This window comes from Callorhinus ursinus, unplaced genomic scaffold (genome assembly GCF_003265705.2).
Source record: "Callorhinus ursinus isolate GAN/ISIS: 27379988/994484 unplaced genomic scaffold, GSC_fseal_2.0 scaffold12, whole genome shotgun sequence".
NCBI lineage: Eukaryota > Metazoa > Chordata > Mammalia > Carnivora > Otariidae > Callorhinus > Callorhinus ursinus.
In genome coordinates this window covers 61,838,662-61,953,573 of record NW_027397074.1, presented here as the reverse complement: position 1 = coordinate 61,953,573, position 114,912 = coordinate 61,838,662, and the positions used below count along the sequence as shown (strand labels likewise).

Here is a 114,912-nt window from a genome sequence, read left to right as displayed (position 1 = left end):
CAACAGAAGTGAGAAGGAGCTCTACAGTGACAACAGAAGTGAGAAGGAGCTCTACAGTGACAACAGAAATCAAGCCACTATGTTGGCACCTGTGTCTGTACAACAAAATTCAAATGATATCCAGAGACTCGATGAAAGAGGCTGGACCATTTTAAAGGAAAGAAGGGTACACAAGCTTGCAGCTTAAAAACTAACAAAAAACTATGGTAATTATATCACTCCTTCCCCCTGCAAACATATTCTTTCATGAGGTGAAAGCTGCCAACATATATCCCGTTCAGAGGTTATACTGAAAATGTCTAATACCATTATGGTTCAGATGCCAACAAGTTAGCACAAATGTTCCAAAGCCTTGGGACAGATTCTGGAGAACACATGCTGCCCCAACATTAAAGCTTTATTTTCTAGATAGTGCAAAGATAATGCGAGAGTGGAAACAGTGTGGCTGGGGAGTCAAGGGCTCAGAGCAGCAACCATTTACCAAGTAGTTCAGAGCATTTAATATTTTAATGACCAGTATGGCCATGTCAGTGCTTGCCAGATGAACATAAACTGATGAAATTAAGTAACAGTTTTCAAATGTTTCTTCCATCTTAAAAACTTGAATCAATGGTGTGCAGCATATTTTTTCTGTTTTACTTCAATCAGTGAATCTGACCATGCTTCCTTGATTATTCATCAAGTATTTATTTTACTAAACATTAATTTTGAGGATAGTTAAGGATTTTGGAACTCCTTATTTTGAAACTTTCTTTATACCTCAGATCTAGAATCAAAATGGAATTATTTTCAAATGGCTTTTATAGGTCCAAATCAAGATTTCAATCATGTATTGAAATGGTTTAATGTATATATGCATTTGAAATATCTCAGGGCCATTACACATAAAGAGCTGGGAAGAACTCATTTAGCACAGCCTTTCCAAGCATGGTTTTTTAAAATGTAATCAGAATAGCAAATAAGCTTTGCTGATCATAAATTATTTTTCAAAAAATTACTAGTAGGAAAGATTGATTTTTTTTTTTCTTCCACCGATGCAAACAGGGGAAGAAACTGACTTGGCTACAGCTCAATTCAGCCAGCATGTCTATCCAAAATAGAGCATGCACATTAAGTTGCTTTCCAGTGCAGAGATGAAGTTTGTTCCTACCCTCTTAAGAGCCCTCTGTTGATTAAGGGTCATATTTTCCAGGAGGCAGTAAGAACTTGTGATCCCAAGAATTAAGACTGACTTGGTCCAGTTGGGTGGCGAAAGTTTTCTTAGTTATGGAAGAAATGGAAAAAATGTTATTGGGGAAGTTGGAGAATTTTTTTTTCTTTTGAGAATTATAGGCAGAATTTAATCTTCTCTTCCTGTGTTTTTTCCCAGAGAAAGAAGGATGACTTAAAAAAAAAATCCATTGACAAGTACATAGATAATAGATAGATAGATAGATAGATAGATAGATAGATAGATGAACAGGGGTCTCTGGCTGGCTCAGTGGGTAAAGTATGCAACTCTTGATCTCAGGGTTATGGGTTTGAGCCCCACATTGGGTGTAGAGATTACTTAAAAATAAAATCTTAAAAAAAAGGATATATAAAGTTCATTTTTATCCATTTTTAAAGATTTTATTTATTTATTTTAGAGGGAGAAAGAGAGAGAGAGAGCAGGAGCAGGGGGAGGGAGAGGGAGAAGGAAAGAATCTCAAGCTGACTCCGTGCTGAGCGGGGAGGCCGATGTGGGTCTCAATCCCAGGACCATGAGATCATGATCTGGGCTGAAATCAAGAGCTAAACATTCAATTGACTGAGCCACCCAGGTGCCCCTAAACAGATAATTTTTGAAAATCACAGTTGGATCACCAATGAGTGATGAGTGCAATCTTTGTGTTCTTGCTTCTATCTCAGCCAGCTTGTTGACTCTTCGTTTTTTGGTTCATCCTTCCTTCTTTATTTCAATCTTCTCCCTCCCTCCCCTCTCCTTCTCTTCCTTCCTCTCTCAAGATGTCTCCTCTGTCCCTGTCCCTTCCCTTTTCTGTTCCTTCCCTCCCTCATTCCCTTTCTGCTGGAACTCAGGCCTCACAATGCTTCCTTAATCCTTTCCCTCCTCCTTTAGCACCTCAGCACAAATAACCAAGCAGGATGTTGGAAATTTGTGTGGGGAAGTTTTGGGGGGGAGACAGGAGTGCATAAGAAAGATTTTATAATGTGGGTATTGTCAAAAGTTTAAAGTGGTAAAATATTCAGCTTTTCTATAGTTAAGATCATTAGAACAAAGTATGGAAAATGGATACAGATTAAACGAAATGTGCCTTAGTGCTGCTGACTAATTAAACTAAGTGAATACTTATGATTTGTTTTATCATTTTTACATTAAGAAAATTTCTCAAATGGAGGATAATTACAGCAGGAGCCTAATTAGATGCTAACAGACCATACTCTTCTGTTCTGATGCATTAATGATTTCTTTTGTGTTAAAAATGTTGCATTCATCAGGGCGAGTTAAATGTTTCTTCCTCAGTATTCATGTAGAGGGTGCTTAGTGCAAAGTGGGGGGTCTGACTTAGGAAAGAGCCAGTTGTTTGAAATGAGTTTGATATTTCTAGTCCAGTTCACTGCAGTTTTATTATCTGCCTTGCAAACATTTCTAAAACATTTGGCAGTACCGTTAGTTTTAGTCGAAAACATGTCTTTCGAAAACCACCTTTCCCCCATTCTATTCAATTGTGAATCTCAAATGTACTTATACGGAGCTATTACTGATTACTAATGTACTAATTATTTTGTGATGACTGTCAAGTCCTAAAAATCATATCACATTGTCATTTTTATCCTGTAAATGAAAGAATGGTAGGTTAAATGCATCATGATTTATGGTCTTGAATCTGAATTAACAGAGGAAATTAGTAGCTACCAATTAGCACAGATTTATAAAGTACAATTATGCCTACTATGAATGTCCAATGAACAAAAAAATTACAGGACTAAGTATGAATGTGGATGCATAATACAACCGTATGTTTCAATCACAGCCATCTCCCAAGTTGGAAGACAAAAGAAGAATAAGAAAGAAAGCAAATTTAACATCTATAATGCCTAAGTGCACCTAGAGGAGACATGAGTATTTGGTTTATATAACACAAGGACCATTTCTAAAGATCTCTTAGAAACAGGAGACTGTTTTTGTTTTTTAAATTAAAGACAATATATAAACTAATATTGTAAACCTAACTTTGAACCTTAACAGTTGGGATGTGATCTGTCATAATAATATCAAATCACTGAACAAGTTGAAGGACATCCCCCCCCAACCCGTATCAGCATGTAGTATTTAGATTTAAGAAAAGGGTGAGAAATAATGAATGTTTTGCCTCTAAAAAAATTACTATGGGTAGTAACTTTTGTCAGAACTATGAAGGACAGAACTTTAAATGTAATTGAATTGTTCAAAGTTGGAACTATGATATTAAAATTAACTAAGTTAAATTCTTTCTAACCCCTCCAGATGGAGAGCCATTAAACAACTCTAGGTTTCTTGGCTCAGGAAAAATCTTGATTAGAACCTCATTCTTCTGCTTCCCAGTTCAGGGGTCATTTCACTCACTACATAGGTATGAAGTAGCTCAGATAAAAAATCAGACTTGGAAATATTATGATCTGCTAAAGTAAAATTCCCTTCAAATGTTTTCTCAGTCTTAACCGACTGAGCCACCCAGGCACCCCTATTTCCTCTGATTTTGAGTTCTGTTCCATCATCTTGGTTCTCCTGATTTTCTGCCCAGGGTAAGTCAGAAAATTTATTCCTTTGCTTTTGATAGGAAAGAGAGCAGGGAACAGGGAAGGGTAGAGCTGTGTAGCTTGTTGCAGGCACACTTTGATCAGCAAAAATAACAAACAAGCCAGCAAAGACCAGCCTGACAGTGAGGAGACAGAAAGTAATATTACAAACCCAGTAGAAAAGCTAATAACCTGCTTACTTCCCAAAGCTGTGAGATCCACACTGAAGAGACTTCAGAGCATTTGCTGTTAAAACTCGAACATGTTTAGGCAAAACCAATACAAAGACACAAAAGCCATAACAGTCCCTACAGGTCAGTGTAGGAAAGGGCTGGACACTGTCCCAGGGGCTTAAGGTACACGTGGGAAGGGTCAGGAAGACCTAGACTTACTTTGTGCTGGTTTTTGTAACTAAGGAGGTCCAACACTGTGTGTGTGTGTGTGTGTGTGTGTGTGTGTGTGTGTGTGTGTGTGTGTGTCTGTGTAGTGCACTGGTGGTGGAGGGGTTTGCTAATGGTGCACAACATCAAGAAAACACCAAGAGTTCAGCAGGTGGTAACATTGTGATGGTTTAAGGGTCCAATCCCAACAGGTCCCAGAAAAGTAAGAAAGCAAATGAAACATAGGGAGCAAGATCTAGCCTCTAGAGAGAGAGATTAAGAATAGTCCTAAGACCTAACCAAGAAGATGGGGATTGGGAAAGGATTTCTGATTCTAAATATAATTCTAAATTGGAACATCAGGTAGGAAAAGCAGAAGCAGGAGCCCATAATTAGTTCTGGACCAATAGGGCCAATAAAGATAGGCTGCAACTGGAGGGCAGAAGGGATTCTCGGAAGCCCTGGCAGCAAATAGGCTTGCCCTTCCTGTTATAGCATCTGCATTGCAACATCAGGCTTGTTTCAGCACCAGAGTGGGGTGAGCATGCCGAAGAAGGCCAGCGGCCATTTAGCCAGGAACTGCTGAGGAAGCTAGGGGTTGGTATCCTTAGCGACGATGAGGCAGATGGGCAATTCCCTTTCTTTTCTTTCTTTCTTTTTTCTTTCATCCTTCTTCCTTCTTTCCTTCTTCCCTTCCTTCCTTCCTTCCTTTTTCTTTCTTTCTTTTCCTACTTTATATAATTATTGCTTTATCACCTACAGTCATTTCCTAAACCTATTACAGCTTTGCTCCTACCCACCTCCTTTGTGCTGTTTATTGGCAAATGTACTACAATTATATGATATTTCTATGTGTTCTAGGCCTAACGACACAATTCACACACAGAAATAACTATATATAATGTATTGATATATGTATATATAAATACATACACGCACACACATACACATAGTTGCTTATATAAAATGTTCTTATAAAGTGTACTATTGGGTCTAGAACATACAGCAACATTTGATTATTTTTTTATAACTGATTTCTTTTTATTGATAGTCTCTGTGTGATGTGACACTGCCATCACACTTTCCTTTCCTTCTTCAGCCGTATTTCCTTTTGTGCTGTGAACATATTTATTGTGGCGACTTTGAAATCTTTTTCTGTTAGATCCGACATCAGGTCACTGTCACAGGCAGTTTCTGTTGTCTGCTTTTTTTTTCTGGTGGATGAGTCATACTTTCCTGTTTCTTTCCAGGCCTCAATTTTTTTTTGTTGAAAACCAGACATTTTAGATAATATATTGTAGCAATTCTAGGTACTGGCCGCTCCCTCCCACTTTGGGGCTTGTTATTGTTATTTGCTTGTTTATTTGTTTAGCGATTGCCTGGATTATTTTAGTGGAGTGTGTTTCCCCCCTTCTTGGTGGTAAGCCTCTGATGTTGCTCCTCACCAGGCACAGCGGGGCGGGGGGTACTGTAACCACCCTGGGGTGACCGTGGTCCTGGTCGGGCTCTCATCTACTCTTCCCCTGACTGCAGCCAGCTGGTCAATTCCACTAACTGCCTGCCAGTTCTGGTATTGTTTTCAACAATGCCCTGGGCATCTATTCCTCTACAAAGTCATCCAATCGAAATGTGGCTTCTTGAAAGGAATATTCTTCTGAAGTCAGTGTTTGCTCTTTGTTTCAATCCCAGAATGACCCTCCCCCCCGCCAGGCTGTCTTAATCCCAGGTTCTCTTCTGAAAACTAGCTGTCTATAGTCTAGACTCTTCATTAGATCCATGGATCTCTTCACACTTGCCTTGCACCAGAATATTGCTTAGGGAGAGAATTGCGTGAAAGCTGAGACCTCTGGGGCATAGTTTCAGAGTCGGCCATAAAACAAAATAGATAGTTATGTCGTCTGCATGAGAAGTTACCAGGAATTTGACGTTGGAGCATAAGCAGCGATCAGAGGAGGGTCAGTCAACGTAGAAACTTCAGAGAAAGGCAAGAGGAAAGAAATTAATGCTAGAGTGGCCAGAGAATTTCTAGTATTCATTTTTGAGTTGTATGTGGTGCTGCTACAGAAATCCCTTCAGGGTCTCTGAGATTTCAGTCAAAGGCAGCTACGAATGTAGGCTTGTGCTGGCCATACTTTGAGAGGGAAGGAATTTTTTTTTCTTGAGGGCTGTCACCCTTCAGAGAAAAAAAATAGCCTGTGTGGGGTGACCAGATGATCCATAAACTGATTCAGAACTCTAGGGGAAGGGTTTCCCCTTATTTTTCATCCAAATAATACCCAGAGGGATTGTAAGGGGAGAACGAAACGACTTTGCCCACTGCTTGCGGGAAAGAGGCTCAATCTATTCTATTTAAACCTCAAAGGACAGGGTGACCACAGCTAACATTAGGCCCCTCACACCTTACGTAATACTCATGACCACTTTAAGAGGAAAGTATACAAATAAGGAAACTGAGGCTTATGGAGGTAAGGTCATTTGCTCATTATCACCTTACTAGCAAGTTGGTGAAGCCAGCCTTCAAACCCAGGTCTGACTTCCAAACCCCTGTTGTAGATTTCCTCTGTTACTCTTCTGCTCCTGTCAAACCCTTTTGTGGCTGTCCTTGCTTCTAAATGAGGTGCAAACTCCACTGCCCAGAATTTAAGATCTCCCTGAATCTGGACACCACAAACTTTTCTAATCTTAATACTGTAACTCTTTAAACTAGGGACTAGAGGAATTTCTCCGGGACCGTGGTTCTTGTTCTCGAATCCTGCTTTTCTAAGGACCTGCATTCATCGGCCGGGACCAGCCTCCCCGACTGCGTCTTGGCAGAGAAGGACTGAATCACCCTGACACCGAGGGAGAGCAGTGTTCCTTGACGTCGTGAACCTTTTCCTGTTTTCTGCTGCCCAACTCCTGTGCCCCTGATTGGCTGCCAGGGCGCCTGCCTGTTGCAATTGGCTGGGCCTCTCCGATGCTGCCATCTGTCTTCCTGCTAGATTTCCAACCCCCGCGCGCCAACACATTCCCCTCATTCTTAGTTCCGCTCGGCCGCCTGAATTTACATCGCTTTTGATGGGTCTTCACTCAAGTTCCAGTCACACCCTAATTGATTGGTCTAGTTTCTAGGTTCTGGCCATCCCTGCCCACTCCCATAGCTGAAGGAGGCACGTCTGTGAAACTCTGCATGTGTAGCAAACGTGATGAGTTCATGGGAGAGTTGGCAACACTAGCCTGAAGAGGGAGGTCGGGGAAAGGAGGGAGGAGGGGACGTGATTTATAATGCTCTCGGTATATGTGCAAGTTGGGAACAGTAAAAGAAAGAAAAGATCAAGAAACAAAGTACACCTAAGTAACGTAAGGTTTTGGCTGCTACAGGCTAAGTTTTTACGTCGGATCCGAGGAATGGCTGTTGGGACCTAGTTAATTGAGTTAACATATGGTCAGCCTTGCAGCCCACGTTAGCTGTTGCTACATTTTAGGCCACCTTCCCTGAAGAGAGAACCAACCCATCTCCACACTGGCAGGCTCGGAGAGATTCTTCTCTGTGACCCAGTGTTAATGCAAAAGGGGCTCACAAAACACCATCAGTATGCAACTCACAGCAAAAAACATAATTTCATTCCTACTAGTCATTTGGGAGCATATGTGTAAATTTTCTAAATCAAACATATTACCTTCCAAGTCTTTTTTCTAGTCAGTTACAGTGATGATAAAGCTAAGAAAAGCATTAAACTGATAGAAATGTTTGTAAGTTTTTTTTTTTGTTTTGTTTTGTTTTTCCTCATTAAACTTTTATTTTAATGAGTCTCAAAATTCTGTGACAGATTTTTGGTCAAGTTGTTGTTTGTAAGTTTTTAAAACTAATTGTATAGGTTATATATGGATGTTTTATGTCGCTGACATGGTATCTCTTCCTTTATTACCATGAATACTAATCATTTAATACTGCTTTCCAAGAAAGAATACTGACGATGCAAATACGTAAAACATAATGGCCATTGTTAATTCTTTACAAAGAACAAAATGGATCATCATCAAAGAAAGCAGAGACACTAGCTTTTTTTCTTATTCATTGGTCATTTATTCATTCATACTATGAAATATAAAATGAAAATTTACTACATCTCTAGTTTGCCATATACGTTATAGATAATACACATACTTACAAATAATAACATAGGAATAAAAAGTGCGAGTTTCAATGGTAAAACTTTTATAAAAGCTGAATTATCACCACAAAATCACAATTGTTTTTGTCACATAAAATGGTTGGTTTGGTACATGGTAGGATGAGGACATTAACGAGCTTGCATTCACTGACTGAAAATAGTTTCTAAAATTAAATATTTTAATCTAGTGTAAATAAATAAATGTTAATGCACTTTTGGAGAAACCCGAAAGCTTTAAAACACAGCCAGTGGATTGGAAGGGACAGCAAATGAAGACAAATCTCTGGTATTCATCGTCACTATGCTCGTCCTATTGTTACATCATGGGCATGACAAGAAGCTGATGTAGTGGGATAATGGAATAATTCCTGAGGGATCTTTGTCGGAAAGGTAGGCTTTAGCAGCTGTTTGTAAATGGAACCTGTACAGTTTGTTTCAAAGAACTGTAAATTAAGACTTCTTACAAAGGGAACGAGTTCTTACATTCTATAAATTTTGCCTTCTGAAGAGAAGTATGCTAATGAAGTTATAAATTCTTTGAGAGTCAAAATTATGTTAGAACTTTTGGTATCTCCTACCACAATTCTGAGTTTGTAGTAACTGAAATAAATATTTATTGAATAAGACTAGATTATTTGTACCAATGTAAACTGATGAAATTAGTCCAAATCTCTGAACTTCGTACAGATGCTGAGTTTGGTTAAACTTCAAGAGGAGGGTCTTCTGGGGCTTTTATGAGGGTGCTGATTTAGGCAATCCTTTAATCAATAGTATAGTGTACAAAGGCAAATACGGGTGCGAGATGTAAGCTTATGTAATGAGATGGAAATGATGTGATGGGGTTCTCTTAGGATCTTTTGCTGTTGCCAGTAGGTTCCTGCTTCAGTGGTTCTCTCAGTAACTATGGGCCTTTGCTGAGTACTGCCGAGAAATAGTTGGCTGAAAGCTGGGATGTTTTAGCAGTGAACAGGAAAGAAGATGGTAGCATCCATTCTTTTCTCCATTCTGAAGTTCAACCAGAATTCTGCCTCTCTTCAGTTATCAATCCTCCTCTGTTTGGCCATATGCTTCAGAGAAGTGTTACCCAAGACACACGGAATGCATTCTGATTGTTTTAAATCAGTCACAGCAGGCTTTGCCAATAACTGACGCATACATGAGTATGAGATGGGGCTCTAGCTAATGAATCACAAGGGATGACCTGCCACAAAACTTCTGGGAGGGGTTTCCCTGATCCTAAGAGAGACCCATAGAAGGGAATAATTCCTCCTCCTCTAGAAGAAGTAATAACTCAATACAATGCCTGGATTTGCACTGCCATCTTGCAATCATGAGAAGAGGAAGCCCAAGGACACTAGCTTATACCTTGTGCACATCAGAAGAGTAAGGTAGAGAAAGAACGCATTCCTTGATGTCACTGTCGAGTGGATGAGTTGCTCTTTTTGGACTTACTGTAATGTGAAATAGTATGTTTACTTATATCCTTACTGCTGTGGCACTTTCAGCTGAATTTTCTAGTTTGCTTAGGGCTGTCAGAGTTAGCAAATAAATAAAAATGTAGGATGCACAGCTAAATTTGAATTTCAGATAAACAATGAATAGTTTTTTAGTATATGGATGCTCAATGAGGGTATTTGTCCCATGCAATATTTGGGACATCCTTATACCAAAACATTATTTGTTGTTTCTCTGAAATTCTAGTCTAACTGGCAACCTTGCATTTTATTTGACAACATTAGGCTTGTAGTTGAGAGCAATTTACCTAATACTGAATTTACCTAATTCAGTAATGAAAGGTTTTTCTCAGGTCCAATTGAATACACTCTTTCAGAGGTAAAAGGTGAAAGTAGAGTTACCAATTATAGTTTGAGTATATGTATTTCTGGAATTCAGCATCATATTCTCAAGAACTAGTAAAAATGTCTAAAATCTTTCTCTTCATGAGACTTGCCAATGAATCCTTACCCCAATTTGAAATATTATTGTAATGCAGATTAACTGTAGAAAGAGTCAGACAGATCCTAAAATCTCAGTTTCTTTACTTACTCCCTGTATGGGGCTGGAGAAATCAACCATCTGAGTCTCAGTATCTCACTATGTAGTTATGAGGAATTAATAAGATACATTTTAAGAAGCACCATTTATGTCAGGCACATATTACTTAAAACATATTAAGTCTCTTTCTTGTATTGATTATAAAGAGCCCTCTGAGGTGCACTTGTAAGAATCTCATACTAAGAAGCCATAGAAGTTCATCCTTCCAACCAAGTCCCTATGCTGCTCCTTCCCTCTGCACAACTTGAACAGAGTGAGTGCAATCGATGTGGACAAATGAGTTGTTTGTGGGGTGAGAACCATGTATCACCTTACTGCATAGCTGAGTTTTACTCTTTTTCATTTTTCATTTATGTATGTATATATTTGCATAGCTGAGTTTTACTTCTAACTCTGGGATTGGCACATATGAGATTGCTCATAAATAGTAGCTGTTAGTAGTACCTAAACTGAAAAGAATAGTTTTTCCTTTTCCTGGAGGATAGAGACCCATCGCTTTCTTAGTATCTTCAGCATGTGGCACTGTAGGTGCCATACACTCAAAAGGAACATAATGAAGCAGACATGACCACAGAGCTGGGTTCCTACCTCATGGGCAACGCATAGATGATACAATCTTTCTAATGTGTTACTTTATATTCAAATTAGTCATGACCCTATTTTTTCTAGCTTCCTTTTGTGCACAAAAGAAGTTTTTCTCCCAGAGAGTCTTCCCATGCTCCTATAGTCCTAGTGAAGAAAAGAAATGGAGAAGGAGGGAATGTTAGCTGCCTTTAAGGAGTGGAAGGACTGTCAGATGGGAGGACTGCTCATGCTGTGGACTCCAAGAGGCAGAGCTAGAGTTGAAGGGGAGAAGATAAGCAGAGGAGGCGTGGTCGGGTTTGAACAATCAGAAGTGCCCAGTACTGGAGGCCCAGCCATGCCTCCCATGTGCTGAGGACTCCTCTATGGAAGTGTTGACACAGACTCTGATGACAATTTATCAGGAATATTATAGCAGCTCTGTTCTTCGGAACTTGTAAAATGGGGATATTAATCCCAATTTATCAGCTCACAGGGGAGGGATTTGATCCAGCTAAGTCTGAGGAGACTCCTTGGCTGGTTTTCCTGGCATCTGTAAAGCACTAGTTGCAATGGTTTCCAAACTTCACTGCAGAGCAAAATTAACTTGGGAACTTGGAAAAATCTAGATGCCTAGGCCACATCTGCAGAGATTCTGATTTAATTGCTGTGGAGTATGGCTTAAGTATTAGGATTTCTTCAAAGCTCTCCAAGTGATTCAAATGTACAGAACCTTTGAGAATCACTGCGCTAGCATACTAGAGATTTAGGATTCTGAATTTTAGTTTAGAATCTGATTTAACCAGAGATGTAACATTGAGCAACTTCTTTACTTTCTTTCTCTTGGGTCTATATTTCTGATTTATTAAAGGGAGGTGGGATATACACATTTCTAAAGCACTGTCCTTCAAAATTTTATTATTCAAGGGCCCTTAAAAGTTTATGAATTATGGAGCAGCTGTTGGCTCAGTTGGCTGAGCAACCAACTCTTGATTTCGGCTCGGGTCACAATCTCAAGGTCATGAGATCGAGCTCCAAGCTCAGCACCTAGTCTGCTTGAGATTCTCTCCTTCTCTCTTTGCCTGTCTCCCTAGTCACTCACTCTCTCTCTCTCTCTCTCTCAAATAAGTAAATAAAATATATTATTAAAGTTTATGAATTATGAAAAGGCAACTTAACTGCTTTCTCAAAGTAGAGGAGGACCTCTGTTCAGTGACATGGGAATTCTTTGCATTCTTTTGGTCAGTTTTAATGGCAGTCATAGACTCCCCTGGAATGGGGATGGTTCTACCTCATAGCGGAACATGTGGTACCAAGAGTGTTCAGATGGCAGGTTTCTCAGCAGTCCTCTGCTGAGAGCTGGTGTACAGCCTAATTTGAGCACAAACTGATAGAGGAAAAAAGACGGGTTTCTTTACTCTTCTCCATGATTCCAGAAGATCCTTTACTGCCAGAGTTAGAGTCATCTGATGGGTCACTGCAGGTTTTTCTTGGTCTTTTGTGTGGATGTCTACCTTTGTGTTCTTTGGGCTTGCTGCCTTACATTCAGCTTAGTGATTTGTTTACCAAGATTTTTCCTAACCTTAACCCAGAACTCTCAGGTTATCTTTTAGTCTTGAGTTTACCTCTACCCAAATGAGAGTGTGTGTCTCATTGTCATTCTGGTCAGGCAGCAACTGATTCCATTCGGGCGATGAGAGACACAGAACTCCAATTTTCTTTTTTCCCCTAAAGAAATTTAAGGAGGGCTTCCATTATTAGGTTTTCTCAAAGATGTTGCTTGTATTTCATGGAATTTTTATTTGTTAGTAGTTTTTTTGCCACACAGTGTGCACAGAAGTAATCATAGAAATATGAACTATCATGAGGCATTAAACATCACAATTTTATATGGGGACTATGATTGAGTGATTTTTTTTTAAGTGTGAAATTTCTTACTTCCAAAAGGGAAGGTATTTTTGGAAGGAGAGCCTCCTATTATTACTTTAATACTTCCTGAATTTCTAGTTTAAAAACAAATTCAAAGACCCATTACTCTGTACACAATGCAGGTTAAGTCATCCAATTAAAACTCAGACAATCTTATTGGGAGAAAATTTTGGAAACGTTGGGTTGCTTGTGAAAGAGTTAAAAAAAAAAATGTTCTTTCTATTCTGGATATCAGACCAGGACTCGTTTACTCTGGTGTTTACATAAATTCTATCAGTGCACCATGGAAGTGGGAAGAACTGTTTTTATTTTTGTTTTTTGAAACCAGGAGGACAACAAAGCATTAAGAAGGATCATAGGGCACCATGTTAGTGACAAATCACAGGAGGTGGTTCCAGAAAGGTTGTGAAAACTAGTTTCTCATTGCAGGAATTGGGTTGGGCCACTCCTTCACCAACCCCCCCTTCTCAAACACAAATATTTTCATATAATAAAAGTCTGTTTCCCTATGGTTATAACCCAGCCTCCCCTCCTCGGATACCACCATTTTAAAGGGATTTACTGCGCGGACCTTCCCAAAGTCCATAGGCTTTCTCTCTTTCTGGACCGTGTCTTGTGGAGGTGAGGCGCCCCTTCGGGGGGCTCACGCCGGGTGAAGGGACAAGAAACACCCACTCAGATCCAACCCGGGCAGCCAGAGGCCGGAGCATGCGCTGAGAGTTTGTGCAGCTGGCCCTGGCTGCCGCCGCTGCCTCGTCCGGACTTGGCGAGGACTTGGGAGGGACAGCGGCGCTGGGAGGTGGCTTAACAGAGACTTTCCAGCAACTGCTGCCCAGGACTCTTTTTTTTTTTTTTTTTTTTCTTTTTCCCAGGAGGCGGCGACGGCGGCGGCGGGGGGAGAGGAAGAGAAGGAAGCGTCTCCTGCTTGAGCCAATGCAGCCCTTCGGCTCTCGCGGAGGAGCGTCCCTGCCCTGATGAGCCCCCGCAGTGCGTCTCCGACCGTCCCCCGGCGGGAGTGGGGCACGGAGCCCAGCGCCGACGGTGAGTGGCCGCACGTCTCCCGTCTTTCCAGCCGGCTGTCCCGCCAGCCCGCCGGCGGCTGTCCTCGGCGCCGTGTGCTCAACTACTTAGAGGCTGGCGGTGGGGCTGCCCGCCGCCGGCGCTTCCCCCCGCGCCCTGCCGGGGGCGCGCGGACGCGGACGCGGTGGCGGGGCGGGGGACCGCGCTCGGCTTTGTGCTGCTCCGGCGGCCGGGAGCGCGGGGTCGCGGCAGCGGCCGCGGCCGGGGGAGGGGGACGTGAGTGACTAACCCGGCGTCTGCACAGCTGCACCGGTCCTAATTCCCCTGCGCCCCTCCCGCCCCCGCCCCGGGCTAATCCATCATTCCGGGCCGAAGCACCATTTCTCACGTTCTCCCAAAGAAACCCTAGTCGCCGGGCGGAATCCCAGCTCAGCGCCGCGCCCCCCAGTGCCCGGTGTTCACACTCGAACTGCGGATGGGGTGGGGGGTGCGGGGTTGGGGGGCCCAGGAGCTGTCCTCATGAGAGGGACACTTGCAGGCGCGGACTCGCCGGCGGCGCCTCTGACGTCTCCCGGGGGTAGTGTGGTTTCCAACCTTCGGGACAGTTCCGAGCTGAGCTGTCCCCGAGGAGGGGCGTGGACTGAGGGAGGTTTTAAAGAGCGCCTCATCAGAATGCAGAGGACACCGCCGCGGGTCCCCAGAGAACGGGAGTTTACTGTGTGCCTTCATTCATCCGGGAGTCAATCTTTTCTCTTCTCAGCAGGTGTTATCTGAAGCCGGTCTGGAACTTTAGGGGAGTTTAGGTTACAATTACAACTTTAAGACCTGATCGAGGAAGCGATGTCTCCAATGACCTAGGCTTCTGACCAGACTCGGGACCCAGCGGAGGGCCGGCCGAGGAGGGATGGGCTGGGGGTGTGGAGCGCGGTGATAAGTCCCCTGTTCTCCCTGCCCCTGCAGATCGCTGCTACTTTGCCGGTGGGAGTAGGATGTGGTGAAAGGATGGGGCTTTTCCCTTTCGGGGCTCACAATGGCCAGAGAAGATTCCGTGAAGTGCCTGCGCTGCCTTCTCTACGCCCTCAATCTGCTCTTTTGGGTAAGTCGAGCGGTTCCACTGCACCGACAGGTGGGGACGGCTGGACTCGGTTTCCTACAGCCACCACTTAATGCGCCGAAGGGCATGGCTAAGCATTAATTAATTACATAGGATCGCACCCTCTACTTTTCAGAGAAGTAAATTTTGACCTTAAAATGCCTTTGATCTAGCTCAAGTGCCATTGGTAAATTCGAAAGAAAGAAATCGACGCCTGGATACTGGTGGCAGTAAAATTAGACTTGAAGTTAATCTAGGGATATAAATAAATGCACGTGCTTGTGCTTGTAGATAAGAAAATTATGACATACTACTTAGGGAACTGCTTGTTTTCAGGAATTTCAGATAACTGTCCAAGCCATAAATTGTTTCCTTACCTCAGACTAGCCTATAAAATCTGGTTGGGGCAAGCAGTCTTACTCTGTTTTTGTAGGAATTCATACACAGATATCCTATCAAAAGACTGGGTAAATTTTTCTAGGAGATTCCATACAGCCTGAAAAGGTGGTTTTCATGTAACTATTTCTAAGTTGGCAAAGTTTTAAGGAATTTTGTGTATGCTTTTGCAAAATCCCATAACCATTTAAGGAAATAAAATACATAAAATTTAACAAGCTCATGGAAATCTTTATGCTGTATGACCTAGTGACTTTCTATGCTTTGCACCCAGGCATAAATTTTAAGTGTTATTAATAATCATGTTATTATTTATAAAACTTAGGAAAATATAAAAATTAAAACTTTGTTGCTTTGAGAAGCTGTCGTGCTTAAGTGGATCAGTTTTGCCAATTTTGTATTCTATTAATAATTATATTCATCATTTTCTATTAGGAATTTTCATGTGTGATTTATTTATCTGGCTGACTGGCTGCGTTTTGCCAGCCTCTTCTCATAAAGGAGGTACATGTGTTCTCTAGAGGATGACATTTTGGTTTGAGCTAGTCCCTATGGGTGGCTCCATTTTAAAGTGACAAATTAAGCCTTACTTCAGTGAGTAATCTGAAAGATACCTAAACTGGCAGCGTTTTTTTCTCTAAATGAAAATTAAAAAGCATCAAATAGTTAAATTCACTACGTGGAAATGTAAAATCACTAAGTGATCTTATTACAGTTTTTAATTCTAAATATGTACCTTTTCCAATGGGTCATTAAATTACCTGCTTAGTTATAAGGTTAAGATTTTGAACTTTTTTTTTTAAGATTTTATTTATTTATTTGACAGAGAGAGACACAGTGAGAGAGGAAACACAAGCAGGTGGAGTGGGAAAGGGGGAGCAGGCTTCCCACGGAGCAGGGAGCCCCATGTGGGGCTCAATCCCAGGACCCTGGAACCATGACCTGAGCCGAAGGCAGATGCCTAACAACTGAGGCACCCACGTGCCCCTGAACTTTGTTTTTTGTTTTTTTTTAATGTAAAATATCACTTCTATTTACTAGTTTTTCACTCTTCTACTTTATGCTTTTTAATTTTAGAATCATCACATTTTTATAACTAAAAGGGGATTCATGACCTGGTTGAACTTCCTTACTTTGTGAATGAGAAAACTAAGTGTAGGTTAGTGACTGGCCAGAGGTTAAATGGCCCAATGGTGACAGGATCAGTAGCCCCACTTAGTTTTCTTGCTCCTAGATAATGCCTTTACATGGATAATTATGGAGTTCTCAATCTTGGAATTACTGGGATTTTTGTTGATGCTGCCCAAAGAATACTGATTTGGATTTTCTTAATAATCTGTATTATGTAGGGGTGGGGGGAACCCCAATCATTTAACAAAAATATTGCTCTTCTGAGTAATGAATTTGCTTAAAAAATCTTACTCCTTGAATTCTTCCAGGGCTCATTCTATCCCCAAAGAATGTAAAATGTTCTGTCTCTGTTGTTATCCTGTACTTCAACTTTCTCACTTTCTCTGTGCATGTTCTAACATATTTATTTGTTAAGATCCATTTCCCCTTTCTCTAGCCCTCTTCTTCTGCCAACTTCACCCCCAACAAAATAATCCATGCTAACCGCCTCGTATGCATCCCTCTGTACTTTTCTTTATTTCATACAAAGATGTATTTACCTGTCCACATAGATCCATTCATGTACATTTATATGTACATTCACAATATTTTTTTGTTAAATTGTTTTTCTCATTTAGTCACAGGAGTGAGATTGCTACATTGGAGGATACGTGATATCGAAAATAACAAAACAGCTAATCTTTGTATAGTTCTTACATAGGCCAGGCACATATAGTGCTTCAGTTTCCTAGTCTGTGAAATAAGGACGAAAGTTCCTCTTTTTTAGAGCTGTTGTGAGAATTAGAGTTAATACATGCAAAGTGCTCGAAACAGTTGCACATAACAGTGTTCTCTATGTGGTCGTAGTCACAGTAGATAGTAGTATTTGTGGTGGTTACCACTCATTACTACAGTAATGATGCTCAAGCAGATTATCGGGAGGTAGATTGCGTAGTCAAAGGAACGCTGGTGTTAGTAATAGCAGTAATTGTTGCTGTTGTGATTAATGTCACTACCACTGCTACATTTCTTTGACCCAGAAATCCTATCCCGGGAATCTATTCCTTAGGAAGAAGAACACAAATACACCTCATTATATGCGCACAATTATTTGTTGGCTCTTGTTGGTGTACTGACACCTTTTAATTTTTGTCAGTTGGAAAGGTTTAAAATATTATTTCACTGTTGCTTTGTTTTTTTTTTCCCCTCCCCTCGCAGTTGAGCATGAGCATAATTTTCTTTAGACCTATATATATTTCTTACATATTATTTCATTTCATAATTCATATTCATTAAATATTTCATATTTACCATATAGGTTTGCCTTATTGTTTGCCTGTTGATTTCATTTATACTGTTACTATACAATAGTTAAACAAATTTTCATGTGCTGTTTTTAATAGATTTTTTTCTCTAGGATTTTAAATATTCTTTCATATTCTCTGTTCTTTCAAAGCACCCACCCTTCTTGTTTTCATTAGGGTTTCTTTTTCCCTATGGACTTGAAGTTTATTTTATATAACTAAAAATATCTGTTGGGATTTTTGTTGGAATTGTGTGAAATGTATATCTAACTTTGGGAGAATTAGCGTTATTCTTTCAGTGTTAAAACAATGTTTGCAGATTCTATATTTCCGTACTGAGTCAGATGTAGTTTTCAACCTTGTGCCAGGCACGTTCCTGGGCTTTCTTATACTACTCATGCATCTAATTCTCATAACAGCCCTGGAAAATTGTTTGTTTGTTTTTGGGGGTAAGGAGAGGTCACTCAGAGAAGGTCAGTAACTTTAGCAAGTGGCAGAACAGGGACTCACGGTTCAAATTTTTTTCCTCCAAGGTTTGCTAGAAGTTGACCTGCAGGACACGGTGGTGAATTTACTTGCAGTGAAGAGGCAGACACCCTCTGTAGGAAGGGTTTAGCTGTCCACCTCCTCATTCCAAGTCTGCTAGAGCAGTGCTTCTCAAACCAATCACCTGGGCATCTTGTTAGAATGCAGATTCTGATTCAGGACCTCCGGGGTTGGGCCTGGAAGTCTGCTTTTCTACAAAGTTCCCCTGTGATGTTGGGGGTCTGAGTGCCACATGTTGAAGAACAAGGAAGCAGTCCTTGCTTTGAGCTCTCATTGTAATCAGAAGCAGAATAAACCAGTGTAGCATATAAGCCCAACTTCTTAAATAGACTTCACATTCAGAGTATGGAGAGAGATTGTTTTTGCCTCTAGTTTGGCAAGACTGCGAAACCTGCCCGTGTAACCTCTGGGATCAAAAGCTGTAGCCTTTTACTCTTCACTTGGCATTTTGAAATTCTTTTTTTCCCTATCTATTTTCTACTGTATTGGTACCATCTCCCTTTCTCTACTGAAAAGGATGTTAGGGAAAAGAAAATTAAATCTTAACTGAGGACCTATACAGTTTTGTTTTGCTGTTCTGAGAGCTGAAAATTAAAGTGTTTTTTTTTTTTTAAGTATGTTTTTAAAAATGAGGCATAGACCTAAGAGGAAGCAAGTAGATCACAAATGCATTGCTTTTTCTCCATTGCTGTGGATCTAGTCATCTTGATTTGCCCTCTGTTGAGTGGCTCTCCCATGTTTTGAAGAAGCATAACCCCAGTACAGCTGAACTGGAGTTGGCACACAGATATTGGACCTTCTAGGTTTCTCATGGGTGTTGTGGGTTTGTCATGGGAGAAGTCACTGGGGATGTGCTGCAAGTGAGTAAACCGCCCCGAGAACTCTTTTGAAACCATGATTCACATTCTGGCCACAAAGAAGCAAGGAAATGAGTTATTTTTACTTCAGATTTATCCTACTTTTACTGTTTAAATGGCATATTATCTAAGTAAACAAAAGCTTTCCTCCATTTTAAAGACAGCTTCTGTGGCTTTATGATATGAATCCTTGCCATTCATAGATGGTAATTTTCTGCTATTACATATATGGATAAATATGGTTGTTTTTGGAAGTTCCTGCAGTTGATGAACACTTAACATTTATCAAATATGTTTGTTTATTATTTTCTAAAAATATAATATCCCATATTTTTAAGTTTTATAAGAGCCATTGCTTTTCACCTACCATTACTAAAGAAAGTAGCAATAGAGATAAACTTCTCTAATGAGCTAGGAAAAGAAACTTATAGAAGAAAACCTAAAAAGTAGACAGGGAATCTAGTTCACACTTTGGGATGTATGCAGGGCAAATGAAACAGCAGAAGGCCAATGTTCTGTTTCTTTCTCCTTGGCCGTAGGTAGTGAACCTTAGCTATTTGACTCCTGGCAGACCCTAACGAGATCTTGGCAAGTGGACATTTGTGTTCACATGCCATTTATTTAGTCATATAAAAATATGACTTTTTAAATTGATGCCCCTAACTTTATACTCTGAAAGTCATTGAAGTTTTCTTTAATTCTAAGGAATAAAGGAGAGACTTCCAACAAATGTTAGTGCTTTTTTTTTTTTTTAAAGATTTATTTATTTTATTGAGAGAGAGCGAGAGAGCGCACGCGTGCGTGCGGGAGTGGGAGGGGCAGGGGGAGAAGGAGAAAGAATCTCAAGCAGACTCTACACTGAGCACGGAGTCCGACGCAGGGCTGGATCCCACGACCCTGAGATCATGACCCGAGCTGAAATCAAGCATAGGATGCTCAGCCGCCTGCACCACCCAGGTACCCCAAATGTTAGCACTTTTTAAAAATAAACTTTATATAAACTTTAGTCTCAGGGGCAAAGCTGATACATTCTTTTTATACAACGTGGCCCCTTTTGAGCAGAGATGAGCCATCACGTGGTTCATAAGGACGACTCTTTGGAGAAGGGCACGGGGGATTCTTTGGGACACATCCCTGCTGCAAACCCAAGCAGTACTGACATTGGGCTGCCAGCCTCCAAATAATTAAGAATTGATTTACCTTTATATTTCAATAAATCACAACTTGAATCCTTTTTTTTAAGACAAAAAGGAATTTTAAAAGCACCTAGTCCAATTCTTCATTTTCAGGATGAGCAGATGTTCCAGAAGTTTGAATTACTTGTCCAAGTTCTCTGTAGAGTTAGAACTGTAACTAAGTTCCCCATCTCTCTTCTGCATTCTGTTCTTTGCTACCAGATTTGACATAAAAAGGAAAGTTCAGGTAGGTGGTTTTAAACATCTGTCAGCCTTGAATAGAAATTATTGGTGTCACTGTTACCTTATACGAGACTATATGTTATGGATGGCAGACAGTTGAAGGACTTAAAAGTCTCTTTTGTGACTATGCTCTTGCTATCTGGTGGAAACTATAGGCATACATTTCATGACAAGTTTGGGGAATGTGCACACACATAAAATTCTGATTTGGAAAACAGCTTGATTCAATCCTTATTTTTACATAATTAGATTTGAGCAAAACCAGAATATGTCTCCAACACAGCAAATTTCATATGTACAAATATTTGTTGAGAGCTAGCATTTTCTAAATGTTTTGCAAGACAGAATGTGGCAAATGTCCTGCTAAGTATTATATTAAATATATTTCTCTAAAGTAATATTTGTGTTATTTTCTAAACATTTTCTTGAACTACAAACAATATTCTGCAATACTGGAGAAAATGTAATAAGGAGTTATATGCCTAGTTACATATGATAGCCACAGTGTTCCTAATCATTTAATCACGATGAATGACAGTTGAAGAATTATTTTATTTTAAGTTGGAAATCAGTAGAAAATACCATTATTAGTAAGGAGTCCTGAGTGGCTTGCATAATTTGTGCTTCTAGATTTAATAGCATCAAGGTTAGTATTGAAGTGATCTCATCTCCTTTTAGCTTAGTTTCTTGCTAGAGTTTGCACTCTGTATGTTGTTACTGCTCTGATTTTCTCAGCCCCGGTGAGTAACATCACTCCCTGAGAATGAAACTGTTCTCAGACATTTAATGCAGCTGGAACTAATGTCATAATAAAAAACAGTTTAGTCTCAGAGTTGATTGTTCGCCATAAGATAAGGCTTTGGATTGATATTATTTATTTTGACTAATGTTCTGGGCACGGCTACAATGCTTGGGTAACTACTGTGCAAAAGAACAGTAGAGTCAAGTAGAAGTTTGTAGTTTAAAGGACACTTGAGAACACTTAAACCAGCTTCTGACCTGATGTATAAATCTTCGATCTTGTAACTCAGCAAGCATCTCTCTCCTGGAAAACTTCCAGTGGTACAAAGTTTAGCTCTTCTTAAAGCATCCCCTAATTTTGCTAATGTTCTCTTAGAGTTCATCTAGCAAGTTGAAATCATTTCTCTTTAATTTAATTATTTTCTCATTCATTCATCGAATATCTCTTGGGCCTCACTCCTGGGCCTGGTACTCTTCTATGTGATGGGGCTGTAGGCAGTGGTTTGTGGAGTGAGATGCGTGGGTGAAAATAGAAAGCAATTGATAATGGCCCTGTGAAATCTGTCCAAGAGCCCTGGCTGTAGGTAAGGAGGGAGTTGGGAGAAGATCTTTACATGCTAGCTATCTGAGCTGGCCTTGAAGGGTAGGGCTGCCCTGCTCTGCTCCTGAGGATGGAAGGGCTGGGGCAGGGTGCATCCCAGGCAGAGGGAATTGCATGGGGAAAGACACAGGGTCTTGGGGGCCTCTGCATGGTGCATGTTGGAGAAGTGCAAGCAGTTTTTTGTCATCTGGGTACAGAATGTGCATGAGAACGTGCTGGCAGGGAACAGACTGAGGAGACAGCTTCAAGGTGATTGAAGAGGGCCTCTGTGCCCTGCTGAAGCATTTGAATTTGACTGTCTAGGAGAAAGTTGAGGGTAGTGAAAGAGAGAGCTGGGCAGGCACCCTAGGGGCAGCTGGGGGAGCTGTATAAGCAGAAGAACTCCATCTGTGTTTCCTAAAGCTATTGAAGGGTGAATCTGAGGTGGAATCTGTGAGCTGGAGAGTTCGTTAGAAGGTGATTATAATTACCTGGCAAGAGACTGAGGGCCTGAACTAGCCAGAAGTGGTAGGAAGCAGGGAGGAATTCACCAGCCGTGGTGCGGGAACAATCTGGAGGACTTGAAAGTAATTAGATGTAGGACTGAGGAAGAGGGAGAGGTTCAGGCTGTCTGCCAAGTTGCCAGTTTCTGTGATTGAGGCGTTGATTCTACCATTTACCGAGATAGGAAATGCAGTGGGAGGGACACGCAGGTTTTGAGAGGAATGGAAATGAGTTCAGTTTCAGAGATGTCAAAACTAGGAAGGGCCGTGCAAGTGCAATAGGTAGCTATATCACAGAGCTTTATCCCTTATTCATTCACTAGACCTTCAAATATCTGAAGATTCTTCTGAACTGATTTAGGAGTCATCTTGTCTCTTAAGCTGACTGAGAAAGATTAAGAGAAAGCCCTGAGGTCAAAAGAGACTTGAAGTAGTATTAGGTAATATATAGAAGAACCCTACTCTGTCTTTTCATCACATAAATCCTCTGTGATGTTGGGCTTATTATCAAAACAGTTTGTATGTGAGGAAACAGGCTTAGGACAGATTCAGTGATACCCAAAGCCATATAGCTAAAAAGGGGCAGAGGTGGAATTCCAACCAAGGTTTTTGGGATTTGGTGGTTTCTCACAGTCATTATGGCCAAGCCCATATGCCTTTAATGGCCTCTAAGACTGTGTTATCTGGTCCCTGCTTGGCTTTTCATTCTCAACACATGCCAGTTTCCCTTCCTTGAACATGTCCTGCTGCCTTCCATCCTGGGATCTTTTCTTTTCTTTCCGACTGGAATGTACTTTTTCAACCATGCTTTCCCTAATGAACTTGGTAATTAACCTTCAGAGCTTCCTCTCTGAGAGAAGTCCCTTTGACTCTATGGAATAGGTCAGGCACCACAAAAAGGAGGCTTAGAGCAACTTGTGTTATTCTTTCCCAGTGCTTACTACCGTTTGCAGTTACACATTTATATCTTTGATGGGTTGATTAATGTGTGTCCTCTTAGAAAATTTCACCAAAGACTAGAGATGGTGCCTGTTACTGCCATACCATCATCCGTGTATCTCCAGCACATCTCAGAGGACCTGGCCAAGAGCAGTTGATCAATATATATTTTTTGAATGGAAGAATTACCTCAAAGCTCATGCACTTAGCCATTCTATGCTACTAGAAATGTTTTGGAATATACCACTTAAAAGAATTACACATTTCTTGTTATAAACAGAAGAATAACGTATAAATGACCACTGATAATAGACTATACCAAAATGAAGAACCTGATAATTTATTATCAGAGCTATGATATTGAAAATTGGCTAAACAGCCTATAAGAAATTAGAGGATGGAGAAACTAAGATCAGTTATTACTCATCAGTTATTACTTTAAAGAATGATAAAGAAAGGAGAGAATTATTTATAATTGTGCAATAATTTAAAGTAATTAAATAAAATATCACATTAATAGACATTCCTGTCCCCCACTCCCCCCATAAAACTTAACAAGGTATTTAAAGGTCCACATACAGCCAAGTAGAGGGAGAACGTGTAGGCTCGGATTTAATCACGTGGTCCAGGGCCCCCTGCTAGCCCTGTGTGTTTTAATAGGTTCTATTATTATTTAGGTTTGGAGAAGCCAACAGATCCGGTGACTGCCACTGAAAAGATAGTTTATTATACTCACAGATCACGAGAGAGAGAGAGAGAGTACATGTCTCATCACGAGGGCCAAGAGGGAAAGCACTGGGGTCCATCTCAAGGCAGAGAGAAAGAGAGGGACTGGGCATGTACTTTTACCGTGGCTACATCAACAAGGAACAGGCCAGACAAAGGAAGTAGGTTTTGGATTGGCTAGTTTAAATACTTTCAGCAGCCTCTGGAGTACAGGGGCTATCCTTGGTTGTCTGGCACCTAGTCCTTGGGGTGATCACGGCAGGTGTGGAGTGGCCCAGGGTGAGAGCACGCAGTAGAGGAGGTGGTTGGTGTGTGGGGTCTGGATTGGTTGGTTTGTATTTGAAAATGAAAAGTGTGAACCTGGGAGAAGGACTCCTCCCAATGGGAGTAGAGGGCAGGCAGCCAAGGCAAGTTGGCTCAGGCATATTATCAGTTTGTTCAGACCAAGGTGTGTCCAGCTTGAACATATAGAACAGATGTTAAATCATCAAATTCAGAAGCTAGAAGCATGATTAATAAACTGTGGCTGACCCACTGGGTAACTTTTATTAGGTTAATAATCTGTTTTTATTCCCACCAGAAATGAGGATAGTAATAACTAGTCTTATTCTTCTCAGAACTGTGGTCCCAGGATTCTTACTCTGTTTTAGGCCATTGACCCCTGAGACTCTGTTCACCAAAGAATATAGTTAGGACATTCAGACTTAGCCTGGCCACTACAGACTCCACGCCAGCCTATGCCTCCCCTTTTAAAAAAAGAACCCTGCATGCTGTGCAGGCTAGTGTCCTCCCCGTGGAAATTAATATGCTCATTTCTAAACTTGGAAGGTAGTTAGAGACTAAGCCTAAAGCTCCAAAGACCAAAGGCTTGGATTTGAATCTCTGCTCTGCCATTTAGGGTCTATAAGACCTTGAACAGATTACTTCATTTTTCTGTGCTTCATGGTACTTTTTATAGTCTGTAATTATCTGCCTTGTGTCCCACAAGAAGCTTCACAAAGGCTGAGATCTAGCATCTCTTATTCATTGCTGGGTCTCCAAATCTAGTACAGATGGTATGAGGCAGATAGCAGGTGCTGAATAAATATTTGCCACTGAATGAAGAATGAGCAAATTCACTACCTGATTTTTAAGCAGGTAGCCATATTTCCCTACGAGAGGCCACAGAGCTCTGCCAGTTCTGTTTGCCTTGGAGCCTTTATCCAGAAAGCATTTTCATGAGCACTGCGTCAGTATAGACCCATTCCTACCCTGTATATTCATTATTTCAGTATTTAAAAGCTAAATCTGTAGTGCATAATGGTAATTGATGTTCATTAAGATGCCAGAAATTATTAAAAATCAAATTAAAGTCAAATTAAGTTCTTAAGATAAGTATAAGGCACGCTTGTCCATCTAAGTAGGAAAGACCTTCAGAACTTAGGGGCTAACCTTCAACTTTTTGTAAAGCTTCCCAGGAAGACTCATTTTGAACATGTTCTACAAGGTTGCTTTAAAAAAAAGTTGGGCGCCTGGGTGGCTCAGTTGGTTAAGCATCTGCCTTCGGCTCAGGTCGTGATCCTGGAGTCCTGGAATCGAGTCCCACATCGGGCTCCCTGCTCGGCAGGGAGTCTGCTTCTCCCCCTGAACCCTCTTCCCTCTCGGGCTCTCTATCTCTCATTCTCTCTCTCTCTCTCAAATAAATAAGTAAAATCTTTAAAAAAAATAAAATAAAAAAATAAAAAAAGTTGGTTGTTTTTTTTTTAATTATGGACAATTTAAAACACATATATAAGGAGACTTTAAAAAATCATACCATTGTCGTATCTCAAACAATAACTTCTTAACGTTTTCAAAGTATCCAATCATGTGAAAATATCCCCTGTCATTTCATAAAGGTCTCTCTGTGGCTGTTTTTGTTTGAATCAGGATCCAAACCAGGTCAACATATTGCATCTGGGTAATCTCTTAAATTTCTTTTAATTTATAATAGTTTCTCCTTCCGTCTTTTTTTTCCACTTGGCCAGTTTTTTTAATTAAAGAAACCAGATCATTTGTCCTGTGATATTTTTCATATTCTTGATTTTGCTGATTGCATCCCCATGGGGGCATTTAACAAGTTTAAATCTATTCCTTGTATTTCCTATAAACTGATAATTAGAGCTGGAGGCTTGGTTAGATGCAGGTTTGACATTTTGGAAAAAATACTTCAAAGGTATCTCTGTGTACTTCTGATTGCACCATGTTGGGGGGACACATTATCTTTTCTTGTGATACTAAAACTAATTGGTGGGGGCTGGTATTTTACTTCAGCCTGATCTCCCCATTCTAGAAGTTAGCCTTTCACACTATGCAGTTCTCAGCCCTGACTGCACATTAGAACATCTGTGTAGTCTTACACATTTCTCATGCCTTGGCCCTACTTTCAAGAATTGATCCAGGGTGGTTCTGGCTTTTTTTAAAGGAGTCCTAGGTGATTTTGATGCACAGGAGGACTGAGAACTGCGGACCTAATAATTTGGGTAGTCGTTGAGGATCTTTGCCTAGAGATTCTTTATTTCCGTAGGGGTTGTAAATAGTGATACTCTTATGCTTTCTGCATGTGTTAACAGAAATTCTGTAAAAACCTTCATGAAGTCTTTGGCTCTTTCTTTAGTTTGTATAGGAAAGGTAGGATAAAAAATTGGATTCTTACCAGTTTTCTGAATAATGAGTTGAGTATCCACCATCCTACAAAGGTGACAAGAGAGTTTTAAGTAGTATTATCCATTCACAGATTTTAGCATCTTTGATATTTCAAATCATTGCATTTATTGTTATTATTACTATTATTTTGATGCTCAAACTGTTTGACCTTTAGACAATGGAAGTCCTTGCAATTTCTCCTGCCACTTTCTTGGCAACATCAGTAGTATGGATTTGATTGCTTCCTTGCTGATTATAAATGACATGTTTTAGGCTCATCTTTCACATCTGATAATTTAGTCATTCGGTGGCCTCTTCATCTTGTGCAATTCTTGTCTTGAACTTAGAATCAGCTATTTAATTGTCTAGCTATCTGTGTCCTCCTTTGGTGACATTCTGTTTAGTGGCTATGACAGGATTACAAAATGAAATTGCAGATATTTATAACAATAGTGAATTTCTAAACGGTAATTGGGAAAAAGCGTAATGCTCATGTAACAACAACAAAAAAATCCTTAATTGTTTTAATGATTAATCCTGCAGAGAATGTTGCACAAATCCTTGATCACCAATTTGTATTTTTTTCTTTCCAGCTAATGTCCATCAGTGTGTTGGCAGTTTCTGCTTGGATGAGGGACTACCTAAATAATGTTCTGACTTTAACTGCAGAAACAAGGTAGGCTTTATAATTAATGATTGCTTTCTTTCATCAGGTTTCCTTAGACTCTAGTTTCTAAGTAACTTGGCCCTCAGCGGTTTAGATGATAGTGCTCTTCCACAATCCTTTATCACAGACACTTGCATTTTCTAGCATTCTCTTTAAGGTATGCCACTTGCCCTGCGAACATTTCTGGGTGTGGTAACACCAGTTGCCTGTCCTCTGGACAGTGTGGCCGCTGCGTCATATTTGTGCGTAAAGGACAGCATAGCTACTTTTCTATAAGAAGATTGCTGCCAGCCTGCTTACCTTCAGATCCCTCAGCTAAGGAAAACCAAATTCAGCATTGCCATTTTCCTCTCAAATTTCAAAAGGTTGATCCACTAATATCACAAGGGGCAAATTACTTTAACTTCTCCCAGCCTCCATTTCTTCATCTCTGAATGGGGACTCCCCATGCATCCCTCTAAAATGTCTGGAGAATGAACTGAGGTGCATTTTTGTGGAAATCCTTAACACAGTGGAGCTTAGTAAACAGTAAGGGCTAATTTTTGTTGTTACTATTACTCTTACTAGTATGGTTCTGGTTAATGATTTTTTTCATAGTTTTCCAGCAGCAATCACCTCCCTTCCTCTTTCTTTTAATAGAGACCAATTTCCTTTTACACAGCAGTCTTTTGCATTTTGGGGGAGGATCGGTCGGCGGCAGAAAAGGTGCTGGCCAGGTCAGAGGAGAGGGAGATTCCTGGTTCTTTCCCTCAGGGTAAGGCTGCAGAGCTAAGAGTGGATGGACTTCTTACTGGGGACCCCTATCTTATAAGAGATTTTAAATGAGTTGAGGTAGAAATGCTACCACTTGTGTAAAAAACTAACCAAAACAAAACAAAAACAAGACAAGCAAGCAAATCGGTGATAGCGCAGTGATTTTGAAAAGAGTTACACAGTCATCCGCTTTGAGGCGTGATGATTTAAAGGATTAGGAACATGAGTCTCCGTTGTGTCTTGTACTGTGTCTTCGGTGCATTTTGGTTATGTTTTATGTATAATATGACATCATTGTTCTTTCAGGGTAGAGGAGGCTGTCATCTTGACTTATTTTCCTGTCGTCCATCCAGTCATGATTGCTGTTTGCTGTTTCCTTATCATTGTGGGAATGTTAGGATACTGTGGAACAGTGAAAAGAAATCTGTTGCTTCTTGCATGGGTATGGTGTTTACATCTTCTTTTTATTATGGGAGAAAAGACCAACCAGTGCTGTATTATTTTTTTCATCAGCGCACAAGATTACGTGCTTAGGGAACCGTGATAGCGGGTCTCTAATCTGTGGTAATTGTTCAACATCCTGTGAGAAGGGAAGCGTTCTTTCCATGAGAGATGATTTTAGCACAAGTATTTGTTGTCCTCAAATGGGGAGGTATGGAAATATGTACGCTATTTAATTATTTCACCCAGGTGATGTGTTGACATTTTCATTTGAAAGTATGAGTTGTTGCCTTGTGTCATGGGTCCCTCGGGACTAGAACAAAGAAGTTATAACAGAACTCTCATTCTCTCTCTCTTCCTTTTTGAACAAACCAGCCATAAAACCCATGTGCAAATTCAGGTGGTGAAATAGCAGATAGATATTCAAATCCCAGCACCACCTTTACATAGGGTAGCAGGTAGAAGTGAGTCTTGGTTTCCATAATCTTAGTGGTTTTTGTTGTGTTTTGTTTGGATTCTGAAAGAGTTGACCAGATTGCTTCTTAAATTCCCTTCAGCACTCACATTCTATGATTCTAAAATCTATGATTCAACTTCTAATTAAAAAATTAGGAAACTCTCTCTTAACATTAAAAATTTGAGTCAATTTAAATTATAGTTTATGTATATATACATACACATATGTGTGTGCATATATATATATGTATATGTATTTGAAGCACACTGAGTGTATAAAATATTTCATGTTAGTGGCACCAGATAGTGAGGCTGCTACCATGTAATTGCAGACATCTCAGATTCCGGAAGAATTAATTCATTGGATATATTCCTTTCTTTGCAGTAGTTCTCAATGCTAGCTGTGCATTAATTTCTTGTAGGGAATCTAAACAAACATTTTAATGGGGTGCTAATATGCTGGATATCTGAGCAGGAAAAAATTCTGATTTGTAGCATTTGAAACTTTCCATGGGGTAAATACTTGCAGCATGGTTGATTTCCGGCTACCGAAGTGGGATCACTGAATGCAGAGTTGGGGAGAGATGCGCACAAATTGGCTCTGAGGAGTGAGCTCCTGCACACCAGTGCTTGACTGGCTCCCGTCCCAAGCCAATTAAAACAGAATCTTAGTGTGAAGCTGAACTAAAGCTTTTAATTTCACAGGAACAACCTGTGCGAATGTATTAGTTGGCTTTTTGGAGGATAAGTCTTGGCTTCATGGACTCTTGATGTCCATGACTGGGAAACAGAAAGTGCTGCAGAAAATAAACCACACTCAGAGAAGGGGAGCATGCCCGTGACCTTACTTCTTTCCACTTTGGTATACAGTGAGGAGAATGTCAGAAGGGTTTGGAATCTTATTTTACCATTTAAGATATTTGGACAATAATTTAAACATAAACTCAAGGACTTATTCTATATGAAACTGATAGTTTAAAGGACAGAGAAGGTATTTTGGACTTAAAAAAATCTAAGAATCCTTTTCTTTCCTTAATTTTATTTATTTATTTTAGAGAGAGAAGGGGAGAGATTGAGAGCAGAGGGAGGTGCAGAGGGAGAGGGAGAGAATCCCAAGCAGACTCTGCACTCAGCATGGAGCCTGACTCAGGGCTTGATCCCATGACCCTGAGATCACGATTTGAGCCAGAACCAAGAGTCAGATGCTCAACCAACTGAGACACCCAGGTGCCCCACTCTCAGAATCTTTTTTTAAAACCACAATCTTAGGGGCACCTGGGTGGCTCAGTTGGTTAAGTGTCTGCCTTCAGCTCAGGCCATGATCCCAGGGTCCTGGGATCGAGCCCCACATTGGGCTCCCTGCTCAGCTGGGAGCCTGCTTCTCCCTCTCCCTCTGCCTGCCACTCCCCTTGCTGTGCTCTCTCTCTCTGTCAACTAAATAAATAAAATCTTAAAAACAAAACAAAAACCAGGATCTTAGAATGCTGTCCCATTTACACAACAATTTGAGGATAACTATCTTCCCCCTGTCTCCAACTTGTGTGATTCTGGATGGTCCCTGGAACTGTGGGTTTGGGTGGGGTGGGATAGCATATTCCATGGATCTCAAAGACTTTTAGGAACATATTTTGAGAACCATTTATGCATTCCGTTAGGCTGCTTGAATGCTTGTAAAGCAAGTTGATGAAGAACCAAGTAATTTGGTTTCTGCTTGAGGCAGGAAGAGTCATAGATACCTGTGATGAGAGGCTACTTTATGAGGCTGGAAAGAACCTTATGATGCAAAGGTGACATGGGGGACTGACACCATAATAATGACAAAGATGATGATGATAAAGTAGTTTATATGAAGAGTTTTATATGAATTAATCAATTTTGTCTCCTTCACAATTCTAATGAGATAGATATTGTTATTCCCATAATATAGATGAGGAAATGAGGCACAGATTGGCTGATCTGCCTGAGTTAGCTAGTGAATGGAGAATATGCTATTCAAACTGTGGCACCCCAGTACAATATATTTTTAACAGCTTCACTATTTTACTTTACAGTTGCTGCCTTTTCCTAAGTGCTTATAAATGTTTCTTACATTATATAAAACATTTTCCCTATGATCTTTCATTTCTTCAACCTGACAACAATCACCTAAGGTAGATAATTATAAATGAGGTTCAGAGAGGTTCAGTAATTTGTCCAAAGTCACTCAGCAATAATCTGTGGAGCTTTGATTCAAACCTCAATGTTTCTGGCTGCCAAGCCCATTTTCACTGGGCCTTTACTGTCTCTAGCAGATGCTTCTCAACCTTTGAAGCCCAGCACATTTCCCTAATCATAAATTTTGTTTATAACCAGCCCTAACTATCAGACTACACACAACTTGATAATATGAACTATTCACCTTGCCTGTAGCTTTCATAAATGTTTATCAAATCGAATAATGGACAGGACATTAGAATAGTGCGAGTAGGCAGCCAGCATCTCAGAGGGAAGATTGGAGCCAGGAAGGCATGAACAGAGTGAGATTTTCAATGAGGAGACTGACCCACTAACCTGTAATTATACTGGAATCAAAGCAGATCTTCATTTCGGTGCAAGAAATAAATGGCCATCCTCACCACCTTATCTTTGGATGTTATTTGAACACCAGGGTTGATTTCAAGCAGGTTTATTGTTTGAACTTATACTGAAATTGTTAAAACCCCATATGAAAATGATCATCTTTAAAAGAAATAAAATAAAATAAAAAAGGATAAGCCTGACTCTTAGATAGGGTCAAGGGGAATGACTTCTTTTTTTTTCCCCCAAATTTTAATTTAAATTCTAGTTAGTTAACATATAGTGTAATATTGGTGTCAGGCGTAGAATTTAGTGATTCATTACTTATGTATGACACCCAATGCTCATCATAACAAGTGCCATCCTTAATCCCCACCATCCATTTAGCCCACCCCCCAGCCACCTCCCTGCATCTACCCTCAGTTTGTTCTCTATCCTTAAGGGGAGATGGTTTCTTAAAGGAGCGGAGGGGCATGAATGCAAAATATGACAGGATATTAGGTCTTTGGCAAATATTTGCAAGGCGACTCTCATGTTTTCTTCCTTTGTGCCCTTTAGCTTATTATCCTAATTAATATTTAAAGAAGTCCAATGCATTCAATCCAACTCATTCATTTTCCTGTAATAAATGGAAATTGGTTTTAAACCTTAGTTGGGTACTACTCTCAAGGCTTTTAGCTATAGACTAAATGAAATTCATTTGTTACTGCAGTCCTACCTTGCTAGTAACATAGGCATTAGGAAAGCGGTGCCGGCTCAGGGGAATGTAAACAGATTGAGCAGACATGTTTACAATATCGACAACAGCTGAATGTCACCATCAGGAGATCAGCACTTGTCAGAGTGCGATGCTAATCTACATTCTACCTCCAGCAAACCACAGTTAGCCAAGTGCTGGTCAGGACTTACCTTGGAAGCACCTCACACTTTTAAGACCAAGGACCTTGTGTTTCAAAGGGAAGGTGTTTGTTTGTTTGTTTCCCAATTATATTATTCCAGAACATTTACATATGGCTAGTGATTATATGGAAGCACTTGTAAAGCTTTCTTAAAATATACTGTCATTGAATCAGATTTGAAATGATTCTCTTAATGGAAATCAGGTAAATTTTTTATGGCCATGAGGAAATTAACTATCTTCGGTTCTTTTGTTGGTTGAAATCATCATGTAAAACTGGAATATCTTGAAACAGTAATTTTCTACAGACTCTCTGTTTAAGGCCTTCTTTCAAGTAGTTATATATTTTATGATTAATATAATTATAAAATATATATATACTATATAGATAGCCATAAGCAATTAAGTTAAAATTAAACTATTAAGTTAAATACCTTTATTATTTTCTGTTTATGATTTTGGTTGATAGCCTAGCAACTATGTTTCTCAATCAAGGTCCATCAAATTATTGACCGCATATTCAGCGTCTGCTCAATGTTTTACCCTGTTTTCTCAGAAAATACAGCAACTTTATATGGTTAGACTTATTTTACAGATGAGGGAAGGAAGGATGCCCAAAGATATACAGCCGCTAGTTGCCGTCATTAGCATTCAGAAACAGCCCTTGCTCAGAGCCCATGCACGCCTCACACCACCAAGCTACTGTTACGTTTAATTAATTATCAGCATTATTGCTGTAAGACTTAAATATAAGAGTAATTACTTTTTTAATTTATAAGTCCAAGGCATTCAGTAGTCAATTAATCTTTAAAAATATAATATTTTAATGTCCTTATCATGAAAGGAACTCCAAAAATTCTGCCATAGTTCCTTCTTCTTTTGTCAAAGGATCTAACCGTTTCTCCTCTCCTTTCTCCCCTTCTTCCCTCCTCATCCCTGGTTCTTTCCTTTTTCCCTCCTTAACCAGATATCGTGTACCCAGTCTGTGGTCGACACTGGAGATACAAAGGGGAAAGGGGAGAATACCAAAAAAAAAACAAAAAAACAAAAAAAACCAAAACAAAGCGAAATACAGTATTAAAGTTATAAATAAATAAGTGTGGGAACACATATTAAGGAGCGATTGGAGACTTTTGGCGGGTTTCAAAGGAAGGTCTTTATTTGAGCTAGTTTGAAAAGGTATTGAAAATGTCTCAGAGGTTTCTGGCAGAGAAGGGGAGGCAAGGGGCTTTAGAACAACACGAAGAGTGTGCAATGACACAGAGGAGTATGGAACATGGCAAGTTCAGGCAAAACTTAGAAATTCCGGGTGGCTACGGTGTCAGTGCACAGCGAGAAGCACATGAAGGAGTCCAATTGTGAAGATCTTTGTAGGAGAGCGTCTGATGTTTCCCTTAGGCTGTGAAAAACCGACGGGTTTTTGTAGCATTTAGGGCTGGAGACCTGGAGAAGCCCTGTTAGTGGTTACACAGTAGTCTTCAAAGCCGTGGCTGGGGTCTGAACTATGACTTTGGGGACTGGATGGAAGGTGGCTGCATCCAGTAGACCTTGCTGAAATAGAATTATGGATACATTTAGTTGCACGTGATAGTAATATTTGTATTACTTGACATCAGGAAATGAGGTATTATTCTACGTTTATGCACTTTTCATATGATCGAAACACATCTTTTCAACACATGCAGATTATTGTGACATCTCAACTAGAACTCTTTATTTTTATTTTTTTAATTTTTTAAAGATTTTTATTTATTTATTTAATTGACAGAGAGAGAGAGAGAGAGAGCGTGAGAGGGAACACAAGCAGTGGGAGTGGGAGAGGGAGAAGCAGGCTTCTGGCTGAGCAGGGAGCCTGATGCGGGGCTCGATCCCAGGACCCTGGGATCATGACCTGAGCCGAAGGCAGTTGCTTAACCAGCTGAGCCACCCAGGCGCCCCTCAACTAGAACTCTTTAAAAGCTACCGTTTTCAAAGTTAGTTGTTAAACTCGCAAAAAGTCTCAGGCAGAGGACACTGAAGATGATGCAGGCATTTCTGGATCCAGAGGCTTGGTTTTCACAACTTGCTTTCGTATGCACAAAAGCCCAGGACAGAGTTCCGTGACCTCCTGTTTCCTCAGTCATGTTGGTTTGACTGACTCTAATTACACCCCAGAAAAGCACATAAGCAGATGTCTTTAAAATTCAATGTGTCCGAGACGGGGACCCTGGACAACTGGGTGATATTCAGGCCCTTAGCGTTGGGTCTTTGTGACAGGATTTTGAGTGCTTGTTGGGCTTTTTGCTTACTTTGGGGTTCGAAGTGTGAATAGTTCAAGCGTTTATATTTCTGACCTGTGCATAATTTAGGTGTACTCTGTCATGGTAAACATTTTAAGCTTTGTTATCTGTTGTTTCTTAATATATACAGTTGAGATAGCTTTGGTTCAATATAAGCCATGTACATGTATATGCGTTAATTTGGTGAACGTCTTTGGTCCTCACAGAGTTTAAAGCAGGTGTCTGTATGGCAACACAAGCTGCTGAGAGGTCTGTCCTAGCTGTGAGTGCTGGTGACTGGCTCAGCAAACCAGACCTCGGAGGCGAATTCAGCGTTGTGTGGTAGTTTTGCTTTGTCATCTGCTTCCACGTTGTCAGTCGGTTGACTTCCTTTGGCAAATGTAAAACAGGAGACATTCATTTAAAATCCTATAGCTATCTAGATGACTCGGGAAACAGTTCTCTAAAAGTTAAGGGCAGTAAGAGGGCAAGTGAACGCAGGTAAAAGGTGAGAGAAGTGTCGTTTCAGCCCATGAGGAAAGTAGCTTTCAGATAAACTTCTTAGAAAAATGTTTAGTATTTACTTTATGTGCAGTGTCTCATGAAGTTGATGATGAAATAATAGCTTATGAATTAAAGTTAAGGGTTTTTTCATGAAATTTCATAAATTTAAAACACTGTTTCAGTATTGTGATCTATATGCTTTTCCCTTTTATCTGATAAAATATCCCTTATAACCAGACAACGGGCCCTGGTTATGTGCTCAGATTAAAATGAATCTTCTCCGCTCCCATGATGGAAACACCAATTTAAATTTTATTTGAAATGTATAAATACTGTTGTGGTTTCACTTAGTATTTGTTGGGCAATATATTTGAGTGATTCTAAAATAAGTGGTTATCCGAGAATTTTCTTCAGGGGGCTGAATTGGGAGGCAGAGGTAGGCAGTGGCTTACAGAAGGGTCCTTGCGGCGGGGGAGAAGGTACTTTGGCAGCACTGAAAGGCTGGTGGAGAGAGGAATTGTGATAAGACTTGGAAGCTACTGAAGGGCATTTGTCAGTCATATCATAAATGTGTACCAGATATGCAGGGCAGAGAGTTGGCAATGTAAGCGTTAGCCAAATTATAAAGTCTTGAATGTCATGCATACCTACTCTGGAGCTGGAAGTTCTGTGAGCCTAAGAATCATGTGATCTATCTTTTCCTACTTAACACTGGTAGCAGTGTCTGTTCTTGCTTGTTTCTGAGCCTTCTGCTCATTTACCTGGGAGAAAACAGCTACCTGGTTTTGCCACTCTGGGCTAAAGGAGCTTCACATTTAGAGAAACTTTTTGTTTGTTTGTTTTAAAGATTTTATTTATTTACGTATTTATTTAGAGAGCACACGCACAGTGGGGCAGGGGGCAGAGGGAGAGAGAATCTCAAGCTGGACCCTGTGCTGAACTCAGAGCCCAACATGGGGCCCCATCTCAGGACTCTGAGATCACGACCTGAGCTGAAATCAAGAGTCAGATTCTTAACCGACTGAGCCACCCAGGCACCCCTTAGAAAACCTTTTTTTAATGATAGGAGAGAGAATAGAAGACATACTTTATTCTAACAGGGTGCCTTTACTGATGAAGAAATAAAGGCACTCAGGTGGGGAAGTCTATCTTATGTCTTAGAATTTTTTTTCAGATATATATTATAAAAAAATTTCTGTTCATCTGGATGTGTTTAGTTCAGGGGTCATAGCAAAAATATGGTTATCGAGCTAAAGTAGGCACCAGGAAACCGGGTGCTGGGCTAAGGTGCCCTTGGGGAGATAAGCCAGGTTCAAGGACTCTTGCGGAAGGGTTAGAACAGTAGTTCTTTGGAGTGCCGCAGCAATTTTCCAGCCTTGGGGGAAAAAAGTTCCATAAACAACTGACTGGTATCAGAGGATTGTTGTAGAACTGCTTAACTTGTTCAAGAACAAACTTCTCAAGCGTGTGAAGCATTTACCCGCAGATGATGGATACGCGACCTTCAAATAATCGTTGGTCTGTTTATAAAAGCAGGTCTTGGAAGATCTCTACTTTTCAACATTGGTATAGCTCAAATATTTGTTGCAACAAGGGTGCATTTCTTTAAAATCATTCTGTAATTTATGCTATTTAATTCAAACTATTCCTTCTATCAATTAGACTGAGTTATTGATGTTCGAAAAACTTTTGTGAGAGTTTAAAGATTTTATCATTACTCACACATGGTTTTCTTTCCCTGATAATTAAGCATGACTGTGAATTGAGTTATGTTCATATGCTTTCTTCTTTTAAGGAAAAAAATATATTTTTGGCTCAGGAAGAAAGTGTTTTTACTTGAATAGATTTATCAAAACAAAAAAAAACACACACCTCTGTACTTGTAATAAATATTTGTATACGTGGATTTGTACAATTTAAAGGGAACACTTTATTTTAATACTCTTTTTAACAAATAGGGTTTGTGGTTATTCTGGAGAATATACAAAAATAAGTTAAAGTGCCTATCTTGTCTGAAAAAAAGGTCAAATAATTAAAAGACTGTGATTTAGAAGAAGATACTTTCACAGACATCGTTACAGATAGGTTCAAAAGTTACTGGCTGATATTAAAGTATAAACTCTCTTTCCGTCCAATAAAACATCAGGCTTTTAAAATTTCCAATTTCCTAACCTGTTGTATTATAAAAGATGTTGTCATAAAGGTGCCTGCAATAATAAGCTCCTGCCTCTCTTGTTTTGGGAAGGGATCTGGCCACATTTGATTGGGTTTGAGTGAGAAGCACAATCTGGATAAGAATTGAGTCTGGTGTTCTTTTGGCTCTTGTTGCTTGGGATATTGCTAAGGCTCCTTCCTGTTTGCACTTCCCTGCCCAGGGTCTGGTGATGGGAAGCCCTGTTTCAAATTCTGAGGAACGGCGCCATAATATGTAAAGAGAGCCCTAACTTCAGAGACCAGTAATGCCCTGTAAATCTTTGGAGCTAGGGCTGAGCATGCGGGCTGGAGCTGACCTAGCTTACAAAGTAACAGAAGCTGTGTATGTGGTAACCTGTCTATCATACTACTTGACTGCCTCCATTAATGCTTTACCTCCCATGATATAGATTGTTGACTCTGGGAACTCGAAGCCCTTGGCTAAGTCCCTCAGATTCTGGTGTAACACGTTTCTCAAATAGTTTGAACAGTGCATGAAGCAAATACGTACAAATTTGAGCTTCAGCAACATCTTTGATAAAGAAATTAGCTCCGCAATTACCAGTGTAAATGAAATTGAAAGGGAGCATAAATTAAGAGAAGTTATTAGAAATATTCTTCTATACTTATTCAGTCAGAAGCATGAACAAAGGACCATAGCATGCCCGTATTTTTGTACCTTAGCTTGAATTTCTGCATGGGCTCAGCAGTTACAAGACTGTGTTTCTTCAAAAATTGGTTTATAGTTCCAGCTTTTTCCTAAATTAGACTGACCTCATTCCATTTATGATTCTGAAAAGAAAGGATACTTAATGTTGCCTTTTCTTTGAAGAATTTGTCGAAAGACATAGGACACGGTGAATAATTAATTGGCCGTCGGAAAGTACCATATCGTTTGGAGACCAGGCTTAAACAGAGGCTTTGTGTGGGTGTATATTTTAAGCAGCAAGTACTCTTGGACTGTTAGTAGTTTAGTTCCAGTGGATTCTTAACAGAATGTCGGCTGTTCCATTATCTTGTACAAATATTTGGCACTGGAATTCTCTTATTTACTAACTATAAGTAATATAATATTTTTAAACCTCCAATCACCAGGAAAGGAAAAATAAACAGCTGACATAGAGATACTTAGCACTGAAAGCTTGCAGAGTTTAGTATTTGACAGGGTAGAGACTGGAGTTTATCATTTATCATTTCATGAATGCAGGCTTTTAATCAAACTTTTTGTTTATTAAAAGTGCTGAGTATGTGGCATGTAGATAGGAGTCAAAAGGCACCATGTTTTAAAAGTATTAAATTGTCCAGTCAAGTACGTTATACTTTGAAATTGCTTTTATTTGGAGGGAGGTGAATCTCAGGTGGTACTAATTTTCCAAGATAAGCAAATCTGACTTTTTTGGTTTCAAATTATTTTGAATGTTATGATAAAACGATCTGAGTTTCTAGTTATAAATTAAGAAAGTAGCAGGTTAAAATAACTTCCACAGTGTTTATAATTTTTACTTTTCTCTCAGTGAAATATATTCTTACTGAAAGTGTTCTGTGATACTTGGTTGATTATCTGCTTGCTTGCACAGAGAAACTTATGTAAAGGTGTTCAAGGAAAACATTATAATTTTGTTTTAATGTAAAAATTAATTTCCAGTTGGCATTTACATAGAAAAGCAGTTTGGAAAATAAGTGCCTGGTCTATTTGTGGTAGGTTGGATATAGGTTGTTTTGCTTCCTCTCTCTATAAAGCTGGATAGAATGAAGATAGAAGTTTTGTATTAATAGGATGTTTTCCATAAAAATGCTCTTAGTAATCAAAAAGATTTTTCCTATTATTTCTCAATTGCTTATGAAATGTAATACTCTTCCATACTCAATACATTGGTTGGCTTTGTTAGGACAGATTGCTTTTATGTTTTTATTAGACTAATAAAAGTTAGAAATGAAAATTTAAAAATTAATCTATTTTTCCAAAAGTGAAAATTATTTGATATTTTATACAAAACAAATATTACTTTCTTAGAAATTTTATTATTATTGGTTATTAACAGTAAAGAATTAAAGGTGTAAAAAGAAAATAAATCACTTTCCCTTAGTAGAGCTTTTATGAGAGTTCCATTTAATGAATGGTTAAGCACTCATTGGCAACATGGCACCAGACTTCATTATAAAATTGTAAAATGTGAATAAGAAGAAAAATTAATTTTACTACTGGGAAGAAGCTGGTCTGACTGATTTAATATAAGTTCAAAACATAAAAAGAAAAGATGCAATTTTTGATATAACTTGTCAAGGATTTTACATAGCAATTAAAGCAGCGTTTGTGCCTTTAGCCATCGTTAGGTGGAAAGAAAAAGGACATTTTTTTGCCATCCTTAAAATTTTGATATTATTGGCAATCTTTTTTTTTCCAACTAGGAAAGATCAAAGATGGGAACATAAGGTTCTAAGTCATTCCCCATTAGTTCAAAGGTAAGAAAAGTAAGAAGTTGGGGGTCTAGAGATGGTGGCTCATGAGGTATTGCTAACACTACCACCATCATCCCTCATAGAACACGTGCTATGTGCCGGCCACTGTTGTGTGTTTTACATTAAATTCTGCCAGCCAGACTCTGGGGTTGGCACTATTGTTATCCCCATTTTGCAGATGAGAATACTTAAATACAGAAAAGTTAAGTGGTTTGCCCAAACAATCAAGGGGTAAAGCTGGGATCTGAATCTAGGATGCTTGACTTCAGAACCTGTGCTCTGAAAGACTTAATGGTCTGTTGCCCCTCAGTTGTGGATGAACATGCCTATAGCTCCGTTTTCTCATTCTAAGAAATAGAGATAATGATGTTTCTGTAATATTTTTTTAAGGAGTAAATTATATAGTACATGTAAATCTCTGGCACAATAAATTATTTGTGCCTGCATATATGTGTGTGTGTACGCACTCACATACATATATTTGCGTATTTAGTTATATAAGTATACTTTATTTTTTACATACTTTTAATACACTTTTATATACTTTTAATGTTATATACTCGCAATACTTGAATATATGAACATATGTATGTCTCCAGAAAGTGAACTAAATCCAGGCCTCCGTCATTGAATGGAATTGTCCATAACATAGAGTTCTAAGCTTCATAATTTTGTGACTGAAATGAGCTGTCATGGAAAATAATCCAACTCACACTGATTTAAGCAGACCGGATGTGTGATTTTAATGAGCAATATCACAGGAGAGATCCAAATTGCCAAACAGGGTCTAGTGAAAGAGAGAGACCTCAGGGTTGGGTCTATAAATCACCTCTAAGTGTACACTTTTTGTATTTTGTTATAGCACTCCGTATTTTGAGCTACTGATGGCACATTTAGCAAAAAGATGACAGCACCTGAGCAGTTGCCACCCACCCCCTTTAGTTCCAGTAACCATGAAGTATAATTGGGCCACTTAGAATTTTCAGCCTTTTGAATAACTTTTTCTGTGTAAAACATAGATAATCCTTCTGCCTCCAACCTTCTTCTCTTTGGTGTTGAGGCTTCAGGGAGACTATTGTTTGTTCTAATTTTGCTTTTACTTTTACCACAGTGCTTCATAATTTACAGTTAATTTAATTCTCAAAGCCTTCACATGAGAAATAGTAGTCTACCATCCTCCCATTTTCCACTCTAAGGGGCAGCCATTTTCAACTTTGTTTTAGCAGATTCCCTGAGAATTTACTTCCCCATCTCTAAATCTCATATTTATGTAACCCTTTTCATTCTTTTAGTGTTTAGCTTTAAGCACTATCCATTGACTTCCTATGATGAAGAACTTATTAAGATGGAGATCTGACACCCTTTCCTGCCCCCATGTCCCAACCTCTCATGCAGACTTCCTATCACAACTCAACACGGATATGTCATAACTCTGGATAGATCAGTCTTTAAGATTATAACTATGTAAGTGCTATTCGCAGTTGGGCCAGGGAAAGTACTGGGTTTAATTTTTCTTTCTGGAATAATACTTTGTTTTTCTTAGAATTAGTAACTTTATCTTCTGTGTATTTCTGTCTAATTCAACTCTTAAACTCACTCTGGTATAACTGTTCTCTTTCTATATTCAAAATTTGGGGCATCCTATCGATTTTTTTTTTTAAAGAAATCTGTCTCAGAATATTCTAGACCTGCTCCAATCTAGGCCCACTGAAACTCTTGCCATCATGGGCTATCCCTTTACTACCATTCTGGGATTTCCTTTGCCTCTCTCTCATTTTAGAAATTATTTTTGTTTTCTGGATTCCAAGTCATTGTCCTTTTCTGTTCAATCTCACCTTTTAGGGAGCACATCTTCCAATAATTTCCTGAAGAAGCATACAGAGGAGATAAATTTTAAAAGCCTGTATGGCTAAAAATGGCTTTATTTGCTTTTTCATGGTAATTTTAACTATGGAATTACAGGTTAGAAATCATTCTTTTCCCTCAGAATGTTGAAGACATTCCTCCATTGCCCTTTAGCTTCTAGTATTCTACTACAAATCCAATGCTTATTTTGGTTTGATTGGAGTTTTGAACCTTTGTGGAAAAGGTATGTAAATTTGAACTTCAATTCTCTTTTCCAGTACTGTACTTTATCCTACACTGTAGCTAGTGTCCCCAGTCCTGAGACTCTGTTTTACTGTCTCCACAGAATATACCCCCAACTTCTATATTGGTGGGTCTGGATAGTCACCCAGCTACCTAGTGTGGGTGGGGAAAGGGACTTGGGGTCTAACTTCTTCCTAAACAGGTTTGCAACGAGTCATTCTATTTTTAGCCCTACCTTCATCCACATCCAGTGGTATCCTAGCTGCCAGCACCTGAGCATTTGGAGGATTCAGTTGTTTTCAACTTTCCACACTACTGGTTAAGCCTTCAGCTTTTGGGGGACTGCTGAGAAGTTTGCACATTCCAAACTATACTTGCTGTTGTCTCCTTTTCCTTTGCCCCCGGGCTTATGCCTTTAAAAAAAAATCCCTTTATTTTTAGGTTAGGGAAATTTCAGGAGGGTGAAGGGATAGGGGCATATGTTTATTAATCTGCTTTCTTTAGGAGGAAATCCTGGGGTGGGTGGTATCAGGGAACCAAATCATTTTTATAAATAAATGTTTATTTAAGAAAGGACCTCCTTGAGATTTTACTATTTTGTCTGTATACATACAATGAGATGAAATAACTTTTAATAGTGAGGAATAAATCCCCTCTGTTTCTACTGGGGATGCATTTACCTACAAGTCACCAAGGGCTTAAATAGGAAGGTGGGATTTCATGTCCTTCTCTTCCTCCTCAAATACTTCCAGTGGACAAAGGGAGCGGTTAGCCTAAGCCATTTTTACCATTTTGTGGCCAATCTTAGTTTAAAATAACAAATTGATTTCAATCCTTTTTAAAAAGAAGTTGGGTTCCCCACCCACCACTTCCTGCTTTTAGCTTCCTAATAAAGATGTTTGGAAAAATACCAGCTATATTCTCACTGGATAGGGATTTTGTAAAGATTTTATCAAATAGCTTGTGGGATTTAATGTCCTTTAGTGGGAGTGCCACTGATCCTGATCCAAGGAGATGAACAATCTTACTCACCATCATCCTCTGATCACAGTATATCTATTCAAGAAATAGACCTCGAGTACCTGCACTATGCCAGTAAGCATGTTAAGTATTTAAGCCAAAATGGTACCCCTTGTCCTCATTGAGTTCATATTCTCTAATAGATGCTGTGATATGGTTAATAATAGCTACCATTTAGGGAGTGCTTACTACACAACAGCATTCTACCTAATTGAATCCTTCGCACAACACTGCGAGGTAATTCTTAACATTCTCACTTTACAAATCGGGAAACTGAGGCTTAGTGGTTTGCCTGAGTTCATCCAACTGGTATGTATAGGAGCCAGAATCTGAAGCCAAGTCTATTTCATTTCAGAGCCCATTTCTTCTCGTCTGTCTAGTTTAAAAAGAGTCAACAAAGCAATTTCATATACAACGTTTTATGCGATCTTTTATCCAACCCAGTGAGAGCTCTCATTTTTTTTTTTTAAGATTGTATTTATTTATTTAAGAGAGAGAGCCTGTGCCAGTGCATGAGCAGAGGGGAGAGGCAGGAGCAGGGAGCCCCATGTGTGTGGGAGGGATTGCGGGGGGGACTGGATCCCAGGACCCTGGGATCATAACCGGATCTGCAGGCAGCCACTTAACCCACTGAGCCACCTAGGTGCTTCCAGAGGGCTCTCATTTTTTAACTGAAGGTAATGATTCTCAGCTTGAGAGATTTGGTGGAAAAAAAAAATCACTAATTAATTGCATCATTTGGGGGGGGTGTGTCCTGTTGTCTGCTTGCCTTATTTGATGCAGTTTTTTCATGAACAAATGCTTAAAGATAAAACTTATTCGTAGAACACAAATTTTAGTTTAATTACAGTAGAGGAACTTAGCTATTTTAAGGAACTCTGTACTGAGCAATTTTAAAAGCAAATAAAATAGTTTGTCATGCAAATGATCGCATTCTAATTTCCTTGCATAAACACCAGTTTCTCATTCTTCATTTGCTTGAAATGTTTAGTCCTTAGTGGCTGAGGGAAGATGGGGGAGTCTGTACATTGCTCCTTTTCTTTAGCTTCGCTAAATTGTCCCAAATGTTTAAAGGCACCCTGGATTATCATAGAATAATCCACAAGGAAGACAATAGTAAAACAGAGAGGCAATATTTAAAATTTCTTTAAATGTGTTACTAGAAGTCAAAAGAAGTCAAATGTGAGCAGGAAACTCAGCTCAAATTAGAGAATCACAAGGAAATCTTTTTCGTTGGTAAACTGATCGTTATTTCCACCAAACATTTGTTGACGACTTGCTGCGTGACAGGTGCTGCTTGAGATAGGTACTTACTGGGAATAAAATAATGTTCAAGAACAAGATCCCTCCCAGCCAGAACCATTGGTTGGGCATTTAAGCGAGCTCTGTGACCTTTGTGTGAGGCAGCCAACTGGTTTAAAAGCTACCGCCTCTGAGGCCTGGTGCTCAGCAGACAGGGGAGCCCTGCTCTACATGGAGGCAAGGAGAAAAGTAAAGTGATAAAGAACGAGAGAGGAAACGCTGGAAAATGATGATGAGGAAGAAACTGCGTCACTTTGTGGGGAACGCAGGCTCTCTGTAGGAGAAGAGAGGACAAGTCAGTATTGCATTGTATGTCACAGAATGGTTGTGGACAGCATTTGTATATGTTTTATACATTTAAAATAAAAAATTTTTTCAAACCACTTTCCCATGTATCATATCAGCCTTGATGGTAATAGCGAGGACAGCTTTATTTTTATCTTCAGTACACAGACGAGCAAACTGAAGCCAGGCTAGCTTAATGATTTGCCCAAGGTCACAGAGTGTGTTCAGAGCTGGGTTTGAACTTCAGTCTTCCGACTCCAAATTCTGAGCTCTTCCCACCATTCAGGCAGGACAGCACCCAAGGAGATGAGAGGGGCAGATTGGTCTGCAAACTAGGTTGGCACAGACCATCTCAGACGGGAGCGTGCACGGGGAAGGGAGAAGCACGGGAGACACAGGCTGACACCGTCAGGGGAGATATATACGTGGTCCCAATAGTCGAGGACGACGGGTGGCTTCTCAGTGAAACATGATATGCATGTGCACTTCATACCACAGCAGAGGTCAGCGGGAGCTGTTGCTTTATTCTGTGCTCGCTTTGGTCTGTTCAAACTACGGATTACCAGATGCCTCACTCAGATCCAGCCCTTAAACGAAACAGTGGCAAAGTGATTCTCTGAGCTATAGTCAATGTGAAGATGACCATCGAGGCCTCGGAGCTCACTGGAAAAGAAAAAGTAGGGATGAATGAGGTTCTCTCTCTATGTCATGTTAACAATGGATTTGGCATTTTCCTTGGAATTAGAAGACTGGATGTGTGAGGCCAACACAATGACAAGAAAGCAAGGGCAGCTGACCACAAAGCTGTAGCATCGTTTGCAAAAAATATATACATATTCATACTCATATATTTATGATTTGAATTAAATTTGAGATTTAATTTGTTCCAAGAAAGTCTTATAACGTGGTTAAAACTTTTATTTTCAATCTGGAGGTCAAATGAATCTGTGCTCCTAAGTAGAACAAAGACAGAAGAACTGTTTTATATGGAAGAACTTGCACCAAATGACATCATTAGAAATCTGAAAGATAAAATCATTTTAGAGTTTTCCCAGAGTTAAAGGAGTGTCCAACTTACATGGACACCCTCATTCCCGTGATGGGTAATTTCAGTTTTGAGTTTTTGTTTTTTTTACTTTTTTTTTTTTTTAAGATTTATTTATTTGAGAGAGAGAGAGAGAGAAAGAGAGTGCACGTGTGAGTGCAGAAGGTGAGGGGCAGAGGGAGAGAGAATCTCAAATAGACTCTGCACGGAGCGTGGAGGCTCGATCTCACAATCCTGAGACCACGACCTGAGCCAAAACCAAGGGCTGGATAGGATGCTCAACCAACTGCACCAGCCAGGTACCTCTCAGTTTTGAATTTTTAATGAGAGATTGTTTTAGTTATATATGCTTTATGCATTCCTGGGGACGCTTAAGTTATGGTGTTGCTAACCCACGGCAAAGCCCACTATAAGAAATCCAAGGTGCTGTCATGCATGTAGTTACAACACGGTTTGGATCCGAAGGCCTGGCAGAGTAACTCAGGTATTGCAAGTTTTGCTTACATCTGGGCACTTTGCCCTTGGTTCTGTGCTCGGGGCATTTCTGCTGTTGCAGCACAGACCTCATAAATTGGCCAGTGACTCCAGGAGGCGAGAAACAAGAGAAGTGACTCAAGCGGGACTTACAAGGATATAAAATCAATCCAGAAATCTGCATGGTGACCCCCAAGGCACAGTAAAGTTATCTCCTGACCAGCAACAGCAACCATGTCTATGTTTTATTTTAGGGATGTCTTGCCTTTTTAGGGCTGCTTTGGTTTTCATTATAACCAAACATCAATTTTGAAAAAAAAATTAGGTTAGGGATTTGGGAAAACAAAAATATCCCATGGTGTAATTTTTCTCTGAAGTCTTACTGTCTTGTAGGGTCTTATCAGAGGTAGAAAAAAAATGGATCTGGCATACAATTATTTGGTCTCTTTGTAACATAAGGTGCACATGTGATATTGTTCATGTCTACAGATCTCTTAAATAAACCACGAAAGAGAGTTTGGAGAAAAACTGACTTGGAGTGCTGGGTTCACAAAATTTCTTCTAATCATCATTTTAGGGCTAAAATCTTTAATAAAGTAAGGCGATGAGATTTGAGTAGATTGAAGCTGACCAAGAGTACTGCATATATTGAAAATAAAGGTGCTTATAAAGTGGGATACCCTTACTTTATCTTTTGAACCAATTTTGATTTTCAAACTGTGTTATTATCTGAGAGATTATGCAGCCATGTATATATTATTTATGTCTTTATATGAAAGAAGAAAATTAAAACTAATAGCAGTGATTTATATTTTTAAATCATAGGGATATATCCTGCAAGTAGTAGAAAATCAGCTCAATTTTCTAGATCTTTTATTTTCTCCTCCCCTTTTTTTGGCAAAAATCATGAGCAAAGAAACTCAGCGTTCACATTTTGACAGCTCACAATCCTATCATAAGTCCATTCCCTGCCCCCCCCATTTCCCTGCTACCATCCTAGCTCAGCAATTTTTTATTTAGTTGTCCTGATCACATCTTTGCTTTCCTACAGGTTGTTTTTTTACAAAACAGCCAGAATTATGTTTTTGTAATGTATGTCAGACCGTGTCACGTGCTGCTGGATTTTGATTACACTTAAAATAAAAGCCAAAATCCTTTCTACTGCCCCTGGAGATCTGGCTCTTTATACTTCTCATCATCATCTACTTACACCCCCTGTGCCCACCACCCACTTCTGTGCTCCATTTACCTCGGAGTTCTTAACTAACTGGCTTGACCCAAAAGGTGGCCCTGCACTTGGTATTTCCTCTTACTGGATTGCTTTTCCACAAATCTTACCAGCAGTGCTTTCTCCTTGTCATTAGTGACTCATCTTAAAAATTACCTTTGTAAAGATCACCCAGCCCAAGGCAGCTCCTTGTCTTCTACTAGGGTATCACTTCACTTTGTTTTCATTTATCTGTTTAAGTAACAAATATTTACTGAGCACCCAGTTTGTAAAAATAAAGTTCCTGCCCTTAAGGGAGATGTCATTCCAGTACAGGGGGTTAGTCAATAATCATCACTACCAGGTACACTCACCCTGACCCAGTGACATAAAAGGAGCGGAAGATCTGATGCCATTATTTCTGCTGGAATTAGTGAAGAGAACTTTCAGGGAGCCCATTCTTTCTCACACTTTTACTGTTTATTTCTGCAAAGGTACCTCCACAACAGGAGAGGTGTCGAGGTGCAGTACACGGAACACAGCCACAAGACTCTAGCATCCCCCCAAATTTACTATGCACATTCTTTAGCAACTCACATTGTCTACTTTTTGCATTAATCTTGTCATTTGTAAAATGAGATAGTCCTATCCCTTTCACAAGGTCCTTGAGAGAATGAATTATAAAAGTACTTGATAAATAGAGCACTAGTCAAATGGCCTATTTAGGTGAGTATCGAATGTTGTCTGTAGATTTCTCTCAATTTGCGGACACTTTTCTCATCTCCTCCCAAGGGAGCTTCTTAAATACGTGCCTCTGTTTTCTTGTCCATTGGGTAAACAATACTGAATAATATTTAGCTTGTCTCTGATGACCGTATTTTATTTTGATTCTATCCTAACAGCATTAATTTTTTGTTCTTCTACAGTACTTTGGAAGTTTGCTTGTCATTTTCTGTGTAGAACTGGCTTGTGGTGTTTGGACATACGAGCAGGAAATTATGGTGAGTTCAAAGTGGGAAGTAGTCACGATCTGGAACAATATCCAGTTCAGCCTTTTGAATCATATACTTTGGAGTTATTTAGGCACATGATTATGACTGAAAGTTTTTTGTTTGTTTGTTTGTTTGCTTAAGTGAGGCTCAAATTCATGATCACAAGATCAAGACCTGAGCCTAGATCAAAAGTCAGAGGCTCAATCCACTGAGCCACCCAGCGCCCTTAATTTGAATGTTTATACTGTAAACATGATCCCAATACTTCTGAAAATTAATATTTTCTTGTCTGTGTCTAACGCGTAGTTCTAAATCATAATTTGTAATATTTTATTTGCTGTACTGTATGTCTTTAATTCCACAGGTTGCTTAAACATCGATATAATAGCCTAGAAATAATATATGTCCGAAAATAATTTTGCCAACTTCTGAGTGTATAATAGGAAAGATTCACGTTTACAGCAAGATCTGGGAAAATTTGAAAATCGACATGTAAGCCTCATAAAATGCCCACCTCAGCTGTACCCTGATGACTAGGAAGCATGAATCTTCTGTTCCCAACAAGCTGAGCCATCTTCCTTTAAGAACTATATTTGAAGAGTTGCTGTGTGTTTACTTCAGCCTAGAAACACTCTGACAGTTTGAGACTAGGCTACATGAAAGCAGCTCTTAAGCGTTTTTTCTCTTTCATTTTATCAATTGAAATCAACTTTCAGAGCGTTGTGAGAATGAACAAGGATAGGGTTTCTCAGTCTTAAGATTTTACCAGTTACTTTGTGTTTATCACTTGCGCTTCACCCTTACACAGGGCATTATTACTTTTTTATTTTTATTTTTTTTAAAGATTTTATTTATTTATTTGACAGAAAAAGACATAGCGAGAGAGGGAACACAAGCAGGGGGAGTGGGAGAAGCAAGCTTCCCGCGGAGCAGTGAGCCCAATCTGGGGCTCGATTTTAGGACCCTGGGATCATGACCTGAGAATAAGGCAGACGCTTAACGACTGAGCCACCCAGGTGCCCCAGGGCATTATTACTTTTTTAATATTTGCCCGTTTCACTGGTGACAATTGGTGCGTTTATCACCGATGAAGTTGAGCACCTTTTTGTGTCTGTTTGCTGGCTGTTTTCATGGTGGCCAGAGTTTTCCACTCTAAGCATCATAGAGTCATTCTGTTTCGGGAAGATAATGTTTTTCGACAAGTAGTCCTTGGACTGTCTACAGGAGGAATCGTCCAAGGCAATTCTTAAAAATGCACATTAGAGGGCACTAGGCCAGATCTGCTAAATCAGAATAGAGGGAAAGGCAGAGGAAGAAGGGGTAAGGACGGGGCATTCACATTTGTGACAAGTTCCCCAGGTGAACCTTCAACATTTTTTTTAACATGTAGGAGCTCTGAAGAAGAGAGGGGGATTATTTTGTATTTGTTTTAGAGAGACATTTCAGCAGTTGTGTACTAAAAGTGAAGTCCTTTTGGTACCGATACAGTTATTAAAGATTCTGTGATGAATCCGTTACTGTACTGTGAGACTGTTTTGAATGCTAAGCGGTAATTACAGACTAATGGTACTTTGCATACTCTAATTTGCATGTAAACGATGCTTTGGCGCTGCCACACATCTGAACTCGCCTGAAACACTCATGCTTCCCCTGTCTGACAACTCTTAGTAAGAAGAGAGAATTCGTGATTATTTTTTTCCTATTAAAAATTGAAAAGTCAGGGCAGGTTCTGACTAGTTGAATAAAGTTAAGAACTTTCTTCAAAATGAAATCTCCTGTTAAAATAAGAATGTTCTTGCTGTCTTTGAGAATCATATTTTCACTCCATCCCTAGAAACATCATATATTTTGGGGAGTGAAAGAGTAGTTGGTTCCAGACTCAGTTTCTGGGTTTTACTGATAAAGAAATGGTCGCTTCTAATTTTTTCTGTTTTCAGAAAGTGCATGTATCTCCCTGACATTCAAGCGATAAATAGCTATTACTAATAGCTTTTGATTATGTTCTTTTTGATAATTAAAAGGGTTTTAGAAATGAGTTTTCTTTCTACGGATTTTGAAATGGTTTGTATAGCTTTTATGTCATACTATTATTTGATAAACCTCCTAAGTTATAACAAATATGAAATGAATTAACTAAAGGAAATGTTTTGATTCTAATATCATCTAATTCTAGAAGATACTTTCTTCTACTCTGTTAGGGAGACATCTGCAAATATCTTCCTGGTGTCATGGTGGTACTAAATGGATACACGCTGCCATCTCAGTTGAGTGCATAGGCCACTGTTTGCTTATGTAAATCTTCCCCATTAAGTTACCAGGATAAAGCAAGGGCTGTTGGGCTGTTTCAAAGTGAAATGTGGAAAATGATCCTTTGGAAAAAAAGTTTGTCAGAATTTTTTTATTGCTTTTGCACTAATAGCAGTGTGAATGAAAAGTGCCATTAAAGTTTATTAGATACCAAAATTTGCAGAACCCAGCCTTTGCATAGAATGGGCTTTGTACTCTTAGCTGTTCCATGCAGGAAGCCAATAAGTGTGTGTTTTCCTTTATGGCCAAATCACAGTATTTTGTGCCAGAACCTCAATGATCTCCTCTGTTTCTTGCCATATTTGGTCGCACATCGATTGTGGTTACAAGAGGGAAACAACTTATATTTATTTTGTAAAGTAAAATTTAAAATAAGACTGTTCTAATAACCAAATCAAGAGATTTGACATTCTGTTTCCCCATTATTTCTGTCGTTTTGTCACTTCCTATTGATTATTCCTTCTTTAGTACAATTTATCAATAATATTAACTGTTTCAGATTATAAATTTCTAGAGATTTACTTCATTTCCATTTATTTTATACTCAAAGGGATATGAAATAATAACTTATAATGAGTAGCTTGAATTTTGGTTTAGTTCCCTGAACTTTGTTGAAACTGTGTGAACATGAAGTACACCCAGTCAGACCATTTTTGGGGAAACAAAGTTGTGTGCCCAAGTGTTGGCATGTTTTCTTCTGTATGTAGATTTCCAAGTAATGAAAAAAGAGAATTAACAAAGGAAAACAATGAAGAATTTTTGTGGTCAGGAATTTTTAAACTACTTCTATTGATACTGCTATTTTTAAAATAAGATTGCAAAATAGTCCTCATCTTGAGTTAGTGTCAAGCTTGCTTGGCTAATCCTGGTCTGTATTACTACATACATCAGATATGGATATCTGTCCAGTTTCCCAGTTATGTATTCTAAACATAATACCACATATGTGGTGAGACTAGGATGTGTATGCGTCAGTTTCCCCCCGGGGCACTGTAGATAAAACACCACGTGATGCGCTGACTAGATTTCCAGCCAGCTGTTGTGTTGTGTACCTTAAGCTCTGTCATGATTAAACACTCTGTTAAGGGACACGGTGCTAGGTGACTTGAGACTAGAAGCACAAAAAAGTGCTTTAATTTGAGAGGTATTCTTCCTAAATTTCTAGCATGGTTCCAAAATCCAATATTTGGAAAGATATCTACACACTTATTCCAGAGTGAGGCATGACTTGAGCTGGATTCTTTCCCTTCTTAATTCTTATCCCTTTGTTTTGGTACTACAATCTGTAGTCATTTCATTTTTTTAGAAAGATTTTATTTATTTATTTGAGAGAGAGAGAGAGAAAGGAGAGCACGAGCAGGGAGAGAGGCAGAGCAAGAGGGAGAAGCAGACTTCCCGCTGAGCAGGGAGCCTGACCTGGGGCTCGATCCCAGGACAATCCCAGGACCATCCCAGGACCTCAGGATCATGACCTGAGCCGAAACAGACACTTAACTGACGGAGCCACGCAGGTGCTCTTGGTGTCACTTCAAAGACCGACTCCATAGCATTATTGAAATCAAATCCAGGACGCCTGGGTGGCTCAGATGGTTGAGCGTCTGCCTTCAGCTCGGGTCGTGATCCCGGGGTCCTGGGATCAGGTCCCGCGTCGGGCTCCCTGCTCCTTGGGAGCCTGCTTCTCCCTCTGCCTCTCTCTCTCTCTCTCTCTCTCTCTCTCTCTGTCTTTCATGAATAAATAAATAAAATCTTTAAAAAAAAAAAAAGAAATCAAATCCAAGGGCATTTCTGGGCAGGGATTATTTGTTATGAGGATCTCTTCAGCTGGACCTGTAGGATGTACAGTAAACTGCTTATTTTGTGATTTCCTTCAGCTTGATATTGGCATTAAATGATTTTATTTTTTTTCTTTGCTTAATGTAAAGAACTTCCTCATTTACTGCAAATATCTACACACAGAAATTGTTTCATAAGTAAATAACCTTGAACTTAATTTAGGCCACAAACAAATATAAATTTAAAATAATATTTGTTAATTGCAGTACATTCCAAGTATGCATCTGAGTGTGTGAGCGATTACATGTGTGAATATGGGAATGTTTGTGTTTCTGAACTGAATGTGTGTGTTTGTATGTCCCAGTTGTTGATATTTTGTTTATCTCTAGGTTCCAGTTCAGTGGTCAGACATGGTCACTTTGAAAGCCAGAATGACAAATTATGGCTTACCTAGATACCGGTGGCTTACTCACGCTTGGAATTTTTTCCAGAGAGAGGTAAGTGCTGTAATTTCTGAGGTAGAGGGTATAGAATAAATGGCACACTTTCAAAGCAAATGTTCAAAGCTTTGGCTTTGGTCATTTTCTCTGTGCTGAAAAGTTAAGCCTGTGATTCAGTTACCACTGGTGTAATTCTTTATTGAGAAATTCCTTAAGCGACTCCATGCCCTGCTTTTCTTCCTGTGTATACCATTTCCCCTTCATTTCACGTGGTTCACATATATTTTAAGAATTTCTTAGAAGCCATTTTGCTAAACTACTGTGAAATTTCCTTTTTATGAGTGTTTCTTGATAAATATCCAAGTTTTATTTGAATAGATCATTTTTCATGACTTTTAGAGCTGTCTTTATTTTAAAGTTAATTTTTTTTTTAAATAATGGCTCTTGTTCGGGAATTAAGCATCGGTATATCATTAAAAGCATGAGCTTTCTAGTCAGAAAGATCTTGGTTCAAATTCTGGCTGTGCCGCTTATTATTCCATGAGCTTCTGTAATTTACGTAGCTTCAGTCTCAGTCCCCTCATCTGTAAAATAGGGATAATAAAAGTACTTGCCTCCTTGGGTTGTTGAGAAGATTAAATGGGATCGAGTTGGGTCTCATTTAGCTTACAGTTATTGACTATAGCATGATAAAGCATAGGTGCTTTTAGCTTTTCTTACCTAACTTCCATATAGCCCTGCATCCACTCATCTTCTCAAACACAGACAATACGTAGATTTTTAAAATCTGGTGACTTGAAGTTCACCACTGGTCTTGCTTCAAACCAAGCTCTTCTCCCAAGCAGTTTCCTTGTGATTGGAGATGCCCCAGTGACCAAGTATACCCATTTCCTTTTCTTTCATTTCAAGCTGGGCCACAACAAGGCATGTGAGAGTTGATGTCTTCCAGGATGGATATCCAGCTGTCTGCTCAGTTACTCTGTCTGGGATACGGGCAGAGGTTTCAGTCCAGGATAATCTCCAAATCTGGCTCTTTGTGTTATGGTTGTTGAGATGGTGAAAATTATCATTGTGGCACAGATTTCCTATTTATTTAAATGCTTCCTGGCTTTGTTTGTTTACTGTTCATTTGTACTAAAAACAACCTGAAGGGAAAATAGGTGAGACATTAGGGAATTTATAGTAAGCTGTGGTCAGCTACTGCCCTGGGTAGAAGCTGCCCAGAGCTCTTTATTTTCTGGGATTTCTGATGTAGACCATGATAATCCAGGTTAAAACAACAAAGCAAGCTTTTCCCCAGTGGTACAAAGAGGGGCTCCATCTAGATAGACAATGTATAGCATTGCAAATGACAGTACCTATGTTTTTATCTTTATTGCATGGTAAGTTCCTCCTCCATATCATAGGCCTATTTCACATAAAAGGAGGGGGAAGACCTTTGGGCACCCTGAAAGGGTCTTTTAAAGCTTCTTGTGTTAGTGTGTCAGGGCTGTGGCCAAAATAAATGATCACAGACTGGGTGGCTGAAACAACAAAAATATATCATCTCACAATTTGGGAAGCTAGAAGTCTGAGATCAAGGTGTGCAGGGTTGGTTTCTTTGGATGCCTCTCTCCTGGGCTTATAGACAGCAGTCTTCTCCCTGGTTTTCACATCGTCTTCCTTTTATATATATGTCTGTGTTCAAATTTCCTCTTTTTATAAGGACATCCATCATATGGGATTAGAACCCACCCTTGTGACCTTGTTTTAATTACCTCTGTAAAGATCCTCTCTCCAAATATGGTCACATTCTGGGGGTTAGAATTTCAACATGAATTTTGGGAGGGGGGAAACACAGTTCAACCCACAACACCTGGCTCCCAAAATAAATTGTAGAGCTAAAAGTGACCTTGTCAGGCCCCAGTTGTCCTGACGACTTTAGTGCAGTTCTGGGCATGTACCTCACTGTACAGGACTCTCACATAAGCCCTAAGGATCTTTCTTTAATATCTTTTTAAAAACCTGATATTTAAAAATGTATTTACTTATTTAATTTAATGTAATGGTTGGAGAACAAGCTTTGGAATAAGTAGGCTCTGCCACACACTAGTCTGTGGTCTCCACAGGTTATTTGACCTGTGAAAACCTCACTTCCTTTGTAGGTAAAATGATGGTGGTATTTTCCAGTTTGACATGATGCTAGCAAAAGTGGCTTTATCTCATAATGTGATTTTAAAGGAGGTGGGAAAACTGCAAGGAGATGTAGACCACAGTTGTGTGTGGTGTAATGGTGGGTTCACGTAGGGGAGTTTTAGGGAAAATTTCTCTACCAATCTAGTATCTTCTGTTGACACAGAAAACAATTATGTAGAAAGAAAAAATATCTCAGTGACTTATTAAAATTAAAAAAATATATATCTGGCACTGAACATCGTATGCTTAAGTTATTTGGAAAAGTCATTTCTGTGGAGCACCTCATTTCCTGACAAGGCCAGATAAATGGGCTGTTCTATTGTGGATGGAGTTTGAGTTCCAAGAACTGTACTTTTGTCATCAACATAGAAAAACACATGTCCTTAAGGAAATGAGAGAAGTTGGACTTAAAAAGCCTGATTTGGAAATGTAGTAGTTTATGATTTTTGGAAAGTGAAGTCTTTTTGACTACATATGTTTTTTTATGGATATTCAATGACTTATGTAAAATGCATAATGTCAAATTATGTTTGAGTTAATGTATGATGTTTATGGCATACTGTAGCTTTTAGAACAAGTTTATAAAAGGAAAATACTAAAAATATAAAAAATGTTTCTCCAAAAGTTTTAGTATTACTCATAACATCAGTAATTCATCATTTATAATACTCTTAAGATGGTTTTTTCTTTTTAAAAGTTAGATATTTAGGCAAATGAAAAATGTAAAATCATTTTTAGTGTTGTCTGTGTTTCATTTTACACGAGAAGTTCAGAATTCTCCATAGTTGATTTTAGTTGGATTTTGAAATGGTGGACTGTGATATTTTATGATACGGTGTTAATCCTGGACCCAGATTGGTCTGTTGGGCTACATAATTTGTAGAGCCAGTCACTCTTGGCAAAGTTCTTCTCAGTGATTGCGCAGAGTTCTTGTTTTTAACTATATGGAAGAGTAACTCCCTCTACCCAAGGGCAGAAAATTATCATAATTAATTATTTTAATCTAATCTACATATGTCCTTAAGCAGTGTTTCTAAACTTTGACCAGAGAAAGTTTTTGCTAAAACTTGGTGACATGAGACAAAAAAGAACAAAACACAGCATAGTTTTTCTTAAATCCAATTTTATTCAAGCTAAAGACACGTCATTTCTTCTGAGATTATGGTGACAGAATATGATACTTTATTTTGAGACTCTCATTCAGTTAAATAAACATGTGTTGGCCAAACCTGTGTTTATATCTCAAAAATTTTTTGAAAATTTACTGGTTAATGAATTCAAGTTGGGTAATTTTTGTGATGTGTGCTTTTGGTCAACAACTCTTTCTCCAGAGATTATGAAAACTTTTAATTTATTTTTGAATTTGTTAAGCAGTTAAATTGGTAACTAGGTGATACACAAATAAATTGATCACTAATCTTTCGTGGCCAGAGGTTTAATGATAATTATAATAGTCCAGTTAATTGTTTTGTTACTGTGCATATTGACTCTGTTGCTATTGGATCACTTGTAGAGGATTGTACAGTTGGGGAAAGACTCAGTCATGCCTCATCTGATTTCTGGGGTTATGAGCATTATTGTTCAGAACTGTTCCATTATGGAGTCCTTCACTACATTTCTGTCGTCAGTATAGAATGTACACATATCTTTAGGTGATGACAGAAGTGAGTTTAGCTCTGGGTACAAAAATTTAAGAAATCTAACGTTTAATCTTCTATAAGTTAAGAAAATATTTGTGTAGTTTCTGAGCCTGACCAGTCATTCTTTTGCAGTTTAAGTGCTGCGGAGTGGTGTACTTCACTGACTGGCTGGAAATGACAGAGATGGACTGGCCCCCGGATTCCTGTTGTGTTAGGGAATTCCCAGGATGTTCCAAACAGGCCCATCAGGAAGATCTCAGTGACCTTTATCAAGAGGTAAGGCCATATGTTGTTAACTTACCATACATACGAATTTTCTTATAATGACTTTTAAGTAAAGAATCAACAACCCGGCAATGAAATTTTCCCCTTCTAAATATAAAGGCCCTTAAAAATTTTTCTCTGGTATGTGGAGAAACAGGATAAAGCTAAAAATCAGTATAAAAATCTGAACCTTATCACATGTTAACAAAGGGAATTGGGAAAGACTAGGTTTAGAATCAGCTGATTTTTAAACTGTATTGTGTAGAACCGATTTCTGTTGCCTCCTAGGGATCCTTTGAAAACAGGTCCATGCAGGGTGTCTAAAGAACTCTGGATATTCGGGAAGACAAGGTTTGGAGTTTCCGGACAGGATATGTATTTTAGGGCCTCCACACAGACTAAAACGTATGTAGGGAAAAAAAAAAATAAATAAATAAATCCCACTCTCCAGGGAAAACGCTGTCCTCTACTCTTCAGTTCCCCCTACTGGCAAATGATCAGCGATGTTAGTTTTAGTTGGCAGATTTAATGGAGTTAGATGCTTACTGGGTTTAAAATCAATCATCACATGCCCAAGAAAGTTGCATGGCTGTGTTTTCTGGGAGAATTTATCTGAATCATCAGTTATTCCTTTATTATCAGAAGTTTTCCTATTCCTTCATTTTTAGTGGTGATTTTCGAACTTTGTTAGCAGCAGAATCTTAATTCAAATTAAAATCTAGAACTACACCATCCAGGACAGTGGCCAATAGCTACATGTGGCTATTTAAACTAAAATTAAATTAAATTAAAATGTCATTTCCTTAGTTGAAATAGCTACATTTCAAATGCTTAAAGGCCACTTGAGACTAGCAGCTTCTGTATTAGACAATGCAGACATAAGACATTTCCACATTACAGAAAATTTTATTGCAGTCTTGATCTAGAATGGAAGATCAAAATGTAAACCAAATGGAAGGGAAGGTGCTCAGGCCAAGGGGCTGGGATCATTTCCCAGGAACATCTCCAGTCGAGCATCTGGGTATCAGAAAGCACTATTGGGAACCTCTGGCTTACCATAAAGTTAACTCACACTATTCAGAATATATCATCCATACATGCACGTACACACACACACACACACACACGTGTATATAATATAGCTATAAAGAGTGAAACTTTAAAACAGAATGTCATGATTTATAAAACATGCCTTTTTATATATATTTCAAGATGGTTACCTTAGGAGGTTATACATTTTTCCCTAGAAATACTATTATTGTTCAAAACATGTTTTAGACTGCCAAAGTCAGTTGTAGAGATGCACAAAAATCAGTTTCATTAATTTATGGTGTAAATTATTTGAAAAAGATGGTGGATTATGTACACAAATGATCCATCATCTTTATATCTTAGATATGTGTAGCTTTTGGCTGTTAAAAAATTCATCTCAGGGCGCCTGGGTGGCTCAGTTGGTTAAGCGACTGCCTTCGGCTCAGGTCATGATCCTGGAGTCCTGGGATCGAGTCCCACATTGGGCTCCCTGCTCAGCGGGGCGTCTGCTTCTCCCTCTGACCCTCTTCCCTCTTGTGCTCTCTGTCTCTCATTCTCTCTCTCTCAAATAAATAAATAAAATCTTTTAAAAAAAATTCGTCTCAGAGGACAAGACTATGTCACATTAAGCATATCCAAAATAAAGTGCTTTGGGCTCTGAAGACATGCCACAGAGAAGTGTGCCAAGTATTTTTTAAGAGATTCAGAATTGTGTTAGTTTCCTAGGGTGGTTGTAACAAAGTACCACAAAGTGAGTGATTTAAACAGCAGATATTTATTGTTTCATGGTTCTGAAGGCTAGAAGGCTTGAGATCAAGGTGTCAACAAGCTCGGTTCCTTCTGAGGGGGGTGAGGAAGAATCTGTTCTGTGCCCGTCTCTCAGCTTCTGGTGGTTTGATGGCAATCTTTGCTGTTCCTTGGTTGTAGAAGCTTCACCCCAATCTCTGCCTTCACCTTCACATGGAATTCTTCCCTGTTTGTATATATCTCCAGATTTCACCTTGTTCAAAAGGACACCAGTCATATTGCTTTAGGGACCCACCCTTCTTCAGTACGATTTCATCTTAACTAATTATATCTGCAGTGAGTCTATTTCCAAATAAGATCCCATTCTGAGGTTCTGGGGATTAGGACCTCAACATACGCATTTGGAGGGAACACAACTCATAACAAAAATTGTTGAAACAACTGAATTACTCGGGTTGTTTATTTGAAAAGATATCAAAGAATTATTGGGTCAATGTCTCTGAGCTCTCCGTGATTATGCTACATCTTTTTTTCTGGGTGAAAGTCTGAAATAAGGATGGTCAACTAACAGGTTCAACAGTTAAAGCCCTGTTCATTCCATAAAACAGAAAACAGTGCTTAATATTTCCAAGATATTATTAAATGCAAACATAATTGTGGATATCCAAGTACATTATAACTCACTACTAGGTTTTAAAGACACAAATGATTACAGTATAGATGTAAGTATAGATGTGAACTGAAACCTATCCAACTTTCCTAGTGTGAACTTTTGTTAGTTTTTAGGAGTGGCAAGTCAATATGGCAAACCATTGGGCTACACCACCATATATAATAATCTCTACCTTCTTTAGTGATTAATACTGATAATATGATTATAACCAACATTGATCATAAGAATGTCAAAACATGAATCAGTTTACCAGATCTTCCCATAAAGTCTGAATATGGACCGTCACTTCAACCGTACTTTGTTTAGTTGAAAAGCATTCAATTAAACATTTGATAAAATTTTCTTGCTGTAAAAATGCAGTTCATTTTACTGGTATGTCTTAGATTATTTCCAGTAGTAGTATTTATCATGGAATGCTTTACTTTCAGGCTGTCTATAATTGCTTATTCCATGAATTTTGAGATTGAAAGAAGCCACATGATTGTGCATGTGCAAATTGAGGAACCAGATTATTTGAAAGGCTTTTTCATATTTTCATCAAAACACTTTCAGTAGCAAGCTGGCCTTGTCAGTTACGAGATGTTGTTTAGACAGACTTCCCACAGAGATGGAGGTTCATTATATCAGAGTAAATCCGCTTTTACATTTTATAATTAATAACAGATGCTGGTATTGGTAATGATATAGTGCATAATTATATGCATAGTTGACTTACAAAAGTGGATCACTTAGTAGCTTTATGGCACAAGTACAATTAAATCCATCATTAAAAATAAGACTTAATTCCACTTTGCCCTGGAGAACATATGTTTCCTAATTGAAGAGTACCCAGAGACCATCCACCTGGAAGATGAGGGGTCTATCAGGGAGGAACAAGTGAGGGATAGCTGGAGGTATTTACGTTGCTTATTCTGAAGTAGCAGATACTAAGTGGAGATATTTTAGATGTCTTCAGATATTTCAAAGTTCATCATTCAGAACAGGAACTAGACTTACTCATTGTTGCTCCAGGGGCCAGACGTTACAGGAAGGAAATTTTGAATCAATAGAAGGAAGACCTCGCTCACCAAAATCCGTCCAATTGTGACACAGGTTCTCTTGTAAAATAATGAGTGTCTCATCACTAAAAATATTAAAGTCAAGGTCAGATAACCATGTCGTTGGGGGGTAGGATGGGTTTTTGAATTAAGAGTGGATCTGGACTCGATGAACTTCAAGGTCCCTTTTATCTTTCGTATTCTGTAAGCTCAGAGATAAGAACTGGCTTTCTTCCTGCAATCTTTCATCAGTAGTCTGAAATCAAGGAAATAAATCATTCGCAACCATCTGGTGGCCTGCATGGTCCCTGACCCAATAATATTTTATGACACATTTGGAACCTATGAAAAATGACAGAGCAGAAATATAGCAACAATCGCACATTTTAGAAACATTCCCATCAGAGGTATTGTTGGATTTGGTACGCAGGTCCTCCAATACCTGTAATGAGCTACACACTTGTATAAAAGTATAGATGTAAAAATTGCAGATGAAAATATTTCTGATCATCAATTTGGTTCCGTCACATTCATTAAGTCAGAATGTTTTTTGAGTGCCTCCTGGGCTCCAGGTGCTATTGTAAATGCTGAGGATATAGCAGAGAATGTTGCAGACAAAAATCCCTCCTGTATAACTTAGATTCTAGTTAGGATGATAGACATTTAGCAAGATAAACACAGCAATAAAAAATAATTTCGGGCAGTGGTAAAAGCATTTTGAAGACTCTACGTAGGGTCATATGCTGGAGAATGGCTTTATTGGCGAGGGAGCTACTTAGGATGGTTAGGAACCCTCTCTTTTAAGAAGTGACATTTGAACTGAGAGCAATAGATGAGAAGGATGCAGCCGTTCAAAGATCCACTGAAGAATTTTTTTTTTCCTACCCTAAGAAACTACAAATGCAAAAGCCCACCCAGGACTAGCCTAGGCCAGTGATTACTGACTGCTGACTACCTTGCTCTTTGGGATTGTTTGTGCAACCACACTCTCTATATACTAGGTGTGAGACCTGGCCTCAGCAAAACACCTTCTCCAAGTTGAAGTTGGTAGAATTCAGGACTGGGCTGTATCTTTTTCTTCTCTCACCTGCTGAGTTTTCTACCCTATCGTTACTAAAGTTCTCTGTCTAGACCTGATCTGGAGGAAAAAAACAAAACAAAAACCGGAGAGGAAAATAAAGAAGGCTAGCAGAGAAAAAGACTTTGCAGAGAGGGACTCCCAGTCTCTTGCCCGTGGACCTAAGCTCTTGCTGGACAGGCTTCAAGGGAAAGGTGATACTGCTGAAATTGTTTTCAATATTTTATGTGCATTTTTTTCTGTGACTAGGATCCATAGCCTTCATCAACTTTTCTTGGTGTTTCATACCTAAAAGTGTGAAGAACCACAGTTGTAGAGATAGTTGCAGTGTCTGCTACCCCAGATGTTAAATGAAGCATAAACATCTCCTCAAAGGGACTGAAATGCCATTTTCCTTCTCTGTATGCCACCTAAGAAAACTACATGGAAGTAAACATGTTCACAACAGGCCCTACTTCACATGGACCAACTCAAAATGTAAAACAAAGAGGAACAGAGAGTGAAGTAAAATGTATCCCCATAGACACATTTCTTTGTTTTATAGTTAGAAGAAAGACCACTATGGAAAGATGTTGACTGCTTCTTCAGAAAAATAGTATTCACAGCAGTTTATATGAGGGCTGGACAGAGAGATGAGTGCCACACAGCTGAGTGCCTTCAGAACACTTTCCTTTTAGATCCTTATATAAAGGATATATATATATATATATATATATATATATATATATAAACATATAAAGATATGTTCCATGTGGTATTGGCTTTGAATAGCAAATACTCTTTATGATTTCCTTTGTGACAAGTAATTTTGCCCCAAACCATTTCTGCCTCTTTAGGTGGTTGTTTATTTCTTCTCTGAGTAACAGAAAACATCTACAAACAGGGTGATAGGGAAGGGCAGGGAGCATGGAAGTGAAGGGATGTGATCTCTCTGAGCCTTGGTTAGAGGATGAAGAACCCAGATGGTGACAAGTATGTATAGATCTGTAGTGCTCACAGAAGGTACATGGACATATAGGGATGCTCCCCCACATCATCCCAGTTAAAGGTGGGGGCAGCTCACAGTGAACCATGTGGGATGGTTCATTTTTTTGTGGGCACACGCAAGAGCACAAGCAGGAGGGACAGAGGAGAGAATCTCAGGTCAACTCCGTGCTGAGTGCAGAGCCTCACGCAGGACTCGATCTCAGGACCCTGAGACCACAATCCGAACTGAAACCAAGAGTCAGATGCTTAACTGTCGGCACCATCCAGGTGCCCCTAGGATGGTTCATTTTAAGTTTTTGTTCTCTGTTGTCTGTTATCTGCTATGTGAGCTGAGAGTCATGAGTTCAGGCTGTCCTCCCCCACACACTGGACGTCCTGTTCTTCCTTATCTCCTTTGTACCCTGTTGGTGTTGGAAAATGGTATTTGTTTTATAATCTATACCATTTTTTTTTCTGGGCAGCATCTCAGCCCTCAACACTTTTTGTTAACACTCTTCTCCTGTTGACAGTTAGAAAGGTGAGTCTGTACTATGTATCTGTTTCGACTAATAGAACCAACTTTGATTTTATAATTTTCACATGCAACATCCTAAACATAAACACTTCCTTAGCAATTCTCTGCGGTAGAGACGTGACAGAGTGTTGTAGATACAAAAGGAGTTGGTGGGGGATGGAGGTATGTATGGCTTTCTGGCAAGTTCTACATAGTTATGAGATTGATTATTTTTCTCCCAAGTAACCCTGCTCTGAAATTACTAGTAGGATTCTTCTTACGACCAAGTAAATCACCACATGCACAAAAAAAGCTAAACAAAATGAGGGGCGAGTGTTGAAAGAGAAATGCAAGGCAGGACGCTAGAAGTAACAGTTTAGGTCCCCGACCAGGTGCTGGCCAGGTTCAGGAACATAAAGTTAGTCAAGTCTGCATAGTAATGATCTGCACATCAGTGGCTAGAATAGAGCTAGGAATTAGATGAACCTAAATGGGGGCACAAGAAGGAGCCGGACACAGGGTAGGCAATCTTTAATTACCATTGTGTTTATGTTTGAGATGTGCAACATGAGAACATAGAGGGGCTCATCATTCATTGAGATAAGCAGGTGTTAGCCACATGCAGAAAACATTTGGGGGGCATGGGGCCGAAAAGGGCATGTGGCAAGCAAAGAAGCCGCGGTGCAAAGTTAGAGCTGGAAGCTCAGCTGGAGCATAGGGTGGGAGGAGGGCCTTCTGGCAGGGCTGAACAGGGCAGGCACTGCATTAGGAAGGGCCCTGTTGTCCGGCTACTGCATGCATTTTATGCTAAAGTCTGTGAGTAGTTGCCACACAGAAAGGCAGGCACGTTCACAAATTTGAGGCATTATTATGAAAGGAAGGCTTATCACTGAGTAGTCGCGGGATTCCGATTTATTAATAATGAAACTCACTTCTCAGATAAACACACACAGAACCTCCTGCCCAGAGAGTAAATGGTAGGCAGCTTTCAGGCTCAGTGGTTATTTAGATGGAACATCCCCAAGAAGATCCATTCTCGGGGTTCTTTTATATGAAGTCAAAGACACTCCCTCCTGCCTCTCGGCTGACTCCATTATCTCCTCAGCAACTGTCAGTGGGGGTCGGGTTGACTCTGACTTGGGGTGATGTCTGTTTTATCATCCAGAGCGCTGCAGGACCAGTCTGTGCTTGGTAGGGGGAAAATCCCTTCTATCTTCAGGCTTGCTTCATCTAATCGGGCTTCGAACCGTTCTGCCAGTTTTGCCTCAGGTGGACACATGTATTCTTCTTTCCTTTCCCTCTCTTCCCCACATAGTTCTGTTGCAGGTTTCCTGTTACCTCTTCACTGCTCTGCTTCTCTTCTTGTGCTCTGTTAATGAAGACTTACAGATACTGCCTTTAGAGTTTTTACGCAGAAGAAAGCCATTATAATATTCTGACCTGAAAGAAGTACTTCACGAAGTAACAATTTTAGATTTGTGCTTCAGAATCATTGTGTCCGCATTGTGAAGCAGAGTGGAGGTGAGGACCGGGTCTCCAGGCAGGGGAGCAGAGGAAGGAAACTGTCGCCATGTGAGCCGTGTGAGTGAGGAGATGACACTTGGTAGACCTAATTCAGGCAGAGACGTGGATTTTGTGTGGACTGCACAGGGAAAGAGCTCACTCCAAATGCAATGACTTGAATACGGTGGGAATCTATTTTTCTCTTGTAAACCAGTCCGGTGGGCCAGGCAGCCAGGCAGCTCTGCTGCATAGGTTCCTTCAGGGCCCCAGGATGGTGAGACACTTTCATCTTTTTTTAATACCTGTCTTTCAAAATTGCTCCTGTTTCTCTCCAGTTCCAGGCAGTGGGAAGAAGGAGGGCATGGGAAGAAGCTCCAACGCATTCAGCGCTCATTATCTCTGCTCCCATTCCATTGACGAGGGCTCCCGTGGCCCCACTTAGCTGCAAGGGAGGCTGGGAAGTGGGGTCTCTGAGAGGCTGTGTTCCCACAGACAGCACTGGTTACTGTGAAGAAGTGGAGAACGGACTGGAGCAGGTGGGGGGACTGGCAGTTTCTATTAAGGTATCGTCAGTGTAGGATGAGGCAGTGAATGCATGGGGGGATCTAAGGTCCAACGAAGAGTTGGTGTCACATCTGCAGGAGAGGACAAAGTTGGGGCATGGCGCCGCAGAGGGAAAGCAGAGGAGACCCACCTGTTGGAGACAGAGGAGAAATGGAAAGCAGTGTCCTGGAAGTTAAGGAAGGAGAGGACTTTAGGAATAGTGAAGAAGTGTGGTTCAGAGGTTAAGACTGGGCTCCAAAGCCAGACTCTAGAGGTTTAATCTTTGCTCTGCCCCTTACTAGCTGTGTGACCTTGGGCAAGGTTTTCGTGTCTCTGTGTTTCATTTTTCTCCGCGGCAAAATGTGGATAACCAAAGTACCCGGGTTAGGCTTGTTTGGAGAGTGAATTAACATCGATAAAGCCCTTATAACAGTGCCCGTTTATAGTAAATACTACCAGTAATAGCTGAGAGGTAAAGTAAATTAGGGATTGGAAAGGACACCTTGGATTTTCCAAATAAGATACACATTGATAGAACTCTATAAATATGCATGACCTTATTTGAGCCCAAAAATGTTTCTATTAAGGCACAGTATTATTCTCTCCATTTTACAGATGAGAAAAGTGAGATAAGAAAAGAGGCTAAGTGACCTAACCCCGTGTAATAGCTTGTCAGGGACTGAGCTCAGATCTATTTGATTTCAAAGCGCGTATTTTTAGGCACTAAAGTTTTGAGATGTGGAATACATGGTGAGGAACAAGCTGAGTGTTTGTAGCTTCTTTTTCACTTGTGAACCTCAATGTCTTTATTTGTATAATAAGATAATAATAGCACCTACCTCATTCTAGTAGTACAAGGATAAATGGAGCTTCTTAATGAGAAATGCCTAGCAAACCACTTGGCACATGATAAACACTAATCTTCAATGCATGGTGGTAGCTAATGACAGGAATGACAATAATTGTTATATATTAATGTATTTATTAAAGTAATTAGAACAGTTAACAATCTATGATTGGATTTTTAACTAGCCAATTTGCACCCAGTTTTGCGAGTCAATACAGGAAAAGTATGCATTTCCTGTTATATATATATATTTGTGCTGGCTGAAAACAGATTTTCAGATCAAGGTTTTGGGAACTTCACGTGGTTTCCCACTTCACTTGTTTTAACACCTTCCCACTTCTTACAGACGAAATTTAGGTGGCCAAAGGGCCCAATGAGAGACACTGTTTGATGGAGCAGCTTGTAAATGTGCTTCTGCTCCCTCAGTCAGGGAGTGCCCACTGCTGGAGCTGGCCTCACTGCGAGAACAGCACTGTCCGGGCTTTCTGACTCCAGAGTCTCTTTACAACCACATCTTTTTGTAAAAATGAAAAATGTTCCGTAGATGCAGTCTTTTAAATTTGGTGATTCTGTCTATCCAGTGGGGATAAAGTGAGAATTAAACAAGATATGAAGGACTGTCATTAAGAAATAGGAAGACTTGGGGTGCCTGGGTGGTTCAGTGGGTTAAGCGTCTGCTTTCGGCTCAGGTCATGATCCCAGGGTCCTGGGATCCAGCCCTGCTCAACAGGGAACCTGCTTCTCCCTCTCCCTTTGCCCCTTCCCACTGCTCTTGGTCTCTTGCTCTGCTGTCTCTTTCTCTCAAAATTAAAAAAAAAAAAAGTAAAAATAAAATCTTTTTTATAGGAATAGGAAGAAATAGGAAGACTTTTTCTACTGCATTTTCTATGCATGGGTTTGGTTAACCTTACTCTTAAGAGAACAGAACGTCCCATGGTGAATTTTATTACTTGCTATTTAATTTTTTTTTAAAGAAACATTTCTTCCCTGCAGCATTTATAATTATCAGTGGAGAACATTTGGTTCAACCTGTGTAAAGCTCATGGACTCATGAACTGCATTCAGTTTTTTTAATTTTAGAAGAAATAAAGCTGAAGACTATATATTTGTACCTGATAATTAACACAGTCATTTCAAACTTGACAGTCATGTTTATTACCAAACATCCATTAGAAAAATATCAATACTGGCATGTAGTGTAGTGGCACCTACACCTATTTATACCTTATCTTCATAAGCTGATTAGAAGTCTGCCTAATTTTTTTATGTGGCCTGTGACTATTGAGTAATGAAAAGCCGAGGGGTTCTTCCAATTTTAGAAAATCATTTTGGAGCTCGATCAGAGCATAATTTCAAGTGTATCATTTCCTCAAATGAAATGAGGCATCCTGACATGCCTTCCAATAGATTCTAGGAAATACAGGGATTAGTGATGTTTTTTCTCTGATAAAAAGGTACTGTTATTATTTACCGTTAATAGTTGACCAGAATTTTAATATTTCAGCAAGTAAAGTAGGTTAGCCATTATGCTTATTCATAATTTTGAATTTTCTGAAGTTATTAATGTAGCACTAACATAGCTTTATTTAGGAAGAAAAATATTCAAGGTAAATCAACTTAGAGTATTTTATTTTGAGAAAAGCAAATAAGTGTAATTCAGTTCTTTCCCATTCTGAATAAAACCCCCTTTGTGAAATGGAATGCAGTTTTGAACTCTAACATTTCTGTTTCCTCTTTGACTCACTCAACAGAAATGTTTGTTTATGCAACTAAGTCTCTATGAATAGTACAATGGAGTATATAGAGACACATTTGTATGTTTTTTTCTCTAGACTTGGTGTCTTGTTTTTCAACAACAGTGACCAAGTTTCACTGAAAAGTGTAAACCTTATGCATGATTATCTGACTGGCTGAAAATAAGCTCACAGCTTGTGTTCAGATTGAATTTCTTCAATGAGGATGATGTGGAATGGACCATCAGCCCTGGAGCTGTTTCTATGAAGAGTTTAGAGTGGCTGAGGAGGACAGTGCTGCTATACAGTACTTACACAGGAATCTGGGAAAAATACTATCTTCAAGATGAGGAATGTTCTTTTGGGAAGTTAATCCCTAACTTTAAGTAATTGTGTAAATGATTCACTGATATTCAGCGTGATGCTTGATATGCGGCAAGTTGCTACAATACCTTCTGGATCATCATCAAAAAATATTAAATTGTGTGCAGTATAGAGAGATTTGTATTTAATGAATTCTTTTTTTTTTTAAGATTTTATTTATTTGAGAAAGAGAGAGGGTATGAGAGAGAGAGCACAAGCACGGAGAGGGGCAGAGGGAGAGGAGAAGCAGGCTCCCCACTGAGCAGGGCTCCTTCCCAGGACCCTGGGATCATGACCACAGCCCAGGGCAGACGCTAACTGACTGATCCACCCAGGCGCCCCTGTATTTAATGAATTCTAATGACAAACTTAAGTACTAAAATTCTGTCTTGTTTGAGGGGTTATCCATGTGCTCTGTAAACTAACTGAGGTAGTGATAAGGCTGACATATTTTTATAAAAATTGAGGATCCTAAGACCTTTGCTTTGAATAAACAACCCTTGCCCATCTTGACGCAAAGATAATCTTTAGTGATTATTTCCGAGATCTGGAAGGAGGCCAGGTCCTGACTATGTGTCCTGTGATGCAACCCCATGTCCACATTTCTAGGGAACCTGAAAAGCTTTTTGCCAGGGATCCAAACCTTCACAACAGCCTCGGTTGTCTTAATATTTTACAGCATTTTTAGTTTTTTAAAGTTAAAAATCAGTGTTATTTTCAGAGAAACATTGACCAAATCAGCACAATCCAGAAAGAGCTCAGTAGGCTGATGCAGTGTATATATTTAGAAAACTTGAGGGAATTAGAATATTTAGTCTGGAGAAGAGAATAGTTCAAGAGAAAGTGATGGCTTCAGATACAGCTCTCCACCTTATGGAAAAGAGATCCTCTGAGAGCAGAACCAGGACCAACACATCTTATTAGGAAGACAGGTTCCAATAAGGAAAAGTTGAAGAATTAGTGTTCTCAAGTGTGGACAGGATGCTCCAGTGAGGCAGGAAATTCCTTTCATTAGAAGTGCATTTTCTTTGAAGGCTTTTTTTGTGTGTATATGAGCCATCCTTTCTTGTTTCTTTGCACATCTTGTTGTTGTTGTTGAGTACAAGACATTTTAAATAAAATGTGGCAACTCCGGAAATCAGATTCTCCTCCCTACCCCGAGTTTGTTGAGGTTGTTGTTCACTTGTTCCTTAATAACCTTCCTGAACTAATTCTATAAACTCTGTATTCTTTGTCATGTGTGGGCCCTGAAGTCTGCTCAGGTAACTTAGGGGTCAGTTGATGCCTGGAACCAGTAAGCCTCCCAGTCTCTGTCAAGGGTGCATAGAGCTTCAAAGTTAGCCAGAGGTAAGATCTTAGTGCCTTCCTGGGTCTTTCCTTAGCATGTGCACAGCCCTGGGCAGGAGCACTGCCCGCCTCATGTGTGGAACTTTGCAGATCCCCACAAGTATCCCAGAACTTTGCCAAGGCCCCTGGGGACTTCTCATTCCCCCAGATTTTCTTTTTAAGCTTTTTGACTAGCTCATTGTGTGCAATTATTATGCACTGCCTCAGGCAACCTCAGTGTTCCTCTGGTTGCTTTTGACAAACACCCTCAGGGAAAAGGCTGTTGGGCTGGTTGAGCTCCAACTCAGGTTCAAAGAAAAACAGCCTTGCGAATGAGGTCTTCCAGGGAACCATGAGATAGGACAAATAATGACAATTATCTGAGAATGGGGCTTTGAAGGAGCTCCAATCCTATTCTGTTGCCTCTGGCTTCCAGGCCACTGGTTTTCACCATAATTATGGACTGTTGATTTTCAAGGCTACTGCAGAGCTGGAGAGTAGGGCTGGGAGAGGGCTAATTAAAATGTGACAGAGCTTGCTGTTCTGACTGAGACTTAGGTACTTCTCTTGAATAATGCTCCTCAGATTGCTACAAGATTGGTTAATTTTCAGAGTTCTAAAAAAGCTGATTTTGCTAGTTCTTTCATTGCATATGTGGAAGAGAGACTATTTAGAGGTCGTTTCTCTGCCAATTTTGCCACTGTTGTTCTGGAAGTGCTTTTTAGCCATATTCTTAAAGGTTAAGAAGTCGAACTCATTAATTTCCCAAGTCCCCTCCCACTCTAGAACATGCAGTGTTAAGTAGTATATCGCATCCCCCAAACCATCCTGGATGATATAATTTACTATGTTTTTTGAAATAAATGTGGTTGTTTAAAATATAATCAGAACAGACTTTCCCCAAAGCCAAAATATGAAACTCAATAGACTGTAGTTCAGTTATCAATCTCTGCTTGATTTTACTCACAGATTTGAAAAAGAAACATTACCTTTCCTGTATTTTTTTTAAGTTCGAATGAATTAGTCAAAAGGGGTAGGAGATCTTATGCCAATAAGAAGAACTATATATCATGATAATGCTGTCTCATTCTCACAAAAGAAGAAGAAGAGCTGTATAGGTAAAATTTAAGTAGCAGTGACTACTGAAAAGGTAAAATTCAAATGATAATCGACTTAAAGCATTTCACAGGATTGAAACATCACCATATGTATATCTTGAACGGTTTACATTTAATTCTGAAGCTCATTTTAATTATTATTACCAGATTATTGATATGTCCATTCTAACTAATCATTTATTTACTTATTAAACATCCATTTTTATTTTAAGTGCTGAGAATATAGGTAAGGAGTTAATATTATCCACAGTCATTTTATATCAATTTCTTTTTTCTAAAGATGGATCTGGTGATCTGGTACTGGCAATGAGGTTAAATAATGTATCCGTATAAATTAATTTTCCAAATGTTTGAAGCTAAACCTTTTAAATTTGACTATCTTTAAGGTGACCCTTTCCAAACTATATTAAATACCTCTCTGCTTCATGAGAAGGGTAGTGATCAATGTCTCAGTAGCAAATAATCATTTTAGGTCATTACTTCACTATCCTGAAAAACAGCATCAGCCACTGTGGCTCTTATGAGCAAGGGCTGTTGTTGCATCAATAGTGGTGACACAATGCTGTGATTTTGGCATTTTCATACTCTTTTAAAAAGTGTTGTACCTTGTACTTGTTCATTCATACTTGCTTTTCATAGATTTTCTATCTATTTTAATTTGAGCTTTCTAATCTTTCGTGGGCCAACACACCAGATCAGAGCTGACACGCACTGGACTCTTACCATGTACTAGACCCCACTCTAAGTATTAAGTGTGTTTATTCATTTAATTTTCCCAATATCCCAGGTAGATAGGCACTATTATTACCTTTTTCAGATGGGAAAACTGAAGCAGAGAGAGTAAGTAACTTGCCCAAAGTCACATAGCTTATAAGTAGGAGAGCAGGGATTTGAAATTCAGAATTCTGGCTCTGTGGTTCATGATCCTATTATTTTATCCTGTGTCATGCAAGAATCCTTGTTAGAATTACACATAAATATAAGAATATAAGAGTGAGTTCGCTCTAATAGACTAGCTGAATGAAACTCTTTGAAAAGGATTTGAACTTCGGTGAATTTTGTGAGACATAGAATATATGTGTGTGTGTATGTGTATGCATGCATGTACATGCATGTTGGTGTGAGTATTGAAAAAGTAAGATGGCCAGAGAAGTGATTTTATTAAACCAGTGTTAATTAGTATTAAATTTTAAATATTTTAATTTCGCCTTTGGTGAAATTGATGACATTTTGCTAATCTTTTGCTGTTAATTTGCATTACGTGATTGACCAGAAAAAGCTCTTGAAATATGTCTATGACTAGTTCTGCATGATTTTTTGCTTTTTGAGAATAATGACTTACTGGAGTAAAGTTACTGATCAATGTCTTTGGAAATCTAAGAATTATGTATTATTCATTCTTCTCCTCCACTATAATGCACAAATTAACAACTGATTCAGTAGTCTTGCTTTCCTTGATTTAGTTGAGTTCTTTGTGGAATCTGGAGAAGAAAACAAAGAGGCAATTTTCTAAGTAATTATCGATTTCTTTTTATTCAAGTAGCTGCCTCAATAGGGTAAGCAGACCAAGTCACTGTTTACCACAAACTCAGAAGAAAAGTTTTGAAAAGTCAAGTTCTTTTTGTTGGGAGATAATTTTCCATGGGTCTCTTGCATTTCTGCATGTCTTGTGAGTAGAAGCACTGGATGCTTTTGTTTTGGACTATCTTTTCAAGGGTGGTTTTTAAATTTTATTTATTTATTATTGAGAGACAGAGAATGAGCAGGGGGAGGAGCAGAGAGAGAGGGACAAGCAGACTCCATGCTGAGCTTGGAGCCCGACACAGAACTCAGTCTCATGACCCTGAGATCATGACCTGAGCCAAAATCAAGAGTCAGACACTTAACTGACTGAGCCACTCAGGCATCCCTCTTTTCAAGGGTTTTTGCACAGGAAACAGCCTTGAAGGTAGAGATAGTGTCTCCCTCCAGAGAAAAGAGTGGGTTTATTTACAGTCCAGTATAATAATGTCTTTCTTCAAAGCAAAGGACAATTATGTTTACTGCCCATTATGAAAGATTAAGGTTCCCTAAACTTGAGATTTCTCTTCCATAATGCAGCCAATGTGTACGCAGGTATTATCTGGCTGTCTCCGTGTTGCCAGATCTTGAGGAACTGGCACATACTCTGGCTATTGCTGTTGCTATGAGTAATAAAATCTTTGGTCTCTGTCTTCTGCCAGAAGTCCATGAAACTGTGACAGGCTAATTAGTTTGCTTCCAAATAGAGTAAAATCTCAGAATCTTCAAAATTCTTGAAATTTATTATTATAAAATTCGTTCCTAGATTTTCACCTTCCTTTAGAATCAGCTTCCCTTTAGAAGAATGAATTATCATTTCTTTGTTGTGGACTCAATGGAGACATGGCATGTTCTCTAGACTTTGTTCACCGGAGAAGTGACTTAGGGCAGTTGTTAGTCACATTCTCCCTCTGCCCCACCCCTCCTGTGATCCTTGGTTATAGTTTTTCTTTCTTTCTTTCTTTTTCCCCTCTTCCTTTCTTTCAGAATTCTCTTCTATCACAGGCACTCCTTAGCCTTTTATACTTAAAACTAAACACAGGCAAACAAAAACCTGGCTTATCTTTTGAAGTCAGGTGTCTTTAGTGTGTAGGGGAGCTGAAGATTCTTTCAAACCCTTACGTGGTGGAACTAGAACTTGATGTCATGGCAGAAAACCCCCCATGTGTATTTCTTCTCTGAGCAGTGGGCAGAAGTGTATGCATGTGGGGTTGGGGAAGGGGAAGAGATGGGACTTCTACCCACCAGCATGTTTTAGCAGTAGACTGGGCAAACGTTCCTGATCCTTGGGGAAAAGTCTCTGACCGAAGGAGCTATCATCTAAGAGTGAATACAAATAATAATAAGGAAACATGATTTTTGAAAATTTGGATCATTCTTCACCAGGGGTCAGCAATCTATGGCCCTAAATCTGGCCTACCATGAGGTTTCACTGGAATGCAACCATGTGCTTTCACTTACAAACTGTCTATGGTGGCTTTCTGGTTACAGTGGCAGAGATGAGCAGTTGCCATAGAGACCATATGGCCAGCAAAGCCTAAAAGATTGACTATCTGACCCTTTACAAAAAAAGAGTTTACCAACCGCTGCTCTACTTGTGTTTTATGCCAGTGGTTCTCAATTTCCGATTGTGAGGAAGACAAAAGGAGAGAGCTCATCAGAATCACCTGGCCAGGCTTTTCAAAAAGTGCTCACCTCCATCTGCCCTCTGGTTTCTCATAGGCATTCCCTGTTGAGAGTCACTGTGTTAAACTTCTATGATTCAAGTTGTTTGGTTCCATTAACTGATACAGATGGTTTGTTTTCATTATTTTGACCCTCTGTAACACCCCCAGAGTAATCCTGTGTTATTTTTTTTACAGGGTTGTGGGAAGAAAATGTATTCCTTTTTGAGAGGAACCAAACAACTACAGGTGCTAAGGTTTCTGGGAATCTCCATTGGAGTGACACAAATCTTGGCCATGATTCTCACCATTACTCTGCTCTGGGCTCTCTATTATGATAGAAGGGAGCCTGGGACAGACCAAATGATGTCCCTGAAGAATGACACGACTCAGCACCTGTCATGTCACTCAGTAGAACTGTTGAAACCAAGCCTGTCGAGGATCTTTGAACACACATCTGTGGCAAACAGCTTTACTACACACTTTGAGATGGAGGAATTATAGGGAACGTCAAAGAAGGAAACCACAAATTTATTTTATTGGACTTGTGAATTTTTGAGTACACACTTATATGTTTCAGAAATGTGTAGAAATATTGCCATAAAGGAATGACTAAGCATAAAATTTTCTACCCTTTAAAATAAAGAGGGAAAATTTCCATTTTATAAGTCACCACCTGGACAGCGGTTGATGCCCTTTATAATGCTGAGGACAGATCTAATACCCACTTTATAGCCTGTATAAGATGGCATAGTTTGACCATCATTTCTGAAGCCATGTAAACAAGTTATGCTATGGTGGATTTGGAGCTACAGTAAAGTTTGATTTACTTCCATAAGCTTGCTAGTATATCAAGTACCAATGAACTTCTAACATAGGAAATTAGGCAATATTAATGAACTGTGTTGCTTGGTGACATATTCTTTTGAGAGTGGGTAGATTATACATAAGAAAACTCTGAAGATTGGTGACTACCTAAATGTGATTTTTTTTCTGGTTACTAAAATATTCTTATCACTTACAAGAGCAAATTAACACATTGTCTTAAACTGATCAGGGATCTATGTGTATATAAGAGTCTGTGTTAAGTCTGTATAATTCCGTAGATTTCAGTTCTTATAATGTTAAGAATAACAATCGTGAGTGAAAAGGATAAATTTGTCCTGTATAGCACCATTATTTTTAACCTTTCCTGTTAATAGAGCTTTAAAATTCCACGTTGGGCTTATATTATGTACATAACTGTTAATTTAAATACTTAACCACTAATTTTGAAAAATTGCCTGTGTGATGCATAGGAATCATTATAATTCAGAATGTAGCCTGGTCTCTAAGAAGTATTAACAAGAAAGCTTACACATAGTGTAGTTCATTCAGCAAAATCTTGGATGCTACCTTTCTCCCAAACTAAGGCTCTTTTTGACAGTCAACACTTTTTAAAATGAGCTTACCTTTGTCTTCTCCAAACAAAAGGCAATAGTCCACAGGTCTGAATATAATTCTACAGAGAATAGTGTTCCTTTTCTCCAGCAAAATGTCGTGAGAATCGTTAAAATAAGTGACAATTTAACCAGAGATATTCTTTGCTTTATTTCACTGATTAAGATACTGTGGTGAATTACACAGATTATTAAATTTTTTACAAGAGTAAAATATATTTATTTGAAATGGGGAGAGTGCATTTTACTGTATTTTGTGTGTTACATTTATTTCTCAGAAAATGTAAAGAAAATTTAAATGTGTCAATAAATATTTTCTAGAGAGTAATCATTTGTCTGTGTCTAATTTTTATACATTATAAGCACTTTTACCACTCAACGAGATCAGCAAGGGGAGAGAAATATGAGAAGAAATGACTGAGTAAAGTAACAATAATGATTTCCAAACTCTGGAACTAATCTATAAGGGGATGTATCCTCAGTAAGAAAAGATGAAAAGATGCCCATTTACTTTTCAGGTTTGTTTTTGAGCTACATGATAAATAATGTGGCTGTTTGCTATAATATAAAAATATGCACATTCATGCTAATTTATCTTCTCAATGTTTTCACATCCCAGTCTCTTAAAGTAATTTTTAGAAGAAAACGACTCTAAGAAATGCAATATTTGAAATCAACTGCCAGATTTGATCTCTTCCATTGATTGAATTGAAAACTGAGTAAATCCTTTGCTCAGTCAGAACCAAAAGTATCCCTTTTTATAATTTCCTCAACACCTACCTCCCCATAACTTCACCTCAGAGGGAGAGGAAGAAACAGGCTCCCCGCTGAGCAGGGAACCTCATATGGGGCTCGATCCCAGGACCAAGAGCTGAAGGCAGATGCTTAACCCACTGAGCCACCCAGGTGCCCCTGAATGCCTGCTTTTTTTTGTTGGTATGTCTCAGGCACAGAAAGAATAAGCATATATTGTGTTGACCTCAGTTAAAAAAAAATCCTCAAATTATAAATAAAAGTCAATTTCTACATTTCTAGACCGGCTATTTTGACCTGATTCAGTACTCTAGAACAGCCAGCATAAATTTAGGCAGTCATCTTATACAGACTGCCCTGGCTTGATGGGAACGGATGGCATTTCCAGTGGTGGTCCACACCGGCCTCTTAACGGTGGTGGGGCAGCTGGGAGAATAAAACTGCCAGAGACCTTAAAAAGTGTATTGACTATGGGAGCACTGAAGGAGTTCACTGTTTGCATAAGCTGCAAAGAAAATGGCTAAGTATTTCTTGGCAAGTTTTCAAAAGCTTTCTTTTCTAAAAATCACCACATTTTTAAAGCAAAAATTTAAGATTATTTTCAGGCTAGTTAATAGTCCGTTCAAAGTGCCGTGGAGATTCAGAAATGACAATAGGAGACGGTGTCTGTTCTCAAGCACTGTAAAATCTGGTGGCGAGACACTTGTGCTGGTCACAGATAAAATTCATAGGAGAAGACACAGTCGGGCGGGGGGGTCGTGGTGAGGAAGAGCAGATGGAGAAGAGGGGAAGTAAGGCAGCTACATCAAAAAGGTGGCTTTCCAGCTGAGTCAGGAAGGAAGAGCGGTGTTTCGCTAACTCATGGAGAACATCCCATGACTCTGAAGTTAAAAAGTATATATTATTTGGGGGGCAGAGCTTGTCCTTTGATGTGGTTAAAGCACTGGATGCTTGAAGAGCTACCATGGGAAAGGAAATGGGTGAAATTTAGGTTTTTGGACTTCATTTCATAAGCTAAATGGGGGAGGTCATTGAAGTATTTTAGAAGTGATTTGCCTTTCAGAAATTTAAGCGGATTAGCCAGTGAGAGACTGGTAGCTGTGAGACGGGTGCAGCTATTATGCTACCCCGTGGAGTGGCCACTCCTTATCTTGTGTAGGTACCAGCCACTCCAGAGTTCTAGAACACTCCAGAGTCTGAAGGGGGGCTGGCTAGATTGCTGTTGCTGTTGTTCTGGACAGAGAAGGATCCTCACCAGGGCAATGAAAGTAAAAAAATGGAATGCCTACAACAGATTACAACAGTGTGAATCCACAAAAACTAGCAGATTGAGTATGGAATGAAAAGGAAAAGACCTGAAATTTCTAGATTTTGTAGCTAGTAAATTGGCAATGGCATACCTAGATAGAAGACTGGAGGGGGAGCGGGTGTATGGGAGGGTAATTAGTTTGGTTTGGGACATACTGAGTTGGACATGCCTGCAGGACATGCAGATGGAGATGTCTACAGGCAGTTGTAAATTCCAGGCTGGAGCTCAGAGAGTTCACTGTTGAGCCCGAGAATTTTTATGCATTGCTTTCTGATCTCAGGAAGCCTGACAGAAAATGGGCTGAGACCCAAATCTAATATGAGGAGAATCTTAAGCAGGATGCTACAAAAGCTTCCTTTTGTCTGAACTCCCACTCCTGTGAATGAGTCAAGCGAGGTAAAGAAAAGAGAAATGAATATACCACTGAATCTTCTGTGGCAAAAGGAGCTGCCCCTTAAAAAAAAAAAAAAAAAATACTGCCAAGAGCTATGTTGCTTATCCAACCCCCCTTCCAATTATCATCCTGTGATTTACAAGTGGATTCATCTTTCCTATTAACTGAGTTCTTATTTCCTCACCTCCAAGCATCTCTTAGAAGCATGTACGGGAGAGTCTGTCATACCATCTTGAAAACTCATTTATTTTCTCTTAGAATACGTTATTGTAATCATTCTTCACCTCATGCATTCACGGGTGCCTCCCAGGAGCCAGGGCCCAGGGTGCTAGGTGTAGTACGCAGATTTTCTCAGCTCTCTACAACTTTTTTGCAATCTGTCGGCATCATGATCCCCATTTTACAAATGAAGAAGAGGGACTCAGAGAGATTGAGGAAGTGCTTTTCACTAGTAAGTGGCAATGCCCTGCCTTCTCCCCTCACCACTTTGTGACGTGGCATCTCCATCGACCTGTGGGGAAGCTCAGCTACTGCCTTACATAAAAAAGCTAAAACCTCCTCCATGTCAGTCAGTATCTCCAGGCCCAATTTGTCTCCGAATTCTGGTACTTCTTCCTTCGAAATGAGTATTTTTCTTCTAATTTCATTCTTCCTACTATTTCCCAGAACAAGTCCAAATAATCTAAAACTTTGATTGAAGCCATACATTTCTCTCCTCTCCCACCTCTTGTCTCCTCCCATCGATCTATCTCGCACACATACACGGCCAAATTCATTTTTTTTTTAAGATTTTATTTATTTATTTTAGAGAGAAAGAGAGAGAGCAGGGAGAGGGGCAGAGGGAGAGAGAGAATCTCAAGCAGACTCCACGCTGAGTGGGGAGCCTGGCTTGTGAAGGCTCTCATGACCTGATCTCATGACCCTGAGATCATGACCTGAGCCAAAATCAGGAGTCAAGACGTTTAACTGACTGAGCCAACCAGGCACCCCCAAAATAATTTCTTTAATCAACTTTATTTTAAGTACTAGTTTTACAAATATATACAGTTGTGTAACTACAACCACAATTGAGATATAGAATATTTCATCATTCCAAAAAGTTTTACCGCATGCCTGCTTGCTGTAAAACCCTACAATCCCCATTCCTAGCCCCAGGCAACACTGACCTGTTATGTCACTCACTTCTTTTTCTTTTTTTTAAGATTTTTATTTATTTATTTGACAGAGAGAGAACACACAAGCAGGGGGAGTGGCAGGCAGAGGAAGAAGGAGAAGCAGGCTCCCAGCTGAGCAAAGAGGCCGACGTGGGGCTCGATCCCAGGACCCTGGGATCATGACCTGAGCCAAAGGCAGACACTTAACTGACTGAGCCACCCAGGCGCCCTGGTCACTCACTTCCTATAAAACACAATTCCTATCATGTCACTTCCTTATTCAAACACTTCCAGGAGTTCTTTGTTTTAATTAAGACAAAGCTTTCCAGCTCGTTTGTGTATGTGTCATTTATATGGCTCATTGGGCTAAATGAAGGTCCGAAATGACTGGCCATCCTAGGTCTTGCCTGACTAAATGTCCACTATGGGGAAGCAATAGCTCAGTGCCCAGAGGTGGCTGCAATACAAAATAGAATTGAGTTTATATTTCACAAGACACACATGTGTGAGTAGCCCAAGGAGTCAAGCCCTTCTCTCCTGCTGCTCTGCTCTGTTAAGGCATTTCCCTGGCTCACATGGTCCCACATGGCACACCTACTTCCACATGTAAGCTGAAGAACGGGGAAAGTGGAATGGGAGAAAACATGCTTCTTCCCTTTATGGGCATATCCAGAAATACACATCATGTCCATTTACATCTCCCAGCTATAAGGGGGAGAAGGGATAGTCTTTGTTCCAGAAACCATGTATCCAGTTGATCTAGGAAGTCCTATGACCAAAGAAGGAGGGGAAATTGGTATAGGTGTCAGTTAGCACACTCTACCACATTCCTCAGTGCTTGCAGAATAAAATCTTCCACTTGAGCTTATTTTTCCAGACTTATCCCTTGTACTTTCCCACAGGTTAATATATACCAGCCACACGGGCCAGCCATGGTCTCCTCATTGCTTCTAACATGGTGGGATGTATCTTGGGCTTCCTTGATTTTGCTCACATCATGGTGCTCCTCTGACATACCTTCATATCCACAGGCTCACTTTGCACCTCAGCCTTTTTTTATTTTTTTAAAGATTTATTTATTTATTTCAGAGGGGGGGGGGGGGAATACAAGAGGGGGGGGGGCAGAGGAAGAGAGATCCAGAAAATCCTTAAGCAGGCTCCCTGCTCAGCACAGAGCCCAACGTGGTGCTCCATCCCAGGACCCTAGGACCCTGAGATCATGACCTGAGCCGAAATCAGAGTCAGTTGCTTAATCGACTGAGCCACATAGGTGTACCTAACACTCAGCTTTTAAATCCCAGCTCAGCAGCCACTTCCTATGTGCATCTCCACCCGACTGCTCCAGCCCACAGCCCACAGCCCTTCCTCCTCTGAGCTCAGCATTTATTAGTTGCCATGATATCTAGTTTGATCCTTGTGTTTTCTATTTTATAACACTCTTTTCATTTATATTATTGTTTTCTCTTTGTATGTTGTTCTTTCTTAAGAACAATATGCTACTTTGTATCCCACTCAACACTTTGTGTAGGGCTGGGTAGTGTTTCTTGGGTATCAGCGCATATCTATTCACTATGTGTATGAATTAATGCATGCATGAATTATGAGTTGGTTAAATGAATCAAAAGCTATTGTCCAAAATGATTCCAATAAGGAGAAACTACTCTAAAGGAGACCATCTGTTCTTGACTGGACAAGAACTGGACTCTTAACAAGACACTGGGTTATCATGAACTAAGTACTCATATTAGCTGTAAGTGGATCTGCAGAATGCAGTTAGAGCTCAGTCATGTCTTATAAATGTCTGAGTGAACTATCAAATTGTATCTGTGATCTAATAATCTAATAGTGTCTTAGATTTATAAAATGCTTTTATGCTTAACCCCAAACTCTTTGACTTTTGAATCTATGTTTGTTAAACTGGAATGTGCAGAGTAAAAGCTGAGTTCACATCATTGAAAAAAATCTCTGTGGAGAGTTAAGGATTGTAGCAGATCACCCCTAATTTTGTAATTTTCATGCAATTCTAGAAAGTAACTTAAAAATATGTGGCATTCAAAACTTCTGTGCTGAGTCCATTGATAAAGTATTTCATTTATTCTTCTCATAGTACCAATGAGGTAAGTTTTATAATAAAGAAAAGGTACCTATGGATCTGAGATCTTAAGGAACATACCCAAAATTACACAGTAAGTAAGTGCAATTTTAACCAGGTTTGTCTAAATTCAAAGTCCATGTTCTTCACTCCTTTACAAGAGAGCTACTATGTTAACAGATTTCCCAAATTATTCTCAATTTCTTGGTCATGACATGTTATTTTAATATATTGCTGAATTTCGCTAATTTGTATTTCTTTAGGAATTTTTTTGTAGATATTCAAAAGTTATATTCATTTATTTTGTGTGTGAACTCATTTATCTTTGATAGATACTGTATCACGGACAAGCTAGAGTTCTATAAATATATTTATTTTCAATTTCATTTTAGTCTGAGAATTTAGAAAGTATACATCCTGCCTTTAATTCTACGAGATAAAAATTTTTTAAATCTGTTTATTATCAACATTTAGAATGTAATATAGGACTTCCACATCCAGCCAAGATGGAATAATGGCGATCCAATGGTATCCTTCTGCTTGAAATATACAATAACAACAGTGATAGAAACAATGATTTTTTTTATTTAAGACACTGAATATTAGGCAATAAAGAGAGTGAGCTTTAAGAAGCTGGTAAGGAATGAAGTGAACCCTGTGGTTTCCCCAACTTATTTCCTTGAGAGAGCTTCCAGAATATGGTGAAAGGAGGGAGAATCTAAGTAGAGCCTGGATTCCATATTTAGATGAGATGAAGCTCAGAATATAGGGACACCAAGGCAGTTGAGATTGAGAGTAATAGAAAAGAGAAATACATGGATAAAGAGCTCAACAGGTATGTAAAACATCCCCTTTGAGTATTCAGAAGACTACTGAGCAACACATTCAAAAGGATTAGAGCAACCAGTACCTAGTGCCCGCAGCAGACTGGAAATAGTGCTATTTTCTCCAGCCAGACTAGAAACCCCATAATTTATAAGGCAGTGGGTGGAGTACAGAAAGTCCCACATCAGTAGTGGGGGATAATTAGCCCTAGAATAAATATGGCTCTACTGGCACCCAAACAAATCATAAAAGCAAGACCCTAGATTATCATACTCTTTCCATGTACTATAACTGCATCCAGAACAAAGCTCAAGAATATTTCATGAAATACAAAAATAAGCAGCCCCCAGCAAGGGAAAATTTGCAATGTCTGACATCCAGTCAAAGATTACCAGTCATGCTGAAAAGCAAGAAAATATGACCCATAATGAGAAAAAATGTCACTTGGAATAGATCCAGAACTGGCACAGATACATTAGCAGATGAAGATATTAAAAGAGTAATTACCATGGTATTCCATGTGTTAAAAAAATTAAGTGGAGATATTATAAGAAAGATATTTTTAAAATAATTAAATCAAACCTTTAGAGATAAAAACAACAAAGCATGACATGAAAAATAAAAAAAACATGCTGCATATAATTAACAGCAAATAGCCATTGCAGAAGAAAAGATTAACAAATTTTAAGACATAGCAATATAAAATATATGAAAGAAACCTGAGACAGAAAAATAAATTAGAACCAGTGAAAAAAGCATCACTGAGCTGTGACAACACCAATTGTTCTAATACACATGTAATCAGAGTCCTCAAGCGAGAGGAGAAAAAGAAAGATTTGAAGAAATAATGTGAGAAAATTTTCCAAACCTGATTGTAAAAGGTCCAGGAATAAAAAACAACCTCAACCACAAAAACATGAAGAAAACTACACCAAGTTGCAGTGTAATCGCTTTGCTCAAAACCAGTGATACATAGGAAATCTTTAAAGCAGCCAGAGGAAAAAATAAAATAAATAAAGCAGCAAGAGAAAAAAAGTCATGTTATACAGAGGAACAAGCATCAAGGTAACAACCAATTTCCAGGAAAAAGCAATGCATGCAAGATGGCAGGGGGACAGTACCTTGTACTGAAAGAAAAAAAAAAATGTCAAATTAGAATTTTCTATCCAGTGAAAATATCTTTCCAATGAAGGTCATACAAAGATTGTTCAGACATACAAAAGCTGAAAAGCATTCATCACCAGCTGACTATACTACAAGAAATGTTAAAGGATAATGGAGGGCCTACCACACGTGAGTATTACATAAGACTTTTTTTCTCATTATACAAGGCAAGAAAAAGAAATTAAAAAACATGCAGTCTGTCTGTCTTTATTTGAGGACCATATTATTGTCTATGCAGAAAATGCAATAGAATTTACAAAAGCACTACTAGAACTAGTAAGTGATTTCAGTAAAAATGAAAAATACATAGTCAATATGAAAAAATAAATTGTGTTCTATACACTAGCAACTAACAATCAAAAATTGAAATTAAACCACACAATTTACAATTACATTAAAAATACTAAATACTTAAGGATGTATCTGGGGGAAAAAAGATGAGTAAGACATGTACATTGAAAATTATAAGACAGAAATTAAAGAATACTTAAGTAAATGAAGTCTTAGAGCATGCTAATGGATCAGAATGCTTAATATTCTTAAGATGATAATTCACCCCAAATTGATCTTTGGGTTCAAATTTCGATCAAAATCCCAACAAGTGTTTTGTAGAAATTGGCAAGCTAATTCTAAAATTCACATGAAAAGGCAAAAGACCTACAGTATATTTATAAAAGTTGAAAAATAAGAGCAAAGTTGGAGGACTAATACTACTGGATTTCAAGATTGTGTGGCACTGATATCAAGATAGACAAACAGAGAAATGAAACAGAATAGAGAATCCAGAAATAATACCTTACATATATGGGCAACTGATTTCTGACAAAGATGCAAAGGCAATTCAGTGGCAAAAGGATAGTCCTTTCAACAAATAGTACTGGAACAATTAGATATTGATAGGCAAAACCAAAACAACAAAACAAAATAAAACCCCAAAATTTGTTCCATACATAGCACCACTAAAAAAATGGTGCAAGACCATGGCATAAAGATAAAATGGTATAATCCAAAATGAATCACAGGCCTAAATGTAGAACTAAAACAATAATACTTCTAGAAGGAAACATAGAAAGTCTTCATGACCTTAGAATAGACATGGATTTCTTAGATATGATACCAGAACATAATCTATAAAATAACAAATTGATAAATTGAACTTTATCAAAATTAAAAACACTGCTCATTGAAAGACACCATTAACAGAATAAAAAGACAAAGCACATTGACTGGGTGAAAATATTTACAAAACATATATTTGATAGAGATCTTGTATCCTGAATCTATAAAAACTCTTAAAACTCAATAATATGAAAACAAATTCCATTTAAAAATGGGTAAAAATTTGAACAGACACCTCACAGAGAAGATGCACTGGTGGAGAGTAAGCACATGAAAAAAATGCTAAATCCCATTATTCATTAGGAAAATGTTAGTTAAAACCACAATGTATCACAATGTATCACAACAGTTAAAGGCTAAAATTAGAAAGTTTGACAATACTAAGTGTTGGTGAAGATGCGGAGGAACTGGAACTCTCATACATGGCAGGTGCAAATGTCAAATGGCCCAATCATTTTAGAAAATGGTTTGACAGTAAATTGCTAAACATACATCTCACCTATGGTTCAGCTGTTCCTCTCCTAGGTACTTATTTACTAAAGAAAGAACAAGGCATGTTTCTGTATGAAGTTTTATACCTGAATGTTCATAGCAGCTTTATCGGCAATAGCCCCAAACTGGAAAAAAGCCAAAGGTCCACGAACGGGTGAATGGACAAATTGCATTAAATCCACATAATGGAATATTATTTGATAAGAAAAAAAAAAAGAATGGCCTATTGACATATGCAACAACATGGATAAGTGTCAAAGTAATTATGCCCAGAGAAAGAAGCTTAGAAACAAAAAGGAATAACCTATTGATATATACAACAACATGGGTAAAATCAAAAGAATTATCCTGAGTGAGAGAAGTCCAACAATAAATAGTGCATGTTGCATGATTCCATTTATATAAAACTTTAGAAAATTCAAACTAATTGACAGTGACAAAAGCAGATCAGTGGTTGCCTCAAGAAGGAAAGGGAGGGAGAAAAATTTAACAAGATCATGGGGATGATAGGTAATTGAAAATGTGTCTCAACTCTGACCATGTAGAGGTGAGGTTAGATTCCTACTTGTCTGTTTGGACTTTGGTCCCCTCTTGTCTTGCTTCTACTTGAACAGGATGTTCGCAGTCTTGGCCTGAGCTTTGCTGATATACCTTTTTCATTAACCATGTGAACGAGTTCCTAATCTCGATGTCTAGTAGTTAATACTTTATTAGGACTTGACTACATTTCTCCTGTTTAGTGTGAGGAAATTTCACCTGAACAGAACTGAACACATCAAACGCTGAGCCTGCTCTTAAAACTGATCTATTAGAGCCTTGCAATGATTCAGCAAGCTAGGCAATCAGATGCAGCATCTCTTTCATTTCTCAGGGATTTTGTTCTGCTCCAACCCAGGGCATCTCTACTGTGCTCCCAGGACATATTTTTTTCCTCTTCTTAAAAGAAGTTTTAACAAAATAGGCCTATAAAGAATTATCTTTGATTGATCTAGTAAGAAAGATGGAAGGCATCTGTTACTTACTGGAGCAGGAGAGAGTTCCCTTTGTTTTATAATTCCTTGTTAGATGCTTGTCAAAGGGCCGGATCCTGAAGCTAGAACAGTTAAAGGGGAAAAATGTATTTTCCAGAATTAAAAACTAAAGGACTATTACCTTTTATATAATATGGATGAAGTGTGTGAGAATTTAACTGTCCTTGTGTTGTTAAGTTCTTCACACATGCATAGCTTAAAAATCTATTCCCCTCTGGAAAGTTTGCTCCAGCAAAATTGGAGGAGAAAATTGCTGTGATGAAGGTATAATGTGCTATTATTCTGCATAAGGTTCAATATGAATCAATCTGACAATCAGATTTCTAATGATGGTTCCTAATTCCCTTCTATTTTTTCCTAGTTTTCTTTGGAATTCATCTTATTTTCTCTTGCCAAGTTTGAGACCAATTCAATTCAATTTAGTAAGATTCATTGAACATCTGCTATGTAGAATAGGTTGGGCTGGACACTGAGAAGATCAGAAAAAAAAAATAAACTACAATCCCTGCTTCAAGAAACTCCCAGTGTAATTGGAGAGATCAGACAAATGGACATGAAATAGTTAACCAGTGCCTGGTACAGTTTCTGGCAGCTGAAGGGACTCATTAATGTGCGAAGTGAATCAGCAACACTGAAAATTTGTATAAGACTAAATGCAAAAGGATGTGGTACAGATATAGGATTTCAGAGAAAGCAAGACATCAAAGCAGGCTGAAATTTTGGCACATCATGGGAAAATTGTACTCGTGGTGGGGCAGATTTTAATGAGAAAAAAATGAGAAGCCTATTTCAGGTTAGGGTCATGATAAATAAGCCAGAAGAGACAGGCATTAACGGAGTATGTGTTCACAGCAAGAAGGAGCCCGTTATGACTGGAGAAGGTAGAACAGGGTCAGATGGTGGAGGGCCTCATATGAATTTTGGGCTTTATTCTGAGGCCATGGATAAAAACATGGGTTTTTATCAGCAGGGCTGTATTTTTGAAGTCTACATTTGCATAGCATGCAGAAGAGACTGAAAACAGCAAACACTTGCAGGCAGAGAGAACTGAATGTAGCAATATAAGGAACTGGGTAATGACAACTTGAAGTACTATGTTGCAGCACGGTTGGCAAGAAAGAAACCAACCACTGGAAGGTAGAAAACAATGACGCTCACAGATTATGAAGAGGAAATAAAATTTGACTCTTTGATTTATAAGTCAGAGAGATTCACCAGAATACAGCCCCAGAGATAGAAGAGAAAACTAGAAAGCAGAAACACTGTAAAGAAGATTTTGTTTTGGATTCAAGTTTGAGATTATCATGGCAGAGTCAGGACGATACAGGTTTTTAAAGGAAAAGCTCAGGTTCAAGATAGAAGTTTGAAAACAATTGGATTCTCGTCTGTCAACTCAGCAGCCTTCTGGTTCCTCATTGTCCTGTGTTTCATAGGAAAAAAGTCTGGAACTCATTCCTCAGCATTTTCTTCTTATGTGGTTTCAGGGCAGATCATTCCATTAAGAGCCACTTTCCTGAAGGTCAAAGGCTCAGTCCTCACTTCCCCCTGTGGCAGCTATAGTCTGGCTTCTCATTGGCGGCCTCACACCTGGGAGCAGTCACTTCCCGATTCCTGGCCACTTCCTGGACTTACTTTTGCTTCCTTCAGCTCTTGAGTTGTGTATGCTTGTCATTCCCCATATTTCCATTTTTCCTAGTGAATCCTGACACAAAGCATATTCTGTGTAAAGAGATTATGGGTAATGACTAGATGGAGCATTAGTTGTGTGTGTGTTGAAGAAACAGAACCAGTAAAAAGACACAGAAAAAATGGTCAGAAAATTAAGAGAAAAATGAGCATGTCATATAAGAGAAGTCACTTAAGGGAAAATTGAGGCATGATTTTTTTATCAGGTAAGGGGACAAAACAGAGACACTTAGAAAAGGTATAATGTTTGTCAAGGTGAGGGACGATGTGCAGAAATTCAGTTTCAGTGGAATATTATTCCCACACATTTCATTCTGGGGTCAGTTAGAATTGTGCTGCTAAAATAGTGGGCCAACACAAAGTTTGGTGGGACGGTGAGATGATCAAGGTCCCTAGCACTTGGTTGTCACAAGACCCATAGAATCTTCAAGGCACAGGGTTAATACTGGGAATCTATAGTACTGTGCCGGGAACATAAAAGCAAATTGCTTCTCTGGTCATTACTAACTGGTCTAGAGGAAAAGCATTTGCCAGATTTGATGATGGCACACTACTAACCACAGCTTGAACAACTGTGCAAATGGCAATGCTACCTGATTACCTTTATGATAATCCACATAATTCTACAAGATCCATCTGTCCTTGGCGTAGACTATGTAGGTGAATTGATTGGGAGAGGTGACAGAAAACAAAAACAAAAACAAAAACAAAAACCTATCTTTGAAATTTGATAGTAGCACTAGTTTCTGAAATATTATTGGTGATTTTCTATTTTTGAAGGGAGAGGCTATTCCACCCACTTTCATTTGCTCCTCCCTGCTTTGTTGTTCTAACTCTATAGATCAAAGAGCTGAAGTGAGTATACTTCTTGATGTCTCTTTCCCCAGTACACAGCCACACTAGTCAATGACTGCAGGTGCTTTTGGGCAACACAAAGAAGATTTACACAGCCTTCTTGTAGTGTGGCAGGCACATCCTTGAAGGAATCTGCTCTTCCCTTCACTTAAAGAGCTCATGTTTACAATCTGGCTCAAGAATGGGGATTGTGTGACAAGTTGTGACTCCACTGAGTCAGTTAAAGTCAAGACTGTTCACAAGAATTAAAGATTAATTTTTTTCTTAGAGTGTAGACTGTCCAAATATATTTCTTTAAGGAACACCATAATCAATAAGCTACTACCGAAGATCTCTGTGGGTTAAACTCTTTTGATTACTGCTCTAGTCCTGCTGCCCATTTTGATAATCACCTCCAGCTGTCCCGTAAGGCTGAGAACCAGGGAGCGCATTTCAGAGGGAGCATCTCTCAACATCATCATGGGCTTGAAGCACCTTGAGCTTTTTAAGATGTAGGTCCATTCTTTACCAGTATATTCCTCAATGCATTGGTAAAGGTAATGTTTTCCCTAAGACAGAGTTATTGGGTGGGTGATCGGGTCACACATGATAAAAACATCCCAAATTCCTGTCTCCCAGCCTTTGAATCCCTTCATCTACAATAAACCAAAGACATTCTGGTATCTCAACTCCATTTAATTTGCATACTTACATATATAGAACAATTTTTAAAGCATAAGTGGACAGTGTAACACACAAACCTAAGGGTAAGGTTTGTGTATAGAAAAGCAAGAAGGGAATTAGAATCTTGAAAGCCTTCACCTGTCATTTTAATTCTCATTTCTTAAAAATAATCTCTACACCCAAGGTGGGGCTTAATCTCATGACCCCAAGATCAAGAGTCTCATGCTCCACCGACAGAGTCAGCCTGGTGCCCCTCTATTTAATTTTGTTTGACTTTAAGAAAAAATTGTGTTAAGATATGTCTAATATAAAATTGCAATTTTAACAAGTCAGTGGCATAAATTACATTCACAGTGTTGTGGCACCACTACCAGTATCTATTTCTAACATTTTCATCAACCCAAACAGAAACTCTGCACTCATGAAGCATATGAAACAATTTCAAGAGGAAATTAGGAAAAAAAAAATCGTAGTTTATAGAGGGCTGACTGGTAAATGGTAATAAAAGGATCTGGTTAAAATAAACAAATGAGGGGTCCCTGGGTGGCTCAGTCAGTTGAACGGCTGCCTTCCGCTAGGGTGGTGACTTGGGGTCCTGGGATTGAGGGGTTAGGCAGGCTCCCTGCTCAGTGGGGAGTCTGTTTCTCCCTCTCCCTCCATCCTTCCCCCTGCTTGTGCACTCCTCTCATGCTCTCTCTCTGTCTCTCTCTCTCTCAAATAAATATATAAAATCTTATTTGAGAGAGAGAGAGAGACACAGCGAGAGAGGGAACACAAGCAGGGGGAGTGGGAGAGGGAGAAGCAGGCCTCCCAAGGAGCAGGAGCCCAATGCAGGGCTCAATCCCAAGACCCTGGGATCATGACCTCAGCCGAAGGCAGATGCTTAACGACTGAGCCACCCAGGTGCCCCAAAAATCTTTAAAAAAAATAAACAAATGAAAGAATACTGGATCAAGTGCTTTACTATTCTATCTAATTTTGTCAGGAAAAAATGAAGACTAGTTGCTGGGGAGCTGACTAGAAGTGGCAATGCAGGGAGTCCGCGACCTCACAGCTGATGATCTGAGCAAGCGTCTGCGGGCTCCACTGTCCCGGGTACTCTGGTGCCTACTCTGGCTCTGTTGCTTTTCCAGTTTCTACGTGGAGTTTGTTTTTTCTCCCCAACGATGATGCTTAATTAGAAAACAATGGCTACAAATGGGACTTAGAAGCTTCCTTGGAAAAAACTATTAAAAGAAAAACAGGAAGAGTGGTTGGTATCCTCATTTTCAGGGGAGGAAGCAGAGATGTGGAGAGGAGGTTAGCGGGAACTCTGTAGGGCTGCTAGCTGGTGGGTCCCTGTGCAACCTCAGACTGTAAGACTGCTCTTTCCACTGTTGGAGGCCACCTTCCCCAGGGGCTATGATTTGTGTGTGGCTTTTTCCCCCCTTAACTTGATTTTTGGGGTGTGTGTGTGGATTTTTTTTTGTCTGAGAGAGAGGGAGAGAGCCAGCATGGCAGGCAGAGGGGTGGAGGAAGAGGGAGAAGCGGACTCACTGCTGAGCCAGAGCCAAGCAGGTATGGGGCTGGATCCTGGGATCTTGGCCTGAGCTGAGGGTGGACGCTTGGCTGCCTGAGCCACCCAGGCGCCCCCCTTTTTTTCTCCTTAATGTTAAAAAATTGAATGGTCATCTTGATCCTGTCCACCAGTTTTTGTTTTGACCAGCTTCATTACTCTTTGGAGAAACTTTGGATTATGGATAATATTTGACTTAGTCAAGTGGAAACTATGAAGTTTGTTCAAACCTACAGCTTCTAAATTAATACTACAAGAAAGAGAAGACTCACAACGTACAACTTAATGGCTTAAAAATCCATCCAGTATCTCCTTGTCTTACTGTATTTTAAAACGTTTCCTTTGTTCTGTTATACTGTTTTAAAGAATTAAAAAATATATTAATAATCATAAAAAATAATAGAAATATCTGAAACAAACAAGTCAAAATATTAACATTTGTTGCATCTTAGTGGTGAGAATGTAGTGTGTTTATTTTCCCCACTTTTCAGTGTTTTCAAAATATTTCATATTAAAAATATTTTAACATCTCAAACAATTGAGATGAAGCCAACAGTTGTGAGCAAATATGTTTGTAGTAGAGATCACACTGCAAAACATTTGCTAAAGTTCAGAAAAGTGATTCTTAAAATAAAGGCCCTTAAAAGGAATTGGCTGCAAACAAATTAACTTCTAAGAAGACAAAGGCAAAAATAGATGAAATTTATGTTCTAACTTGAAATTTTTTATGAAGAGATGCCAATTCTGCATGTTTCTTTGACTAGTTATATAGATCAATCTTACCATCATGATGGCTTTATTCAGTCACTCCTGCAGACCAACAGTTTCCCATACAAATGCTGTTCTCCTTTATATTAAATGTTAGGAAAGGAGAAAGCTAAAAAAAAAAAAAAAAGAAAGAAAAAAATTAAGTCTCATGCCATAGTTCTCTTAATCCCAAACTAAGAGCACAAATATTTTGTTTATATACATTTCATCTGTATGTAAGGATTTTTCAAAGTATGGGTTTTATTTATAAATGAACTCTAATATGGTTATCTGCTTATAGTTGACTGCCATGGTTAGTATGATTCTTTTTAATGATTTTGACTCAGAGAAATGAGAGTAGAACCTGATGCTAAAAACGCTAGCTAACTTGACTTGGAATCTACAGCTATTCCCTGAGATTCTCTGTGTCTTTAATCCAGATAAAATAGCTCATACCAAGAATTATCAAAGAGGAGAAGGAACAAGTTCCTAATAATCACTTATAAAAGTAAAACAGAAGAATAGCTGAATCAATTGTTCAGGGCTATATGGGAACACTTAGGTAGAAATGTGTGCTTTGGAGTAAAATGTGTTGAGCTCACACAATATATGGGAACAATTTGAAAGAGGAACATTCAAGGTCACCTGTATAAATGTATTCTATCCTCAAACAAATCAGTGACCTTTATCCAGCTATTCCCATCAATATACCAATAGCAGAGGGAGTAGACAGGATGGCCTGTGTCATCAACCTAAAACCTTGTCATTAAAAGGGCTTTTCACCTGTGTTATTTTATTTAACCCTTTCATCCATCTGTGAAGTGGGCAGAACTTCATTTTAGAGATGCAGACATTGAGGCTCAAAAGGCTGGATACAGGGGCGCCTGGGTGACTCAGTCAGTTAAGTGTCTGCCTTCCCCTCGGGTCATGATTCCCGGGTCCTGGGATCAAGCCCCACATGGGGTTTCCTGCTCAGCGAGGGGGGGGGGGTCTGCTTCTCCCTCTGCCCCTCCCCCTGCTCGTGCACTTGTTCTCTCTCTGTGTCTCTCCTAAATAAAAGGAGAGGTGCAGGGAGAACCTGAGCTTCTGTGCTTTCCTTTATATCTCACTGACTCTTCATTCCCCTTACTCTCTGTATGTTCTCTTGGTCTTGACCTACCAATTTCAGGGAGATTGAGGAGGCTTTAAAGTAATTCTTTTCAGGAATACTTTACAAAACCTATAACGTGTTGAAACTAACCTCTAGAGATTGTGTTTCATTACCAGGAATACTAATGGAGTTAGGCAGTTCTTTGACCAAAGTGGCTGAATATGGAAGATGTTCACCAAACAAGGGTCCATGCCATGAGGTCTCACTTCTTTGTGGAGAAAAGATATCAGTTCTCTCTCAAACACATTAAACATGTTTGATTTTTTTCCCCTTAGGAGTAAAGTAACAAAATATTAGAGGGGAAACTTATTAGACATAGTTACATAGCATTTGTTGTCTCCAATATTCTGACAAATTAGTTATCTATTACTTCTTCACATGTTAAGCCAAAACCTGGTGGCTTAGAACAACAGACGATTTTTCTCTCACAGTTCCTGAGAGCTGCTTGGCGGGGTGGTGCTGGATCAGGGTCTCTTGTGAAGACATGGGATGAGGTTGCAGTCATCTGGAGGTTTGCCTGGTTCACTCACATGGACCTGCTTGGTTCACTCACATGTCTGGCAAGTTGATACCAGCTGTTGATTGCGGCTTTCAGTCCCTCTTGTCGTGGGTCACCTCATGACATAGTAGCCAGCTTGCCTCAGCACTGGTGGTCCAAGAGAAAGTGAGAAAAAGCCAGACGCAGCACCCAAGAGACAAGCTGCAGTCTTTTTATAATCCATTCTTGAAGAGATAGTCCGTCACGATCACCAGATTCAATTAATTAGAAGTGGTTCATTAATTGCAGCTCATACACAAGGGGAGGGAAAGTCAGCCCCACTTTTTGGAGGAAGGAATATAAAAGAGTTCATGGACATATCTTCAAAATCACCACAATGCCTCACCCCAATTCTTAGTTCTTGCAGGAGAAAGCACGTAAAATAGATTTATTTCTTTTCAGCTGGTTCATATGCTAGTAAAACTGATAAAATTGCTCTTGCTGTTTCTCATCCTTCCGTGATAGTTTCTTCTCTTTTCTTTGCTGCCCCTCCTCCTTGGTTTGCCTGAAAATGCTGGAGTGTCCCAGCTGTTCACAGCTTCTTATGTACATGCTCACCTACCAACATCCTCTAGTGTCGTGCTTTGTACACCATCTTTATTCTCACAGTTCTCGTATTTGTCTGCAGCCTTGACCCCTCCTTGCAATTCCAGTTTTGTGTCTGCAGCTGCTTCCTGACCTCTCCATGTAGATCGCACACACCGAGATGTATCATGGCTAAGAGAACCTCGAGCCCCTGCTTCTCCCCTGGAGCTTTCTTAGTAAGTCCGCCCAGTTGTCTAAGTTCTTCCTTGTCTAAGCTCTTCCTCAGCACTGGTGGTCCAAGCGAAAGTGAGAAAAAGCCAGAGACGGCATCCAAGGGGTCCCATCAGCACTTCCTTCATGAGCTTTTCTGAACCTACCAAACTTTCCTCATCCCCACAGTTACTGCTCTAGTTCAGGCTACTTGTCTTCCCATCTGGACCACTCCAATTGCTTCCTAATGGTTGTTTTGTTTTGTTCTGTTCTCTTTCTTCTCTGGTCCTTGTAACTATTCTCCATAGTACAGCCACGGTGGCACTTTGAAAAAGAAATCAGTTCCTGTTACTCTGTTTAAGACTCTTTGTGGCTTTCTATTGCACTTAGAACAATGAACCCAAACTCTGTTCTGACTTAGAATTTTGTACATATCCTTGTCCCTGCCCCCTAGCCAGCCACACTGATCACACACACACACACACACACACACACACACACACACACACGTTCTCTCTCTCTCTCTCTCTCTTTCATGTATAATACACAATTTGGGGGGGGAGAGCTTAACTGGAATTTAGACCTTATTTCAATTGTAACTAAAAAGTTAGAACACACAGTTTGAGTAATCATGGGAAACAATTGAACAGAAGACCCAAAGTCAGGAGTATCACTATAAAAGTGAAGGAGATTTTTCTATTTGTGCATGTTTTATCAAAAAAGTCCCCCGAAACCAAACCAAACCAAACCAAACATGATGAGGAGGACTGGGATCAATAAGCTGGCACATCAGTAAGTAGGAAGCTCTAATTTAGTGAACGATAGGCTGATAAATAAAGATGGTAATATAAGTGCTATTAATAAAGGCATATTCCATGTAAAAAATACACAGTAGTTGGGTATATTAACACATGCTGGGTGCACATGTGTATCTGCATTTTGAGTGTGTGTGTATGTGCATGCTGTGTGGGCATGTAAAATGTACATGTATGTCAATGTGTTAGTGTGTACCTGAGTACATGCACGTGTGTGTCTGTGGGTGTGGCCTTGGTTGTGTATCTTGGTAGGTCTCTGTGTGAGCAGGGCCATCTGACTGATAAGCAGATTGGGCAAAACAGCGTCCTTGAGAATACTCAGGGGCCACAGATACGTTCTCTCAATGAGAATATTTCTCTAGAGATCCATTAAGTTTAAGTGGTCTCTTTTCAATTGCAAATATCCTGGGAGTTGCATCCATCATCTGTATCTTCCTGTGAGTTATTGCAATTAGACTGTGCTCCTCCTAGCACAGCCTGACAACAATCAGAGATAAGAATGAGCGCAAGGGACCCAGACAAGGAAACCCAGGGGACTGTGCTGTGTACACGGCGCTGAGTACTCCTGTATTTAACTGCTTTGATACAGCGCTGTGTATTCCTGTGTCTAACTGCTTACTTAAAGACCAAAGCCAGAGGTCCCTGGGTGTTAAGCTTTCAGGCTTTCGAGTCAATACCTAGGGTTCAATTCCAATTTTACAATTTATTGGCTGGGCAAGCCTATGTATGTTATGTAACACTTCTGTGCCTCTGCTTCTTTATAAACTAGAGAAGCTGAGTATACATTTTATAGGGTCTGATGATAAATGAAGTAATACACTTAAAGCACTTAAAAACTGTGTCTGGCATATAGTCAGCATTTAATAAATATTTACTAATGCTTTGTCGTTTTGTTATTATCTTCCCCCTCCTCTTGGACAGTTCATGGACATATTCGAGCAGAACTCCTGATCATCTCGGCAAATGACACTTCCTCCACTGCCCGACTCGAATCAGAAATGGACAGCTGTCCTAGAATTTCCTCATGCTGCTCTCAGTCATAACAGGTCTCCTAGACTTTAATTCTAAATTGTTCCCTAAGTTGTCCACCCTTCTCAGGTGCCTACCTCAGCCATACCTTGTCACTCACTTGAGTTACTGAAAAGGTTTCCTAATTGATCTCCCGACTTCTTTTCGTGCCTTTATTCCAACTCATTCTTCGGAATGAAGCAACTACAATGATCTTTAAAAAGCATACATTGGATCATGTCACTCCGCTGCTCAAAATTCTTCACGGTTTCCCATTGGGCTGAGGACGAAGTGGAGGGGTCTGTGAGTTCCTGCCCATCGTTCTGTGTGCCTCTGGCCTCTGCAGCCACCCCACCAGCCACTCCCCAGGGCCCGAGCGCTTGGGCCTCCTCACAGGTTTTCAGATGTTACAAGAGCTTTTCTATCTTGTGGTTTGCAGTTTTTCTTCTAGGAATGTGTGTCTCCCCCTTTAAGCTAATTCCCACTTCTCCATTCGGCCCCCATAAATGTCACCTCCTCACAGAGAACTTTTCAGAACATTGAATCTTAACTGAGGACCTCTCTGTGATCCCTTCTGTAGTACCCCGTTATGTCCCGTTGTGACACTTACCACAGGGACACATTCTCTGTGTGTTTATTTGCCGCATGGTGGTCTTCTCAACTAGATGCAAACACTGTCCTGGCAGGGGTCATATTTGTCACTTCCGTGATGAAAACACAAGAAGAGAAATGGAAGCAAGGCACGAGATTTCCCTGAACTTCTTGCCTTGATGTGATGAAATCCAGAGTTGTGTGCTGTACTCAGATTTAGTACTATTTAATATTACTGTTGACAAAATGGGAGACTGTCAGAAGCAGAAATGCATGGGCTTTGCCGTCAAACCTGGGGCTGAATTCCATCTTAATCATTTACCAGTCCTGTGGCCTTGGGCGAGTTGTTTAACTTCCTTTGACCTAAGATTCCTCACTTGGCAAATGGTTATCCTCATACCAGCTCCAAAGTTGTTACAGAGAAATTGAAAGGAAGTGAATGGCTTGGCTCATGTTAATTGCTTAATGAAATGTTAGCTGTCATTTTCACTGAAAGACCTTTGTTTTGGCGCTTAACTATGAAAAGGAAAGAAATAGAAATGAGGAATGATAAACTGTTGATTCCTTTAAAATATCCAGAAAAATTTCACTCCAAATCAGATAGAGGCCTGAAATAACAGGGAATAGAAGGGAAAAATTGAAACCCATGAATTTCACTGAAATCAGACAGATTGGTTCTTCACACTCCCAGGGCAAAGGTACATGTGCTTCCCAGGCGTGGAGCGCTCCTCGCAGGCTGGCTCTTCCTTCTGCAGGTCTCACACCTCTTTTCCTAGAGGCCTTTCCTTGAACACCATATTAAGCATTCCCTCTGCTCACCCACCCGCACACTGCGTCTTTGCTGAGCTGAGCACCCTATATATTTTTTCCCAGAATACATCTCACTATGAACTTAGCTTGCTTAATTATATCCCTTCCTGTTTTGGGCCCAAGTCAACAAGTAGACTATGCATCCTAAAGGGTAGCAGAACCCACCACCCCAAAATCTGATTGTAAGAGTTCAGGATTCGCTACCCCCAGCATTTGCCGCTTTGGGGTATTGATGACTTTGAGATGCAGGCTTTCGAACAATAGCAAAGGCAGGGAGAGCCTTTTTCTGAATCCCCCTGATCTGCCTACCACATCCAGACAAACTTTGTCACAAATGATCATACCTTCTATTTATTCTTCCTTCCTCAATATCATTTACTATCCACTAAGAGGCCTACATTATACCCTTCCTCTTTCCCTACTGAGGTGGTGTCTAATCCCAAATTCTAGGCCACCTCAGATGGTTATTCACTTTGTGTCTCCCATGTGTCTATGAGGCATCCATGTGAATGAACATGTCTGTTTTTCTCTTCTTAATCTGTGCTTTGTTACAGGGGGTCTCAGCCAAGAACTCAGAAGGGTAGAGGGAAAATGATTTTTCCTCCCCCACACCAACAAGGTTATCTGCTTATCGCAGCACCCAGCACAGTGCCTGGAACATACAAAGTGCTCACAAAAAAATGAATGAGTAGAATGGCAACCTCCACAGCCCGAGCTTCATGGTGCCCCCCTTGCATACTGTTTTTGTCATAGCTGAGGTTTAATGCAAGATCATTTCTTTAAAAAAATCTCTTGTTAATAGATCTCTTGACATTTGTTTAATTTTAAGCTGCAGGCGTTATTACACTGCCCATTCAGGGAGTTTAAGAGAACTTTCTCGATTTGCAACTCACACTGTTTAATATTCAGGATGCATTAACAGCCCCCTTGAATGAGAGGACTTGCTTTCTTCCCCTTGCCGTGTCCCCAGTGTGACATGCAATAATTACCATGGACCAGAGAACACAGGCATGTGTATACTTGGTGATCCTTACAAATTATGGAACCCAAAGAAAGTGGTTTAGCCTCTTAAAAAGTAGGGAGGAAAAGAGGATAGAAGCTCATGGATGCATTTTGAAAACAGGAATTTCAAGTTCTTGGTGTCCTTTTACACTTCACAGCAGTAAAATATGATAGTTTTTCACAATTCCACTATCAGATATAATTACCTTCAAATTTAAAACAAATTTAGCTAAGAAATTGATTAAATTTTAAAGAAACCTGTCTGTTGCTTTACTTAAAAGTAACCTAAAAGACACAGATCCTCAATACATTTGCAAGTTTCACGTCTGCTCTCAAGCTCACCACTATCTTATTTCCTCCTTGTACTCACTAATGCAGGTTCGGGCATTCGCATTTAAGCTTTTAACAAAAGACAATGCTGTTTGGTAATCCTGAGAATGCTATTTTTGATCCATCTTTTCAGGAAGATTCATTTAAAAGCTGAGACATAGCTACATTATAATTTTCTATAATCAACAAAGAAAAAAAATGCTCCAGAAGATACAATTATTCCTGGGAAGAAAATATCCTTTCAAAAATGTCCTTAAAGTTCTATTTCATCAGATCATGAAATAAGTGGAACTCCACATTCTGCCTGTTTCAGCGTGTGCGTGCGTGTGTGTGCGTGCGTGCGTGCGTGTGTGTGTGTGTGTACGCCTCCCTCCAACATTTCTCTCCTGAGTTTTATCGGAGACATAAGAGACTTCATAATAGAACCACTACATAAATTATATAGTCATCTATGATTAAAAATAAAAATGTACATACAAGACATTTCTTAAGAACTTATTTTTTATAGTAGTATTTTATATTACCTTACAAGTTTCTATTTTGAAAAACGCATTGAGGGGTGCCTGGGTGGCTCAGTGGTTAAGCTTCTGCCTTTGGCCCAGGGTTGTGGGATCGATCCCCGCATCGGGCTCCCTGCTCAGCGAGAGGTCTGCTTCTCCTTCTCCCCTTCCCCCTGCTTGTGTTCCCTCTCTCGCGGTCTCTCTCTCTCTCCAATAAATAAATAAAATCTTTAAAAAAAAAAGAAAAATGCATTGGATGCTTACATTCACTTATTTGTTTGGCTTTCTCTTATATTGTAAAAGCCATTTGTTGAGGCTATGCTCCTCTAATATATTTTGAACATCAAATATATTCTCCTCTGTTATGAGAAAGGGAAATGCAACTATTTAAAAATAAACAATAGTAAATTTCAAGTTCATTTGTATTTAAATTTTGACTAGAGTCAGGAATTATTATAGAAATATATCTAATTAGAATCAGAGTTACTCAGACACACAAACTGAGGCATTTATACCCTCACCTTTTGACTGATGACCTTAACCAAATTTGAGTTTATTATTGTTTTAGCATTCAGTCTAAATGTATGTTGAGATACTTGTTATAATTTGAGGCTCTAGGTGATGGGGGAAATGAATTAATTTCAGATAATCCTACAAAATTCATAATCTATGTCTAATAGTAAATAAATGCAGAATAATCAAACTGCATTCTCAGAATCGTGGCCAGGGAACTGAATACTAGGGAAGATACACAAAGAAGCAGACATGGTGTTAAATTTATCTGGTCTTTCAAACCCTGCATCTTCCAAACAGTATGTGGTTTCAGGTTCTTCTAGTCACAGATGGCTCCATTTCTTTCATTAGTGGGCCCACCCATATTTGGATGAATAAAGCATTTCATTTTAGATACTAGTGGAGCCAGCTGATATTATATATATGTGTCCCTTTTCACAATATAGTATGTTTTTTTTTTTTTTTTACATTTAGGTTTACCCGCTGTATATTCCCACTTTGGTAAAAACAACAACAACAACAACAACAAAAAAACAGAAATGAGAATTTTTACCCTTCATTATCACTTTCAGTAGGATTTGACAGTGATAAACCGTATGTAATATTAAATTTTCTATACATTTCTTTTTAATCATAGTTTCAACTTAAGTTTTCATGGAAAAGAAGTTTTGAACACACTTAATACTTACGATGACTAACACATTTACCTATTGAGAAGTAGGAAAGAAAAGATTGAGATGGAAGGTAAAGAGATATTATTAATAGCCCAATGTTACTTTGGAACATAAAACAAGCAAACGATGAAGCCCAGAGAAGAAGTTTTATGACAAGTAGTTATATCCCAAGTACCATTTTAAAAGGTACATTAAATTTTCTACAGTTCTATATAAATCAAATGTCTGTGTTTACGCCTTTATTGAAGCTCTCTATTTTATGAGAAAAAAATAAAAAAATATCAAGGACCTACAGAAAAATTTTGGAATTCTTTGTGAGAATGTAAAACTCCAAGGATATTTTAAATTGTATCATATTAATTTGGGATACTGAATTATGCGGTTATTTTGCCTATCCAAATCTCTCTGCACTTTATTTTGCACATGGTATTAAATGTCAGTAGGCACTTCATGGTCATCCTCTGGAATTTTTGCCTGCAAGAATCTGAAGAAGATACAAAAGATAAGGGAGGATGGGAATTGTGGTTATTGACCTTAATTCCAAAATATTTCTGTTCCATTATTATAAGGCTCTAGGACATAGACTATGGGCCAATGAGATGCTACAGTTAGCATTCTTGATCAACAACCTTGAAAATTTTAGCAGGCCTTGTTCAAAAAGGGGAGCAAGTGTGAGATAATAGATGTTCTTTCTTTTTAAGATTTATTGATTTATTTATTTTAGAGAGAAAGGGCGAGCACAAGTGAGACGAGCAGAGGGAGAGGGAGGGTGAATCTCAAGCCAACTCCGTGCTGAGCCCAGAGCCTAACGTGGGCTTGATCCCATGATCCTGAGATCACGACCTGAGCTGAAACTAAGAGTCAGATGCTTCACTGACTATACCACACAAGTACCCTGATAATGGATGTTCTCTCTGTTACTGGAAAATTATCTCAGTGTGCATGCCGTGCTACGGAAATGTTGGAAAAATCTTTGTCAATTAGGACACTAATGTATTTCTCAGCTAGGTTCCATTTTTATTTTAATTCACCAATAGTCAATCACGAATAATTATTAGTAGCACATTTTTCAAGATAAGAGAAGTTTAGAACAAAGAAAATGGGAAGAAAAATTGATTGTCTTTGGTAATGACATTGTAACCAATACAGCATGGATTTAACTAAGCTTCTTCCTGCCCCCATTTTCTTTAAGTTTTGTTTTACACCAAAAAAAAAAAAAGAAAGAAAGAAAGAAAGAAAGAAAGAAAGAAAGAAAGAAAGAGCATGTGTATTTCTATAAAATAGAACTCTGTCACAGAAATACATGATTTAATTTAAAAATGTATAGCATATGAATTAGAATATCCAGAGCCATCATTTTTTAGTGTTAAAGTTTTCTCAACAGAAATGTGGCTCATGCAATCACCTAATGGATTGATACCCATGAAGTGATGAGCACAGTGCTGGTATATATTTAGAACACAATAAAAGTTAGCAGTCATTATTACCATTGTTATCTTTTCATGATGGTTATAATCATTATTGTTTAGTGTTCACTGCAAACCTACAGAAGAAAGGAACTGTGTATTGGAAAGGACACATTTGGGTTTTACTTCTGTGGTTTGTACATTGGTTCCTTACTAGGGGGGCTTGGAATAAACATAATGCTCACGAAGTCCAGATTTAGTCCTATGTAAACTTGTGATGTGCATGACATTTTTACTTTTGAAAGTTTTATATCCAGTGGTACCTGGGTGGCTCAGTCAGTTGAGCATTGGACTCTTGATATCTGCGCAGATTGTGATCTTGGGGTCCTGGGATCCAGCCCTGCTTCCGGCTCCCTGCTGAGTGTGGAGCCTGCTTGAGATTCTTGCTCCCTCTCCCTCTGACCCTCCCCCGCTCATACTCTCTATTTAAAAAGAAAAAAAGAAAAGAAAAGAAAATTTTGTATCCACTGCCTCTGGTTGGAAAATTTAAGATTCATCTATCCAAGTTCGAGGGTAGATATTTGGCTCTTTCAAATCTCTTTCCCATTTCTCAGCACCACTTCCTTATTCTGTTCTTTCAGGGTTTTGTTCTCTGTTGTACAGGGAGCCCAGGAGACCTCTGAGCAATTTGTCGATGCTTGAATATTAAAAACTGATCATAGCTTAAGATAAATACCTTTTGGTGTTACAATTTGTAGCTCTAACAAAACTCTAACTTGATCAAAGCCAAGAAGGCTGAACTTAGAAGCAAAGCCCAAGGATGCCTCTCTACCAACTTGTAGCCCTTGTCAACACCGCCATCTTTGTTCTGGGGTTCCTCCAAATTTCTCTCCACATCTTTGGTACCCATCCTTCAGTACCCTTCTTCAGCCAGCCTCATTCCCTTGGAACTGACACAGACCACATGGGCCCACCTTTATGTGAGTGCTGCTGATGATAAACTCACCTTTCTCTCTAGACTTACTGGTCTGTTGTCAGACTCTCTCTCAGATATTTCAGTGGGATTAATCAGATGAATAAATTTGAAGTGGGGCATTAGGATCCACAGCAGTTTATGTGGTACTCTTCCTGCAAAATTCCTTTAACAGCTTTCTTTATATCCCCTGAAACTATGGTAGGAAGGACAGAGGGGAAACTTGGGGAAGTCTAGTTTTTTACCACGCTCAAATTGTAAATGTCAAGTTCTGCCTCTTTTCCTGTTTTATTTTGCCTTGTCTTGTTTTCTAATCTTTCTCCAAGCAGGTAGGTAGGGAATTCATGTGCCCTTTCCCTGCACCCCCATGGAGGGAGGACCACGGCCTAGAGAAAGAGGATTTTAATCATATGATGACAGGGTTTTAGAAAGTACTTTGAAGAATATTACCTTGATGTAGCCTCTGTTCAAAACACGTTTTCAGGAGATTGAAGTAGAAAAATATGACTATTAATATGGCAGAGAGAAAAATCCTTGTAGTGTAGGATTATGAATAGCAGTGTAAAGCAGAGAGTATGTCAAGCTATTTTCCAGTATGTAATTCCTCGAGGAGGATTTGGTTTGGATTTTTAATCTCCATTTCTCCAACACCCATCACAATGTCTGGCTCATGTGATGCACTCAAGAATTTGAATTATATGTAAAATGGACAGTAGGTACCTAGTGCATTTCCATATAAAAAAGAGGGGGAAATGATTAGGGAAAGGGAGAGAACAATCTAGTAAAGGAATGATTAGTGTTTGAAGAGAAAGGAGGGAAAAGGTAAAGTGGACAGTAAAGAACAAAGAATTAGAAAGTGTGGATGTAATATTACTCCCACTAAAAACTTTCTGCAATAAATATATTTTATAATTGTCTTGAGCAAATGTGCTGTTCAAAACTAATAATTCCTTAAAAGTAAAATATCTTTCGAGAATGTTTTACTACCCTAAACACAACCAGCTGATGTAGGTCCAACTTAAGCTCTTATTTTTTTTTTTTTCAAAAAATACAGTGTGCCTACACAATTGTGTTGAAAATTCTGATGAAATTTACACAGTGCAGAGCAATAACCATTTTTGTACCTGCGAGTTAATAAAACAAACACATAATAACACTCCAGGGAAGAGGAGATACCTTTCTTATGAAACTCTGAGGAGTCATGTATTTGATATCAAGAACCCTTCTTATTCTTTTGAGTAATGGTGCTGGCAGACGTTGATATAACTCCCTGGAGCCTATTTCCAAGCCAACACTGTAACTCAGTTGAAGGAATGGGGAGCTGTGTTAAACCTTTTTAACGCAGGATTGGCATCTCAATAAATCAAGGACTATAAAAGAAAAGAATTAACAAGGAAAAAAAGGAGACTATCCCACCAAGAGGATCACTAGTTACCACTATTTAAAATCACTCTCTGTACTACACTATTTACTTCGTGTTTTTCCCTCTTCTAATAATCCCTTAACTTTTCCGTGCTTTTTGTTTCCTACTAAAGAGAAACCAACAGATGAGCATGTTTTTAAAAAATGAATAAAAACCTGGCGCCTGCATGGCTCAGTCAGTCAAGCATCTGCCTTCGGCTCAGGTCATGATCCCAGGGTCCTGGGATCAAGTTCTGCATCAGGCTCCATGCTCAGCGGGAAGTCTGCTTCTCCCTCTGTCCCTACGCCCCACTTGTACTGGCTATCTCTCTCGCTCCACCAAAAATAAATAAATAAAATCTTAAAAAAATGAATAAAAATCTATGCATATATATCTGAATAAATATATATAAATATACATATATACACATATATACAGCTAGACAAATAAATCACTTTGTTTCCCTAAATAGAAAAGAATCTTTGACTAAGAATCTGATTGAGTTCTGACCAAAGTTATTACCTCAGAGCTTCACTTTGCTTGACTCAAGTAGCAGTAGTCAAGAAGTATATAAGGTTTACACAAGAGCCTTCTCTCCGGTCCACACTGTCCAAAAGGCATGTAGCTCATACGGTGTAGGCTAATAAACTGGGTCACACCCTGCAGAGAGCACTCTATCTAAAAGTATCACATATACAAAAACAACTGATTGTAACCATACTACCTCTTTTGGGTATTGACCAACAAAACCTTGTAATATACTTAATTAATTAGTAGCTATGGAGTTGTAGTTGCCAAGAGATTTCCAAAAAGGATCATCTAAAGCAATGGAACTCTTATATCTTTAAATGATATTAACTGTTTTTTAAAAATGTCTCTCCTAAATTCCCACTGTTGGCAGAAATCTACTATCTAGATTAGTCTATTATTGTCTATTTAGACTAGACGTAAGTGTTACAATCAATGGGTTCTGTGTTTGTACATGTTACAAGGTTCTCCCACATATGGGTATGACACATCTTAGATTTTGGAAAGGAAAGAAGTCTAAGAAAAAAGAGCAACAGCTAACCATGTTGTCCTGTTCAAGCATGCACATGTTTTATTTAAGTATTCTCCAAAGGTCTATTTTTTTTTCCAGCATAATGCAGATATTATGCTATCCTTTGAAATAAGATATATGAATTTCAAACAAAATTGTCAAAAACAATGATCTTGGTTACTCCATATGGTACACAGAAATAATTACATTTCACTTACAATACAGATGCACTTAACATACAGTCATCAATAGTCATTCACCACCAACACAGTATATTTTTAAATCACCTAAAACACCAAAAAGTTTTTTTTTCTTTTCCAAAAATCTAAAGGAATTAATAGTTTGGGATAAATGATAAGTTGAAAAGGAGATAGAATTGTCAACTGAAATAATCTAACTGCATTTTTTAAAATGTAGTATTAAGAACATGAAAATAGAACTTTTCATTGGGAATCAAAAGACCTACGTATTCCTGATTGTGGTTTCCTTAGTCTACTTTTTAAAAAAATTTTTTCAACAAATGCCATCAAAGATGTTTCACTATATTTGCTCTAGAAGCATAAAGTGACATGAGGCAGGTGTTAATATAATTGTTAATATTCACGCTCCAGGAAGATTAGTAACTTTTTAAAAGACATACTAGGAATAAAGCCAGTTCTTCCCGAGAGATAGTAGAGTGTATCTTACTTTTATTCAGCAAATGTTTATTAAGATCTACCATGTGCACAGCACTGTTCTAGAAGCTATTCTAGAAATGGGAAGCAAGAATTTCTGGCTTTACTTGAAAATGGTTGGATTAATTCCTTTTTATGATAAATTATGATAAGCATTTTAAAATCTCTACAGTAGAGGGATAATTATTAATTCTTTCCATGTATGGAAGCTAAACGTCATTTCTTACGGTGGTGGTTTGGAATGAAGAAAACTTTTCATTTGACATTAAACTTTTTTACACTGTCACATGCAGACAAGTCTGCTGATATATTTTAAAGGTGAAAAGGTATAAAGACTTTTCACTTAAATGTACACAGAGATCAACTTTGCATCATCAAACTCCTGTCCTCCTGGTTTAGTGGAGAAAATTGCTCCTTGCAGTATACAGGAGACTTTCTCAGATAAATTTGTGCGACCTTCTCCAATGGCGTAGAAAGCGTGCTTTCATCAAACATTGCTACATAAAGCACTCTAGTTCTTAATCTCTGCATTTCAATTCACATTAGTTATTCTCAATGTATTCAAGATCTAAAGTAAAATAAATAATACATCAAACGATATTCTGGGATCACTGATTTTGTGATATTAATCCCAGCCTACTCTTTGCCTGAAACACATAGTGATATATCCAGTGTCTGGGCTTTTCCCTAATAGCAAAGAGGTTAGAGATCATTCATAGATGTCAACTCCTTTTTCCTAATTTTTGACAAGGGGATTGATGATAGTAATCTACTTACAAGGTAATATGTTGGGGAATACAAAAGTAGGAAAGTCATTTGAACTACAAAACGTTAGTCCAGTTGAGGACGACAAACCCAATAGAAAGGCGCTATAGAAGTACAAGAACAGGTAATGCACTGTCACGGGGACACAGTCGACCAAAGGATATTACTGAAAAACATTTATGGCACAATAGTTTTGGATTAAAAAGTTATCTAAAACCTGGCCACACCAGAAGTGTTTCTATGAACGTGGCTCTTACTGTATCTATGAAGATCTGGAAAGTACGACAACAAAAAATCCTGATTCCTGATACAACAGGTGTACAATGAATTATTGCAGTTGTAACAGTATCTAGGTGCAAGGTAAAACGATAATTAATACTGAACTATCTGAACACTTTAGATTTACTAATGAGCATCCCCATGAGAAATACCGCAGCTCTAAAAGGAGTTTATTGGCACAGCCCACCACAGAACATGAACAATCAGCTTGTTGTAAGTGCACAGAAATTCCCCCTTTCTACGATTATAGTTTATCATGCCTATTCTGAAGACAACATAAGGACACTGAAATCACTGCTTCAAAGAATTCTAGCATGCATTATGATGGTTTCCTTCAGTCAATACAAATGTGTCGTAGGAGTTTTTTTTTTAACACGTAATAATCTTCATCATAGCCAATGTTCATGGTTTTAACAGGAAAAATTTTTATCAAAATGTTTTCCATATTTTTTTGTTTTGCATTCAACTGGAACATTATGTTCAAAGATTTGTTTTATTTATTTTATTAAAAAAGAGTTCAGATCATAAGAAGCATCAATAGGTGGCATTTCCTTGTGCTCATTCACAAAGTCAAAGGGTCACAGACTTCTTCCTCTGTATAACAGGTCAACTTTGTCTAGAAATGCCATTTGGTGGTTTTATTTCCATCCTCAGGTTTGGAAGCTTTGTTTTTTATTTCACTGCCAACCTTCTTGCTTTGCTGTTTTCATCTGCAAAAGGTTTATTTATTTCTTCTTTCTTCCACATTGGAATTCTTTCCACAGCCAGAGCTCAAATTTTCTTAGACCTGGTTCCAATTGTCTTACAAAGCAGACACTCTGACAATATTGCCTCCTGAGTACTCGGGAGATTCTGGCCTGTCGTCTCCTTCAGGGGTGGTCACTGGAGGTGTTGGGATGCTTATTATTGCTGTAGTCACATAAGGTTGTTCACAGTTTAGCTTAACACATTCTTCCATTTTGGCATTTAAACTGGATCGGCTGGTGAGGAAGAAACAGATTTTAAAAAGTAAGTTGTTTACTGAAACAATGTTTTCCCTACAACTGAGGGATGCATTTTCATGTCTATCAGTAACATGTCAAATATCTGAGACCAGTCACCATGACTTTTTTAAAAATGAAGTACCAAACCTAATAATATATGTCGAAGTGAACATTAGCCAGGTCATTAACATTAACTAAGTGTCTAAAAGCCAGCTCAATTTGGTTCAATCGGTGTTTCTCAAAATGTTTTCTACAAAAATGCAAGAAAGAGAATCGGGTCAGTTTTGGAAAGCCTGGGTCGAGCAAAGCAAAATCGTTGTCTTTAAGACAGGACCTCTGAGAGGTTTGAGATGCTCATGTGGAAGAGATGCACCTCAATGATCTGTGAATGTGTTTCAGTTCTTGTCACCACAGAGTCATTTTACTATCTTGTCTCTTGGGGAAAGACGATGCCCTTAAAGCTCTTAAAGCCAATTTTAAGAACTTCTAAAAAATTAGCCATTATCGATAATTCAAGATTTTCCCAAGTGGTATTCTTGCATGAGTTTTATACTCCATGGGGATGGAGGGAAAAGGGGAGAGGAACAAGGAGGGTATACCATAGGATGATAATTGCTTAAATCTAATTACCTTATTTTCATGGAAATCTTATTTAAGATGTTTATTTTTTAAGATTTTATTTATTTGAGAGAGAGAGAATGAGAGATAGAGAGCACAAGAGGGAAGAGGGTCAGAGGGAGGAGCCCGATGTGGGGCTCGATCCCGGGACTCCAGGATCATGACCTGAGCCAAAGGCAGTTGCTTAACCAACTGAGCCACCCAGGCGCCCATTTAAGATGTTTTTGTCTTAACATTTTCTTTCTGAACAATTCTCTGCTTTCTACTTAATTTTGGAATGGATGTTAAAACAATGCAGAGGTAGAATATCTTAGAGACAGAAATCTTTCATTGTTCCAAAATTTAATATTCTGGTCCCAGAGACATCTGATTTATGTAAATCAACATAGCCTGAATTCAGAATGTCATCCAGGTTTTTCACAAAGATTGTTGAGTGAGAACAAAGGAGCAGCACTGAATTAATGGATTGTTAATATAAAAACATAGCTATTTAATTTGAAGAACAAAGCAAAATTATGTTGGCAGAAATTGATTGTTTTAATGAGTTGTATAGTTTAAATGGATTCCTTTTTATGACACATACATGTTTGTGGTAAAAACAAATAGCAAAGAAAGAGAAGCCAAGGCAAATGCCAACAGAAAAATTTCACTTCAATTGTCCATGAACGAACCAGACGTGAACAATTTTAGCATTTCACTTATCTTTTTTTTGTATTGGATTGATTTTTGTGTTTGTTGTGGGCCAAAATATCTTTATGATCAAAATTATATATTGATTCAAGAGATTTGTGTAGGCATGGTTTTCTTTTTCACTCTTACATTGAAGGTGTTGATGTACTGTTAGGCACTGCTGAGTAGTTTTCAATGGGATCAATGTCAATTTAATTTGTCTCCGCTAGTAGTGTTGACTATCTATCACTTCAGGCTCCTTGCATTTACAAAGGGGGCTCCTTATAAAGCTGTCTGCTCAAATAGGAAAAAGTTGTGGAGTGAAAGAGGCAGAAGTACGGTTGTGCATGCCTGACCATCTTGGCTTCCTTTTACACGCCATGCTATACAACAGCTACGCCTGACTCCAGGAGTGTCATAGCGGATCCATTTTCCTACTAGTTACGTGGTATTGGTCTTGTCTCATTCTAAACCCTAGGACCTAGGATTTAGATGCCATGGTGCTTCTAAGGTATATTAGTTAAAAATAAATAAAGAAATAAAAAGTACTCTCCCCCCCGCCCCGCCCCTCCCCGCATACCCAAAATTGCCAAATACACCCAAGCAGCAACGTGCGTGCAGGTGCAGATACGCCCTGGGAGGGAGCACAGGTGTGTATGCCCACACACATTCACCTCGGGTACCTGTTAGACAGCGGGGTTCTCTCCACACATCTGATCTGGATCGTACTGAGTTCTTGCACACTGCCCCGGTGGCTTCCGGAAACATTGGCATTTGGGATGCGGAAGGTTTTTTTGTGTCGTCGTGAACAGCAAGTGCTGGTGACTCCTTGCGAAGAGAGAGAGGGGCTGTGGCTTGAAGGCCGGTTTCCGGTCACAACTTCCATGCAGCTTTCCTCAAAGACCTGCTCATCCACAAACTCGTGATTCTGTTCCGCAGCGGTGAGAACGCAAGAAGGAGGCAGAGAAACGCATTTTAACGTTAAGAAAGGAGATGCATGGCTTTATTTTTAAAAAAACTCAAACATGCCCGTACACTGAGACGACCCACTGGGCAACTAAGACCATTTTCATAAAGCCTGGACTATTGAAGTCACCTCATGCTGGCGTTTGTGCGAAAATAAAATCTCCCTAGTCAGCCCTCGAGATGGACATCTGCAGGCTGATTTAGGATCTCTTTATGGACTAACTTGATCTCGAAATACCACGTGTTAATTGAAACATCATTTCTGGAAAGGAAAAAGAAAACTCTTGAAAATGCATATAAGACAGTGCTGCTCACGGTGAATGTGTCAATTCACATGGACTTTTCTTTTTTAAACAGGTTGGAATTATGGAAAAGAGACTATTTTAATAGGATGCCCCAAATTAGATTGTCTGTTATATATTAGCAAATATTTTCATGTGGGGTTGAAAACATCTTTTAATTAGAAAATGAGATCCCGAAGATACCTTCTATTTCTTTAGAGGCTCCTCTGAAATTCCCAGTGTATAGACAAGTGACTTATTAGTTAAATAGGTAAAATACTGCAAAATGTGCCACTTTGTGTTTGATCCAGAGGGGTTAGCACTGAACTCGGAGGTCTCCCTTATCTTCATGATACAGCATCACCTCTCCCTCCATTCAGAGTCCTTCCAGCCAAGAGGCACACAGTGACGGGCATCATTTCACATGCCACATTTTAGACAAACCACAGTGCAAATTTTGCTTTTGGAATATTTAATAAAGCATCACTTCCTAAAATGCCTATATAAGAATTCCACTCATAAAGATAAGGGAAAACATTTTGGTATGAACTGCAGGAAAGCGACTTCAATTACTATTTTTTTTCTTTGTGTAGGTGGGAATAATCTTGTAATGGAAGGCTTTGCATATGCCAAATTCCACGTAACCATCTCTCATCCTAAAATATTAGTGAAACAATGGAAACAATTCACTGGCCAACAGCAAAAATGTATTGTTTTCGTTACTCATTTTGCGATTTCTTTGCTGAGACAAGCATTTTGAAGTAAATGAAATTTAAGATTCCACTGTTTAAAGTCCAGAGAATAATATGACCAGATAAGACAGAGTTTCATTAAGAAATGAATTTCAATATCAAATCTTATGGAAAAAATATAGCTCACAAAGGATTCACAATCTGTTTTCTTCTTTTACAATGCACATTTCACACACATAATACAAGTATATAATACATGAGATTCTAATTTATCACATCAGTGACTGGAAGTGAAGAAGTCTTTCCGCTGCTGGTTATTTCTGTAGGTAGGTTAATTTAAACAGTAATAACTGGTGTTAAATAATTTTTTATTTAAGAGGTAAAATAGTAAAAATAGAAGGTAAAATAGTAAAAAATGAAAATAAAAAAGCACGGAGATAAATATACCTGACTGTTGATGTTACCGTTTACCTTTCAAAGAGTTATCCTAAGCTATAGACCTTATCCTGTAAGTTATGGATCGTTAGTTACAAAAGCAAATATAGGGCGCCTGGGTGGCTCAGATGGTTACGTCTGCCTTCAGCTCAGGTCATGATCCCAGGGTCCTGGGATCGAGTCCCGCATCGGGCTCCCTTCTAGGTGGGGAGCCTGCTTTTCCCTCTGCCTCTGCCTCTCCCTCTCTCTCTGACACTCATGAATAAATAAGTAAAACATTTAAACAACAAAAAAAATTAAAAAAATAAAAACAAAACAAAAAAACCAAATGCAAATATAATCATGTAACTACCCTGTTTAAAGCCCTCAAATAACTTTCCATTTATTATGAGATAAAGATCAAAATTCTTCACATGCCTTCAAAGGCCAGCCATTATCTAGACTTCCTCTGTCTCCTCCTGGGTCATTCTACTCCCTGTCTTCTGATCATCCTCAAGTTCTTTCAGTTCCTCTGGGGCCAAGTTCCAGCCTTTCTCTGGTGCCCACATCACCTTTTAGCCCCTTCATTTCTTTGTCAAATAGCTCCTAGTCATCCTGCAAGTTCCTCCAGGAAACCTTGTCTGACCCTGTCTCCTCATGGCTCCACCTTCTTTGTGTCTCTGCACTGGGGCCCTATTTTTCCTTCTGCGCTCATGACCTTTCTCCAGGAACATTGGTGTTTTGGCCCATCCGTGGAGGCTTGATGGTGGCAGAGAGCACATCTGACTTCATGGTGTCTCTAGGGTCTGGCTCACTGTCTACCAAGTAGTAGGCAAGCAATACAAATTTGTTGAATGACTATATAAGTAAATGAAAAAATGCACGAGTGATATGTTGGAATTGAGAATACTAGGATGTACCTCTGGGGAGTGAGTGAGCAGAACTGATTCCAATATGGTGAAAGTTTTGTTCTGCTTTGTAGTCAAAGATTGTGACCCCTTTTGACAAGCCAGCTAGGGAATCGGTGCCTTTGCTAACGTGGAGATCTGAGAGCTTCTAAGCAGAGAAATGCAGACTCAAGCCTCAGCTCCAAGGGGCTTGCCAGTGATGAAATGTGTCATTTTTCCTATGGGAACACAGTTTTTTATTACCTATCTTGTTCATTACAACCTGTTAATGAAAGAAAAGCTTATATTCAGTTAGTCTCTATTTTTTTGTTACTGCTATTGGTATTCCTTTTATCTCGATGTCAGGAACACTTGAATTACATTGGTTTTCGTTTAATCAGCATTTTCATAATTGGGAAAAATGATATTTTGTAGGACCTGCAGTCACCTCTTGGGAAACAACTTTTCATCCGCATCAAACTGACATTTCAGACTAAAGTTAAGATAACCACTAAAGATAAAAACACTTTAGATAATTCTCTAAAATACTTTCCAAGTTGAAACGTCACTCTAGTATTTCAAAGCAATTTCAAATATCCGTGGTTTTTTTTTTTTTTTTCATTTTTAGTATATTTTCCAGTAATGTAGACAGTGAAATCATACTTGGGAGCATTAAGTATTCACAAAAGCAAACGGGATTACTTCCTCAGCACAGGGGCGGACAGTCGCGCCTTTTCCTTACCGTAGTTTTTTCCAGACAGTGAAGCAGGTGGTGGTGCTGGGTTTCAAAGCTGGAGCCGGATTTGCTAACAAAGGCCTGCTCATCCTCTGAGGACTGTTAACACACAGAAGACAGAAGTGCTTTCTATTTTATTTGCAAACAATGAGAACCTCAGCTACACATTTCCACAGAGAGATCTAGCCTATTTCCTGAGATTAAATGGCATTTTAATTTTTTTTTTAACTAAAAAGGGACAAATGTGCAGTTGCTTTTAATTTTGGTAATCAGCCTTTATGTTCCTGTCACATTAGCAGCCTGGCCTTTTAGACTTGCCTCTCTGAATTGAAAATTTAAATAGTTTTTCCTCATTCATCTCCCAACTACCTTTGAAAGCCTGGGAGCTATATTTTTTGGATAATAAAATTTAATCTAGTACTTAGATAATCCTGAAACCATGATCATGCTCACCTACATAAAAGCTATTTTGATGGCACGATGACTGGAATCCTAAATATGAAAGGACAGTTTTGAGGTAAAAGTTACTGTTTCTCTAGTATTTCATACCGTGTGAGCTTTATAACACTGAATGGTGTTCCCTCTCCATAAAGAAATAAGACATCTTAACCCGCTCAAACCAATTTTAAAGAACATAAATAGTTTTGAAACAAAAATAGGTATTTGGGTTGAGAATTTCTGACCTTTCCCTTGTTTACATAAGATAGTAAAGAAGTACTGCCCAATCACGAGTGGGAGTCTTGAATCCGGCAATATTTCATAACCCGCTACAGCCAGTAAGACGGTAGAGCGCGAGGTTATTTAAAGACGACTCTTTCGTTGTTTGAGTAGCCATTTTCCTAATTACCCACAATAAAGTTATACGGTTAAATAGAAGTCAATCAATATTACACTGATAAATCGAACATTAAAACAAGTGAAACGCTTGACCGTACCTGCAGTTGATTACTGAGTAAGCCATTCCGTTTGCTCTGCATGTAAGCGTTGGCGCTTCCGGTTTTGGCGGCCCGGATCCTGGCCAGTCTGGCTTTCTAGAAGCCAGAAGAAAAATAAATGTTGTGTTAATACTTATGAATTGTTTTCTACAAACAGTGAATGCACTCTTGTGTCATGCTAATGTCAGAGTACACAATTTTTAAAGTATGCTAGCTTTTCACATGGAATTATTGGAAAATTACATTTTGACCATTGGAGTACTTTATTTTCGTTAACTTCTTCAGTAAGATCCATTAACTACTTTGGAGTTGGGTTATGCATTTAAGACTTGTAATTAAGTCGTTAGAGTAAGATCAAGTTATTTCATTATTGTTTCTGTCAATTGTGTTAAGAGAAAAAATGGCAGCATTCCTTTATATTTTCACTTATCCCAATCTGAGTAACTTAATGAAATGAAGACTTAGCAAACCAGCTTCCAAATCATTTTCATTTAAACTAATGTCCTTTTGAAAATAGCAAATACATTCCAGGAACCAATTGCCTGCTTCCCTCCTTCTTTCCTTCCCTCCTTCTTTCCTTCCTGCCTTTTAAAAGGTTAAAAAAAAACAAAAAAACCAAAAACAAACAAACCCTGTACTCTCAAATATCAATTTATTTTTTGCAATTATTTTGTTAAATTGGGCGATGTAGACCCCATGCTGAATAACATGGAGTCTCAAAAAAAAAAGAAAAATTCTTGATTTATTCACTTTTTCTACTGACACTGGTCCATACTAGAGCATGCTTATCTGATTTCTATTTTTTTAAATATTTTATTTATTTGTTTATTTGACAGAGAGAGACACAGCGAGGGAGGGAATACAAGCAAGGGGCGGGGGTGTGAGAGGGAGAGGCAGGTTTCCCGCGGAGCAGGGAGCCTGATGCGGGGCTCCAACCCAGGACCCTGGAATCATTATCTAAGCCGAAGGCAGACGCTTAACGACTGAGCCACCCAGGCACCCCTGATTTCTAGTTCTTTCTTGAATTGTTGAAATGAGAGCATAGTGAGCCACTCCAAGGAGATTTATAACATTATTTTTTAATTTTAAAACATTTATGCATAGAGAATGTTCTTCAATTTAGAGGGCTTAGGGTGGTTACTTTGATTGCTCACAGTTACAGTGAGATCACCAAAGTGATATTACTGAGCAAACTGACCGTTTAGCCAGATTTCTGGTATTCCATTCTCCTTTAGAATCGCTGTTGTATCTGGAATGAGTCATGGAATGAATCTGGTTTTCACTTCCTGGAGGGCACTATTTTGGTGAACATTCTGTTTGTATGATTGTATAGCTAGTATGTAAGAAAACAACTGGGGTGGTTTGGTTAAGTTCAGAATTACCCCATAAAGACTCCTTCTTTACCATTCTAAACAACCCAGATAAATATTATCTGTAATCTCGAGCCCTGGGATAAAAATTTTTAATAAAATTTTTAATAAAAATTTAAAAATTATCTAGATTTTTAAAAATGGAAAATGAATATATACATATGACAAAATTTTATTAATTTTTCATAAAAATTTAAAAATTTTCTAGATAATTTTTCATAAAAATTTAAAAATTATCTAGA

The 114,912-nt window shown here is 39.0% G+C and overlaps 2 protein-coding genes across 4 annotated transcripts in view; one reads left to right on the top strand and one right to left on the bottom strand.

The window, feature by feature from the left end:
- The first annotated feature begins 13,337 nt into the window (after positions 1–13,337).
- Positions 13,338–75,396, top strand: TSPAN12 (tetraspanin 12). Of its 3 annotated transcripts, XM_025865719.2 has the most exons (9): positions 13,338–13,459; positions 13,711–13,879; positions 14,819–14,954; positions 27,329–27,411; positions 28,462–28,597; positions 48,269–48,343; positions 52,804–52,911; positions 56,802–56,945; positions 73,836–75,396. In XM_025865719.2, exons 3-9 carry the CDS (start codon positions 14,889–14,891, stop codon positions 74,139–74,141), a joined length of 918 nt encoding a protein of 305 aa, XP_025721504.1. In that variant the 5' UTR covers positions 13,338–13,459; positions 13,711–13,879; positions 14,819–14,888; the 3' UTR covers positions 74,142–75,396. The 3 variants fall into 3 exon arrangements, with proteins under 3 accessions (XP_025721504.1, XP_073755223.1, XP_073755224.1); XM_073899122.1 differs by lacking the exon at positions 13,338–13,459 and having other exon boundaries at positions 13,613–13,879; XM_073899123.1 differs by lacking the exons at positions 13,338–13,459; positions 13,711–13,879 and adding an exon at positions 14,476–14,621.
- A 29,047-nt stretch (positions 75,397–104,443) lies between these two features.
- Positions 104,444–114,912, bottom strand: part of KCND2 (potassium voltage-gated channel subfamily D member 2) — a 489,380-nt gene continuing 478,911 nt past the window's right edge. The window contains exons 3-6 of the mRNA XM_073899120.1: positions 113,301–113,396; positions 112,372–112,464; positions 109,073–109,317; positions 104,444–107,099 (exon numbers count right to left, since the gene is read on the bottom strand). Coding sequence (XP_073755221.1) covers positions 106,922–107,099; positions 109,073–109,317; positions 112,372–112,464; positions 113,301–113,396 — 612 coding nt within the window. The 3' untranslated portion in view covers positions 104,444–106,921. The remainder of the gene's footprint in view (positions 107,100–109,072; positions 109,318–112,371; positions 112,465–113,300; positions 113,397–114,912) is intronic.

Bases quoted from the DNA above. Each gene is read 5' to 3' on its own strand.
- TSPAN12 (XM_025865719.2), top strand. From the start codon at position 14,889: ATGGCCAGAGAAGATTCCGTGAAGTGCCTGCGCTGCCTTCTCTACGCC. The intron at 14,955-27,328 runs GTAAGTCGAGCG...TTTTCTTTCCAG, and splicing joins CCCTCAATCTGCTCTTTTGG to CTAATGTCCATCAGTGTGTT. The intron at 52,912-56,801 runs GTAAGTGCTGTA...ATTCTTTTGCAG, and splicing joins GGAATTTTTTCCAGAGAGAG to TTTAAGTGCTGCGGAGTGGT.